Source organism: Gymnogyps californianus, chromosome 24 (genome assembly GCF_018139145.2).
Source record: "Gymnogyps californianus isolate 813 chromosome 24, ASM1813914v2, whole genome shotgun sequence".
Taxonomy (NCBI): domain Eukaryota; kingdom Metazoa; phylum Chordata; class Aves; order Accipitriformes; family Cathartidae; genus Gymnogyps; species Gymnogyps californianus.
In genome coordinates this window covers 4,416,741-4,560,168 of record NC_059494.1, presented here as the reverse complement: position 1 = coordinate 4,560,168, position 143,428 = coordinate 4,416,741, and the positions used below count along the sequence as shown (strand labels likewise).

The 143,428-nt window shown below is 44.5% G+C and overlaps 3 protein-coding genes across 5 annotated transcripts in view; 1 reads left to right on the top strand and 2 right to left on the bottom strand.

Annotated features, from left to right (window-relative positions):
• The window catches only part of MOB3A (MOB kinase activator 3A), a 15,072-nt gene extending 7,330 nt beyond the window's left edge, over positions 1-7,742 (bottom strand). Inside the window, exons 1-2 of one of the 2 annotated variants that reach the window (XM_050910436.1) lie at positions 1,485-1,609; positions 942-1,036 (exon numbers count right to left, since the gene is read on the bottom strand). The gene's annotated coding sequence lies outside the window, so the exon portion shown is untranslated. Of the gene's footprint in view, positions 1-941; positions 1,037-1,484; positions 1,610-7,679 lie in introns of those variants that run through there. The other variant, XM_050910435.1, reaches the window with a different exon arrangement.
• Positions 7,743-13,598: 5,856 nt separating this feature from the next.
• Positions 13,599-57,544, bottom strand: AP3D1 (adaptor related protein complex 3 subunit delta 1). Of its 2 annotated transcripts, XM_050910413.1 has the most exons (32): positions 57,380-57,544; positions 43,047-43,142; positions 42,255-42,335; positions 41,431-41,511; positions 39,362-39,469; positions 38,873-39,002; positions 37,360-37,499; positions 37,012-37,085; positions 35,113-35,162; positions 33,378-33,427; positions 32,902-32,950; positions 31,953-32,098; positions 30,242-30,390; positions 29,919-30,149; positions 28,291-28,522; positions 27,653-27,798; positions 27,371-27,512; positions 26,359-26,430; positions 25,355-25,430; positions 24,331-24,530; positions 23,587-23,660; positions 21,005-21,203; positions 20,230-20,292; positions 19,502-19,600; positions 18,829-18,978; positions 18,646-18,693; positions 18,075-18,264; positions 16,842-16,930; positions 15,710-15,795; positions 15,148-15,269; positions 14,316-14,395; positions 13,599-13,936 (listed from the first exon to the last, which is right to left on the bottom strand). In XM_050910413.1, the coding sequence occupies exons 1-32, from the start codon at positions 57,473-57,475 to the stop codon at positions 13,841-13,843; spliced, it is 3,645 nt and encodes a 1,214-aa protein (XP_050766370.1). In that variant the 5' UTR covers positions 57,476-57,544; the 3' UTR covers positions 13,599-13,840. The 2 variants fall into 2 exon arrangements, with proteins under 2 accessions (XP_050766370.1, XP_050766369.1); XM_050910412.1 differs by lacking the exons at positions 19,502-19,600; positions 20,230-20,292 and having other exon boundaries at positions 57,380-57,537.
• Positions 57,545-70,167: 12,623 nt separating this feature from the next.
• DOT1L (DOT1 like histone lysine methyltransferase) lies at positions 70,168-137,148 on the top strand. The gene is given in 31 exon segments (XM_050910683.1): positions 70,168-70,248; positions 87,151-87,194; positions 89,743-89,817; positions 92,072-92,135; positions 93,756-93,984; positions 97,369-97,463; positions 100,159-100,221; positions 108,456-108,511; positions 111,250-111,329; positions 112,694-112,762; positions 115,707-115,813; positions 116,830-116,871; positions 118,342-118,449; positions 119,160-119,394; positions 119,841-119,954; positions 121,424-121,515; positions 124,397-124,498; positions 125,095-125,232; positions 125,876-126,001; positions 126,780-127,056; positions 127,059-127,257; positions 127,512-127,641; positions 127,689-127,700; positions 128,463-128,609; positions 129,993-130,119; positions 131,559-132,172; positions 132,895-133,100; positions 133,870-133,934; positions 134,404-135,375; positions 136,496-136,731; positions 136,734-137,148. Coding segments are annotated over 31 exon segments (5,256 nt in total). The 3' UTR covers positions 137,085-137,148.
• The last annotated feature ends 6,280 nt before the right edge of the window (positions 137,149-143,428 follow it).

The window sequence follows — 143,428 nt, the reverse complement described above, 5'->3', positions numbered from 1 at the left end:
CACTGCCTTCACACAGAAAAGAAAGGAAAGGTTAGGAACAATTAGGATATGGGACATGCAAAGCACCTGAAGGGTAATTGCAGGCTTCAAAGATGAGGGGGAAGAAAAAAAAAAAAAAAAAAATCCCCCACAAACCAACCTGCAGTACATTTTGTTTACTCTTCCTTTCCAGCCAGCCAAGATTACAGCACACGTCACCGGTGCTCCGAGAGGACCTTGGCCATCCCTCCGAGATCACACAACCGCCGCAGAAAGCCCCACGCCGTAGCAGGCTGTCCGGAGCACAAACAAACCTCCAGCTTCTCCGCTATTCCCAAGGACACAAGAGGAGCGGCTCAGTATCACGCTGGTTAAGGAGGCGACTTGCCTGCCCAGCGAGGAGTGTCGAGGCCTGGCCCTCCCTTCCCTTCCCAAAAGCTCCTTTTCTCCCCTTACTCCCTGCTCTCACAGCTCCAGTCCTAACACTGATTTCTGCTGACGGCAATCCAGGGCAGGGCTGCGCGTATCGCCCCGCCGTTCCTCTTCCCTCACCGGGAACGGCAGATCACGCAGTGCTGCCTTACTTTAAAACCAGGCTCCGGGGAGAGAAAGCCCAGGCGGTCGCTTCCCTGTCTCTTGGTTACTTTTACGTGCAGCTCAGAGAGGGTATGAAAAAAGGGAAGACAGTCACCTCCTCCTCCGAAACACCTGGAAACTGCGTCCCCTTGCAACCTGCCGCAGCCGTCCCGAGGCTTTCCAGGAGCGAGTGGCATTCCCCGCAGAGGCAGAACGCCCGAAACCCTCTTCCAGGAGTCCCATGACTGCTCCGTCAGCGCCTGCCCCAAGCAACACCCAGCGCTCCCCTCCGCCACTAACACCGTGCAGGGGTTTAACAACAGCCAGAGGAAAAGGGAAAAAAAAAAAAAAAAAAAAGGCAAGCCAGCACGTCAGCAAGCTCCTACCTGCGTTTCTGGCCTCGGCAGATTACTCTTGCAATTGCTCAGCCCGTCTTTGCAACTTCTACGAGCGCTCGTAGACACTGAGGCAAAGAGCTTCCCTTTTCAAAAGAAGGAGGGGGGGGGAGAAAAAGTCCTGTTTCATGCGCGGCTGCAATCCGAAGGCTGCCGCAGGCTGGGGAGGGGTCAGACGCGCGGCCACTTCCCTCCCAGTGACCCCAATGCCGGGGCGGCTCACATCCTGCTGCCTCGCTGGTAAGAAAGCCCTTAAGCAAACCCCAGTGAGCAATGCATTTCTCAAAATAATTGATTTCTCTAGTTTCCTTTTTGGGAAGCCACGCTGCTGTCCTGTGAGATGATACCAATATGGTATTGCTGCTCAGCATCCACACTGAGTCCAGCCGAAAGCTCCTTCTGCGGCTGCTTATAATTGCAGCCCTTTGGTGACAAGCCCATGCCGGTCACGCCATCGCCACGGCTCCCCGGAAGGGAGAGGGGAGCAACGAACCCCCGCCTTCCCCCCGAGCCATTTTCAGTGTCCTTACTCACCGCTAATGCTGTCGCTCAGGCCAGAGTTTCCAATACAGGACGCAAAACCACCCGTGCCAGTTTGATAAAGCAGCCACAATATATCAGATGCATCGAGAGCTTCAAGTAAAAACCAAATTTACAGAGCACACCTGAGAAGCAAAGCAGCTTCAAAACAGACAACTTAAAAAAGCAAAGATGGACGCACACGCACATTTTTTCCATAATTTCCCCCCCTCTCCTTCCACAAATACCTTCCCATGGCCATTCTGCACTAGCTCAGTTTCTCGGTACAAGGTGATCCTGGTTTTCTGTGGTCAAAGGAGAGATTTTAATATGGAGAGCAAGGATCAGACCAATTACGGCAAGCAGGGCTGGACTGGCCCTAATGACAGCCAGTTTCCGTGCCTCTGGAGCCAGTCTGGCAACAAACAAGATGGCTCGCCTGCACGGGATGAGCTTTTCGGCTGCTCTTTCGAATTGTTTTATGGTATAAGAAATGAAGGTCTGTCCCCGTGCTTACCTCAGCCAGGGCAGGGCACGGCGAGGAGCGTGTGGGGCAGAGGAGGAGGGCCGAGCGCGGCTGCGGCAGGCACGCCTGGCCATTCATAATCCCGGCGAGACGGCACTTCCACGTCAGCCGGCTTCCTGTCTGGCACCGAGTGCGGCCTCCCGGCCCAGGGAGCTGCCAATGTTTTCCCAAAAGCTAATCATTCCCCTCTACAAGCTCTGTCGTGGTGTTTCTGTCTTTTCTCCTGCAAGATCGCTCCACGCTGCTGCACGAGGAGAGCCGGGGAGCTGCCCGGCGTTACCCTCAGCATCGCCTTTTCTTGTTTTTTCCTCCATGCTCATTCCTGGCAGCAGAAGCTGCTCTGAAGTTAAAGGAGAGGGAGCAGAGAGCGGATCCAGCCCAGCTGCACTTACAGCCCCAGGCTGGGTGAGACACCAGCAGCGAGTTCGTTCTGCTGCTCTGCACGACAATATCCACATTTTTCTCTCGGAAACTGCTTTAGTAGCAGCCCTTGCGACAAACTTAAGAGAGCCATTCAGAAATGCACATTTGAGACGTTGAACTCCCAAGGTTTAGGCAAACAAAGAGCCCTTCATATTTCACCACAAAGTCAGTTTTAACAAAGTCCTGCCGGTCACCAGCCGCCACCCCCCACCCCCGGCAATTTAAATCTGCTGCGCAATTTGGAAATTCCCAAGAAACTGTACAGACACAGCATCTCCCCGGCACTTCCCAGAAAGAGGTTTGCTTAGGAGCAGGACAGTCTCTTTACACGCCTCTAAGCCATGTAAACACAGAGCCTATCTGCATTGCCATATGCATAAGAAAAGGAAACAGCATAATAAAAGACCAAAAATAGTTATACTGGGCTTTAATTGGTATGTTCTTTTTCCCCTGAAAGGCTATGTATTCAGACCAATTTTGAAGTCAAGTTAGTTTATATAATTTAACAGGGCTTTTCCCTTTCTGAAGCCATAGCTGGGTTCGGAGAAGACCCAACCGACGCAAGCGCAGCAGCTCTGGCAGAGCCCATCAGGCAGCTGCCTGCTGCAGCCCACGCCAGATGGAAACGCTGCTGCACGGAGTGGAAAGCCCAGGTCACCGAGCAGCAAGAGGCACTTCTCAACCATCACGAGCAGGACGGAGGAGCAGGCAGTTTATTGCTCAACTCTGAGCTCAGGATTTAGATCCAGACCACAGGGCGATGACAGGAGGGACGTTACGGGTGTTGTGCGACGGAGCTCGCACCGCAAGTGGATACTGAGGGGTGGCAGGTAAGGGAGCGAGCATCCGTGGGGCTGGATAACCCTTTCTGGCAGGGGAGAGGGAAGGCTGAATCGCCTTCAAACTCTGCATGCAGGAAGACTGAATTTCCAGCATGGGTTGTCCCCCCCGGCCTTTCAGGCATCCTCCCCACAGCCACAGAGGGTGGAAAAGCCACACGAGAAAGTAACTTTTGGGTCACTCCTCCTACTTTCCTTTCCCCAAAAGGGGAAGGTCAAACAGCAGATGCTGCAATTTAAAAATCTTCATTTGAAAGCCTAGAAATGACTGCAGTGTAGCAGGGACAGCTAGCAGAGCCCTGAGCATTACTGATTTAGGGCCAATTTTCTTGCCTCTTACGTGACATCTGCATCTATTGCAATGTCAGAGCCGCAGCTATTTTGGAAGGTTTCCACAGATCACGCTCACACGTCCACGCCGGGATGACGGCTGCATGTGGAGGCAGAGCTAATCCGCTGCAGGCTTTGCAGACGCTGCGTTAAGCTGACAAGCTGGGTCACGACTCCAGGAGACAGGTTAACTGCACAGACAAATATTTCTAGGATAAACCACAGGCAGTGGGCGGCTGACGGCATGCTAAGAGCAGCTCTCTCTTTTTGAGGTCTGAGGGGCCATATTTTGCAGCCTGCTCCTTCGGGAAGACCTTTCGCTGTCCTCCAGCCTGGCTTTGTCCCCTGCTGCAGGACTCGTAAGGGTCAGTGTGATATTTATTGAGTCCAAGCTGCGAGCTACACGCTTCTTCCTGCTTTTCCAGGCTCCACATTATTGTCCTCACTGGGCAGGGATCTTTTTGAACCAACAGCGGTTTCAATCTACTCTAACTTTGGGATCTTCCCCCAGCCAAGTAAAAGGTAACACCAGTTTGGAGCATGAATTTTGCCTTAGGCTGACAAAACGACCACAGCAAGAATTTTAACAGCGTGGCTACGGGTTCGAGATCACAGGGGGTGCCAGGGCTACGAGCTCCTTCACCGGGGACTGCGCTGGAGCACGAGCTGGCCACACAGCCAACCTTTCCCATGGCAGGGCTAATCCCACCAACAAATACCTCTTCTCCCCATGTTAATATTATGCTTTTGGAAGAAAAGCAGTATTGTTTCTCACTGAAAGCAGATGCCCACGAGACTTGTTCTTCCCCTCCACGAGGAGATACGGCAGTAACCCAACATGTTAGCATGTCTCCAGGCAAGGAATAAGTCCACTGATGTGGAGCTAGAGATCACCTCAAGACTAACCACATCATAAGACCTCCTGCCACAAAGCGAGAGGAAAAAGAAGAAAAGAAAAAAAAAAAAAAGGCCCAGACAGCAGCCCCAAGAGAAGCCTGTGCTTCAGATGAAGAAAAAAATTACAGTGCCTTTCAGTGCAGCCATGGGCCTGACTCAGCTCCTGCTTCAAACTAAAACACGTTTTGGATGGCTCTAGCTCATTTTCTGCTCCACGGGCTCCCTCGGAGCCAGCGCAGAGGCATGCAGCCACAGCCACGATTCACCCAAACCCAGCCGGTACCCGGGAAATACAGCACCGCGGTCCCTGAGCAGGCGAGGGCAAGCACCGAGTGCGGCCGCAGCAGGACGATTCCACCGTGGCATAGCCCTATCCCAGCAGCTTCACCACTTTTGCCTCTTCACAAATCGACTCGACAACAACAAAGCCAAGCACCTAGGGACTTCATCCAGACTTTTCTGGAGCAAGTCAAAGCCGCCACAGTGTGATGGATTTCTTTGTGCTGGCTTTGCACGCTTGCAAAAGTGTTTTTTTCCTGGCCTTCGCTGCCTCCGTTCCTTCCCTCTGCTCCCCAGCCGCTTCACGTACTTGGAGCAACAGTTCGCCCAAGAGCTCTCTATCATTTCATCAGGAGCAGAGCAGCACTTTTAGCACACCACCAGCTCCAGAGGGAAGCAAGCAGCAGAGCAAAGCAGGAGTCACAGATAACTCTGCCTCCCAGGGGCACCTGGAAAAGGGAGGATAAAGATGCAGCCTAAGGTGCACTCTTTATTGAAAGCATTAGCTGGATATTATGTATTTCTAAAGATAAGCTCCTAAACCTCCAGCAAAGCTGGTTACGGATCCACTTACAGCAACATTTATGGCTCAAGTATCACAAAATACTTTCCTGTCTTATAAGAAATTAAAACTCAGAAGCTGAAGGCAATTTTTTTCCCAGATCCGAACGCTGTGCACAGGACTGGTAAGGTTTTGCAATCTCTCTTCTCTGACCCCACACGCTGTCGCCGCTGACAAGGGAAACATTTTTCCTTTGTGTACTGTGGCCATAGAGAGCCCTGGCCCATTTACAGAGAAGCACGGGTTACAAAACACGGCACGCATCAGTCCAGTCCAACCTCCACAAACGGGACTAAATCGCACCGTTTCAGTTCGGGGGGATACTTCACATCCCATCAACGAAAGAGCCACGTTAGAGCCAAATGTGGGCAAGGAAGCAACTGGCAAACAGCTCCCGTGCTAGAGGACAGCCAAAGTCATGAAGGAGGACTTTGCTCAAGATGCTGAGTTCGCTTCCAGCTCCCTAAGCCTCAGCCAAGCGGACAGGAGAGCCCGTTTCTGTTTCTGACGATGGCACAGTTAGCTGTGCAACCCCAAGCAGCGTGTCCAAAAGAGCATCCCAGATCCTGAAAGGTGAGCCAGGCACAGGGAACCAGCTCCCTGCTCAGCACCTGGACTCAGCTCCTCAGCGTAAACCGAGAGCACTGGTTTTTGCTACCGGACCACCAAGCTGGCATGAACTCCCAGCACTCCTCTCCTCCCTTTCTGGGGATTTTAAAAGGTTACAAGCTCACCCTCCTGCCCAAGTTAACTTCACAAGTTAAGACAGAAAGTGAATCTAAGAGATGGAATACACAGTCCAAGAAACAGCAATAGATAAACACAGAGTTGGATGGGAGCCTAAAGCTCGGAAAGGAAGCAGAGTGCAAGGACAAAGCCCTGGGGACTGTGATAAACAGGTGGCTGGGGAAATTTCACATCTCGTAGCAAAAATCCCCCTCTGCCCTGCAACTCGGCAGAAGACGTCCAGACCGGAAAGGGGTTTTAAACAAAGGGATGGAAATCGAGAAAGGGTGACCACTCTTCAGCTCCAAGCACTAGGAGAAGGGGATCTTGCCTTTCACTAGCACCAGAGTCCAGGACAGAGATACTTTTTCCAAACATCTGTGCCGCATGCTGGACAACTTCAAATCCCTCTTTCCTCTCTCTCCGGAGGACTTCCTGCCCTTTCCTTTTTGTCTGTCCTTCTCACACACAGGAACAGTTTTCTTTGAAGGAGCTGAGATTATTGTACTGCAGACCACAGCAGAGGCAGCTACTGTAAGATTAGCATTCCTGCGCTCATAGCAAGAGACAGAAGCAGAGCAAGAGTTTGCTTTCAAGCGTCACAAGCTCTCCCTCATGACAGCTGAGTCGCAGCTCACCACGATCAGAAAAAAACTGGAGAATTCCCCATTCTCCCCAAGCACTTAAGAGATGGAGGAGTTTGAACTTCAGGACTATGCCTTTACCTACAATAGAAACATTTATTAGCGTAGCTAGAGAAGGACAGGGGGAAAAGAGGTGGAATAAAATACAAGAGCATCCAAGACTGTAACTTCACGGTTACGCCAGCAAAGCCCTTACTCTCCGCGCTGTTTTTTCCCCTCATTATGAGATTTTTGATTTGCTAGTAGACCGCAGCAGGTACCACCACCCGGACACCCGCGCGCGATCCCCTTCCAAGGGAAGGTGCCGCCATCAGCCAGGTCTCTGCTCAGGAAAAGTCCCTGCTACGCACCGCAGCATCCCGTTGAAGACCTTTCTCCTCCAGGACATGCTAACACAAGCAGAACCACGCTTTGCTCACACCGCCGGCCCCCAAACACCCCCGGGCCGGACCGGGGGCCCCGGGGAGCACGGCGGGGGCGTGCGGGGCCTCCTCCCCCGGCCAGAGGAGGGGTTTCCGTACGGAGCACAGCTCAGCGAGCGCAAAGCCACCAGAAACTCGCTCGCAATTGCCTTCCGCCCAAGGAAAAAATATAAATGATTAAGAAAAAAAAGAGAGTAGATGTAGAAGTCCCAGTTCAACAGGCTGCTCGTTACGGCCGGCCCACCCCGGTGCGACGCTACAGCCCGAGGAGGCCCCTGCCCGCCAGGGGAGCACGGACAGCCCCGGGCCGGGGGGGGGGCTGGCGGGGACGGTGACCCCCGGGCAGGGTTGGGCACCCGACCCGGGCCCTGCCCCGGCCGCCTCCCGAGGCCACCCCGGCTCAGGGACACCCCCGGCCTCCCTCCAGGCCCTCTTTTCCCCCAGAGATCCCTACGAGCCCCCCTTCCACAGGCCCCCTGTGCTCCCCACAGGCCCTCCAGCCCCCCCGCTGCCCTCCAGGCCCCCTGTGCTCCCCCTCCAGCCCCCCCCGGCGCCCCCGCACCTGGCTGGTCGCAGCTAATCCGTGGCGGCGCGGAGGCGGCGTACCCTCGTGCTGCCGCACCACTCCGCCCCCCGCCCGCCCCACAGAACTTGGCGGTCTCCCGCGCGGCCCCTCTCCGCGCGCGGCCGCCGGCAGCCGGCTCTACTTCCTCTTAAAGGGGCCGCCCGCCCGCCCGCGCCTCGCCGCCGCCGGCACCTCCCGCGGGCGGGACCGGGGCGGGGAGGGCCCCGGGGAGCGGGGACGGGGGGGGCAGGGAGCGGGGGGACGGCGCCCAGGCCCGCGGCAGCCACCACAGACGTTGTTGTGGAGACAACTGTTTATTATTTTGCTCTATTTTATTTTACTCTTTTATTTCACTCTTTTATTATTTTATTTTCTTTTATTCTATTTAATTTTATTTATTTTATTCTACTTTATTTTCTGTTATTCTATTCTGTTTACTTTCTTCTACTTTCTTTTATTTATTTGATTCTACTTTATTTTCTTCTAGTCTCTTTTATTTATTTATTTTCTTTTATTCTATTTTATTTATTATTTTTATTTTTCTGGAGCTGGGGAGAAGGAGCAGCCCACGGCGCCATGGCCGTACCCCAGCCCAGGGATGCTCAGGGGGCTGCAGGGCACCGAGGGGCTGCAGCCCCCGCCGGGAGCCCTGCTCAGCACCTCGGTGGAATGAAATTATCCATTAAAACCGGAGAAGCCCGGCCGCAGAGCACGGCACACCGCGGCAGAAACAATGGAGCCAGGGGAAGGTTTGCCTGAATTTTTAACGTGGTGGGACAGGAGAGCGTGACGAGGTGCCCTGGAAAGGCAGAAACGCTCGGAAATCGGAAGCAAAAATTAAATTAAGGTTGGGAAGGCGCCAGGTCTGGCTGGGTGTGCTGGTTTTGGCTGGGGTAGAGTTAACGTGCTTCCCAGGAGCTGGCAGGGGGCTGTGCTTTGGATTTGTGCTGGAAATAGTTTTGATAACACAGGGATGTTTTCCTTCTGGCTGAGCAGTGCTTGCAGAGAGCCGAGGCCTTTTCTGCTCCTCACCCAGCCCACCAGCCAGCAGGCTGGGGGGGCACAAGGAGCTGGGAGGGGGCACGGCCGGGACAGCTAACCCCGACTGCCCAAAGGGATATTCCATACCATAGGACGTCATGCTCAGCACGTAAAGCTGGGGGAAGAAGAGGAAGGGGGGACGCCCGGAGTGCCGGCATTTGTCTGCCCAAGTCTCCGTTACGCGTGATGGAGCCCTGCTTTCCTGGGGATGGCTGAGCACCTGCCTGCCGATGGGAAGCAGGGAATGAATTCCTTGTTTTGCTTTGCCTGTGTGCGTGGCTTTTGCTTTACCTATTAAACGGTCTTTATCTCAACCCACGAGTTTTCTCACTTTCACCCTTCCGATTCTCTCTCCCATCCCACGGCGGGAGCGAGCGAGCGGCTGCGTGGGGCTGAGTTGGCGGCTGGGATTAAACCACAACACGGGGTTTCACAGAGCAACGGCTCCGGTGTAAGGTCAGGGGAAGGGCCCGCTCCGGACCCCCCGCAGCCCAGGGCCGTGGCCCCCGTCAGTCCCCAGAGAAGCATTTTGAGGAGCCGGTCCCCAGCAGTGCTGTTAACAAAAAATGCCTCTTTCCTCCCCGCGCCGATGACAAGCAGGCAAGGGACGTCCTCAGCCCTCCTTTGAGCATCCTTCCACCCCCAGCTGCCTTCAGAGCATCCTCCAAGAAGCCCAGCTCACTGCCGGCACCTCCGGCACTCCAGTAACCTTCTTATTTTTGTGATTTCCAGCCCAGCAGCGCTCGATTTGAGTCTGTCGGAGGGGAGGAGCTGGAGAGCGGTCTTGGCACCATCAGGAGCCAGATGCAGCCATGGTCCTGCCCCGGGAGAGGGTGAAGCCGGGTAGAGTCAGGCCAGACCCGTGGCCAGATCCAGCTCTGACCCCAGCCAGGGGGTTCAGAGAGGTTTGAGCTGGCTTGGCTTGACTCCGGGGCAGTTGGGTCGAACAAGAGCGGCTGAAGGGACCTGCACATATTTGAATTTTAATGTCATAAAAAGGAGAAGTAGCAGGAAACACAGCTGCTGGTTGAAAGGGAAATTTTCACAAACATCAGGAGGGAAGTCAAACGCAGGTGGTAAGTCCCTGGGAAGCCCAAAATCAAACCATGCCAAAAGCACAGCCGTGCCCCACGGCCCACAGAGCTCCCTCCCGTCTCCCTCAGGTCCTGCACTCGGGGTGTTTTTGCTCCGCTCCTACCCCTTTGTTAGCACCACAGGGGAGCTCGGTGCTCTGGATCCCAGGTGCCCCCACGACCACCCCAAACTGGCAGCCCCAGACCCCCAGCTCATCTCTGCCCGCCGTGCTCGCAGCCCAGCCCCAGCCCGGGAGAACGTGCAGCAGCATCTGGGGGTGAAGGCTTCGCCTCCTTGATCCCGGCCTCCCGCGGCTCCCAGGCGGCCCGGGGCAGCGCAGCCTCCTCACAGCAGCTTGGATGTTCCTGCAGAGCAGCTGACCCCGCTCCCTGCTCCCAACAGGAGCCTGCGGCCACAGCCCCGGTACCGGGGAAGGTTGCTCCAAGGGAGGAGCCAGGGCAGCTGCTCCAGCAGCGTTAGTGCCTCTCCAGAGAGCGCAGTCACTAACCGTTGGGTCCATCGAAGGAATAAACGCTGCTCTGCCCAAGACTTGGCATGAAACAGTTGCAACCACATGCCTCTGGGGTGGCACTCTCCTTTCCCTGCAAGGATGGTGCAGAGCATTGTTTCTTTCACGCACTACGTTCATAACATACTGATACGGACCGATTTTGTCTAGTTGCTCAATGAATTTTGACATGACGTAAAGACAGAGAGCGAGCCTGTCTTATTGTTCGAAGCCAGAAGCCCACGGTGCCAGGTTCATTGTAAACTGCACTGTCCAGTTAAGGTCCTGCAGCTCATTAAATACTCAATGTTTGCTCCGAGTGCTTCCTGGGTTTGGGGTGGGTTTTTTTTTTTCCATGCATTTTCAGAGAGATGGGTGTTTGTTGTTTTCATCCTGTGTCATCAGATTTGTGCAGTCCCACAACGCGGCAGAGCAAGCAGGCAGCTCCCTGCAGGCCAACATGGGATTGCAATACTGGGCTCGCACTGCATGCAGAAAACAAATGACCTGGTCCTTCCTTTGCAGCAGGAGCTATCTACCAACAATGGGGCCGAAAAGTTAGTGCAAGCCATGGGTTTGTCTCAGTGCAGAGCTGGTAGCTCCTGACTACGCAGCCCCAGTATTTTCTGTTGTAAGAGATGATTTTCACAGGTTCTGGTCTTTCTAGCAACCACTGAGAGTATCAGCAAAACCGATGCCTCAGCTCCTGTTGTGACAGTACTGGACCTTAATCCTCATATTAACGCTACTGTGTTTGTCACAAGTTCTACTGGATGCCAGGCCGAGAGGAAGAGTCAGAAGGGGCTGATTTCTGTCCTTCCGTTTCTAGACATCTCATTAAGACCAGAGCTCCGATTTTCACAAGTGCTTAGATTTTAGCTGCAATTGCAATAAAAAAAAAATGCAGCTTTAACTGAGATTGTTTGAATTTTCTTTCCCTGCAATTTTTGCGTTAGTGACAACTGTTGCTTGCAATGCTGCCTTCCAAAGGAGTACTAAGACATGACAGCCTGACCAGTTAGTTATTCAAAGTGTGTAGGAATCAAAGTTTTGGTGCCTACAAAAATCAGGTCAGTTTAAAATCCAAGAGATGAAGAACAGCATCATTCCAGTCTCCCTCACTACAGACTCCTTTTCTGCTCATGTACTTCACGCCTTAGAGCTGCTGCCGCTGACAGAACGGGTATGTGATCCGTCCCTGATACGCACATTAGGGATACAGGACTCTTCTCGCTGATGCACACCAGTCCCCAGCTGATAAAACCCCACCACCCCACAGAGCCGTGTTAGAAATGACTTCTTACCTCCCCCAGAGCTTTTGGAATGAGATTCCTCTTACCTTCCCCAAAGACAGAAGCATTCAGAGCTGGGGCACATCCATGTCATGTTTTTGGGTCCATACAAACTGGAAGGGTCGTATAAAAGGACTATTTACAAAGCCAAAAATTCAACTTTGTTTTGAAAGTTTATTGGATCATCTTGACACAAAATCATTACAGCAGCTTGTGGTATGTTGTTTTCTTTTTCTTTTTTTTTTTTTTTTTTTTTTAAGGGAATGTTGATAGCAAATAAATTTGTGAATGTAACACATCATACAGTTTCAAAATTCTAGAATCACTGCACAGGATTCTGTAAGAGAAGACTCTACATGCTAAAGTGACAGTTTTCATCCATGAATTTAAAAAAAAAAACACTAATTGAGGAACATTATCCTTTAAGACAATTTTAATATGTTCAGTTTCTAATACACAAACTGGCTAACCAAGGGAGGCTGACCAATACCAAAACCTACCACTTCACCAGCAGTGAAGCCTGCTGCAAACAAATTCCTGCAGCACACAAGTGCAGTCAGAATACGAAGCTGGTCCTAGCAATAAAACCAGAGCAGAGCCTTTGCAAAAATACCCTAATACGGGAAGAGTGTAAAGAGCACAAGACACACTTAAAGTACAGGACATCCACCCAAAGGATAAGATCAACACTTTATCCTGTTCCCTGCGTAGGGTTTTAGTTCAACTCCAGTGGGCAATGCTGACGCCTGTCGGAGCGGTGGCGGTGCTGGAGGAGTGCAGACCAACCCAACTCCTCCCTGGGGACCCTTTCGGTAACAGCAACCAAAAGCTCTTGACCCGTGCCTCAAAGCAAAACTGTTCAAGCGTGTTCTCAGTTTGTTGGGTATGGAACAGCAAGTGAAAGAACTTGGGGGAGAAAAGAAAATAAAAACCGAAAGCGAGAGATTTTGGAGGAGGACATCAATTAAGCATCTCTGTAAAGGACACAGTGACATCCCTTTCCCGTCAGTGATTCCACAAGATTTCAATAGTGCAGAATGGGCTTCACTTCGCAGACCCTCCCTTTCTTCCCTCTGAAGTAACCTGCTACAGACACAAGTCTGCAGCTCCTCACCAAGCCCTCCCTCCCGCCACCCAGGCAGGGAGAGTGCTGCTGCAGGGACCCAGTTACACTTGCGCTGCTAAACCTGCATCCACTGCTGCGAGGGCAGGGCCACGGGGACAACTGAGACAGCACGACATCTCTGATTTCACAGCACGGAGGGAGGGAACAGGACTGTATCTGCAAACTGTTCAGAGTACAAGGGACTACACACGCGGGCGTTTCTCTAACCTGGTAGTGGTCAACCTCAGCTGGTGAGCAAAATGATAAAAAAGCAGGAACAGACCCCTTTGGGTTTCCAGTTTCTTGCTACACCCTAACTTTTCAGGAATGTGAAATTGAAGTGGACTCATAAAACACATCAGCAGACACTGCTCAAAGGGGAGAGGCATGATAGACTCCATCCGCGGGGGTGGTCAACAGGAGCAGAGAACCAAACAGTAACACTTTCAACCTGGTTCACGCATTCACTCTCTACTCTTTCAGCTGTCACTAGAAGGTTAAGGCTCAAGGCAACTACTATAAACAGAAACTCAAACATCCCAGTTCTCACAGGGCTCATTTGGATTAGCTCAAGGAGATGGGAGGATGTTTATATGCTGATCACAATAGATCTTGAGATAATAATAATAATAATAACAAATCATATAAAAAAACCAAAGAGGCCTTCAGGTCCAGCACCAGCCTCTGCTAGAAATATACATCAACTACAGCAGCCCTGAAGACGTATTCCACGGCTAAGGATCAAGTCAACCCTCCCTGGCAATACGCACAAGCAACAGACTCTGTGCTACTGCTGATAAAATTCTGCCTAGTCCACCGTCCCACGCAGATGGCAAGGTTTATGGGATCATCGTGAGCTGCTGAATAAAGAGCGCCCCTCCCTCCCTCCCTCCTCCAGTCATGTCACCAGGATCTCTTTGGGCTAGAAAGGGTTAACACCACAGTTTGTAAAAAGTTTCCAAATAAAAAGGTAACATACAGCCTTAAAATGTCTAAACTGCAAACAATGGTGGAGTTAACTGAAAAGCACGTGCCCCAGGATAGTACATGCGTACGAGGGAGAAACTTAACACTTGGGTCTGCTCGTCTTTACACATTAGGTGTGTTTCTTGTAGTTGGAATATTTTATAAGGAATATTCAGCACTTGGACAATGTCTCTTTCATCTCATCCAACAAGTTGCTAAGCAGGGTGGAATCATTACATTTCCCATCTATGGATACAGAGTTCTCTCCCTTGGAAAGAAAAAGAAAAAAGAAATCCATTAGCTCCTCTTCGAAGTGGGGACAATTTTATTCCCGGCCAAGCTCAGGGGCTGGAAACAGCCGGTGGAGCCTGCACAGGAACGAAGCAGGCTTAGCCGAGGGGTCAGCTCGGGGAAGCCATCGGTGCTGCTACTACCCAGCAGGTATGCGCTGGGCAACAGAAAGCCCGTGGGGAGGTACAAGCTTGGTAGTAGCACAGCGAAAACTGCTAGATGGGCCAGATGAATTAAATTGCCCACGGTGCCCTGGATGATTTAGACAGGAATATTTCCCTCTTTCTGTTAAGATAGGAAAGGCTGCAGATTTAGCTTCTCTCAGGTCTTGTTTCAGAGTGGTACAATGCTCTCACCTTTTTTACCAGTAGGCAGACATGATGGCCCTGGATAGAACGACTGTACATTGATGCACACGAATCAACGCGTTCCACAACTATAAAGAAAGCAGGAGTTTTCATTTAGTGCGACAACTTTTAATATAAGGTTTGCTTCCCGTGAAGAGTAACTACTGCTTTGCCTGGCCTCAAGGAATAGAAGCTTCTATGGAGTGAGGGGAGGAGGAAGTCAGGGTTAAGATGATGTATGTGCCTGGCTCCTATCTGGGATATTTCACAATAATGAGGTTAGTCATTTGTCTTTTAAGCAAGCTGTAAATGTTTTGTGGCAAAAATGCCGATCAGAATGTACATCTCTTCCCCAGAAATGCTTCCAGTGATGCAACGTCTAATGCATACACCAGAGCATGATGAAACAGCCATTTGTTTTGCTTCATCCAGTACCTGTGTTTTAATCAATAAGTTCAAACTTGAATAGCTCGCGCTCTCCCTTACTGAAACGAAGCACTGGGGTAAGAGGTAGGCTGAAGCACTGAAGATCAAACACACCCTCCAGAGAACAGCTACAGCCCTAACTATAAGCAGCTGTTCCCGTGATACCTGCCATGTGCCTCGCTGGACTGGAGGAAAGCCACAGGGACAGGAGCAGAGTTCATTCTGAAGAACGCTGCATGCTTTGAGAACACCAATGTATTACAAAACTGGAAAAAACTCCTCTCCCAAATTTATTTAATCTGGACATCACCTGCTTCTGTTATTGTGCAGGCCAGGGAGTGTTGCACTTGCCAAGCACAGCAGAAATTTTACAATAAGGAATTTTGCAGAAGGTTCTGCATCGAGGAAGACTCACCTGAAAAATGATGATGAAAACAGATCTTTGCCAGTAGATGTTGGAAAGAAATGCTAATTCCATCTACTTTAATAGAACTCATGTGCAGATCTCCAGACTCTAGGAGCTTGGCAAAAGCATCACTGCAAAACAGGAAGGAAAGTAAACACGTACTAGAAACTCAAGAGAACTCTGCCGCATTAGCCCCATGCAGACCTTGAAACATCTCAGGATGCAGAAGTCTAAGTACTACCAAGCTCTAGGAAAATGAGTTTACAGCAAATATGGGAACCAGACTCCAGGCTCCACTGGAGAGCCCTATGACCTCAACCAGAGCTACTTCCACACGACCTCTGCCAGCCTACAGAGCACATAGCTCCTTCTTCAGAATCACTTGAAATAAGCTGCTGGACATATTTTAACAGTCAAACATTACACAAGATAACTGAACCGTAACCAAAGCAATCACAAACAGCCAAAGTCAAAAGCATGCTGCGTATCTTGCAGGGATGGCCTGCAGCCAAAGCTCAGCTTCACATGGGCGGGAAAAGCACCAATGTTGTGCTCCCTAAATGGCACTTACCTATAGCAAGGCGTCGTGATCAAGTATGAAGCGCAACTGAAGTGCAATTTGAAATCTAGTTTTTCATGGGTTGAACCTTCATCATTCTGCAACAGGTCAAAGGAAAGGAGATGAATGGGAGCCCTGAGGCAGCAAGAGGAGGCACCACCCCCACCTACCAAACAGGCACCAACGAAGACTTTAGGGCTCAATTCCCTTTGATATACCCTGGCTGGGCCTGAAGGATCAGTCTGAGAACAACCATCACGCTACAACATCAGGCCACTTAGAGAAAAGATTTGGGCAGCTAGGTTGATACAAACACCTAGAGCAGGTAAGGGACACAACTGGAGGGATCGGGCTGCATTTTTGATTGCACTCTGCGGGAACATATTGAGCAGACTGAATTTAAACTAACACTTGGCGATGTGGTTTTACAGTTTACTATTTCCCAAGCAAAATAATAAATTAGTATCTTCCAGATTCTTAGGTACTGAAAATAGGACTAGTATACTATTTTTAAGAAACCCTTAAAATAGAGATAATGGCTGACTCAGAAGTAGCCACAACTGTCTCCATTCACTTCCTTCGAGCTGTTCACATAGCTCCTTCATTAATAATCTTACTGAAAGAAGATTAGAAACCCACATAGTCTTACACAGGTCGATACTTATTAAACAACGCCTTCAGCTAACCTCATTCTTGTTCTGGGTTTCCATCCTTATTAACTGTATCTAATTCTTATTACTATTTTTCTAGCCTTGTACCAGGTAGCAGTGTCCAACTGATCTCTGGATAACTGAGATCAGAAGAAACAGACTCTGGGTTGCAGCTCTCGCTAGTTGGTTGACCTCCTCTCCCCGACAGATGCACCACTGCAGTGATTTTCTAGCTGACAATGTGGCATATGTTTCAGGCTGCATTGCTCACACACTGCCAGAATGACAACTTAAGACATGCTTACACAGTATTTGGGACACTCTTTGCACAAGATGTCATGTAAAAATACTTCTCACATCACAGAATGGGCTGGTGCAGCAGAGATGAAATGATGCCTAAAAAAAAAGCTCTAAAGCAGTGCTTTCCACCCAAGTCAAGCTCCCTTATGCAGTTCCAAAGGAAGCAGAAGCACAGAGTTTAAAGCTGCACTTACTTTGACTATAAAGGACAGTGTTCCTTTTAACTTCTGAGCCATAACAATACTCTGAAGTGTAAACACAAACTGGGCTTCATTAGAGATTCCTAGCATGAAGAGAGGAGAGGGAGAAGTCAGGTCAGAAAATGGTTTCCATATCTAAGTAATGGTTAGAATAAACTGATCAGTAGCAGCTAAGCTTTATGTACTGACTATTTTTGAATGAAGTTTGAAATTTTCTGTGTAGTTGGAAGAGTTATATGCACAATTCCTGTTGTGAATTAACAGTGTTACAGCACTTAGCTCTTGGGTCTCTGAAAAGCAGCACTGATAGCTGGCATTTGGTAGAGGTTATTGAGGGAGCGCCTGGGCAAAGTATGTCACAGTGGCAATCTATTTAAACTGTTTGTGTGACTGGCAAAATACAGAGCTTTCCAAGTAGCTTTCAGAACCAATTCGAATTCTAATGTTTCTATGTTTTTCTTTTAATATACAAGTCTGTGTCAAGAACTGCCTTATATAGAATAAAAAAAAAAAAAACAAAACAAAAAACAAACACCCCACTGCTTTTCATGGGGGATCAAAATGCACCCTGAAGCCACTAAATCTCAGAAGACTTCTGTGAGCTGTTTCAGTATTCCAATTAACTCTTTGGCAAAGGAAGTGAAATTCAAAGAAGTTCAACGATTCGACTGTACTATCGTACTATGTATGAAGCCATTATCCTTCATCTCCGTGTTTAATATTTCTTAAGGGCTCGGCTCCCCATCCAAATAAGCACATACTTATCACAAACTTTCACTGCATATGGCCTCCGCCATTAAAACAGTGGGACAATGGCTCGAGAATAAATCCAGAGCGGATTCGAATGGTTCACAAACCTATAACTTTGTTTCATTTTAAATCTCATAGCAAACTCCTCATGAATTTTGGATTCCTGTAGTTTGCGATGCTGGCACGTTCAAAGGTGTGCCAGTCTGCGGTCACCTGAAAAAGGAACTCAGACATTCGGACGCCCAGCCCTACATTATAGGCTTTGCTCCTGCTGTACAGAACCACCTGCTTTTACAGCCATACTGTAAGAAGGCTTATCCTCTCCAGTGAATTGTGTGAAAGCCCAGCAAACACCCAGGCAGAGGGACATGTCTTTCTGGAAAACAGCAAGTAGCAAGAAGTTCAAACAATTCTTTCCACAGGAGGGCAGTGCAGGACTAGACATACTCCAAGAACCCTGTGCAAAGCTGCGCATACCAGGGGGTAGCTGGAAGGGCACAGGTATCCCATCATGTACTGATGATCCTTCTGGTCGGAGCATTTTAGTGTTGAGAGAGTCCAGGACATTTAGTTCCATGCTCTTAAGGAAGCTAGTGCTTTTGTTCTCAAAGATAACAGAGACAGTAACTTGACTATCATTCTGGAGGTTTCCTTGAATATCATAGGTCTGCAAATGAAGGGGGGGGGAAAAAAAATCTCAGGAAAGATTTAGAAATTTTAAACAGCAGAGCACCAGAACAGAACACAGCATCAGAATAAAGCAAGCTTCAAAAAGAAGGTAATTTGGTACTGCTATAGGATAATGAAAAGCACACTGGTGATCAGCTCCACAGTACTGCAAAGTAGTGGGAAAATATCAACTTAAGAAATTCAGTGGGACATCCAAAGGAATGGAAATGGAGCTTTGTTATGTTTCTACCTCCTGGGATTTAAACAGTTCTTCAGTTAAATGTTTTCCACATAAAGTCGCTATACTATCCCCAGGGTATCCCCTCTTTTCTTAGAAGAAAAGAGAAGACATTTGGATGTGAATGCCAAAAAACCTCACCATTTTAATGTATGGATTTTCAGCAAGAAGGCGGTAACTGGACATAGGCTGAAAAACAAGAAAGAAATCACAGTTGCAATATAACTAATTTCTCTGAAAAGAGCTGTCACTCTCCTTCCTCCCCAAACAGTTTAGCTCCTGCCTTTTCCCCGAGGCAAGCGCTGCCAGCGCGCAGCTACTCACTGGTAGTGGTTCATCATCTAGTGTTCCATTCTGCACTGACTCTGTTGTCTCCTCCTCGCTGTGATGACTCTTCTTTTTGGATTTCTTTTTATCCTTTGATTTCTCTTCTTTCTCTTTCTTGTGCTTTTTCTTCTTATGCTTGGAGGATTTCTACCAAGAAGAACAAGAAACTACAACAAACCCTTAAAGAAACCCTACGTTTCCAGCCATTACATCATGACCCCTCTACCAATCTTTCAACTACAGACTCGCACTCTACGCAGCCTTCTGGATAACTGAACGGTTTCCTACTACTGCAGAAACCTGCAATAGAGTCCCCATTCTTTAAACCCCAGTAGTCATTCTGTGTTGAGTCCCAGTAAGCCCTTGCTCCCCACTCACATGACAATACCTTAACCCAAAGCAGCCTGGGATCAGCAGAAGGCCAAATCTCTTCAACTGTCTGGAAGTTCACCTTTAAAACTGCTACCTGACCCTTGGCTCAAGGAACAACCAAAGCTCTTACTATGAAGTGTTTAGAGCTCCTCAAGGGCATAACATCCCACTGCTGCCTATTTGCAGGTGGTCACTACACTGAATAGGACGCTATTGGTAGTTCCTGTGTGCTTCTTTTTAAGGAATACGAGACACTAGGAGAATATGGCTAAGGGTGTCAGCAATTTAAACCACTTACCTTTCCTTCGTCCTCCTCCTCCTCGTCTCGCTCTTCCCTTTCTTCCTTCTTTACCTCTTGAGGTTCAGCCACAACAGCAGCACCCACTTCAGGCTCACTCTGAGTGGATTAGCAGAAGGATTATGACACTAATGGAACACAGCTGAAGCAACTGAATCCCACACCAAAAGAAATCTTAACAGTGACACTCCCCCCTCCCCCAAACCTGTTATTTCAAAAATGACATTAGACTAACATGGTATCAAGCCTTTCATTTTATGCCTTGAAAACCCAGCAAATACAATCACCTGAGGACAAGATACAAAAGATTTCCTCCAAGGAATCCATCCCCATATATTCCCTGTCTCTAAAATCTCCCATCAAAATTCATGAGCCTTTTTGTTTCAGGCTGTCTCTCTCATGTCTATTAATATTGCTAGTGTCTAGCTCACACTAGGGAATAAAACCATACAATAGTGTAATATTAAAACCCACCAATAATATTAAAATCCACCAAGCCTGTAGCTGCATCTGTATTTCTATCCATTGATCTGCACAGCAGAATGAGCTTGAAACCTCCCATTACAGTGTCTGTAAACCGGGGAGATAAAATGTCATTGCTTCATAGCAATAAGTTGAGGAGATGAAGCCTATCTTTCCCTTCTCTCCTGCAGCATGACAAAGCACTTGCACCACAGCTAAGATGCAATCATGAGAAAAAGTTTCCTGTGATGTGGTAAGATGTCTACCTGTGGCTGGGTAGTGGAAGCAGGCGGTGGAGCAGTCGAGAGCCAGAAATCCAAGTCTTCCCCCTGAATTTCAAGAGAAAACAAAACCATTATGGTTGTTTTGATACCATTCTTTAAAAAAAAAAAAAATCATCAATTAAATTAAACCCTTAAGTTTTCATGGAAATGCATTGCTCCAGAATGCTCATACACAGATGCTGCAATACATTTAGGAGCAAGTAGTTCAAGAAGCTTAACTTCAGCCTTCAAGCACACTTCCAAACCCGGACATAGGCGACAGTAACTGCAAATTACCCTACATATCACAATTATCTACAGGCACTCAAAGCACATTGGCTGCATCTTCGAGGAAAAGTGCATCTCTGCAGAGTGGTTAACAAGAAGGATACTTCAAGTCTTCAGAGTAACTGACAATTAATGTCAGGTTTTATAACTGAAAGATTCTGAAGTATATGGGGACAGGATGTAGAACAAAAGTGAGTTCCAGATATTTTGCTAAAGAGTTCCTCATTTTAAGAATAGACAAAATATCAGTAAACTCAGCTTCCAAATTAGATCTGGAAGATCTGCTGTGTAGGCTGCAGTAAGCGGAATTCTGCTAACTTATGAGGCTAAGTAAATGTTATTTTTAGTAAAAATTTAAGGAAATAAAGGTTGAACACACTCAGCTGTTTGAATTGTCAAATGTGACTGTTCCTAAGCAACAAACAAAACACAGCAATAAATATGGCCCATAACAGCAGTTTCTAAAGCAATGCAAGTCTTGGAGAATTACCTTTTTTTCGTCTTCCTCCTCTACTACCTTTTTCTCTTTCTTCTTTCCTTTCTCTCTCTCTTTTTCTTTGTGTTTCTTTTCCTTCTTTTTGGGTTTCTTGCTCTTCTTCTCTACTAGGGGAGCTTCTGAGTCTGGTGACTTCAGGTTCTCAACATTTCTGTGTCTCTGCACTGGCAGCTTCTCACTGTCTGCTAAGGGTCTTAAAAATAAAGAGACCATTACTCTTCTGCAAACAGTCTCCCTGAGCTCAGATTATCTGCTGGATGTCCAAGACAAGGTATGCTTTGTTTTTAAAGAGTTGGGCCCCAAAATCTTAAATCGGCACATACTTCTGTACCTGAAGTTTATTTATGTAACTGCAGACACTGCCCTCGTGGATTAGAAGTTAATAGAAACAATTTGAAGGTGACTGAGAGCCAAGCTCTTGCTGACATCTGATCACTCTTAAAAGCGATAACTACAGACTTGCAGGCTGAGTAACACCTACAGAAGAATACATACACATAGTGTTATGCTGCATTTCTCAAAGGAAGAGCAAAGATGTGAAACAGTAGGAAGCATTTGCAACAGTGTGGAAATTCAAGCAGTGGAATGACAGCATGGCTCAAACAGCCCTTGAAGGGCATGGTTTTTGTTGTTATTGATGAATAGATCACTCCAATTGGAAATTATTTTAAGCAATAAATTGTTTCATTTTGGAAGTTTATGCTATGAATCTGTACGCTACCATTACATTTAAAAAGTCGTGTTTAATTTCAGATACCTGTTTCCAAAAAGCATGAGTAGTAGTTCAGATTTACACTGTGTCCCAAATCTATTACTTGGGAAAACACCACCACAGAAGTTTCTCCATTCTCGTCAAACACTGTCCAGAAATCAGTGAGAAGTTCACCAATTGTCTCTTTTTCTATTTTTACAGTTTTACTTAACATTAATTTTCCTGTTTGAGCAGCAAAAAACAGTTCAGGAAGATTTCTAATGGTCTCACCTGCCTTAATTTTTTTGCTTACATTGCATGAAGAATGAGACCCAATTAATTTTTTACTTTGAAACAGACACTATAAGGGCAAGATGGATCCCATCTGTTTGAACAGTAAACAGATCTCATCTTTAAGCTATTTCACATATATCTGTACAGGAACAAGGATCGGTGCTGAAAGTCAATAATGAAATAGACTCACACAAATTTAAGGGTCAATGATTTCAATAGTTTTACCACCTTTCAAGTATTTACGCTCTCCACTGAAATCAACCAACCTGACAAAGAAGGTCAACCACTTAGCAACATATTCTTACCTGGAAGGCTTCCCTGAAACCAGACTGCATGTGAGCGTGACACAGACATAGCAGTGCAAGCACAGAGAGAAAGAGAGAGGACAGAGACATGAGAAAACGTGACAGGAGAGCACACCGACTCATACGAAATGGAAAGAGAATGGATGGAAACAATACAAAAGTCCAAAGACGCCTCCTGGAGCACAGCATTCAGAAACTGCTCTGCTCAGTGTTTTCTAGGCTGTTGAGGCTTGTCATGCAAATACAAGGTCTATAGTCAGAAATTAATTTCCTTTCATACATTTGTCCCCTGTAGACTCAGAGGAATATGACCAGCTCATGAAAAAAGGAAGTTTTTCAGAAACTGTTCTTTCACTTTTTAAAAATGCTACATCACTTTTTTGCAAGGTGCCGAGGGGCCGAAGCCCTATAAGTGTGAGAATTGCAAAGAGCGGCACAGACTTTAAAGTTAAGTATCACAGAGAGAGAGAGAGAGAGAGAGAGATACTACACATGCACACGTGTGCCTGCACAGTCTTCAAAACTTTACAGGAGGCATCCATGTACCATAAATCAGCAGTTATTTTTAGCGTGGTGATTTTGTAGAACAGCAACTAAAAAACCTCCATGTGCAATACTTAACAGCCCACTGCTAATTATCACGTGGCATGCAGGGATTCAGAGTCTGCTGCACTGCAGCCTGGGGTGCTAGTACTGTAAACAACTCCAGTAGCTGAATGGGGACCAGACTCTGGTCAAAGTTATGATACGCAGTTCACTCAATCGTATTAGAACAACATTTTTCAACAGTGGAACCACACAATGTCCACAGGGCAATGGGGATGCTACAGACTGGCTGTTACTGGTCAAATGATCGGAATGCAGAGCATACAGGCTTGCCGTGTGTACAGTGGTTCTGAGATGAACACAGATGAACGCAGGTCACACTCAGTGCCAATGCAGGTTAGATCAGAGAGATACTGGTACACCAAAATGCTCAGACTAACTCTCCGACATCTCATCCCAGCTATACTGCCTGTGCTTTCAGACTCCATTCAGTCACACAAAATGATTCCCCTGCCCTTCCCAAAACCCCCGCTACTTCAGCAGCTTAGCTTTTATCATCTACGCTGCAGTGGGAACCCAAGCCTGGATGATCATCTAAGGTTACATCCAAGACATGGCGAGAGACTTGGTCTTTTCACCTAGTAGACTGTAGATAGTGCCTTTGCCTGTTTAGCCCCAGACTTGCCCTCGTGCATTCTGGTTAGCAATTAAGTAAATTCACATACAAAACTGTCACGTACTTATCCAGATCTATATCAAGTGCCTTATATGGATCATTGGGATCTTTGTCATCTTCATCACTGGGCAAAGCATTCTGCAGGAGAGAAAAAGAGACCATCCACTGAAGAAGCAAACCACAGGCAAAACCAAAGCTTTACGTCGCCCAAACCAGTTTAAGATTGTTAACCCTGGAACAGGCCAGCTTGCTGTCAGGCACAGTAAGTTATAAGAACAATGCCCTTTAATGCAGCATCTAGTTACAAGATTAATTTAGAACAGAAAACCATTCTTCATAAACTGCAGGATTTGAATTGCTGCTGTTTGGTTTTGATTAAAGGAAATTTTAGGAACAAATACAGATTACATCATTAGCATGCACAATTAATTATAATCAGCTGCAAACCTGCTGACTAGACAGCAAGTTAATGTCAAAGTGAAGCAGCAGAGCATAATAAATGAAGTGACTATTTGAACAGTGTTACTTTTATAGCAGAGATGCATATTGTTTGTTTTGTTGGTTTTGGTTTTTTTTAATAGCTTCAGTGGCAATTTTTGTCTTTTTGTGCACAAAAAGACAATCATTTCTCCCCCTGCAAAGAGCAGCCTAGGACTATCTCAATCAGTCATTTCTTAAAAAGCTTTGCAGAAATCAGAGCTCTTGAACTGCAACAATACAGACTGGCTGGCAGTTCTTGGGGAAAAATCTCTCAAGAAGAGCACATGGATAAACCCCACAACTCAGACCACCAACCAAAGCAACTGACCTCTGGCATCTCTTCTGTTATGATATCGACATGGTGAGCTGGAGCAATGTCCTCCTCACTCTCCGTGTGCAGAGAGTTATGGCGATGATGTTTACCTCTCTTCTCCTTTTTCTGTTTTTTCTTTTTCTTGTCTTTCTCCAGTTTCTGTTTATGTCTTCGCTCTTCTTCCAGTTTCACATACTGGTCAGACATAGGCATTCCTGCAGAGGAAGCCAAACTGCTTTCAGGCTACAGTCCACATGGATATTGATCACTGAAACAATACGTTAGGAGTGAACCTTGCTTCTAGCCTCCCCGAATTAGAAGGATCAACACCTCTCTCTGCTTCTGTATCATCTCACATACAGCTGCCTCTAGCACCAGCTTTCCTATCACACTCCATCTCTCCAGAAATAGGAGAGCACTCTATCCTGCTCCCTGATTCTTGTCCACATTAAATGGATTACAAAGAGTATCTAAACATTGATATTAAGTAGAATTGGTACCATTGTTGTACTAATACTGCCAACTTTCCACGCTTTTGGAAAAAACTTTGTTATGTAAGCCTTAAATATTTGCACTTAGAACTCATCACTTGCAATGTACTGCACTTTATCAGCAGCTTTTCAGTGCTATATTAAACCACTCATTAGATACACAATTACCTTTTGATATTTGAAACAAGATATTAAAATAGCATCTCTACCATTAGACTCCACTTAATGTCTCCTGATCACCTTCACCAGCCCCTTAAGACATTCCAAAGGTGACTGTTACCTACACAGAACAGTGGTTTACATGTTACAGACTTGGCTGCACAATATACTTAATCACAGAATTACTTCTGATACTGTCTTGAGAGGAAATGCACTTGGACTGCAAAGTACTATTTTTCAAACACATGTAAGTTCAGAAGGTATATTTAAGAGTCTAATGAAAGTATGCTCCTTGCCCTTAAAAACCTAAGGAGGAATTCCTAAGAAGGAATTATTACTTTTGCTTAACTGAATTTCTGTAATTAGTTTTAAACATGAGCTGCACTCACCTGGAACTTTTAAGGGGACAGAAAGGTCGATCTGGACCACAGGTATGTGTTCCACACCTGGAGTGTCTTGATATCGCTGGGAAAATGAAAATTTGTTACATTCTGAGCACTGCCAGATACAAATCTATATAAATAGACACATTTCAAAACATGAAGCAGTTTAATCCTTTAAGTGAACATTTTAAAGGATAGGAATGGAATAGCTCAGTACTAAATCCTGTGTGGTAGCAGAGTGTATTTTAAAGCCAGCTTACAACTATTATAAAAGACCCTACTTTTAGCTACAGTTTTTTAACCCTGCTGCTGCCCTGAAGAAGGCTTGTTGCAACTCCCTGAAGAATTTTTGGTTTGTGTTTTATTGCTAATAACTTGCCACTTCAAAAGATAAATTTTGAAATTTGAGTTGAAGAAAGTGGGGCAGTCCTTAGTATATACAGGGAATAAAGCAGGTTCTTTCCCTGAAAAGCATGTTAAGAAGAGACCACAATGACCTTTTGATCCATAAAACACACTCCATGTTCAAGATTCACTCTCTCTTCATTGCTCTTTATGAAGTACCTGGCAATCTGAACCCTTCCATCACCCAGAGCTGGGACAAACTACCTGCACAGGAATTTGTGACACACGGGCACAGAGAAGAAGTGTTTCTCTACAGCTTTTAGAGAGTCCTTGCTGAAATATAAACACTGTGCCTTCCATGACAAGTTAATCCAGACTGTTCAAACTACTGTGTAATGGGAGTTGCGACAATTACCACTTCCTTATTTCTGAAATGGAGGTCCACCAGAGATTCACAGAAAGCTGGCCGCTCTTGTGATATCAGGTCACTTGTGAGTTTCTTGACACAAACAAGACTTATAAAAATAGTTGTAGGTAGCCACTCCAGTCAGCACACTATTAAGTGATCAGAATGTCCCAGAGGGAAGCTGCAGCTCTGACATTCAGCAAGCCTTCACACAATTATACGAGAAGCCAGCAAGATATTTTAATTCAGACTCACTCACCTTCTGTGGGGAAGGAGAGCTTTTAATATAAAATGGGTTGTTTGCCTGTTCTTGTTTCCGGGCTTCTCGACGCTAAAAGCGAAAGAGTATTTGTAGTCAGAACGTTTGTTTATAAGCAAAGAGAGATAAAAGGCAAAGTGCAAAATACAATCTCCTTGAATTTTTGGAACAATACATAACTACTTGCAAAAAGACTACAGCAAAAGTAGCTTCTTGCGTATGATAAACCAGACTTGAGTTACAAGACATACTAGGATATAACTACAAGTACTGTTACTACTATAACTAATATTCCTTGGAACACTCTTTCTTTGCTTTTTAATTGTAGACTAGAGAGTAACTTCCCGAAGACCAGATTTTGATGGCAATTCAAATGTTTCTATTTTCACTTTTGCCAAGAGAGGAAGAAGTGAAGATTCTTATCAATAAAAAGTTTTCTCTATGAAAACAAAAAGGTCAGAAGCAGGAAAGGTGGTATCACTACTGAGAACAGTCACATTACAGTAATTCATAGAAGCTGCTGAAGTCCACGAGCAAAGATGCTGCTTCTTTTTCTGCTGATACAGAGCGCACAGAATAACAGAAGTACACCAACGGAGGAGGTGTGTAAAAAACCAAATAGTTGCAGAGCCCAGCACAAGCGTCCATCCTCAAGACCCTGTACTTCGAAGCGAACTGCACTAGACATCACAGTTTACAGGTCAGATTTTTTACAAGAGCTCAAAACTCCTAACAAGGGCCAAGTCTTTATAATATCTTGCTTCCATTTGGACAAGATAGGCAAGCTGGACTTCCAAGAGAACTTTATATGGATGTATTCCACAATGCCTAAAAAAAACCTGTATTCAAAACAGGTATTTTGTTCACGTCAAATAATCAGATTTCCTGAGCTGTAGAGAGCAGAATGGCTCGCTAGCTACATGGAGAATCCACAACAGCTCCAACTGCTTTAGTACCACTTACAACATTACTACTGAATTATGTAGGGAAAAGCATTTTAACATTCACTCACTCTGGCCAGTTCCTCTTCATCTATTTCTGGCTGTCTATGTCTGGAATGCCTTTGCTCCTCATCATGAAAAATTGTTTTGGGCTTTTCATCTTCAGACTCACTGTCTGATGGAGGTTCATTGATCCAGGCATCAAGGTCCAAGCTGGTAAGAATTGCAGTAAACAAACAAAAAGCTTGACTCAGTACCCCTGAGTATTTCAGAGTTTCTCATCATGTACTTAGCTTTACTATTTAAGAGTTTAAAAGTTTAAGTAAGGCTTTGGGAGAGAGAAGGAACCTTACCCCTCTGGAACTGGTACTTTCTTCTGTGCTTTAGGAGCCACAGGGTTCAGCTCACCAGCAAACAGAGCTATTACTTCCTCAGCTACAGGTACTTCTTTTATTTGTAGCTTCTGAATATATTTTATCAGTTGCAAGATGCAAGAAGCCTAAAAACAAATGCAGAAGTAATTTCAGAATTAACAAACTTAACCAAAAAACCACCTGCAATGAAAGTCAGCAGAAGATAACTGTTCTACTCCATTAAGGGAATTAAGAGAAGCAGCATAAACTGCACATTTAGAGCACATGTAAAAAAAATCCATGTTAATCCTCTCTTCTAGCTGTGTCCTTTTTGTGTCCTTATGTGCTTGCATAATTTTAAAATTAAATTGTTTTGAGTGAAATCCTTGCAAGCAGTCTTCAGAGGTGGTACCGAACTGGAATAAGATCTGGGCTCTGACATGAAATGTCACCACTCTTCCCACTCTAGTTCTAGAGCTTCTCTTTCACTGAGTTCCACAAAGTACAGAATAAACGCACCACTCCATTGATAACAATGGCTTATATAAAACGGGCATGTCCACAGAAAATTACATATATGCTCCAATACACATGAGAGACTTTGTATGATAAATGCCAAAGTAATTTTGTTCTCTTACCCTCTCCTGAACTTCCAGATCTGCACTCTGTACAAACTGAGGCAAACGCTCAATCATCAGCTGTGTAATTTCCTGAGCTGCTTCCTTTTCCCCAGATTGCTCTTTCTGCTGTAGGATGGATGCATAGAGCTTCACCATATTCTGGACATAAACCGCCTGGATGTGGCCCGGTAGAGTTGTAACTTTAGGCCTCAACATTGCTTCTAAAGTTTGGTTTGCTTCCTCAAGGTGTCTATAAAGACAGAGCGGACAGACGAAAGACAGCAACTGAGAAATTTCAACATTTCATCAGTCTTCATGGAGAAGAATTTTTCAAAAACCTTGGTTGCAGTACAAAGTACTACCGAAAGACAGAACAGACTACAAATACATAATCATTTGCTCTCTGTGTATTTCCCCCTTGCAAATTACAGTGGTAACACGGCACAGAAGAATTTACAGCTTTATCCTTTTACAGAAGGGGACACACACCTCAGTTTCCACCTTTACAAGTTCTGTATTCTCTCCATTAACTAAGCATTGCACTTTTAAGTCTGGATGACAGTCTGGATGTAGCAGCCCAACTACCTTCCTGCCATTCTGTACTTCACCACTCACATCAATGAGGTTGTATTTCCAATCATTTACTGAATAAAAATAAAATCTAGTAGGCAATGCTTAATACACAGAAAAGAATGCAGATTGTAGCACTTGTTTTAATAAATCTCATGCTCTTATTCAAAATTGTCTGCTCACAACTAAATGGAAGATGCACAAAGAAGTTACTGGTCCATTACAAATGGAAAGCTGAAGTTCTTTCAAAGTGAAAATGTGATCAAACTGAAAAAGAAGAGCATGTCCTCTTGCTTCTTCATCTACACTTTTCTTGGCAGAACTTTTTTAATTAGATGAAGATCCGAGCTGTACCAGTGTTCCCTAAAAATATCATACCTACTATGTGAATTTAAACTGGAACCAGTGTTCAGAGTGGCAATCACAAGGAGAGACACCAAACCAGATGATAAAAGGAGACTACAGTATCACGGTCTGTCCAACTTACCAAAATGAAAGCTAGGTAAGCACGTGTATCTGCACACACAACCAAGAGACAAAACCATCTATTTAAGCTAAAAGACAATGTTGGCACAAGAACATTGAAAATTGTGCTACTGTGGGTACAGAGAAGCTTTGAGCAAAAAATAAGATGACTTCTAATTCTCAGGAAGATCAGGTTCTGCAAAAACCTTTCAACAAGTGCAAAACAGGGAGGAGAGCAAAAAATAGTTCAGTCAAACATGGTGATTGGACGTTTTCCCTATGATATAAGTGGGGTTAGACCTTAATGATTAAGGAGTTCCTTCAACGCCTTAAGATCTTACAGCTTACACCCACAACTATGCCTTCCTGCATGAGTGGGCAGGACTAGAGAGAGAGAAGAAAAAAGACCAGATATTGAAAATGAAGTATCCGTCTTGGCTAGAAACAGCTGAGGAGTCTATGGGGTGAGGGGGCGGGAAAGAAGCAATCATTTTGTTAACTTTAGGGTGCATATTCTGAACTATCCTTCTCTCAAAAATACGTTTCAGTGACCAGAATCTTTGTCCAAAAGAAGCCGCTCAAAACGTGTCAGGCTTTCTGTTTGCACTTACTCAGAGAACTCCCCACATATCCAAGCAGCAGCATAAAGCACCTCACAGATCCCATTTCTCTGGGTGTTGCTGGCTATGAGATGAGCATTGTCCAGAAGCATGGCCATTTGAGAAACCGCAAATTTACGAATAGCTTTAACTCTGATCGCTACATCTAACATCTGAGCTGCTATAAGATGCCCATGCCGCGTGCCTTCCAATCGGGTCAGCTCCACCAAGATGCTTATGTACCTACAAAAAGTGAAAGGGATGCAATTTTATCAGCAGACATTCATGCATTACCATTGCTGATGAACTCAAAGTTGACACATAAAAACACTGACCATTCAAAGTTTGTGATATATTGATAATTGGACTGACTACAAATATCTATGATTTTGGTCAGCAGCTCATCCCGGTATGTCGTCCCTTCTGCTTTATCCACGTGAATCATCAGTTTCTTCACTATCTCCATCAAGTTCTTCTTCGATACCTGTTAAAGAGTTATTGAAGGGTTGAACCACAACTAAGCCATTTCCCATACTGTCAAGTCCTTCTGATTCCATTAAAGCAGCTGCTAGCTCTTTGATGGACCCATGTCATGTGTTAACAAGAAATCAGAACCACCTCTCTAGGCCCCAACTTCGGTCACAATCGAAAAAGGAAGCTGTTTATTTCTTTTCAATATTGTTATTAAAGCAGAGCCAGCACAAGTATACAAGACCATGCTGTGGGAGAGCTAAGAATCAGAATTACTAGCAGCAACATAGAAATCCAGGAGAAAACGAATCTTCTACCTCTGCCAGATGAGCAAATTCAATAGTTTAAAACATTTTTGCTTCTAAACTAAACACATTTAAGAGTCATTAACATCCAACGGAATTCTAGCATTTCAAAACATAGCTGTATTAACTTGCTCTGGAAACTTATTTGTCTAAATAAAGCGACCAAAATATTCAGTAAATATCACCAGTTGTTGTGACTTGCTGCTTCCAGCTATGATCTCTCAATAGGTACATGTTAAAGACATCACTAAAAAAAGTATGTAATAGTATTTCTACAATCATTCATTATACAACACTCTTCCTCAGACGCAGGGTTGAGCAAAATGGCAGACTCTTTCTCCTAGGTTATCCTTTGCCTGAAGACGTAACAAGCAGAATTTAACCTACATGAACTAAGAACGAACTCCAGTTCTCTTTGCAACAACATTAAAACCACTGTCCTGATCAAAGGTTATTGAAGTTATTCTCATCTCATGAGGAGTACCAGACAAAAGGTGTCCCTTCTTACTTTTCACTTTCTCCTCTAAAATAGGAAGCTATGAGACTATCTATCATGATCCCTTTGTGCATGGGGGAGGGACCAGCACAGACTCTTGAGTGAAAGGCACTTTACTATATAAATCATAACCACAGCCCTTTCAGAGATTAAATGTCGTCACTACAAGATTGCCCCTGTAGCCTACGCACATTTTATAAACTTCCCCGCACAGCTGCAGAATGCATGCACAAGACTGGTGGCACACAGGAGAAAAACAACATGAGATTCTGTACATGTAAATTTTGTTCTGCCTTTTAATGACAATGACAGGCAAATTTGATGATAAAGCAGCTTAAAGCGGCCTTCTGTTGTTTCAGAGTGCTCCGGACTGTTTCCCAGACTGCATAACCTACGTCAACCTGAGCTATGGTGTGCTGCCACACGGACTGCAACCTAGAACAGCACGGACCTATCCCAATATGCCTGCCGCCCACTTTATACCTAGACGAAGGACAGAAGGAGCAGCTAAGGCTTAGGCATTAGAAAAGCAGCCTTCTAGGTGACTTCCACAGTGCCTGAACTGAGAAACTCCTTCCAGTCTGATACAAAGTTTTTAAAGCCCTCTCATGCTGTGCCCGATCTTTTACTTGTTGTACGTGCCAGAAAAGATATGAGAGTTACTATCAGAAGACTACTGGGGAGAGGGAAGAGAAAGTTGCATATTTTTCTTAAACATCAGCCTCCTAGGGTCACGGGGGCCGGAGAGGAAAGGAAATACATGTAGAAACATACCATGCCATACAGGAGATCTAAAGCTCTGAGTCGGATAGACTCATCTTTGTCATCCAAACATTGGAGAATGAGATCCTTGTGAGATTGAACTGACTTAGGATGCGTCTTCAGGATTTTGGACATAGCTAGCAGTCCCAGGTATTTCACTGTGAAAGACAAAATAAAACTTCTTTCCAAATATAGAAACACTGTTTTGTGTTGAGCATGAAATCTTAATACCAAGTGCTTCTACTGAAACCAACTTTAACACACTTGAATAAAAATCTATGAAGAAAAGTGTTTTTGAGAAACAGTGCATCACAGATTACAGTCTTTAATTTCATAATCCCATAAACAGGCATGTAATTACATAATCTTCATCACACTTTTCTTGCATCTCAAGTTTTATCATTGATTTAAAAATATCTATTTAATATATAGAAAATATGGGTTTTGAGAACAGGCATCCTAGGATGAACACAGCTTTAAAAGCATTGAAGATTGGTGTATTAAGTAGGAGCCCTGTTCTCAATGGGAAAAATTCAGACGCGGGAAAAAGGTTTGCACAAAAAAGGATTTCCCAGTGTTCTTTGTAGTCACTAAAATAAGTAAGTGTTCCTGCATTTTACTGTTATGCTTACACTGCTGAAAACCCCTCACTACTTTCCAAGCAGCAAGTTTCTAAAAAGGGAAAACGCAGAGCATAGCAAGAGAACTGTTTTAGATTTACAAGACCACAAACAGCAGTAATAATTAATCTCATTTGTTTTAAAGAAGCTCATTATAAAGAAGTGCTCACTATCAAAAATTATTTCCACATTAAAAAATCCCAGCAATTGTTTACAACGTACCAGGCACTACAATACTGAACAAGCTGTTTGGAGAAACAGCTCATTGCTCTAAGACTGCTGCAATTTCTCCCCAGCGGTTGGTTGCTAAAAGCTTCCATGAAGACAAGCAACATACTTACAGTTCTGGTCAGAATCTTCTATCAATATCCTTAACTTCTGAACACAAAGCTGGAAAAAAGACCACGTCATGCTTATTGCAAGCCTTAAAAAGTCTTAATTAAAATAACTCTTCATAAAGTTTACTCAATACACAAGGAAGCATTCTGACCAAGACCCAGGGCCTCTAGGTAAGAGGGTCTTGTTGCATTAACAGACTTCAAAACAAAAGGAACCTCTGTATGATTGTATTGATAGTAGCAGCTGCATAACAGAGTTAGAAAACCTCTAAATGAGAAGAATCTACATCTTCGAGCAAAGGAAAGAAGAGCATTTATATAGGAAATGTTTCAGTCTGTAGGATTCCACCTGAGTGAGAGTGCTTCAGGGAGCTATTGCTTTAACTTTTGGCAGAGGAACACAATCCAACTTCTCCATGGCACTTGGTATTACACAGCAGAGCAGAACAAATAATCCCCACCACAACCCAGTGTCGTACCTGGATGCTAGCACTGTGATTAGGCATCCCAGAGGACAGAGAGATCAAAACTGAAATACACAAGCACAAATTTCAGTTAGTACTTCTGTGTTCCGAATGAATGCAACAACACAACACCTAAAGGTCAACAGCTAGCTCAGCTCACAAGATGCCAGTTCATTTTGTTGTTTGTCTGTTTGCTTGGACTTTTGGGGGGGTCTGGGGGAGGAGAGAAGGTTGTGACACAAACTATAGTTTCATATACCTTAAGAGTAATAATAGCAGAGCAGGAAAAAAAAGTGTAAAGGTAGGAACAGCCTGGACCAGCCAGGACCTGGAAAGCAAAAGACCTGGAACAGCCAGGTCAAAGCTGCTTTTCATTACACTTTGCTCTCATTAAGGTTTACTTTACTGATATGGCGTAGCAGTCAAGACTGTAAAGATGTCATCAGCTACTGTATAGCTGAATTTTTAAGTGTATACTTCCCTAATGTAATGAGATGCAGCAATGGAACCTAGAGTTTAATGTAATTAGATTGGAGCTTTAATCAAGCCAGCAAGAGACTCGAGGCACAAATCAGGTCCCATTGTTGATTATATTGGACATTTGTAAAGCTCTGGCAGCACACAACCCCACAGCAGAAAAGGTGGCGTTATCTTGTTAACTGCTGCTGTCATACAGCATGTCCATGGCAACACCAGCTCTTACTGAGCAAGTCACACATGCTGACGTTAGTGACTAATAAGTACAGAGGCATTTTGCTCTCCGTAATCCTGCATTTCAGAGAAGGCATGTTGGATGCTAACATTTTGGGTCACGCAAAGAGCTGGCAGGTGCAAGGTGCTGCACTAACACAGGCACACAGCTTCACATCTCATTTTCTGAATTTGAGTTTTACATTACAGTCCCTGAGGTGTCCTGGGTGTGTGAATTTCCCTTTGACCCACAGAATTATCCTGTTGTATCTCAGCGAAGCACACTCTCATCCACAACAAAATTAACCTCCATGTTATTTTTCCCCCGCATCATAATGTCATCTCACATTTCCCTGAAGGAATGAACGAATACAAAGCGAGTGACAGATCACCCTTTCCTCTTTGAACCGACCCAGTACAGCAAGTTCCTGCATCATTACCCAAACTACCCACAAGAGACAGGCTTATGGCCAAACCGTGGATGTCAATAACCCTCTACTTCCAAACTATGATAGGAAAAGCACCAAGTCTGAGCTGGAATACTGTGTTGTCCCTTTTTGCCTTTGTTTCTCTCTCCATGACCATTATGGAGTTCACATCCCTTCCCCAGAAACTGAAACTGTAAATCAATGATTCCAATTACCTCCTTTAAAGAATTACACCAAGTTTTTAAGCTGTGAAATTGCAGAATTAAAAAATAAGTCTGCTCCTTCATCACATAAGAAAACTTTGTCAAAGTTGCCAGGAGACATCAGTCTTTTTTAAATTCTATTGCTGCTGGTATATTTCGTAGTTCTAGCAACATTTAGGAGCTTGCATATAAATAATCACTGTTCCTACTTCATTTCAGCCTATAGCAAATATGACATAGCTGTTGTAACTTAGCCTCATTGACTGACAAAGGATTTCAGTTACAGTTACACAGTAACACAAATCAAAGTTTGCCAGGTGACTTATTTCGGTTATAAAATACATTAAGTTAAAAAAAGGTTTAGACATGGTGTTAATTGATGACAAAGTTCATCATGTTTTTTTCTAGGTTACAAATTTCAGTTCTCACCTGCTATTACTGTGTTCACACATTCATATAAGAGAGACATGGCTGAGGTGCTGAAAGAGAAATCAAGTATTTTAAATAAGGAATAAACCCGGCACATTTTGAAGAGTTGTCAGCAATATCTTGGAGCTAGTTAACACCTTTAATTACACAAGAAATCGCCAGTATTCTGTTCCATATACCTTCAAACTAAATGAAGTTATTCTCACTTAGAAACTGCTGGGTGGAGGAAGGGCTACTGAATATTTAAAAAAAAAATTCTCGGAGAAGCAAGTAACAGCACTGTAACACAAGGAATGAGGAAGGAAGTGGTTACTCAAAACCTCAGTACCAGTTACAGAGCACTGAAGCAATCTTGTCCAAGGATCAAATTAAATCCTCTGCCCAAGGTCAAAAATTCATGATAAGGCAGGCAGATGGAGAACCTCAAGTCTCTCTCTCCAAAGCGAATGAGTCATGCACAAACAGCAGACTCTTCTGGCGTGCAGGTACACACTTGCTCATCCCTGTGAGCGAGCAACCCATTTTCAATGTCTGATTTCCCCCAAAACTTAAATTCAAGACAACTTTTGCCAGTTGAACACACACACAGTGCAGTTCTGAGGATTTCAAAGGTACTTACAAATCCTGATCTACACAAGAGGGAAACACAGCGAACCTCACGAGTAACAAAGGAGCAGACTCCAGAAGCAAGGTCTGCAAAGGTAATGAGCAAACAACTCTGCAGGCAGCAGTCGGAAGCGATACCGTGAAGGTCACTCAGCACACCGTATACGTGACTCCAGTACGCTCAGAAACAAGACAATCATTTTTGCTCCCTATGCACTTCGTGGTGGATGGCAGGGTGATTTGTCTTATGCGTAAGTGATACGAGATCCAAAATGACTGAATGGAGACCAAACTGAACAGGATTAAGTCTTCACAAATACTAAAATGGATGACTAATGTGGGAGTTGAGGAGAGGAGGTAGAGGCAGGAGCGAAGACATACCGTCCATCTTCCTGCTTTTTCTGGCAAAGTACTGTTTCTGGTGAATTTGTATCTATTTGTCACTGCTGCAAAAACCCTCTTTAGGTATTTGGATGCAAGACTGCTGGCTGGTCTGCTCTGAACCAGCCTTAAAGGTATACTAGGAAGATGGACAGAAATTGTTTGGCTAGAGCTGCTCTCATGGCTACACGGATATCCGTTTAAAATTTGCTCATTCCCATCTATCTTCTTCCTCTGCCACATGGAAAGAAACAAACCTTTTAACAACTCATGCATAAGATCACACTTCCTTTTCATAACTGGGAAAATACAGGTATTCCCTCCAAGACATCTACTTTCTGATTTCAGCTCAAAATTAGATCCAAAACAACACTACAAACAAGCTTTAACAAGGGACAAGGAAATATCTTCAAATTTATCTAATCTATATTTAGGACATATATTAAAGGAACCTCTTCCAAAACACGTCTGGGCTCACAAAGGCATGAGAAAGAACTTTAATATACTCCTTGTCATGCTGCTTTGGTGGGTGAGGCACTCCCAAAAAAGTCAAGAACCAAATGTGTGTAGGTGAACAGAAGAGGCAAATACATAGCTGAGACTTTTTTTAAGCCAGAGTTTCTATATATTCTCCATAGTCATCTCTGGCTTAAAATGAAGTGAAAGGAAAGCAAATCGCTCCAATTTTCATGCATGCTTTGGAGAAATTCATGCTGACAGTCAGGCACCCAAAGACCTTCCTTTAAGGTATTTTATCTCACTCAGGTTTTTCAGAAATAGTCCTGATGTAATTATCTTTTGATAGTTAACTCAAGAAAGAGTTCAGAAATGCATCCACAGACCTGGCTGCTGACCTACCTAACAGGCACATCACCAATCCTGAATGAACAAAGTAACATTTGTCATACATACCTATGGATGAGGTTGGTCAGAGGCTCAATCAGTTTCTTTCCCAGCCTAGGTTCTAATGGAGTAAGAGCACCAAACTAGTAAAAAAGAAGTGCAGACAAGAAAGTGATTTAATAGCTGCTTTTAAACAGTATAAAAACATGATTTAAATTGCAGCTCATTATATTTAAACCAGGCTATATTAAAATATTTTTCTCTCTTTGGTTATGTTCACAAACACTAGAAGATATTCCTGGTTTCTTTTTATTCAGATTTAATGGTAACTACACGTCCAAGCAAGAAATCTATTTTTGCACCCAAGGCTATTTAATGAGAACCCCAATCCTGCAAACATAGATCCAGAATACTTGCCAGTTTTATAATTTTAATGAGAACCCAATTATTGGTTGATGACGTCATTAACTTGAAAAAGAGTGGAGCAAGGGAAAGGTAGTTTTTGGGATTGCGTCGAGCCAGCTCACAAATAACGTTTACTGCAGCAGACTGCACACCTGGGAAAAAGAAGTGGGAAAAGCAGAAATCTCATGAACATCTTAATTGTAATTGAAGTTTCTGGTGCAGAACCCCCAGAACAAAAGCAGCTGAAGATTCAGACTTGTGTGTCCAAGAGGAATGGTTCAGCCTCATTACCAACCATGAGGTAGTGAACTAAACACAAGAATGCAAAAACAAACTGAGAACGGATTTTACTTAATTTTGGCTGTTTTCTAATGTATCAGCAAGCTGGGTATCTGCTTTGGGTCCAGCATTAGAAAGAACAGGACACTGCCAGCCTCCTTCCCCCTTTACCGTGGACAGCTTGTTTGTGGGACACAGACAACACAATAATCAATAATCCTACCCACCATAAAGTTTCCAAACACTCTTGCTTCTTTAAAATGTATTATTTAGACATGTTTAAATAATGTTAAAAAATGAATCCTTAAACAATCTGACTGGACAAGTTAATTCCCTTCTAATTGCTCAGCCTCTAAATTGATCGTTCTCAATTTGGAATCTTTTAATCTAGATAGTCTGGGTTTTCTAGTAGAGAGCAGTCCTTTTCTCCATAAAGCACAACAGGTATTTTCTTCCTCTGTTTGCAGGTGAGGGGGGTGTGTGTTTTGCTTTCTTTAAAAAGATCATCCCTGGAAGATGCATCTACATGCCCACACCAAATTAATCCAGTACGTGCAATTAAATTTCTCCCTCTAAACACACATGCAAATCAACTGGAGATGACAAAACTGCATCGCACACAGAATTCTTGAAACAAGTGTATGGCATTTTGGTGCACTGAGGGAAGATCAGCACCTTCCGGGAAGACTGAGTAAAAGTGTGAATATGATACAGAGCAATTGCAAATTTCCTGTGCTGCAGCTGAATTGCAGACACAGTACTGAAGGGCTCAAACAGCAGTCTGAACTCTCAGTTTAAATTTAAAAGACAGAAAAAAAATAGTAAGCGATGTGAAATTATTTTAAGTACATCCATTGCAAGCCAATAGCTGCAGCTTTGTAAAAGAGCACAGGAAACAACAACAACAAAAACCCAAACCCTGAAATCAACTGAAATATTTTCAATAGCCAAGTTAAGTAAGCAACAAACCAGGAATCATTAAGTAGCTTTGTCCCATTAAGGTTTAATCCACTGATGTAGTTTCAATAGCTTTGGGTTTGAAGTAAGAATTGGACATTTTTAAAAATGTATTTTTAATATGGCAACATCTGTCAAAACTCTGACACGCTCATCTACCTATTAAACAGGAGAATCAGTACCCAAAAGATGATTACAGCATTTTTCATGTATTCTTCTCTCCACAAGCTCTAAAAGCATGTATACCTAGATGTTTTGGAGCAGAAGTAATTTACTAAAATCCACTCACCAGGATCTGGATCTTCAAGTTTCTCTTTAAGGCGAGGAAACGCGGGACGGAGGGACTCTGGGTATTTCAAAAAAACTTTGTACATGATTAACACTGCCTTCTTCCTGATATAAGGCTTTGTATGAGACATCTGTTAATGAAACAATTGCAATCAGGCTCTTAGCAAATTTGTGTTTCCAGAGTTCTTCCCAAGGTCCTTATGCCCACACTACTGCCTCAAAATTTCTTTCTGGGAGACTGAACTATTTTTTGAAAACGCAGCTTTGAGGGGAGAGCAAAATAATGTCATTTGTCACCAAAACTAACAGAAATATTCAAGGTAATCCTCTTGAGCTAACTAAGGTCTGTAAAGGCTCCCCAAAAACCCCACAAGAACAAAGCGTCAGTTTTCCCATGTAACAGTTCTAAATTTAACAGATATTTACCACTTTTGAACAATTTAACATTGTTTAATTACAGGAAAAAGTTATTTCAATCTTATCAACTCACCAGTGTCATGATGTCATTTGCCAAGTCCCTGGCAAGATCTGGAGTAACAAAACAGGACAAGCCAGTCAGTGCAACTCCAGTATCATACTGGTTAGGGCTACTCAGATCCTAAAAAAGGAAAAACAGGCTCAAAAATTTAAGATCACACAGGACACTGAGAAACAATTTTCTCAGACCAATTTTATTCACTCAACACATACGAAGCAGAGCTTCTTCTCCACAGGAACATTTATATCAACTGTTAACAGGAATGTTCTCCAACACCTGCTAAAATACAGCTAGCCGGGGTTTAATAATGGGCATGAGGAATCATAATTAAACAATAGATGGATGACTACAACATAAAAGCAATTAGAGATATCGTACCTTGGTGGTATTTTAGGAACGGCAAATAATTTTTAAAAACTCATGACGTGATCACAAACATGTTTAAAATCCTAAAAAACTGGTATTAAGTACTAACCCTGCTAAGTCAAAGCCCAACCGTCATCAACTTCACTGGGAACAGGCATTCTTGTCAAGTGCTTAACAGTGTCCTAGCTTAATCTTTCTATTAGAGAAATGAGATTACTTTCCTTCCAAGCTTCTGGCAGCACCATAACCTTCAGTCCCTAAAGACATAACACAAGCTAGGGTGTAGAATACATTTTATTGGTCAAGTTTCTTTGGACTTATTTGTAGCCAGTATCCTACATAGTCTTTCAGGTATTTCTAAGCTTCAGACTCTTAACAATATTAATATTCATATCTGAGTATGTTCAAGTATAGATTATAAAACCAGACCTCATGGAATACAGAGCATCACAGGATCACTCCTTAACTGCAGTTATTTGGAAACAAAAATACGAAGTGAACTGCACAGAGCATTCCCACGTGAACTACCAGAATTAACTGTCCAGATTCATGTGTACATGGAGGCTGCTTTAGGAGAGCTAAACGCAGCCAGGCCTTCAGGGTTCTGTGCCATTTGCATTTCATTTTAAAACCTTTTGCAGGTGGTAGGAAATTAGATTCTACTTTAAGAATAATGAAATGTACTTAAGGAGCAACAAAACTTTGCAATTCATTCTAGTTTTAATGTATTTTGAGAACTGGTAACCCCTTAAAATACAAAGTTGCTAGATCAATGAAACATGAAAAAGCAACTTTATTTATGCCTTTAAGTAAAAACTCAAGCACAAAAAGGAAGGAATAGCCTAGTAAGTGATTGAAATTCAGTACAATAAAATCTCCATAAGAAAATGGATGGACATTATTAAAAATATGCACTTGTCAGAGCAGAACAGTTTAAAAGATAAAGGGAAAAGCACTAGTTCTTTAGGAAAGATACTGGATAACATCCCACTGATCTTTTTTAAGCAAGTAAAAGACATTTTAGCTACTCAGATGCTAAAAATGTAGGCACATCTTGTACTGGATCAGTCGAGTGTTAAAGCAGTGATACTTTAAAAAAAATTAAACTTAAGAGCTTTAAAAATATATCTGTAAGCTGAAGAATAGGAAAATAATCCTGCAACCCAGTAACTCTGAAAAAATTCAAGTGATAAAGCTCTCATTCATGAAAATGAATACAACACACTTCAGTACATTAATACAGAACACAACTTTACATACACTCTTCACCATTTTTACACACAATTATACCAAACAAGTCAAAAGCCTGATCTGTTATTACCAGAAGAAAACAGGCCCTCACAAACAGAAATTTTGTGGAGCCAGGTGACTGCTCATTTTACTTCAGGAATAGGGACATTTTTCTTACCCATTACATTCTTAAAAGGGCTGCCTAAGAGACTAGCAATATTAACAAAGGTTATTGCTGTCACCATTCACTGTGACGAATGAGCACAGAGAGCTGGTATGAGACAGCACGAGGGAAGCCTATGGACAGCTCCTAAGTATCCAGTAATCCTTCACTTTGTGGAATAAGAGTAGACTGTCAACCGAGTAAATAGAATTCTACTTAAAACACCTTTATACTCCTAAAAGAGAAATACCGTGTACAGTTTTGAAAATACAAGTAGGGAGACAGTGCGAGAAAAAATTAAGAACTGAAGTAAAATGTTTACCTTTCGGATCTGATTAGTAGTTAACATAATTACATCAGTTCCTTCATGAAAGCACTGAGAGGCAGCTAGGTAACCGATTCTCTGTAAAAAGGCAAGGAGAAAAAAAAAAACTTTAAAGTAAGTTTAGACAATGTTTAGATGAACAACAACTGGTAGCTTCACAAGCAATATGAAAAACATGAACAATTAGGCAGGAGGTTTGCATAACAGGGTTCTCTAGAAAAGGGTGTTTGTATCAGGAAAGAATAAATCTCAGACAAGTAACATCTCTAGTGATAATAAATCTATCTTAAGGATAACAAAACTAGCTTCACCTTCTTTACTTTGTTAGAACATACAGATTCAATGACCATGAAGATGTAGAAATAAGGTAGGATTGTCAGTAGGAGTAATGGAGAACATTATATTTATTTTGTCTGTTTCGACTCCTGACTTTCAGGTACTAAAGCCCAATTTGGAAACTATTCCTTACAAAATAACATTCTACCCTGTTTGGTCAAAAAGGTCTGCACCACAGAGCATGAACAAAACCTTTCAAGAAAAATTATAAAGCTATTACAAAATAAAATATGCCTGCTACTAGGAATTTTAGGTGGTCTTCACATAAAAAATACCCTGTTTTTTCACAAAAGATATCTGACAGCTATCTGGTAGAAAAAGCCTAAACTAGCAGGCCAAGTATTATCCATATACTAGAAAACAATACAATCTACTTCCTTTCTGTATTGACGAAAGCAAACCAAAAGTTGATTTACCAATGCTTTCATTAGATACAGTAATTAAACAGCGTGGCTAGTACAACTGTAGTTACATGGAGAACTCACTTTGAATGTAAACTTCGATGCACTCATGACTTCAATAATATTGAAAGCAGCCCAACTGATGTCGTAGCCCAGCATCTGTAACTGTGAGCAGAGAAGCCAAGATAAACTTCTGAAATAAGAAACTCAAGAAAATAGGTCAAGATACCTCACAAAATTGAAGACGTACCAAGAGTCCAAAAATAATACTATACGACATCTCAAGTTTATGAGTAATGTTACATTCTATGCCACTTGCAGTAAGTGAAAGAAGTCTCGAAGTTCCACCAGAAGCAAGTTTTAAATAGTTTGCATTAATTCCAGGTACTACATGTGCGTTATATAAGCATCATTGTGAAGGGTTTTTTTCCTGGAATTTTTTTTTTTAAATGAAAAACAAGAACAGAACCACAAAAATAATTCTTTAACAGTATTTCCCTCCTCTTCTCGACAAAGGACTGCACAAGGAGAAACAAACACCAGTTTCAAGTGCTCATGCAACTATGTGATAAGAAACAACCCAGTTGAAAACAACTTTTTAAAATTGGATGAGTTTTAAATCAGATTAGCTTCCTGACCTATCTCAATAAAATAAAATTGTACCAATACTAGTGCCAGCACAATGAACAGGATGGGAATATGCAGCCTCTGATGTCAGACACATGTGGGAGCATTTTCACCTGCAGCCTGCACCTAAAACAGTCTAAGAAACTGCACTCTGAGAAAAGCTGGCATTCAGACCAAAGACTAGCTCCTACTCAGCAAGAAAGAAAAAAAGAAAGATGTGATTACATGGTATCGCAGCAAGGCACTTACATATGTAAGTTTGCAGACTGCATTTGCTTTCACTGCAATGTTATCCTGCTTTAGCTCCTGCTTGATCTCATCGATGCACTGGGAGATGTATTTTGCCTGAGGAGAACAAACAAACAAAAATTTGTGCTCATTTACCAGTTTTGTAGATTTGCCGCATGTTAGGGGAGAAGCAGCAGAACTCATCATTTGCAAGCACCAAATCTCACACACACACACTATTTAGGTAAGCACTTAATTCTGATGAAACTACTCATTAACAAGAAACATCACAATTCTATTACAAAACGAAAAGTACACCGAGATGTTTCTTCAGTGGTTTCCCTTCTCCTCCCTCCCCCTTGCTCTAGTCCAGAGCTCTAGTTGCAAAGATTTGTGAAAAAAAGTTGTTCTATGGAGATCATGTGCCTAGGGGTCTGAACAGAACCTGAGTTCCACCGTTCCTGGAACATACGCTAGTCACTTACCTCAATGGGAAGTCAGAGATCACCCATTCATTACGTGTCTAGAAAAAACTATGTCAAACGCTATTAATAGCCCACAAATTTAAGGTGACTGATGAAAATACTGTGAGTTACTCTTCTTTCGGGCACGCTGTATACGGATGGCACTGCAGATGTGCACCCACAACAGTCCTCACACCTGAAGGGACACAGCCCAAGTCTCGCACGGGATACAGGTACTTCTGGCTGTAACCCTTGACATCCCCTCCAGCCATGGCAAGGACACTCCCTCCCTGGTTCACCACTCAGATGAGTGATGTTGCCATTTACACATTTTGATAAGCAACAGTTATTTGTATGAATTTCTCAGTAATTCAGAGAGCCAAATGTCACAATGTTTACATTTAAATCCTTCATTTCTTTCCAAACAATCACGCCTGTGCCTGTGGGAGGGATGTGGCAAATGCATGACTTAAAAATATCTGTACAGATTTTACTTTCTAAGTAGGGTTAGCTCAGTCAGAGATTCTTTCAGTTACAATTAACTATGATTTAAGTACTGAAGGTATCTGCTACAGAAATAATGAACATTTAAATGCAGAGAAATAATCTCTCTTTAGAAACCCAGACATGCATCAGGGCATTTCACATTCCATATAAATAAATCAACTGCCAGAGGAACCAGGTCAGAAACTGATTACCTAGTTTCAAAGTAAAACGCTGCCTGAATACCATTGCCTTCCACCAAAAAGATATTTTCAACATAGAAGTCACTGGCCTGCCTTTATTTAACATTTCTCCCCTTTACACTACATTTTGTGTATTATCCCAACCATTCTTTGGTCTTTTACAAACGTCCTAGAGTGATACTCATGCATCAAGTCATAAAAGTTGGCTGCCAGAAGCAGAGAAAGTTATTTTTAATAAATAGCAGGTGACAATAAAAAGAAATTGTACAAGGTCTGTAGTGCAAAGAGACACTGCAACGATCCAGGTGAGGAAAGGTAGCAACTGAATTTTAACGCAGGGACTTCACACTCCAAGCAGCAGTCACGTAACAACAATTTACACTGCTATCATTCAGAGTTTAGCAATACCAGAATTAGAATCCACCATCAGGACGCACGGTGAATACACGTAATTCAGAGGAACCGCAGCCTCACTGGTTTAACAGCTTCTATAGAAGCAGAATAATTTATCTGGCTTTTCTCTCAAACCTTGCCCTTACAGAGGGATAAAAGCCAGCTCCTCCATGGCACTGGTAGGCTCAGGTGGAACCACATTTGTTGTTTTGAGACTTTTACTAGAAGTCTTTGTTGACCTTCACGGAGCTCCTGTCTGACCCGTTCCTGCAGCCTGTTGAGGTCCCTCAAACAGCAGCCCTGCTCTCCAGCATTACGCAACTCAAAACGTCCAATGGAAGAAAGTGCGCAAATGAGTTTACTTGAAGAAATTTAAGATATTCCTAAATGCCTGTATTTGGGATAGAAATACTATCTTTGCAATGGGAATTTTCATGTTAAGGGAGGGCATGCTAAACACCAAACAACCCTTTCCTCTACAGAGATACCCATCTGTCCTCTTGGATACAGGCGAGTGGATCACATCTGCTAAAACTGGAGATGGCATTGCCCCCAAACGCTTAACAACATACAGTCCAGGTGATTTCTCCCCGGAAGCAGAAGATTTGGGATTCTAAACCCTTCGCCTGAGAGTGATTCAGGTCCAGGCAACTCCCACAGGAAGTTTAAACTCCTGAGTATAAACTAAAAAAACTTCTGATAGTAGAAAATAAATACTTGGAGACGCTGAAAGAACGACTTATACAACATGCAACTGATCTACAAATACATTGTACCTAGCCTTGAATATTTTATGCACACATAAGAGGACGCTGGAAGAGTGTCACAGAATCCTTCACGTGTGTATCTCGTTGCCACATCTTGGTCAGCAAGGTCAGCACTGGTTCTCAGCGCAGAGTAGTAACACGCAGGTTCTCAGTCTTTATGTCCATAACCAGAAAGCATTATTGTATTTTCCCACAGCATCTATCCCCAAACTATTTAAACATTAGCTTAAGTTTCCTGGCAACCTCTTGGGAGTTGAACGCAAACCACTATGTGACCAGGAGGGGGAAGGAGGGGAGGGGGGAAAAAAAAAAAAAAAAAGAGTACGGAAAAGTTCAATAACATACAGGCCGGCACAGCCGAATACAGGCTTCCGAGTCACTGGCCACACTCGATGGCCCCAGCAGCCTGCAGGCAACCCCCTGTCTACCAGTTAGCCTAACATAATGAGCAACTTCTGGAAAAGTATATTACAGAACTCAGAATCAGATCTGAAACTAAAATAAGGGATTTTGAAGAGCAGAAAGAAGTCCTTCCAAAATAGCTGTACTTCAAATCCTAAAAGACTACAAGGAATGAAAGACCCTATATATAGAAAGCTTTAAAGGATCAGCAGGTATTAACTTTTTGTTAATCTCTGTGGAGCAGCTCTTTCATGAATGAGCAATATGAAGAAAACTGATCTATTTAGTCTCCCACTTAAATCTGAAACCCAACCACCACAGCCTAGCCAGATTTGCTACCACACTTAACATCTACATAAATACGAAGGAAACAAGTAGGTATGTGCCGATCTTTGGCAACGCTCTTCTCCAGGCTCTGGCTAGTGGAATCGCTGACCTCTGCAAAGCACTGGACAGGAGGCTGCACCAAAGCATTTTCACGCGGACAGATAGCCTCAGGCCCCACACTGCAGCCTGCAAGCTGTTCAATGGAGTCAAACTAGACAGTAAAAGGGAGAACCACCACTTGATGCAATGAAGAAAAAATGGTAGTCACTCAGCAAGGCCTAAATATTTGCAGGAAAAAAACCACTTACATGCTGAAACAGGACAAAATCTGGATATCTTTGCCAGCATTGATTCACTGATAGTTTTTGCATAAATCCTTCTAATACAGCAATTTCCTAGGGTGGTAATTAAAAATAAATACTTCCCAGGATATAACCGGCTCAGTTTTTTCTTAAATGCTTCTGAGGTCCCATGAAGAAAGGAATGCAAAAGGAAAATACTTCAGAGTTCATTTATGCTCACAGTATTCATTATAATATAAATATATTTCTTAACTATTAATTCCTTACTAATTCTGTGACAGTCTTATTTGAAGTATTCCTGGGATGCTACTCAATTGCTCACACATTTTGGCCAGTCAACTGAGGAGCACTTCTAAGTCACAATATTTATAGACCTTTGGACATTCCCAGCCAGACTGCTTTGAGCAAGCGAGGCAATTATAAGGCAGCCTTTCACTCCCGGTGTAGTCGAGAACAAGCAGAGCCATTAAGCAAAAGAACACCCTCAGAATGACGGCAATCCAGGCAAAGCTGCAAGTCTGCAGTCAAAAGCTGAAGGGCATATGATAACACAGGGAAAAGAGCTGAGAGGAGCTCTTTTATTCGTGCTAGGCTGCCAAGTGGGAAAGGAGCCTTTCCCAACTCAGTGGAAAAGGCTCCCTAATGAAATGCTATAGCAACCACTTGGGTGATTGTTTTCTCTTGCCTATCCCTCAGGAGGAGGAAGATTACTGAAACACACTCAGAGCAGCACAGCTAAAATCCAAGTAAAGCATGCAGATGTTAGCAGTAATTACTCCACAAAGCTGTGGATACAGCACAAAGTCCTAACTGCCATTTCTTAATGTATTCCACCAAACAGATGCACTAAGCATTTTATATCCATTAACAAAATACGCAAGCTAATTTTTAAAATAGGCCCAAATTCCTCAAGAATTCCAAGACCTCACCTAGAAAATATGTGCATTTAAACAAGTGCGAGTGGTTAAAATAAGAATGAAGGTATCATGAATCAAAGACACAATCCCTTTGAAACAGAGGGAGGGAGGAAGGGAAAAGTGGGTCATGGTAAGAAGCCAAAATGCCAGTTTATAGGATTTTTCATTTCCCAAGCCATGTTTTTCGAATTAACTTTGAAAAACACTGAAACTTTATTCCAAGCTCCAGCCAAGACAGAACTTAGGGTTTGCTGACAATTTCAAAGATATTCACAAAAGATTAATTTTTTTTCAAGCAATATGTGAACAAAGTTGAAAAATCACTAACTGAACAACAACTACGTTCCTAGGAAACGTGACTCTCTATGCTGTACTTTCATCAGCTGATGAGAAGACACTAATGATTAGAATGGACATCACTGCAGAACCTTTACATTAAATTTAATTGTGAAAACTATTCATTTCCAATAGTCTTAAAGAAGCTGTACTCTTATCTCAACCACATACCACCTTCCAAAACCAAGAGAAGGCAAACTCATATTCTTACCACTTAGGGTTACAGTCCAGCAAACCAAATGCAGCAGAATCCTCCACCAAAGTCCTTGTCAGGATCCAGCCTCAATCCACTGGATCTGCTGCAGCTGATTTGAGATTCAAACCTATCACTGCAACAGGAAAGTGCTTTCCACCCAGATGAAAAAGCAAACTGTCAGTGAACATTAGTCCCTATTTCTCTTGCATGTTCAGGGTTAAATACAGTGGTTTAAGGAAAGGTTAACAGTGAACACCACAAGGAGCAAGATATGATTTGATCCAAATGCGTAACTAGACCATTCTAAAACAGAAAAAGGTTGGAATAAGCAGAACATAAAAATAACTGAAATAAGCACAAAATATGACATTTATTTTCTTTTAAGCACCGTAGGATTTATCGTTTTTTTTGTAGGGCTTTGAGACAAACTCCATGAAATCACGTTGAGTGCAAGCACATGATGATCTCACATGAGAGTGAGATCCCCGCTGCTCGAACTTCCAGAAAACCAGCAAGAACTGCCCCACTGCCCCCCCTTTTTTTTTTCTATGTCTTTTTTATAATCTTAAGAAATACTACCTGTGGGACGCAAGCCATGTGACATGACCACGATGCTTAACACAAGCCACAGACACCTTGTGGAGGCGAAGCAACTTTCAAATTTGTTTGTGCTTCAAGCAGAAGTTCCTGTTACAAGCACAGCGCAGATCAGCTGCCACCTCCTAACTTCGGAAGGAGGCTGGAAAGAAGTATCTATCACTTGCCAGGCTTCTATCAAAACCCCCAAAAGCAGTACTTCACGTCAACAAACACCACTGAACTAGTCAAATAGAATTTATACACCTATAATTGACTACAGTACCTGGTACACGAGCATCGTACCATGACAGCACAGAATATATCAACTGAAGTAACAGCCGAGAGCATAAAAAAGCGAAACGTGCTGCTTACCACGCACTTGGACACAGTGCTAGAGATAAGCATATTAGATGTTAACTTCTGTCATACATAACTAAAAATATTATATTATTTAAATACCACAGAAAAAGCTAATTGAAGTAACAAGATCCTTCGTTAAGACTACTCCATGGCTGGACAGAAAGAACTCCAAGGCATATGCTCCCACACGGTATCTCACAACTAACTTCACTAAAACCATAACCAAGCGAAGTAGATAAGCATGTAACAGAATATAAGCAATAACCGAGAAACTGCACAGCATTCATTTAAGTGGGTTTGCAGCAGCCAAAATAAAATGGTGCAGAGAGTAGTCAGATGCAATAAAGAGCTCAGAAAACATGTTACGACTTGAAAGGCATTTTGAAAAAGCCAAGCTTATCTTTCACTCAGCTGTTAATAAACAGTATTGCTATACATGTTTTAACATGTCTTAGTTTGCCTTTGCTACCTAGCTTTCCAGGGATTTATTCACTCATCTTGTAGGTATCCTTAAGATCCTAGACCAATGTACTGTTCTCATCAGTAATAAACACCGGATGCATGAAAGCGAACCTTTGCCATTTCATTTGCAGCAGTCTTCTCCTATATTATTTATTAGAAACATGATGCATTATCCAGTACCCCTTTGTCTATTACAACCAAAGCAAGACAGCAAGACTCCTTGGCCAAACGACACTAATGGAGGAATGCAAAGTCAATTTACACTTTTTTCTTTTCTTAATATTTACTGAAATTATACATGCCAACTGAAATTTGGCATGATGCATCCATCTACCCTAACCTGATTCATAAACCAATAAAAACCTTTGAACCTTATTTTAAAAATTCAGAGAGATGCTAAGCAAGTAGCATACACCTACCAGTTTCAGAGCAGATACTAAACAACCCCAAACAAAGCACCACAGCACCATAAGGCACTGTAGAAAAACACATACGATCTTCCAAACAGGTACGTAACACAGAAGGGTTGGATTTCAGAAAAGAAACAGATGTAGAGTTGCAGTTGCTTGTCCAAAGTGACTCCAAGCAAGACCCAGGCCAACGCATGCACCCAGACACGCTGAGCACTGCGGCACCAGCAGCATCTCTGCGAGCACCGGGGTGTCCTGGCAGTCTCCCATGGAGTGTGCCTTTTCCACGGTTTACCCAAAGACAATGGAAATATTTCACACAAAAGAGCACCTATACAGGAAGCTGAAGCACAGCTACGCAAGCCATCCTGGACCACCTCCCCAGGCGGGCTAGTCTGAGATGCCAACAAATAAGTGGGTATTAGATAGCAAACCCCAAAGCAGTCCAACATAAATCAGTAAGCATGTATCATCAGCAAGGCTCTAGAGATGTCCCTTAATATATCTCCAGTCTGATCAGTTCCTTAATATAAATATGTCTTCAGTCTGATCACAGTATTTGTTAATTTAATTGCACGGCAATTAAACAATCCTCAGGGGCCTGTGCTGTCTAAAGCAGACAACTTTTAAGACCAGAGAGATGCGTCAGATAAAAGTGCTTAGCCCTGCAAACACAAGATGTACTCAAACTTTTATTTTTATATTACTATGCAAAAAGCTGTACAAGTACTTTTACAATAGATTTTTCAATTTGCTAGTTCCAGACATATTTCTGTGCGTAACTGCAGGCTTTGATAAAGGCAGGCTTCGTTATAAGCACGCGTTTTCTTGTACGCATAGGAAATAGTCACTTCCTTCTAAGGAACTAAAGTAGCTATTGTTTCCGAGACTCAGCTGACTGGAATTAGTTCAGAGGGAAACGTCACAAAAAAAAGATGCTTAATGATGTATTAATACTATATAAACATGTAACACTGAAAATATCACAAAGATGTAACACTGACTTATGCAAAGCTATGAGTACTTCTCAGTTATGGAAAGGTAAGAAGGACAATGAAGAAAAAGATGGTTCGTGGCCATCGCTGACTTCTTACATTCAGTACAAATATTTGTGTAATAAAAGTAAATTTGTTCACCTACTCCCTGCTGTACAATCATACCACTCACTCTAAACAAACTTATATTCCTCAAGGCTGAAGCTTAGTCACACCGCGATAGCTAGAAGTGACGTATTTTATGCAGCCTGAATTTGCCATGAAGATTGAGCCCATCGCAAGAAAGTTTCAACATACCCCCATTCATGCCTACTTCCCTTTATACACCTTTTAACATATGAATCTCTCAGTGAAAGCTAACAGGTTTGAACACCTAGGTCATAAAATAAACAACAATAAAAAGGAAACAGCTAATACAAAAACCAGCACTCAACTACATGGTCTACAAACTCCGTTTGATCAGCCTACTGCCCAGTGACAGACAAGGTAAGCTGGTATCAACCAAACATTTTTTTCATGCCCAGTTACACTTCAGTATTCAACAGGACTCGTCAGTGTTGTCAGTTATTTTGAACGTATGCTTCTTACTTAAAAAAGCACTCAACCGCCTTTATGAGCTACTAATGCTACCACTAACCACGTTATCTTCTGCACCTTTTACCTTACTCAAGTATCTTTATACTTCCTGCCATCTGGATTTAAGCAGACTCCCCTTTAGATTATGAAGCATTTCTATTTTTCAGCATGAACAATCAGGTTTTTTTTAATAACCTAAGGAACACAAATGCTTCTTTGTAACTGGTCCCATGACTCGGTCTTTCTGATGCATGCTGTTTAATGCTTCCCTTGCTGCTCTTCATATCACACCAGAAATGGGACACGCTACCAAAGAACACTTCTAAGTGAAAAACCTAAAGGTACTCTTTGTACACCAAATATATTCACTAACCCACATCGTAGAGGAAGAGGTTTTTCAGTCACTTTTGTGGACACTGACGACATTAGAGGAAATCACAAAAGGCCCCATTTTCTGCATTCAGCACTGGGACAAAGAGAGCTGCATCAAAAAGCATCAAATAAACAACTCTCTGAAGATAACCACGGTACAGAAATGTAGTTAGTATCTTTATTCTACTTTGATTTTTCTGGCTGTTCTTCCACTGGCCTCGCAAAAGGTGCAGTATATGGGCCACTCCATTTCTTACGACGAGGCACCAGAAGCTCTTCCTCTCCCCTGGACCTGCCTAGGCAGAATTTTTACTTGCACGTGTGAGAAAGTGGTCTGTCTGGAGCATTTCAAACCCTCAGAAGAGACGGCTACAAAAGGATCTGGACTGGGAACAAAGCTATTAGCCCCACTTATGCCACAGTCAATTAAGTAATATTTAACACAGGAGAAAGCAAGAAGCTAATGAAAGGCAGCACTAATGCAAAGCCTCAGCCGCTCTCTGCTCGTAATCACACAAGAAAAAGCCCACGTCTTGGCTCACGTTCCACGGCTCCAGGCCCTTTATTCTCCGTGACACAGCAGGTAAGGCAGGGACACTGTTACACTGGGACTTGCTACCTTGGAGGCCACTACCAGTCTGTTTTTTTACCAATTGGTGTGAGGTCCTTATCCAACCCTCTTTTGTGTATTGTTTCTATTTCCGACTTTGTCTTTTCCAGTGATTCACATGCTCAAAGAATTAACAATAGCAACTCTAGATCCACTTGAAAGTGGGTGGAATAATGAGCTCCCTTCAAAGATATTAACACACATATGACAAGCAGTAACTGATCGAGCATCAGTGACTGAAAGAGCTGTCTGTCATCAATGAACTGCATGTTGCCTATCAGGAGGGCTGTTTTTTCAGTCTTGGGCACCAACAGGCTTTTTAGCATTCCTCAAAATTCCCCTATTATGTTCCATCCCATGTCCTTTACCATTAGATACTAATACTGCAATAGTGGCTAGAGGCCAAGCCGTCAGAAGACCACAGCATTAGATGGTCTTCAGCTTCGTTGATGACAGGCTGCACCCAAAAGACCTTTGCGATGTTGAAAGATTCCTCAAAACACCTTACGGCATCATTTCATCTGAAAACATGTCAGAGAAGTAGCTGGAAGTGTGCAGTTGAGTGCAGCAGCCCTATATTTAGGGGAAAAGGTTTTTTTAACAATGCAAGTCCACTCTCCTTAGGTAACAATCACTAAGAAGTGAGGACACGCTGCCAGTTTGGTAAGTCCAGTCTTTCTGAGCAGCAAATACATATTTCGCAGCACGAACACTCAACGCGCCTCTCATTTAGCATTATATTATCAACTGAAATTAATATTTTTGCCAACCAGAAACACTGATTGCTCCTTTCAGTCCTCCAACTTGCCTCTGTACAAAACAACTTCTTAAATGTAAACCAGCAATGAGATACATATCACCAAACACTAGACACAAGAAAATGTGAATTTTTAATATGCTTTTTCCTGAAAGTATCGATTACCAAAAACGTGAAGTGCTAATCCTGGCACACGAGCAGCAGATTCTCTGAAAGAAGAGGGAGGCAATTCTCTCAACTTATGACAGAAGTGCACAGACATTTCGTGCAGGACTTTTTTTAACCCCTTCTCCCTCCTTAAGTGTTCTCCAGTAAATCAAAGGCACTTGAAACACAGAGGGCTATGGTCTGAACAAGACAAAGCACCACTCATTTAACATCTCTGTTTCTGTTATTTTATCATTTCAGTTTTATAAAGGAACCTCTCACCACAACATCTGACAGTAGCTTCCTTGTTGGGACCAACAAACTTCTTAACTGCAAATGCAAAACACTGTGCAAGAGCCAAATAGCATAAAAGGATTATCCCTTCCTTTATTTCACATTCAGGAGAACACCCCTAAATAGAAATAATTTCTCAGTTAGGAATATCTAGGAAAAAATCTGTTCTACTTTTTAATAGCCTATGGTACAAGCCACTCCCCCCTTGAGCCTGCTGTGTAGCACACCCATAAAAAGTAGGCACAAAGTGGGAGAAGTTATTCCACAGGGTACAAAACCATCTAATAGTGAAAGCAGCGAGTCTTTTTTCATCTGCTATCAAGAGGATTCATTTTCCAAATGAAAGAGAGAACGAGATATTAGAAGTGACAGTCAGGAGAGAATGGAATAGGATCAAGTCTTTCTTACAGGTTTGGCTTTCCCTCAAACTTTGAACTGGCACTGGGAAACACCACAGGGATTAAGGCATCCGTACAGAGTGTTGAAAAGTAAACACAACACGTCAAACTAGGAAAAGATCTAATGCTGTTATGCTACCTCATTCCTTCCACACTAGTGTTTACTTCGCAGAAGCATGATGCAGCTCCAATTTTCCCTGGAAGACTGGAAAATAGACAGAGTATGTCCGCATAGAAAAGTGACTGTGTTCACTAACTCCTATCCCTTACCTCTCATCCTTTACAGAAGACCATCACTTCAGTTTCAGTGTTTTAAACTCAAAATAAATGGGTCAGCTTTGGATACAGACCAGAAACTAAAATGAAAACAGCCTCTGACAGGTAATTAAGCACTCTGGAGCAAGGATGTGAGCTGAAGTGCCAAGCAGCCTCCAGTACTCTCTCAGTTCCTCTAGTGAGCTGAGGAGGACACTTAAAATTTGTTGGAAAAGAGCTCGTGGTGCTCCATTTACTTCACAACAAGCCTTGGGGTATGCGCTCAAGAGTCCCAGCAATACAGGATGAACATATAACCACCAAGCAAGAATGCAGCAGGTCTGTTGAAAAGCTGTATTGAGAAACCCACGTCTGAACCAAGGTGACAACCATTTGTAGCATCCTGCACTACAAACACATCCTCGATGCATCAGTGAAATACCAGATACGCTTGCTTGTGATGGTACCTGCGGAGGAATTGGAAAGGAATAAATCTTACTGTCTCCTGTCTACCAGGAGAGGCCGCCCAAAAAGATGAGGGGGGAAAGTGATGGCAGAATTTCCATATGATTAAACTCCAAAAGAGAAGAACCAACACATACAACAGAAATTATCCTTCGGCAAAAAGCATAACTAAATCAGAAGTCAAAGCAATAATCATGCTTTCATTTCTTTCCATGTCATTTTTATTTAACAGCCACAGTACCTCCTTTCTAGAGACAGTGCTTTCATAGAGTAATTCTCATTAAGCTGAGATCAACAGCTAATATCCTTGCCACCAAAGCACGCTGCTATTTGTTTTAAATAAATTTGCTCTTCTGAATAGGACAGAGTGTGTGTCTTAAGCTTAGACACTTATCTTGAGACACACAAACGTTGGCTGAACAACTACATTCAGTATTGGAGCAACATTTAATAGATACAATGAACAATGGAAGCACTGTAGGAAAAGAAGGAAGAATTTTTGCGGCTACTTCCTCTAAAATACTACTCTGATTTTGTAGCATCACCTGAAAATTAGCAAACACCCATCACCATTGCCTGGAAAGTACTGAATCAATGCCCAGCATCTTAATAGCAGAAGGTTTACAGCCCTCTTCAGCTACCTGAGCTAGAAAAAGGAACAGACCTGTCCTGTTTGCAGCCACTCTATGTAATAAAGCAAAATCTTTGAAGGATTCCAAAACATTCTATGCTACAGAAGACACACATTCCATCAGCACAATGTCTATTGATCAGCTGAACACATCCTGAAGTTCCGGTTTTAATTTTGGCTGTGCACATGACGATATAAAAAGGAACTATCCCTACAGTTACCTATTTTAAAATCTCACAGCTTGTATTTCAAACTAAAGAGCTACCATCCTTTAAAATACTATCATGCTACAGTCCAACTATTGTAAATTACATCAGCCTCTTACTCGCAGTAAGAGATAACACATTTGCTTTGACCTTGTTGAATTCTATCTAGAGAGTGTACATACCTGTATAACAACTTCCTTCAAATATACACAGCCCTACAAAATTGTCTGGGGAGTATTTTTTCCCAACTCCAAAGGAGATCAAAGCCAATGCTTTTTAACTATTTCTTGGTGCAGACTGAGAACAAACTCGGTATGGCTTATGATGCACAGGAACTTGTTAATCCTGACTGTGTAAGAGCACTGTGCTCTTTATGAAGTCCTGGAAAAGGAGCTATTTGTCACAAAATTATTTTAGAAATGAGAACAGTACGTTCAATCCTCCTCAAAGAGGACCGGTGCCACAAAGGCCTGGACCAGTCCGGACCTTCATCAGGGGGATCCTCAGAGGTTTGACACCTGATGAAACATTTTCTGTCCTATGCACAAAAGAATAAAGCATGTTTACTAAAAGCAGCGTAACATACAAACTGGGCCTAAGCATGCTATGGGGAAGTGCTCCATAGAAATACTGTTCACCTGTTGAGGCTTTGAGTATAACACATGAAGCGTCCACATAAACATGCTGTTTCCACTTCTCCGTGTAGTTTCCCACGTCTTGCAGGGCACTGCACACTTATAGTAGCACTATCTTCCTCTGTCACCAAATCAATACCCATAAATTTAACGTACACTAAAATAAAAATAGAAGTTTCCGCGGTATCATCACTAGCAAATAGCACCTTGTCCTGTGCACAACAGGCTTAAAAGCCATTTGAAAAATCAAGTGGTTTTGGAAGTTGGATTTTATGTTTCAGTCCAACAGTGCCAGTAATGAAGATTATAGCCAGAGTTCTGATTAAATTACTTTTCCAACTCAAATATTTGATTTAGTTACAAAATTACAAACTTTCCAGATACTTTTCACAGCTGATACCATTTAGATATTGTACTCTTATGGAGAGACACTGTAGCCTACAAATATTTTTAGCCTGTCACTAACTCCACAGCAACTCACTGATATTCCAGCAAAACATAACTGTTAGACCATTCATAAGAAAGCTTCTAAGGCCATGACTACCTACTTGAAGATGAACATAAATGATATCCTTAGTGTCCGTTACTTCCCAATTAACATGTGACACTTCAATGTGGAAAGTCTCACATAACACATTCTTGATGACTAATTACTTCACCTATACTAATTTCCTGATCACGTGCCTCTAATACAAGAGAGAATAACAGGCCAACACATCCAATTGCTTTCAGCCTACAAAAGCTTTGAAACAAGGAAAGTACGTTTTAGTCAGAAGGTATAGAACATGGATAATTTGAAAGCTGAATTATGACTGAACTCAGCCTTCCCATATATCAGCTTCACGGTGAAGAATATATAGTTGACTACAGTACTTGACTGTAGTGCAATAGGAAGCAATTCCTCATATATATATATATATATATATATATCAGGGATCTCAACGCCACAATAACACACTAAATGGGAAAGCAAGTACCAAGCGTGACCCTCCTTTATCCTCCTTTTCAACTCATTGCTCCCCTAATGCTTTCTTGGTCTCCCAGTCTTTCCCTTTTGGCCTCCACCCCAGTGTCATCTTCCTCCTTTTGATTCCTGCTTCCACCTTCCCCAAAACAACATCCCCTTTCCAGGGTGGCCAAGACACTCGGCTGCTGCTGGGCCTGGCGCAGCTTCCCTTACGGGGAGCGAGGTGGAGGCATGCTCCCACCCTGCCCGAGCCCTCGGACGAGCAGGACCTGACTGCTGGTCAGTCAGTGGTCTGACAGGTGGAAACGGGCGACAGCCAGCACGGAGGGATGAGGCGAGCCAGCCCCGGGTGGGAGGCCCAGGCGGAGCGAAGGGGAGCCGGCCACGCCGGGACCGGCCGAGGGGAGCCAGCAGCCCCTCCGCGGCGGGGGCCGGGTCCGCTCACCTCGTCTTCCTTGTGGTTGCGGATTCCGCGCACCAGGTCCTGCAGGTTCTTGTCAAACATGCGGTCGATGCTGCCCTTCACCATCTTCAGCGCCATGGCGGCGGCGGGGCCGGGCCGCGGGGCCTGCGCTCGGGGCTGAGGGGCCGGGCCCAGCCGGGGGGGCCGCCGCGGCTCCTGCTACCGCTAGAGCCGGGTGAGACCAGCGGGCCCGGGCCGCTCACATCCCGGGCAGGGAGGCGGGGGGCGCGGACGGTGCTCGCCCCCGGCGCGGCGCGGCACAGGACGGGCGGCAGGCAGGGGCGGCCGCGGCGGCCGCAAGCCCAACTCCGGGCCCCGCTCGGCCTCCCAGCGCCTGACAAAATGGCGGCCGGTCAGCTGAGGGCTCGGCCCCGCCCCCGCCCGCCTAACCACGCCCCCGCGCCCGCCCCAGCCGCGCCCGCCCGCCTCCCCGCTCTCCTGCCCCACCCATTCCGCGCTAGGCCACGCCCATCTCCACCACCCCGCGCCCGCCGGCGCCAGCCGCGTCACTGCTACCGCTAACTCCGCCCCCCGGCGCCCCGCCCACCGCCTGGCCCCGCCCCCGCGGGGCGCGCCCGCAGGTCCCACGTGGCGGGGGGGGAGAGCGGGCCCGGGCGGCGGGGACACGCGTGGGGCCGGGGGTCCCTCCGTGGGGCTGACTGCCGCGGGACCCCTGCGAGCCGGGCCCGGGGAGGCGGTTGGCGGAGCTCCGGCCTCTCCCCCATGCCCGTGGGTGTCTTTAATGGCTGCACAACCAATAAGGCCAAATTTTGGCCGTGTTCCTCGTGGGGACGCAGCTCCGCAGGCTGCCGCACCCGGGCACCGGCTGCCGCCACCCCACGGGGAGCAAGCGCCAACCTCCGTGGCCGCTCGCAGTCAGTAACACTCATGGGGACTTGGGTAGCCTTATAAATGCAGTCACCCATTTCCCAAGGTGACAAGTGCCAGCGTGGGAGAGCTGTGATGGGTGACGGGTGATGGGTGACGATGGGTGACGGGGGGTGAGTGACAGCCAGGTGGACACGGAGCCTCGTGGGTAGCACCATGCATGCGGGCACGGAGCAGGCAGCGGTTCAGCTTTCCTGTGGCCGCAGCTCGTCCTCTACCCACGTGCCAAACACCCGCCTCATCCCTGTACGTGTGTCTGCCCCGGGGTGACGTGTCCCACTGCGGGTGGGTGGTGCCGTGGAACAGGAGAGAGAAAAGAAAATGTAGAGAAGCCACTTTCCCACCCCACCTTGTCTCCAGAGCGGGATTCCAGCATCTGGGAAAGGAGAGGAATAAACGGAAAGGAGCTTGCAGACGCAAAGGAGACGTGACCTTGCCAAGGTCTGCTTGGGCTTTTGAGCCGCTTTATGACAGGGGAAGGAAAACGATTTCTGTTTGTTCAAGTGTTTTTCCCCTTTGTTCTCTGTCTTCAGATTCTGACTTACAGCTTGTTTTTGTTGGACCCTGGCAGAAGAACGGAGCCCATGGGTTTGTTTTTCTTTTATTCAGAAATAGCTACACACATCAGCCCCTACGCATTAGGTTTCCCTTTTTAAGGGAAAAAGTCAAAGGGTAAGAGTTATGTTCGTTAGGAGTCCTCACGGTACGGATAACATCCCAGTACCTCAGACCGTTTCAGTGGCTCAGTTGAAGCCCAGGCCCACACACCGTCACACCGTCACACCATCACAGCGTCACAGCGTCACACCGGCACACCATCACAGCGTCACAGCGTCACACCGTCACACCTGCAGGACAGGGCCAGGCGTGGAAGCCCAGGCTGGGAGATGCACCACCACAACGAACTTCACCACCACCGCCACTAATGAACCTCGCGCTGCAGAGTGGGACTGGGCAGGGGAGCTGCGGCAGCACCCCAGAGCAGGGTGCTGGGGACCAAGCGCATGGGGAAAGTCTCCTACAGAGGAAGTTGGACCCAGGACTTGATCCCCCCAGACTGAGTTTCCAGGGATTTCTCCTCCTGGTGTGGCGTGACTTGGTTCAGCCTTAAAAATTTGGGGCAGTAAGGACTTTTTCACTCTTCTTCCTCCAAACCCTGGATGGTTTGAAATTCCCTTACGACCACCCTTAATTAAGAGCATGGCTCTAACCCTAATCGTTGCCATAGGTAATATCTAAAGCCCTTAAAATTCCCAGCTTCTTGTCTCTTATGGCTTTTGGAGCTTGGATTTTGTTTTTTTTTTTTATTAAATGACGCCACCTCCTGTTTTTGCTGCTGTAATTTCGCAGGCGGCTTTCTCAGAGCAGGAACTTTCCCACTCGCAGCTGCGTCTCCTCCTGCCGCTGGCAGCAAGCATCCCTGAGGGATGCTGTGACATGGGAGAGCTCTAGCGATGGGCTACCGAGTCCTGGTGTCTGTCGGTGGGAAAACACAAGCCTGGCCGTCGCGTCTCTGATGGATCTGGACCTGGGCTATTCAGTTCAGGGCTTGATCCTGGTTTCCTCCCAAAGGCAGCACTTCGGTGAGGTTTCTCACCGTCTTGCGGGCTCCCCTGTCCTGACGCTCGGAGCGCTCCATGGGTTTTGCTGCCCAGACTCCATCCCAACGAGGTTTAACGAGATTTGGCTTGTGTTATTTAACATAAACTGATGTGGGGGAAAGAAACACGAAATTGGTGTTATTCAGCCTCCAAGGGCAAAAATAGGATTTTCTACAAAAGCTGGACTCAGGCTGGGCTCCAGCAGCCGCTGCAGCACGGGAGTGACCTCAGGACCGTGACGCTGGACCGGCCAGGTCCGGTGTCACCGGTCCCAGGGCCACGTACCTCCACCGTCCCATCCCCAAATGAGGGGCAGACGCGGGCAGGGTTCGCCCGGTGCCCGGTGAAGGCCAGGGGCTGCGGCAGCCTGAGCGCAGCTGGCACTTTCGGATGCCGGGTCTCGCGGTGCCACTGCCCCATGGCATGTCCCTCCCCCTCGCTGCTGGCCCAGGCACAAGTGGGGCAATGGGTGCCTGAGCTGGGATGATGGGTGCCCATGTTGGGGTGCCCATGCTAGTGTGCCCGTGTTAGGATGACTGTGCTGGGGTACCCATATTGGGGTGCCCCATGTTGGGGTGCCTGTGATGGGATGCTCGTGACAGGATGCATGTGACCGTGTGCCTGTGTTCAGGTGACTTTGCTGGGGTGCCCCATGCCAGAGTACCCATATTGAGGTGCCCCATGTTGGGGTGTCCTTGACGGGATGCCTGTGATGGGGTGCCTGCGCCAGGGTGCCTGCGTCAGGGTGCCCTGTTCCCAGGTGACCAAACTGGGGTGCCCATGTCGGAGTGCCCATGCTGGGGTGCCAATATTGGGGTGCTCTATGTTGCAGTCTCCATGCTGAGGTGCCCATGACAGGATGCCCACAGTGGGGTGCCCATTTTGGGATGCCCATGCTGGAGTGCCCCATGCCCGGGTGCCCATATTGGGGTGCCCTGTCTTGGGATGCCTGTGTTGGGGTGCCCTTGCCTGGATGCCCATGCCGGGGTGCCCATATTGGGGTGCCCGTGTCAAGGTGCCCTGTGCCGGGGTGCCCGTTTTGGAGGTGCCCATGCGGGGTGCCCCATGCCCTGGTGCCCTCTCTTGGGATGCCCGTGTCGGGGTACCCCTGTTGCTCCGCCGCCTCCCCCGGCCGGTGGCCCCCGACCCGCCCTGCCCGCCCCTGCCCGCCCCTGCCCGCCCCTGCCCGGCGCTGCGCTCCGCCGCCTCCCGCTCGGCCCCCGCGAGATGGCGCCGGCGGCCCGGGAGAGCCGGGGGGGGACGGGGACGGGACGGTGGGGACGCGGACGGGGGGACCTGCTGGGGGTGGGGGACCCCCGTGGGGTGCCCCGTGTCGGGGGGCAGGGAGTGACCCGCATTTGGGCGATGGGTGCCTCGCGTTTGGGTGGAGGAGGTGGGTGCCCCGTGTTTAGGTGCTGGGTGCCCTGTGTTTGGGCGATGGGTGCCCCATGTTTGGGTGGGGGTGATGGGTGCTCATGTTTGGGTGATGGGTGAGCTGTGTCTGGGTGTGGGATGATGGGTACCCCATGTTTAGGTAATGGGTGCCCCATGTTTGGGTGACCCACGTTAGGGTGTGGGTGATGGGTGCCCTGTGTTGGGTGACGGGTGAGCTGTGGGGCGGGGGCAGCTGGTGTCCCCATGGGCCAGGCACGGAGCAGGGCACCCAGCCAGCCAGCGCTGCGGGGACAAGGGACCCATTCAGGTGGCTGCGTGTGCCGCAGCTGCTTTCGGCTGCTCCGGGCCCCGCAGCGGGCGACTCGGGTCTGGCACCACGCTGCACAGGCAGCCGGCACGGCACCCTCAGCCCCCACCCTTCCAGCGCCTTTGTCCCCCCATGGTCCCCTCTGAAATGGGGGTGCAGAGCCAGACACAGCGGGGACAGTGCCGTCCCAGAGCGGGGACAGAGCCCGAGGATTAAATACTTTGGGCTCATCCTCAAAAATGCCATGTCTGATTCCTCGCTTGAAATTGGTTTCAAATGATGCCAGGCTGGAGCAGGCACAGCCCAGCAAGCTGGAGGCTGGGGAGAGCCCCCCGGACCCTGTGGGAAGCTCGGTGCTGGGTGCCCCCAGCCCCGGCTGCCTTCCGCGGTGCCGGCAGGGAGGGCAGGGGGTGCCGGGCCCGGCCAAGAGGCACGTTGAGGACAAAAGCTGCCCAGCCGCTTGAGCCAGCTCCGAGCTTGCAAGGCCCAAGCACTGGGGGCAAAAAAGGGTGACCGAGGTGGAAGGCAGCTGTAGGGACCTCCCCCCCCCCCAGCCCTCCCACGGGACCTGGTTTGGCCTCTCTGTCCCCGTGCGGGGTCACGGCTGTGCAGGGGCTGGGGCAGGGCAGAGGGTCCCCGCACGGATCCCGCAGCCCCGGGAGCTCTCTGACAGCGTGGCATTTGCTAACGTACATCAGGGCCGCGACGCGAGGCAATTCAAGCTCCAGCAGAGCCTAAAAGGATGAAATTGGGGTTGTTTCTCCATGGCAAAGCAGAACTCTGACAGAAACCTCCCAGGGCAAGGCAGGAGGGGGCTGGGATGGGTTTCCCTGGCTCCAGGCTGTGCCGGGGGGTTCAGCAGCTCAGCAGCCCCTGAGCAAACCCCAGTCCAGCTCCGCGATGCCCGGTTGGCCTCGGCCCGCAACAGCTCTGCCAGCACTCTTGCAGAGCCGGGTTTTCCAGCAACAGCCAAGCGAGTGGCTGTGAACGGGTGCATGCACACACCCGGGGGATGCCTGGTCCCCAGATCTCGGGAGCTGCCCGTGCCAGAGAGTCCGGGCTCAGAGCGGAGGCAAGAGCCACCGTTTTGCGCCCGCACGTTGTCCTCCGCAGCGAGGGAAGCCCCTTTGGGGTTTTAACTCCAGCCCAGCCGGGTTTGGGCTTTCCCAGGATGTCCGGCTGTGTCACTGCTTGCCCAGGGCTGGCTGGCTGCTCTTGCCCCCGCGTCCTGCCGCAGCCTGGCTCCCAGCCAGGCCTGGGTGCTGCCGCGCGGTGACTCACCGGCACACAGGCAAGCCCACACGGCCAGCAGCAGCCCACGAGCACGGAGTGAGTGCACAGCTCCGGTTCAGAGGTGCTTTCCTTTGGGCTGCCCAGCGTGGAGGCATGGAGCCCCCGGGGGAGGTTGATGGGAGCAGGGGAAGTTTCCCTCCTCCCCATCCTCCCAGCGCCCAGCCCAGTGATCCCACCCAGTGATCCCCTGCAGGAGCAGATCCCAGGGCTGCGGGGCAGAGCCCTTAATCCCGGGAGTGCGGATCTGCCCTAAGGCAGTGGAAAGGGGAAAGCTTGGTGGGGTCGCTGCAGCCCGAGGGGATGGGGACCGAGGGGGCGGTTGGGACACGGGGCTCGTTTGCAGCCAGGGCGGTGCATGGGGAAGGGCAGCAGGAGGGGACGGGCTCAGTGACGCCCCGGTGCACGTACGTACGGGACCCAGCATTTGCTGTGTGGAGGGGAGAGCTGGGAGGGGGTCGTGTCCCATCAGCCCCAGTGCTTCCCCCAGCCCATACTGGCTCCCAATGGGGGACCTCCTGGCCGGCTGTGCAACCCTCTGCACCTCCAGGCCAAAAAGTGCCAAGGCAGCCGCAGCACCCATGGGGATAGACAGTGGGTGCCCTACGGCCCCAGCAGCAGGGACGCTGGGGACAGGCACCGCAGCCCTCATGGGGCATGTGGCCGTCATAGTGAGGGGAAGGCAGCTCTGCAGGGTGCCGTGCAGCCGGCCACACTGGAGACGTGATCAGTTTGGGCTTGTTTCAGTGGCAACATCCCCGTTAACATCGGTAGGGTTTGGGTCTAGGGGGCTGAGCAGAGCCGGTGATTCGGCCGACATCGGCTGTGCCTGGTGCGGCAGCAGGCTGACAGTCCCCCTGGCTTTTTCCATTTTGTTCCCCAATGAATTTGAGGCTCTGGCTCCTGATGTACAGCGCTCCCATCCCTGGGTGAGGGTGGCTCCAACAGTTGCAGCCACCTCTCAGTGGGGAGAAACTGGGGGCCAAACTGGGCTCAAACAGACCAGTTTCCAGGACCAGACCAGGGACATCCATGACCAAAAAGAGCTCTATCCTGCCCAGACCTTTGCCAGCACCAGCACAGCCACGGCGCCTCTTGCCCGCCCCAGTCCCCGGCGTTAACGCCGCTTCTGCATCCCGAGAGGAAACTGTTGCATCATTTTTGTTGTTGTGGCAACTGCAGCCGGAGCATCCCTGGAGAGATTTGGCCCAGGGAGCTGTCGGGACAGATGGAAAGGACAGATGCTGCTCCGTCATGTGGAAGGGAACTCCCCAGTACAACGCAGGATTGACCCCGGGAAATTAAAATGGGGCTTGGGAAATTGCACGTGGGCCATTTTGCAAGGAGGAGAAGGGAAGCTCTGCGCAGTCAGATTTGTGTTCGTGTTGTCAAACGTCCTGCCTTATTTCACGGGGCCATCGAAAGACTAAAGGGGACTGAGACGTGCAGTTCCAGCTGGGGTTAAACAGCTTAACTGCTCCGTGAAACGAGCTGTGCAACGGGAGCCATTTGCAGAGCCCGAGTTTTATTGGTCCTACCACGAAACAGTGAACAGAGCTTGGCCGCGCTCCAGGCTTAAGGGGGAGAGAAGGAGAAACCACGTACCACAAAGGGCACCAGTAACCCCATCCCAGGGGAGCCTGAATTAGAAATAAACAGAAAGACGTGGGCACCCAGAATGAGGGGAGGCTTTTGCAGGGCTGGGCCGTCAAGAGCGGGGAGCTGGTGTCAGAGCAGGGAGCTGCCCCTGTCCTCTGGGGCTATGGACCACCAGGATCCTGCCCCACCGTTACGGGGGCAAATGCACAGGGCTCCGGTTGGAATATTTAATCTGATGGGAAAAGACTTGCCCGCCTTGTGATCTAACTTGTTATTGTCAACTAAATTGGGTCAATACTCAAGATGAGACATCGCTGAAAAGGCAAGTTTCTGGAGGAGCCGACATGTGCCTTGAGCCCCCGCACCCACCCCGGCCCCCACCCCGCGGCCAAGCACTCGCCCTGCCAGCGCCGCGTCGGCTGCGAGGGTCGATGCACCCGCGAGCGCAGCGGCATGCCGCTGCAGGGAGCCGATCCCGCAGCCCCGAGGGGAATAATGCCAGCGTGGGAATGAGCTCAGGAGGTACCTTTGCACGTGGCTTGTGCAGGGCGTGCTCGGAGCATCGCTTGTGCAAGACGTCCTTGGTGCATTAATGCCCTCCCTGCGTCCCCCATGCCCGCAGGAACCAGGACCCCAGTTCCACCCACTGCCTGCCCCCGGGGGGTCTCTGGCCGAGGCCCAGGCTGTTGCATGGGAGCAGAGGTGGGACGCAGGAGAGGTGGGGCAGGAGGAGCTGCTGGCCGGCTGCCTGTGGGCCTCTTGCAGGGCCGGGTGCCAGCCGTACGCTGTACCTGGCGCCTGCCAGGGAAACCTCCCTTCTCCAGCGCCCCAGAACTGCGGCCGCGTGTGGGGAGCTGCGCAGCGCTTCCCCGTTCCTCCCTCAGTCAAACCTGGTTTACCTGGTGGTGGCAAAAAAAAAAAAAAAAAAAAAAAAAAAAAAAAAAAAAATTCAGCTCTGAATTGTGCCGGCACAGAGCCGGGAGCTGCAGCCAGCGCGGGATGCAGCAGGGCCAGCAAACCCAGGGAGGAGGCAGGCACCTCTCCCCCCGCAAACCTCCGCATCAGCAAAATCCAACAGCTGCTGATTTTGAAGCCAGTCTTGTGACTCTGGAGCGGGCGACGCTACAGGTCACTGCCTGATGCCCCTGAAAAATCATCAGCCCGTGGAGCCCTGGCAGCACCCGGCGGGTTCTGCTGCAGTGCAGAGCCGAGCTGCAGGCAAGCACAGGGGCAAGCAGGCAAAGAAGACCCCAAAAAGCAAAATTTCAGAGCTGTTGAAGGGGGCAGAGCGGCTCCCACCTCTCGGGGGCTGCTCCCATCTCTCGGGGGCCAGTTCAGCTCACTGAACTGGCAGAAAACAAGCCATTGCCCTTGCTCGCTTCCCTCTCTTTGCCCGGATGGCAAACTCGGAGAAATCAGTGAAAAAAGGATCTCCTGGTTAGGGCAGGTGTTTCAAAAATGACCTGCTCTCCGCTACCTGCCAGAAGACATCAGCGCTGGCGCTGAAGCACTGCACGGCAGCCAGATGGCCGGGCACGGGCTGGATCCGTCCGGGAAACCCTTGTAGCTTCGATTACTCTTTATTAGCAGCGCAGGAGCCTGCTTGGGCCACACCAGGACTTTGACGACAAACTGATTAAAGACCAACCTAACGAACTCAAAGAGAATTCTTTAAACGGAGCCTGCTGTGCCTCGGAGAACTCCTGCCATGTCTATTTATTTAAATTTAATGGAATTTTTGTGGTAAGCTAATTAAATATCAATTGATTATTTAAGAGGCAGTCAGAGCAGTTTAAGCACTGCTGACTTGATGATTTTAGTGTTTTCTTTAGAAAAGCATTCCTAGTTATGTAGCTTTCTGCACGTACGGACATTTAAGGGGGAAAAAAAGGATACAAAGAGAGGAGCGGCTGAGTTTGGACCTGGACTCGGAGGCGTTTCTGGATGAGGGAGCAACCTGCCGTGGGGACAGGAGCAGGGGCACGTGCCAGCCTGAGGTCTCCGTCGCAGGGCTGTGCACCCGCCTCCAGCAAATGGCTGCTCGTCTCAGCTGAAGGCAGTGAGCTGTCAAGAAATACAGATGTTAAATAATGCACAAAATACCTTGCCAGGAAACATCCCGCTCTGGCATGCGGCGGCTCTGGGATGCATTTCAGGCACGGTGCATCCCCCCGCCCTCCCATGCTGCACTGTCGGGGCGATGGGAGCAGGAGCACGAGAGCTGCAGGTTGTGACCCCAACCGTGATGCCAGTTTTCAGCCTAAATATTGGATGTCTCCATGCGTCGCCGAGGCGGAGGGAGCAGGATCCCGAAGGACTTTGCAGATGCCTGCCGAACGTGGGTGGCCTTGCCCAGCCCCAGAGCCGCAGCCCAGTGCAGGAGGAGAGCAGATACGATCGTACCAAAGCAGGGGCACCGCGGGCTGGTGCCGAAGCCCGGCTCCGTGGCAGGCGACCCCCCAACCTCCCCAGCATGTTTGCGGCTGACCCACATCCCTTCCATCAGGATAAAAGGAAGATGAGATTAATAAGCTGGGGGACAACAGCCAGAAGAGACAGATGGCAAAAGCATCCTGCCACGAGCTGTGTTTACCTATCTTTGGCTGAGAAAGTGAGAAACCAAGGGGGGGTGTTACCAGCCCCACGCCTGCATCGCAGGGCAGCACTTCCCAGCACAACTTCCACCGCCAGTTTGATGGGGAAAGGCTGGTTTTCCTTCCAGAAGCCGTCTGGCTCCGCTGCACCCAGTTGCAGGGCAGGCTGCACCGCAGAGCCCGGGCTCGCCGATGCCCGACCAGGCTGTGGGCACCTCCTTGGGACGCTCCTGCCCCTCAGGCACGCTCATCCCCGGCAGACGCGGGCTCACCGCTGCTCTTCCAGCCCTCAAATGGAAACCAGCACCCAGTGGCCATCCCCCAGCCCCATCCGGCAGTGGGATGTGGGCAGCGAGGGTGTGGGTGCTGCAGCGGCACTGGGTGCTCTTCCCTCGGCATCATCAACCGCCGAGCTGGGGGCCGGAGAGCCCCGATGCACTGGGCGTCGCAGCCTGGTGACACGCCGCTGTGCCACGGGCTGAAAACCACTTAAAAATCACCTGCTGGGAAGAAACTGGCGGCTTTCGAGGGCGACAGAGGAGCAAGCGGCTGCAGGGCTCCGAACTGACCTGAGGGTGCAGGTGCTTCTCCTTCGCTTGAGCAAGGACCGTGTCTGACACCTGAGACCGGCTCAAGCTGTCGCCATGCGGCGATGGCAGCTCCCCCCGTCCTGCTCCAACCTTCCGCGTGGACCCTGCCTTTCGGGGATGGGTATTTCTCAGGAGGGATCACGCATATGCACCCCTGGGGCTCCACAGGCAGACACGTGCCCTACGAGGAGCCGGCATCTCCGTGGAGGGCAGCCGAGCCGTCGGTGCGTGTCAGGGTGCACCATCCCTTTGCCAAGGTGCAAGCGTGGGGTGAGGTGACCCCCGCGTCGCCCGTGGGTGGGACTCTCACATCGCCCACCATGGCTGCGCCTGCCTGCGTTTCCAGCCCTGCAGGGCTTGCAAGCTGTAGCTAATTTGGGGGAGCTGCATGCAGCATCGGCAGCGTTTCCTCCTGCCTGAATTTTCTCGTCCCTGCAAGCGGAGGAGCCCCGGGAGCAGGAGACCCCTCGGTCCCAGCCCGCCGTGGGGCCGTGTCCCGCTGCGCGTGGGGCCGGTGCTCTGGGGCTCTGCTAGCGGCAGGAGGGAGCCAGCGCCCGCATCCCAGGGCAGGGTGGCAGGGCACGCAGATGTCCCTGCACCCCAGGGCACCCGCAGGTCCCCAAATAAGGGAAATTAGCACCCAAAAGGCTGTGAGGGGGGAAGCTCTGGCCTGATTTTCACACTCAGCTCCTGGCCACTGCTGGGCACCTATAGAGATGCAAAATGGTGTCATTCAGCTCCCGGCCATCACAGGATGCTCTAGAGATGCAGGATGGCGTCACTCAGCTCCCGGCCACCCTCGGCACCGCAGGCTGGGGAGAGGGGCCAGGGGGACGCCAGCCCTCACCCAGGACACTTCCCTGCTCCCTCTGTGCCCAGCGGTCAGACAGCCCCAGCACTGAGACCGTGCTGGGGTGCACTCAGTCCTACTACCAGGTTACACCGTGTCGTAAGGCTGGAGTTGCTGGCGCAGCAGCTCCCTGGCCCCTGTTGCTCCTCTCTGCACCCAGGGCAGCACTTACATTTTCTGCGCTTGGTGTTCGCAGCCGATGGACCCCGTCCACCCGCCCTGTTGGAAGATGCACCGATGCACACGCAGGGGTGCTGCCTTGGTGCAAGGCTGCGGCTTGGCTTTGCCGGGGGCTCCCGATCCCCCATCCCAGTAAAGCTCCTAGTCGGAGATGTGTGGAGCCCCTCGCACCAGCCTGGCATGCTCGGCCATGTGCAACGGGAAGCCCCTGGCTGCGTCACCCACGTGTAACACGCGCCTTGCACTGTGACCTTGTGGTGCCATGCAAAGCTCACACCATCACTTGTCGTGCAGACCTTGCACCAGCAGCCACGTGGCACGTGGGCTTGTTCCGTCATTTTAGTGAACTGTGCACACGCTGTGCCGTCACACGGGGTGCTCCAGCCTTGCATGGCCACCCAAGTGCTGCATGCCAGCCTTCTGCCATCACACAGGGTGTTCCAGCCTTGCACAGCCACATGAACACTGCGTGCCAGCCTTGCGCTGCCACATGGAGCGTTCCAGCCTTGCACGATCACCTGAATGTGGTGCGTCAGCCTTGCACCTTCACACGGGGTGCTCCAGCTTTGCACGCCACGTGAATGCTGCATGCCAGCCTTGTGCTGTCCCACGGAGGGTTCCAGCCTTGCACGGCCCCCCGAGCGCTGCGTGCCAGCCTTGCACCATCACACGGGGTGTTCCAGCCTGGCACTGCCACCCAAGCGCTGTGTTCCGGCCTTGTGCTGTCACACGCGTGTGGCACCGCAGCCTTGTCCTCTCACCTGCGCGCAGTGTGCCAGCCTTGCCCTGTCACACCGAGGGTGCCAGCCTTGCACGACTACCTGACTGCAGCGCTCCAGCCTGGCACGGCCCCCCGAGCGCCGCGTGCCAGCCCCGCGCGGGTTGCGCGCGCGTGGCCCCGCACCCTTGCCCCGCCGCGCGTGGGACCCCCGCCCGCCTCGCGCCCTCACGCGCCCGGCCCCACGCGCCGCCCGTGGGCGAGGAGCAGAGCTCGCGCGCGGGTGCTCCCCCCCCCCCCACCCCCTCGCCCCCGCCGGCGCGCGGCGCGGGCGCGCGCGGGGCGGCGGCGGCGGCGCGCGCGCGCGCGGGGAGGGCAGCTGAGGACAGGGGGAGGGAGCGCGAGGCCGCGCCCGCCTCCGCCCCCCGCGTCTGGCGCGTCGGTCGGGCCCGGCCCGGCCCGGCCCCGGCGCCTCATTGTGCTTCGCCTCACGCCGGCCCAAGATGGCGGCGGCGCCGGAGAGCCCCGCGAGCCGCTAACGACAATAGAGGGAGGCGAGGGGAGCGGGCGCCCCCGCCGGCACCGGCCTCCCCTCCCCGCCTCTCCCGCCGGCCCCCCCACCCCGCTCCCCCCCCCCCCCCGCCGCCGCCGCCGCACCTCGCACACGCCCCCGGCCGGGCCCGGCCGCCACACCCCACCCCGGCCGGCCCCTCTAGCATGGTGCGGGGCCGCCGCCGCCTCCTCCTCCGGCTGCCGACATGGGCGAGAGGCTGGAGCTCCGGCTGAAGTCGCCCGTGGGAGCCGAGCCCGCCGTCTACCCCTGGCCGCTGCCCGTCTACGTGAGTATGGCCCCGGCCCGGCACCTGCCCCGCGCCCTGTCAGCGCCGCCCGCTCCCCGGGCCCGGCAACCCGCGGCGGCCCCGCTCAGCCCCGCGGGCCCCCGGCCCCAGCCCGCCTCCCCCGGCCCCTTCCCTTCCCTTCCCTTCCGCAGCCCGCCGCGGCTCCCCCCGAGCGCTTTCTGTCACTTGTTAATCAATCTGTTAATGCGCGTCCTTCCCGGGAGCGGGAGCAATTTGCGTTATTTATCGGGTAGCGCTTCCCATGCGGGAGCACCCCCCGGAGCCGCGGGCTGGAGGGTGAGGGGCTGCCGGGCTGGAGCCTGCCGGGCTCCCCAGCCCGGGGTGCTGCTGCTCTCCTGGAAGTCAAATCCCCAATTTCTTTTTATAATTGGTTGACTAAACTTAAGGGCGGGGAGGAGGAGGACTGGTTAATGAAAAGTTTTCGTGTTTTCCTGAGCTCGGCTCGTGTAACTGGTTAATAACCAGAGCCGCTTCGAGCGGGGTAAAATCAAGAGGGCTTTCTGGCTGATAAATAGCGCCTAAATTATCGATGGCTTCGGGTGGTCGGGGGGACCCCCCTAAGCCCAGTCGCGGGCATGGAAATAAACAGGAGAAGCGTTAATTGTGGGTAGGGAAGCAGGGCTTTGCCTTCGGTACGTGTTAGTGGGGTTGGTGCTGTTGCTTACGTTTCCCTCGAACGAGTGCCCTTGTAGCTTCTCTTTTATTTAGTCTGAACAGAATTCAAGTCAGGTTTGTCGGTTGATGGCAGCCGTAATCCGCATGCTTTCAAATGAAATGTCACTTGTCCCTGTTTAGTTACGTGAGCGGCAATTTTTTTCTAACTTGCCTGACTTTTTCCTGCCTCTCCTGAGCCCTGAGTGAGAGATGTGTGACCTTGATAACAATGTCCATGTTCGAATTAGTGAAAATCTCACGAGAGGAGGAAGGCTTGAGAGGGGTTTTTTTTGTACGCCTGTAGGGTTCGTACCAATCCTTGAACAATTTTTCACCCTAACTGTTTGTAGCACCTTTGAGAACGGTTTGTAAAAGGAAAAATGTATCTTCCTGTATATTTTCCTTGGTCTGAGTACTGTTGATTATTCCTTGTGTTTCAGGCTTTGCTCTTGTACGTGTGCTGCTTTGCGGGGAGAACATGCTGGGACACACAGGCTGGGGCAGCTGATATTGCTGATATTGTTGCTCGCTTGGCAATCGTAACGCGCTTGTGTGTGAATGATTAGAAATATATCGCTTGTGGCAGGGGAGATGGCTGTGTGTTCGTATCTGCTGCCTGCCTTTTGGTGCTGTTGCTGTATCTGTGGTTTCCAAAACATCCTCCATGTATGCTGGCGTGCTATTTTCATCGGCTGCTCCCGGAGCTGGAGCCTCCAGCACACACCGGTTAATGCAGCCTTTCCTGTTTGGGCAGCTCTGTCATTCGTGTGTGTGTGTTCGCGGGCGCGCGCTCTGCTTAAATTGACAGAAACTGAAAGTATAACGATGACCAGTTCAGTTTGCTTCATGTCGCCAAATATTAACTTGTGTCTCCAAGCAGGTTGCGTGAAGTATAGGTTAAAGATTACATAGGTTAGGGATTAATCTAGAAGGAAGGAATGGTTTTATGTATATTCACAAAACTTCCTACAGGCTTAAAAAAAAAAAACCAAAACTACAACCTCCAACCTCCTTCTCCCCCCCCCCCCCGGCCCCATGTGCATTTTAATGCTGTTTGCAGTATAGGAAATAAGGATTTAGTTAATTTAGGAAAACTTGTGCAGCCGGTTCTGAAGATGTCAGAGTGCATAGATTTTCTTTTCCAGTTAATTACAAATGCAATGGGCAGGGGTGCTTATCCATATGTGCTATCTGCGTGTGTTGGGAAATACCGCAAAACCCGAACATCCTGCCATTAAACTGGCCTCTTTGCGTTGCAGATTTTTCCACAGTAATACAGAAGTGGATGGTTCATCTGGAGCCAATCAATATTCTGTCCTGCAGTTTTGGTGAAAAGATCACGCCGCTTATTACAGAAGCGTGCGCTTGCGTGTGTGGGCACGCATGCATACACACACGCATGCCGCTTGCAGCTCTGGCCTTTGCAGCAGCAGATGAACTCTGGTGCTTTAGAAATAAATCCTTCTCTCTGTACATGGCAGTGTTTGGCCTGCTAACATTGTACTCTGCTGAACTGTAGACTTTCTTTCCCTCGTTGGCTCAGCCTTGAGTTGGCAGCAGGGTATATGTACCGTTGTGGTTTTAGAGCTTAGCTCTGTTTGACGTAAGCAGAACATTTCTTAGTTTCACCACTCTTTCTGCTGCTTGGTTCCTAGGAAGCAAGGTGGGATACCTGAGGGGGAAAAAAATACACTTGAAGTAGTTTTATTTAACAGCGTTCTTGCTGCTTCCTGTTGTATGCCGTGAGATATATTTTCCAAAGAGAGCTGGAGAGAAAGGGGAGGGGAAGCTCACAGTCCTTGCTAATTATTTTTGGTGACAGCGCCAGGAATGGCAGGGAATCATCTTTCCCAACATCAGAGGCTGAGTGGCATTGTAGACCTGCTGCTTGATGAGCACCGCTGCGTGATGTAACCTTGTATTGAGTAACTTCGCTATTTTTATGCTCTTACTACATCTTAAATTAGCAGCATCAGTATTGCTGTGTAAAAGGCTAAGGGTCTAATCTCTCGTATTAATGGATGCCTGGATTAATAACGTGTCCGTTTATTGCAGGACTGCTGCTTATTTCCTGTGTAATAGGAAAAGTGGGGTCTCTTCAGACTGCTGAGTTTGCATAATAGCTCAACTGACAAACTGGTGCTTGTTGGGATGCTAAAAGCGCCTGGGAGGGTGATGTGAAACATGTATTTCCCTACGAGTCTAATTAGGGCCGTGGGAGGAGAGAGCATTGGTGTTGCAGATACAGCCTCCCACTGGCTTACATACAAAACTGAAAGTATGACTCTTTCCCCCGCCTTCTGCTTTTCTCAAAGGAAAGGCCACGGTTTCCTAATGAATACATGGTGAGCAGTTCTGTCCGTAGCACACTGTGATGAGTAAGTTGAATAGTGCATGGTGAGTAATCTCTCCTCATGACTCACAAAATATTTTCTGATGTTGACCTCTGTTTTTATGAGTGCCCTGCTTAATCAGAGCTGAAGTGAGTTTATTCTTTTGTATGCCATTTAGCTTCTTGACTCCCACATACCTGCCCCATTTTTTGCTTGCGTTAGGTTGTCAGAGACCAGTGATACTGCATTAAAAATTTTAATTTTGGTATCGGGTGAGATACAGGCATGGATAAAGAAAGTATGTTATGTGCTCACGGGGGTGAGGGAGCAGAGTTAATGAATCTAGGTGGTCTTAAATAGGCTAATGCCGATAGAGGATGGCATTTGTAGTCATACTTCAAGTATTGACATGCACGACTTGGTACTTATTACTTAGAGGTAGATCTGATGGATACAAAGGGTAAAGTCCCCTTGTAGTTCCGAGACTTGCAGGTGTTTAGGTTTATTCCAGAGAATTGTCCTGAAATTGGTTCATTCTCTTGTCTCTGACTTACTATAGTTAAATCTGAATGTTTATTAGGTTTGAACGTGGAGATTTTTCGTACCATGATAAGTTCTGTCTAATCTGTGAGCTGTCTGAGGTTGTACTTTGAACTCCTCTTGACAACAGTTCCTGCTTAAGGAGTCCAAAAGGTGTGTGGGGTGGTGTGTTGTTTTTTAAATCTGGATCAGTTCCACAGTCTGGTCTGGCATGGTTCTGCTGGTACATCTCTGGCACTAGTGAGGGATTGCTTTCATACAGAACTGAACAACAGGAGGCTTCAGAGCTGCTGAAGCTGATTATTGTCACCAAAATCGATGTTTGCTGAACTGCACCCCATTGCAATGTGGAAAAGCCTGTTTTCTGGTAGCACGTGCATCAATAAGAGGACACTGTGGTTCATTTATCTCCTCTCCTTTAGGCTTGCACTGAATGGGTTTGCAGTGTGATCAAAGTAAGCGTCAGTGCTGACAAAGAGGGGACGGGGAGGCACAGCCAGGTGATGAGAGGCGGGTGGAACTGGTGTTGACTTTGAGTGGCTTACGCTGTCGTGGCACTGCGTCCTTCACTCGGATGGCTGCAAATGACTCGCTGCCTGTCATGTTAAATAGTGTGCAAGTCCTTTCAGGTTTCAGAATTAGACATCTGCCTGTCTTGCTTTGCTCTTTTCGCCTGGTAGGCCTTCCCGTTGTTTTCCTGCTGAATAGCATTCCCCCAAAAGATAACTGCAAACTTCCGTCTGTGTCAGGTTTTTGTGTGTCGTGTTCCCCCCCCCTCCCTGTTTGACTTGTAAGGGCTAGCCATTTGTGTTGTGATGGTGCCTGGGAACTCCTCCTGCAGCCCAGGCCGCTGACGGGCAAGCTGCTGTGGATCCCAATAGGGTTATGTTCTCGGTATCTTTTACCAATTTTGTTCCCATCTTCCAGCCTGGAAATCTCAGGTCCTTGACTCTGTCCCAGGAGGGGACAGTCCTGGTTGTGCCATTGTGCACGTCTTACCAGGGTGAGGTACCTCTGCTGTGAGCTGCTGAAGCTTAAGCCTCCAAATTAGCAACTGTGACGATAAGTCTGGTTTGAATAATTCATTGATTTGTCTGTGTTCCTCCTCTTTGCTGCTGACTTTCCACTCAGCTGTAATGGCAAAAAATTCTCGGCTGATTGAGTGTTGTCAGAGCATCACCCTGCAGCTGTTTGAGAGGTTTATGTGTGTCTGCTACTGAGGAGTAATGGGATGCAAGCCTGAGAATACTGGACTTTGTACAGGTGGAAGCGTGCAGAGTGTGTGTGTGTGGTGTGAGCTCTTTTTTTTTTTTTCCTCCTCTCTCCACCACCAGTCGGTGATACAGCTGATACCATTCTGTCACCAAAGGAATGTGCTGTGCTGAAAAGCTCAAGGGCAGGCAGTGATAATGAAAATCACAGCCCAGCAGGGAGTGTCACCTTTGAAATTAAAGATCAACGGTAGAGATGAATAACAAACCTTGTTTCAGAATTTAGTGCTTTTTTTTGTGTGTCACGCACCTTAACTGGGAATAGTTTTTCTGATGACTAGCTTTGACTTCTGAGACAGCGAAGTAGGTGTGGGAGCAGTTGCTGAAGTTGAGTGCCATAGCACAGTGCGGTAAGATCAATTTAGGAAGGTCCTAAATTGGTCCCTTTGGTGTTGCACCTAACCTGCTGGAGCTGCAGGCTGCTGCTGAGGGGTGGTCCTGTGCCTCCTTTCCCCTAACCACTTGCTCTTGCCGTTTCCCCTGCACAGATCCAGCCCTTCCTTACTACATACTCCATTACACTCCAGCAGGATGAGCTGATGGAAAACAGTTCCACGTTTTGCACGTGCGTGTGGGTTTTCCCTTGGATCAGTTTGTGCTGGAGGGAGAAGATGGGGTGCCGGGGGGGGGGTATGGTCAGGCTGCCCCTTCAGCCGCTGTCCGCAGTTCCTAAGCGTGGTGGCAGACCCTCTGTTGTGCTGTTGTGAAGCTGTGTGTGGGGCGGCTCTGTGAACTGGATCGCTGAAAATATCTGGGCTGGAAAAAAATGTTCCAGTGTTTTCACAGCCGGCCCCCCCCCTCCGCCCTGATCTGTAATCTGACTCATGCTGCCTTCCCAGGGCAGCGGTGCCGGTACAAAGGAGGGGGTGGTGAGCAGAGGAAACTGTTGAGCTGACTTTGCCAGGCAAAACCTCCTCACACCCTGAGTAATCGCCCAGAAATTCAGCAGCGGTGGCAGAGGTTAGGGGATTTTCTCTGATTTAATAGATGCTGTCGATGCAGCTTGTTGGGAAATGTTTGTGGGGATGACTAATTACTTATAGAAACTTCTCTGGTGAAGAAAAGGTTTGAAAACTTTAGCAGACTTCTGATTTCTCAACACCCCTCTGCCCTCCCCAGTTCTAAAAAAGCGTGGAGTGGGGAGAGTGAATAGTGTAAAACTGGGAAATAATTGACTCAGTCATTTCAAAAGTACTTGGGTTTCTCTACTGCTCAGCAAATAAACAGAAGCAAATGACAGAGTTGGCACAGTTGCATCATTTTTTCTGTACTTTTCTGCTCTCACAAATGCCAAAGGGAACCCAGCAATGTGCTGTTGGGAGGTGAGGTGGCCTCACAAGACGAGGAAGACCGTAACTGTACAGCGTTTAATTGTGCAGCACGTGGTTATTACAGAATAGCAGTTTTCTTCTGGGCTTTACCCTTTGAAGTATAACTCGCCATGAGTGACAATCAGTACTTGTTCAGTTTTCAGACTGGCTTTTGTTCAAAGCTCTGACCCGTTGGATACAATATAAATCATGAGTTCAGTTAATGTACACTTTTTTCATAGTATTTCTGTATGAAAAGTAAAAGTTGTTCTCTTGTGTTGCCTCTTAAGACCACACTGGTCTTTATTTTTTCATATAACTGAATTATCTGAAAGGTAACTGTTGAAAGACAGAGTAGCTGTTCAAGATTGCCTTTTTTTTTTTTTCCCCCTTCTATTTTTTTCCTATCAGCAGATGAGTTCCTGTCCTGGTCAAAGTTCCAGCTCAGGCAATTCAAATTTATCTACCTAAAATTCACCCATCAGTTACAGTCAGACACAGTATTGAAAGCTTTTAGTGTGCCAAGGGAAATCCATGCCACCACATGCAACTCCAACTCTTGTCCTTCATGGCAGCCTTAATATATATGGAGATGATTATCCTTTCAAGTCTCAGATAGGTGACTGAATTGTGTTTCTCCTGGGAATTTAGGCAAAACATCTTACCTCTTGGTATGCAAGATTTATGGGAAATTTAATCACCCTTCTCCCCAGACATCCATATGTCTACTTTTGTACTCTTCCTTCTTTCTTTTTCCCCTTTCATACTGCCTTGCTTTTTTTCTTCCTGCTTTGAGTTAACCTTTGACTGTCTGATTAAAGCTTTTTACTGTAATGATCAAGACAAGGACCAGAGGTGGGGTGCTTTTTGTTCCCTTACAGTGTGTTTATCACAGATTGATAATCATAAAGTGTCTCAACATATTTAAAATATTTTTGCTTAATTTATTTTCTCCTTCCTAACAGAAGGGTCCACAGAAACAGGAGGAGTTCGTGTTAGGCATCATGAACATAAAATATTTACTTTTGTAGTAATTATTAAAGATAAGACAAAACTAACTCTGAAGAGGAACAAGAAATAAAAGTGAATATATGATGATATTGGCCACATGCTGCTATAGATACCAAATTGAGTAGGTACTATTTTTAGAGCATAGGAAGAGGGTGAGTATATTTTATAGCAGGAAATGATGGCTTCATAGATATGAACAGATCTGTGAATAACGAAAAAGTTCCTGTTCTGAGTATTTTGTTTTGTTTCATTTAATGAGTGAATGAGTTTCCTAAAAATCTACACTGAAAGAACTTTTTAGTGTTAGATGAAAAATCTAAGGAACTACTGAAGACAGCTAAATGAAGCATTGAAAACTTTAAAAAAACAAAACACTACAGACAGTTCTGAATAAGTTTCTTAGTAAAAATTAATGGGTTTTAATACTGTTTCTGCGATTGAGAAACATTCTGATATTTTCTGTGTAGTGTGAAAGGCAGTTTCCTGAGGTTTTGGCATTAATTTGTCATTTACTACTTAGAGCTCAGCGATGTTATTAGTGCTTGACAGTATATACTTCTGAAATTCTAAAAAATTTGAGCTTTGAAGACTGCTTTTTCATTCCTCAGCTGGATTTCCATTGGGTTGCAGGTGATTCCCTCTTGTTTGCGTATCTGTTGGCACCAAAGCCCTTTGGTACTGAGAGATCAGGTGCTGGCGCAGGGCGGCCTCTGACCCTCTGAAGCTGGGGATTGGAGTCTGCGTTCATCTCGCTTTGGCTTCCGTCCCTGCTTATTAGAACAAATAGTCATTTGCAACATATGAAGAATACATTGTAATATTATAGGGTCATTTACAAGTTTTTAAAATGGAAGCTTTTAAAAATGGTTGGCACTTGGAAGTTCATGTATACTGTTCAGAATCTGCACTGGGTGTAGCTTGTATCACTGCTCCGCAGCACAAGTTGAAGCTTACGGGGGAAAACTGTAACTGTTCATATTTTTCTTTTGTACCTCACAAAACATCTTTCTTTAGGAGCTCAGCAGGCTTCAGAAAGAGTACAAGGTTTTACTGCTAACTTCTGTTATGTAGAATATTTATGCGTGTTAAGTAGGAGCAGAATTTTTGAGCTGTCCAAGACTGAGTTATCTTTACAGAATGTAAAGTGGTTAAGATGTTGTTGTCTTACCAGTGGCCTGCAGGATGCTTCCCTTTGGCCTGCCAGTTTTCCTTGCAGGAGGTGGGGATCAGCTGTTCAGACAGCACATGCTGACCGAAGAGCTAGGCTGTGCCACGAGCTTCCTCCCAGCTCCCACCAAGGATGTGAGGAGACTGCGCTTGAGGAAGAGATGGTAGCCACTTTCAGCAACAGCAGTTTTGGGACTGGGTATTCATTTCTACCAGCAGTAACCCTTTGCTTAGGTTTCACATAAAGGTTTGTTTCTGACAGTGTGGATGTATATGGCTGTTTTCTGCTCTGCTCCCCCCACTTCTCCAGTTACTGCTGCATGGGAGGGTTATTTCTGTAGTAACACAGGCCGTGGTTCATGGTTAGGTGAAAGTTTGAAACTGGTACATCTGCAAGTAGAAATAACTCTTGCCATCGCTGTCCGCTTGCTCTTGTGTCTAAGCTGCCCTCACCCTTATAACAGTGTGTTTGTACTCTGGTGTGGTGAACTGGTCTGGTTGAAAGGTAACTAAGCCAGAACACCAAAAAGGTTTAGTTTTACCTTAGGCCTTCCCTGACTTTGCTGTTTGCGTGTACAGGCGCTGCTGACCCAAAGCAAGAGGTGGCTTTTGGGGAAGCAGCGGCAAGGCAGGTGGCGGCGTTGGTTTAAACTGTTTGTGAAATGATGGTAGGGCCACCTTTCTTGTTGACTCGAGTGAAAGCCCAGCAGTCTGCTCTGTCCCAGAATAAGCAAACACTGGACTCCTTTGCATGTACACATAGTGCTTCTTCAGCTGCTGGGATTGCTGCGGCATCCACGTGCTCCCTCCAGCTGTCGTATTGTGGGAACAGTTTATAATTGCCTAAAACTTAACTGAAAGGGCAATAGGATATACCAGTGCAAGGTGCTGTTTTACCAAAATAGTTGCATTCCCCTATATATTCCAATATAAACATTTTGGATTTTTTTAACTAGTCTATCTTTTTGCATAATAGAACTACTTCTTACTTATGTCTGGGCTATGTCTGGTTTACGCAGACTAAAGCCAGTAGGTCATCTTGCTGTAACTGTCCCGTGTGTGTTGCCTTAGACACTCCTGTGGAGTGATTGCATGTTAATATATTTATACAGCCCCTCCTACACACTATCATGGGAACCATTCCCTCTTGCATTTGTGCAGTGTCCGTGGCAACAGTTGGAATTGCTGTGTGGAAAGGCAAAACGGTTTTATTGTGGTTTAGGTAGCTGCAATGAAAGTGCGAGTCCCTGTTGCAACCACATCCACAACTGTATTGTCTACAAATTCTGGATCGCCTGTACTCGTGCTATATGAGGATTACCCTGAGCAGTTTGGATCTTCTTTTCTAATGCCTGTTTCCTTTGTTAACTTGCTAGTTTTAGTATATTTTGGATCTTGGGCCAAACTTTTTTTTTTTCTTTAAAAGTCCTTATGTAGCCGTTAAGGAGGCCATAATGCCCTCCATGTTTTCCATTTAGTTTTGTGTGACAGTAAACTTGCTAACTACTGAAACTACATCAGACTTGTCTGCTCTCTTGCTGTGTGGGAGATGGGTTTCAAAATGCAGTCTTGGTAGCTCTTGCTTCCCTCGCAGCTTCTCTGAGGCTGCAAGGAAAAGAACAGACACAAGCTGTTCTCTGCAGGAGATCTCTTTTTATACATACTAATATATGTGTATACTTGCGAATGTCCTTATACTTTCTTTATTAAGGGAACAACAGTAATTGGATGCTTCAAAGAAGACTTTTGGTCCCTGTCTCACTTGGTAAGAAAACTTGTGCTTTGGTTGTTGCTGTGGAAGCTAAATGACACAATCTTGATTGGGGATAAAATCTGGTAATATTAAATGAAGTCTAGCTATACAATATGAAATATTGCACAGAACAGACTTTTCCTTTTCCTTGCTCAAAGTGTAACTAGCATTTGAGCGTGAGGCAAAGACCTTGAAATGCAAAGTGATTGAAGGCTGTAGCTGGCAGGACTGCGGAGCTTGAGATCTTTCCTTTTGTTCAGCTGGCCTGCAGGCAGCTCTTTGCCGCTGTAGCAGCTGGAAGTACTTTGGTTTCGGCTTTTCATAGGCTTTTGTCAACCACTGTTTGCAGGTGTATTGAATATGGACATACTCTCGACATAGAAGCTGTACTGGTGAATCTTTCTAGATGAGGTGTAAATTAAGGTAAACCCTGGGGGAGGAGGAATGCAAACTTCTGACAGGCTGAAGGCACTGGTTTTGAGAGGGCATCCGTGTGCCACGCAGAATGCTGGATGCTTTCCTGGTTCCTGTGGGGAAGCTGCAGCTGCAGTAGCTCACATTGCCTTTCTTGGTGTCTAGAGAAATGCTTATCATGCTCCACAGATGGAGGAAACCTAGGGGACATTAAAGAGGCACTTGTCCCACTAGCCTTCTGCAAGATTGATTGGCTTTTCCTAATCCATCTTTTTGATCTCTGCTAACCATCTTGTCTCCAGCTGTAACATCCTCTCCTTTGGATTTATGGACCACTGCCTGGGGAGAGAACTGCCACTGCAGGCAACCAAGCTGTTCTTTAAAACCAAGGGCTAGTGAGACTGACCTCTTTTGTTTTGCGAGTTACATAGATCACATGCAGATTGGAATTTGGCAAATCAAAATGACTTCTGTTAATACATGAGTGGAGTCAGTGTTTAGTACTTGGGAGCCAGTGTTAGATGGTTGAAGTGTTGGAAGTAGAATGGTATCTCAAGACAATCATTAAAAGGTGCCTGAGTGTTGCCATTGGTTTATTTGTAAGTAGCTTGTTTCAGGTTTTGTTTTCTCTGAATTGTTTGGATTCATCTGGTGGACAGTGAAAAGCTTGTAGGAGATCTCTTCCTCCTGCTTTGCAAATGCTTGACCACAGCTTGTTTGCACGTTGCTGAAGAGCTGCTTTGGTCACCTAGCCTGTTTTTGGGGGAGGAAATGCGGTCTAGTGAGTCAAACACTAAACTGACTGCAAAGGTAAGAATTGCTTTTGCTGTGGGATGGCTTAGTCCTGGGCAGTCAAAGCTATGCAGAAAAATGTTCCTATCTATGAAGAATAGATAAGAGGTCTTAAAGTTCTGTGTATGGTGCTTTGAGAGCTACTGATTGAAAGCACGTGAGCTGTATTTCTTTTTTTCAAGACCTCATCCAGATTTTCAAACCATTTGTTCTCCTCTCAGTTTTGCAGGTTTGGGCTTTTTGCTGCCTTTACTGTGTGGCATTGTGTAGACTGATCAGATCTCACAAAGATCCCACTCTGCACGTGGGGACGTGAAGTTTAGAAAAATACAATGTTCACCCCCAGCCCCAACTTAGGCTTATTCCCAAGGATAAGCATAGTTTCATAAGAAGAACCTAAATATAAAAAGATGTAAATTTGGAAGAGCACTAGGGTGTTGTTCCTTGCTTCAGGCAATGATGGCTGCCCAATTTAACTGAACATGTTCTTTGTGTTTGAGGAAGAAACATAGAATGTTTAAATCTGTTGCTTTAGGTGAGAGATTCACTTTAGAGTACGAAATGTTACACTGTGAGATAACTAGTCCTGTACAAATACACCTGAGAGTCTAGGATACAGTACTGGAATACAGATTTATATCAAAACAGTGCCATTAAGATATCCTAAGGGGTGTTAACCTGAAAAAATAATGTAACCAAAGCAGCCACACCTGGTGGAAGCGTGTAGTGCTTTGTATTCAGTGTGAATTACAAGCCTTCATAACAGCTAGCTTGTGGCAAAATGTAACAAATGGCAATTTTCACTTTACCTTGCTCTTGTAGAGTGTTCTGCAAAACCTTCTGATTCAGCTGTTTTTGTTAGAAATTTGGTGCTTCGTAGAACGAAGTTATGTATAGGTAACTGAAATGTGTCTGGTACTGTTCATATGATGCATAGTATGATTGAGGCTCCTTTTAGTTTTTTTACACAGGTGTTAAGCTGTGATTACTACTGAGAACTTACAAGTTCTGGTCATATTGATGATAATTTTTTTTTTCAATTTGGGTTAACAAACAGAGTATGTGATTATAGAAAATGATAATGATTGCATGAAAATACATATTTGGAAAGAGCTTTTGGGCACTGTCTTATTTGGCCTTTAAAACCACGTATAGGGCTTCTCATATCTGCAAGACACAAAATGTCTTTTGTACAAAGAGGGCTGGCTGACTCGAGCATTGAAGCATGCAGAAATGCTCATTATCCTTCCCCCCCCCCCATGATCAGGGAGCTGAGCCTAAACTGCAGGGAAAGGTCCTAACTGAGAACAATCAGGATGGGAAACTTCTGAAGAAGAGGTGAAGGGAAAGATCAAACTCTTAAAAATTGCTCTATGGCCTAATCTCCGTGTCCTAAAGGGCAGAACCGCTAAATGCAGCTTGTTGGTTTCTGTAGGAGGGCTCTGTCTGCTTGGCACAGTGTGTAAGCAGGAGTTGTGCGTGTTGGTAGGGCTTCTGGGCACAAGTGTACTAAAAGTAATAGCAGTGGGTGTGTTTCTGGCTTCAAACTCTTAACTCCTGTGATTAGAGTTGTAGTAACATGTGGATGGAGAAACCTGTTGTAAGAATCGGAACTGCGAAGCTGTTCAGTTGTGCTGGCTGAAATTGTTCTCCGCTGTTTTCCATAGAAAATTGGATTCTCTTATAAGTGACTTTTGAAGTGTCTGCTTTCTTTCCATTATTTTTCCAATGAAATGTCATGGCAAAAACTATTGAATTTTCTCTGGGAGCTCACGTTTCAATTTTAAATTGAATGTTTAGGTTGAAAATAAGAACTCTTTATTATAAAGTTCAGCTGGAGAGAATTGACTGCAATAACTAACTTTTAATGTGTGTTTAGTTTTTTTTTTTAATAACCTTGTTATGAATAGCTTTGGGCATTCTCAATAACTACTATAGACTGCAACTTTTTAGTTTAAATACTTAGTGCATAGACCACATTAAAGAGATAAGGTCTTGCTCATGAAATAGCTTCCATTTATGTGGCTCAGAAGATTCCGAGGGCCTCTCAAACTACATAAATACAAGAACATTGCAGAAGTACAGCCAGGCCAACGAGCAGCACGTAGTATGCTTCACATGAGTGTGTAGGGGAGGAGGGAGGGAGAACAGCTTGGAACAGAATCGGAGGATGAATGGAACTCCTCTTCGTGACAGAGAGTACCGTGGCATCATCTTGTGACTGCGAACAGAACAGATATTCTTCTTGAGACTCATCCAAAAGGCTTCTGCACAGTATATTTCATGATTGATAGCCAGTTGGTTTGTAGGAGGCTCTTTACCAGGATATTTTACTGACAAAGCATTGTGAGTATGCAGCGTAAAGCTGTGCTCTCACAGATGACTGTTTGCCAAAGTATAACATGACGTGCTTGTATGACGTGCCTGCACTAGAGGTATAGCTGGCATGCTGGTGTTGGTCATGGGTCACTGCAGCCTGAAAAAAGTGAAGGGGAAAAAAAAAAAAGGCAAAAACATGTCTGAATTTGAGAAGCTTCAGGCCATCTTCGAGTGTGCTGGGTTGACTGTTGGCTGAGCCAGGTGTAAGGTGTGTCAGACTGCTGTGATTGCAGCAGGGCTATCGGGAATTGCCGTCAGTCCCTCCCGACCTGCTGGTTTCAGTGTTCATCCACTGGGTCTGTAACAGGATCTGGGTTAAACGTGCTGCACTGAGCTCAGTTGCGTGTCTGGCCAAAACCAGTGCATCTGCTTGAAAGGATGATGGGCAGAGGCTGATGCTGGTCGGAGTGGAGTCTGGTTTGGTGAGGTTTCTATTCAACTTGCCTTTTGAGTTGCTGAAGACTCTCTCTGTGTCATAAACAATTGCATGAATACAGATGTGATGACTGGTGCTGTTTAATGTCTGTTCTTACTAAATCTTACAACCGTGATGTTGAAATGGGACTGCAAGTTTCTCTAAAGAAAGGGAAACTGCTCTGTATTTCCTTTAGATGTGTTTCCCTGCCTTCCCTCCTCCATTTCCCATGGCCTCCTTCGCTTTGAAGAAGTGGTAGGAGATCATCTCTGATTTTGTTTGCAAGACTTGCATGAGATCTTGGGAGCTTGTCTACTCGAACAAAGTATGTTAGTTACAGAGTATAGTAAACTTGGTAAGTGTTTCAACATGGGAAGTTTAGCAGCAGTAAATGTGGAACTGTTTTCAACTTCATTATTCCTAGATAATGACACAAACTAAACTCAGAAAGGCCCCTTCTGGCTGGAGTTTCCACATGAGGTTGTGTTCGTAAACCACTTGTTTAAATTGTATGATCTGTAGTTGTAGCTGTGCATTGTGATTTTTATTTTTTTTAAGTTTATTTTTCACTTTTTAACCCAAGACAAAGGAATCTGTTAATGAAGCAATTTTGGTCGTTTATAGGGGCATTTTCATGAAGACCTATAGGACAAGGGGTTTCTCCGTGTGTTCTGCTAGCACTGAAACTGGCCAAAACCATCAATGAAGAATACAACTTCTTCAGAGAAAACGATTATGCCAGAATAAGCATGAATTCACTTTTCCGGTATAATGTGCTTATGTTGATAAAGCATATTCTTACTATACAGGAACACAGTTTACTGGAAGAGCTAGATCAGCCCAAGGGGTTTCTACTGTGATAATTCTGCGTGTAGCGAAAGGTGAAAATTTACAGGGGATGTTTATGGATGAGCTGACTGTCTTGGGTTATTTTTATATTTGCAGATAAGAAATGAAAAGAAAGAAAAGTCCTCCTCCTGTATGCTTTTCCTTCTTTTATGTGTACACTGAGAGTCAGGAGCAGATTTTAGTTCAGTTGCTTCCCTGTTTTCTAGGCCAAGATTTATCAATAGAATTACTTACCTGACATTTCTGAACTTAAATTGGGTGACTGTTTACTGGTGCTGTTTGGTTTCTGTTGGATTTGGGCTGTCCCAGTCCAGGCCCTGAGCGAATGCCATAGACTGGAGGAAGCACAACCCCACATCTGTTTAGCATGGCTTGCGATGTTTGGGGCGTTTGTGTAGCATCGGCATGTTGTTGTGAAACATGACCAAGGTAACGCTCAGCTTCTAGGCCACTGTGTATTCGATCCCAAATGTCCTGACTACTTTTATGTTGGCTGTTTCTCCTTTTTGATATTTTAACTGGAATGTTTTGTTTTTCTTTGATTAGTCTCTGGTGTGACTCCTAGATATGGGGTTAACTTTTTGCATTCTGAAAATAAAAGCTTTTCCTAGTAAAATAGGAAGTGTTCCTTCATACCTTTAATATAACAGACTTCAGAATTGTTTGCCTTTCTTTCTATCCCTCTCAGTCATGAGGTTTTTATCCAGGTATCTAAAGGACTGTGTACAAGTTTCTTGGAATGAGAAGTATATAAACTGGTTATACAAGGGGAAAGCTGTTTCCTCATGCAAATAGAAAAGCTGTGATACTGATGGAAGAAGCTTCTATTTAACTTATATCATGTCCTTCCATGTCTTGAAGAAATAGAAATAATCCTAGCCATTTTCTGTCGTCTGTCCATTAGTGTTTCTCTTCTTCCATTCCCTTCCTTCCCCTGCCCCCAGTCCTTTGCTTTCTGTTGCCTGTCCCTACCCTTTGCTATAGAATTTCCCCTTGGTAACTCTAGAGAAATAACATTTCTGCAGCGGAAGACAAGGGAAATTATTTGAGAGAGAGCGAGCCTTTACACTTCTAACTCTGGAAGGTCCTTAGATACTAGACTCCTAATTAAAAGGTCAAAGCCACTTCAAGAAACAAATGTCTAAATATAACCTCAACTTTGTGCAGATGGACTCTGGTAACTAAGGCTTCATAAGATGGATACAACAATATATATAGGAACTTCTGTAACTTCCCTAAAATAGAATTTTTTGCAGCATGGTGCATATACGTGCAGCTTCAAGGGCTTTATTAGCATGAATTTGGAATGGCTTGCTAAACTTACTTGTGCTTCTGTTGCTCCTGAGTAAACTCCCAAATTAAAGTCAACAAACATCTGTGCCTCATAATCTAGTGTATACTTGTAATGCACAAGTTTTAATGTGTTTTGTGCATGCGTGTTTTGTTTGTCAGTTCATGGAAAGGTCTGCATATTCAGGCCTCCTTTTTTGTGTGTGCTGTGCGTTTTTTTTTCCCCTACACTGATATCCACTCCTACTGTTTATTTGATGCTTTATTTTAGAAAGTCATTCACTGTGCTAGAATCTTACTGCCCATATGGAGATGTGAGCATGTACCAGATGCGAGGTCGATGAAATCAGCTGTTCATTGTGGAACTTGCAGTCAAGTACCTACTGCATACCAATAATCCTCAAGGGTATCAGCTACACAATTCCTGATTTCAGGAAATGACAAAGAAATAAGTAGAATGACAGTTCCTTCATGTAAATCTTCTGCTAGTCCATAGAAACTTGAAAAATGTATTTCCTTAAGCCCTATTTTTTCTTAGAGGGCTCATTTTGATGGGTTTAATGGCCTGGATGGCAATCAAAGACTCGTTTCCTAGTATGCATGCCACCTATGTTCTTAAAAAGATTGTGATTCCTGTAATCTTCTGACAAACAGCGCACTTGATGTCTCTTTGAACACATCTCTTCTTTTCTTTTTATTTCAGGACAAACACCATGATGCTGCTCATGAAATTATTGAGACAATTCGGTAAGTGTTCAATGCAGACGTGGCTAGAACCCTTTCCTGTGTCTTACTGCATCTCAGTGAATGGATGTCTTGAGACAAGATATAAAGGAGGGCAGCAGTTATAATTATAATTTAGCAGCTCTAAATTATTTTCTAAGCTGAATTGATATTGTTGCAATACAAATCTCCCTGTCAAACAGACTTTGTTTTAACTTGCCATATTCTATTCTCTTTTGAACAGAATTAAAAATGAGTAGTGATATTCAACTTTGGTGCTTATGGCAGTCTGTATTTGATCTTTAGAAAAGCAAGCTTAAGAAAATATCATTGGCGTGGTGTGTTAATTTCTGGTCTTGCATATCTTCTTCCGCACCTTCTCCCTTTCCCCTTGTTCCTGTGGTGTTGCGGCATTGTTAGCATTTGCATTATTTGGGAATGGTGTCCCTATTAGCATTCCTCTTAATTCTGCTGATAGAGTTGGACCAATGTGGGGAAAATGGGAGGATAAAGGTGAAAGACAAATATGAAGAGCAGGAAGTCTGAGCATTTCCCAACACAGGCAGTGGTTATGACATGGCTTGCTGTTATTTCAGCAGGATTGGGAGGTGACTTGCTGTAGAACAACTTTTATTAAATGCTAACACAAACCCCAAACCCTGAGGGATGTTAATGTGTTATCCACATTAGATTGTTTAAAAGCTGTTCTTGTTAACTGTTTTAAATCCTTACCATACAGACTTCCCTCGTCTGAGGGCTGTATCTGCAGCAGGTTTTAAGGATTGGATGGTGCAGATACAGGTGAGGTACAAAGAATGGTGTTTTGTCTGCATAGCCGCCTGAGCTTGAAATTTGGTCAGTCACTTGTGACCTAGGAAACGGTAGTGAGCCTTGTTTGCTCCCAGTATGAGTGTAAGAGCTAAGTGCTTGAATGGTAGTTGTGATAATATCACTTATAGACATGAAATCATAGCATTTTCTCATGGTCTGTGGTGGGAGAGAATGGGGAATGGGGCTAGGGGCTAGAGCTGAGATTTTTTCTTCTAAAGAAATTTCTTTTTCTAACTGCAAAACCTTGACATAAGATGCACTGCCACTGCTACTTCTAGTTCACTTGTACTGATGTTGGTAAGATTCTGTGCCTTGGGAACTTGTGGCATCATTTGTCGGTATGATTATTGAGAAGACCCTTTCTGAAGGGATTTAAACAGATGCGGTGCTGAAAGTGATGGCCGGCGTCATCGGCGCTAGTGCTTTCTGTGCTACACTAGGTGAAGGCAAGGGGAAAACTGTGTTGGAAAGCAGTTGGGCCAAAGTCATGTTTCACAACTGTGTTTAAGCACGATTGCAGTGAATACAGTGTGTTAGAAGGCTTTCACGCTGCCTTTGCCTGCCTTGTGCAAAGTAACCGCAATGTGGTTATGAAAGGGGTGGGTACGAGAATGCAAAGAAGTATTTATCTCTTCAAGCCAGTGGCACACAGCTGTTGACTGCCCATTCATGTAATTTAAGAGAAAAAAATTTGCAGAGATCAGAGTCCTAACATTTTTAGGGAGATGGGAGATATTAGTCAGAAGAGAGTCAGCCAGAGATGTAGAAGTTCTGTTTTTTACTTGCCTATATATTTATTTGATAAGTGTGACTCAGCCAGAAGGAACCAGAACTGTTGGATCTCTAGTCATTTTTTTTTGTTTTCCCCCCACCATTTTAATAGTGAAGCATGCATGAAGGTGCATGAAGAAGAAACTCTGCTGTTCCTATTGGAATTCATCTTATGACATGCTCTGAGGTTTTTTGATGATGATAGTGCTTTCCTATTTTGATGCTTTTGGAGGAAAGTGTGTGCAAAGTTTGTGTGGCTTTTAAGTTGTCTTTGAAAGGAATTAGTCTTCCTACATTCCAAGAGTGAAGATCTCCTCTTCTGTGAGATGCCATTGTCAGATGCACTGCAAGTGGGTGCGCGCTTTCCATTTCTAATGGCAACAACATACAGGGCTTTGTTAACTCAGCATGTAAAAGATATCTTTTATCAAAATAACTTTTGAAAACCTGTTCGGGTTGGGTCATGTAAGGTGTAAGAGCAGTTTAGAGCGCTACACAGAGGAGAATATCCTTGCAATGAATGGATGGTGGCGTTGTTTTTGGGTGCTGTAGGAAATGTCTTCTCCACATTTAGCTTTGTCAAAGCTTGTTACAGTATCAGAATTCTTTTGAAATATTGCAATTCTGCATTACATTTTACGTTCGATTAGCATCAGCCATGGCTTTGAGTATTTTTAGATGCATTGAATACATTTATCACCTTGTTTTGAAGTTGTGCCATTTCAAGAGCTTTATACTACTGCCAATGTCTACAGGCACCTTACTGTTTATTCAATACAAATGCGAACTATTGCAGCTTTCCAATTAGCATTTTGTGATGTCTGCCTTACTCCTAACAATACTGTGATCTTTCAGGTCTGCTGCAGTATTCTATCTTAACATATAGCAATGCCAGTCTAGAATTGAGACAGACTGCCTTATTATACTTAATTGGAGATGTTTTTATTTGTTATTTCTTTTCTTGTTCCAGGTGGGTCTGTGAAGAAATCCCCGATCTCAAGCTTGCTATGGAAAACTATGTTTTAATTGACTATGATACAAAAAGGTGAGAGGAATATTTTTTTCCCACCAGGAGGACAGGCCAGCACGGTTTATAGTGAATCAGTTTGTAACTGGTTATTCTTAGACACTATGAACTGAAGTTTTCTTTTAGAACTGGCTTCAGACTCTGCAGAGTTATTTTGGTAGGAAATGTGTAACAGCAATATTGGCAAAGGCTGTTGGATTAAGGACATAATTGGAAACTCCACGCAGCAAAAAGTTGAGCTCTGGTGTACGTTGGAATTACTCACTCCGAAACAATGATTGGTATCTGCGCTGTTGGACTGCGTCCAGTGTTAGGAATCTGAATGGCACTGAGGTTTCTACTTTTGTAGTAACTAAGAATTCCTGTTTAGAAAGTGGCATGCCAGAGCTGTCTGTCAGCGCTGTGTCCTCCGCCTGCCGTGACTGTGGGAGGTTAACCTTCCCCATCCCTCCTCTGGTTAGGATTCAGTGCAAGTGGGATGCTGTTTGAGTGGGGGGCTAAATTAAAAGGCAGACTATTCATACCAGTCTTCTTGGCAGTTAGAAGTAATTTTAAGATGCTTGTAGTTACATGTGAATACCTATTCCACAAACAGCTTAAAATGAATGTATAGTATGTGACATTCACCTTGAGGCTGGGAGAGGCAGATTCTGACCTGCGGTATATCTGTGGAGAGGTCTGAGGTTCTGTGTATTGACTTGGCTGTACTGAGACTGGAAAAAGAGATGACCCTCAAGCTGCAGTTTACAAAGACCTCCTTAGTTGCTTTCATGGGAAGGACTGAATTTGTTCAAGTCCACAGCATGACTAAACTTTTAGAATGAGGTTTACAGATGAAACTGCATCGCTCTAATTCATCACTGGCTATTGTCCTGAGTACCAGATACTTGTATCATGATCTGCTTAAGGTATTGCTTCCTCCTCTCTTAATTTTGTTTTAATTGTTTCATTGCAAGACTTGTTAGTCCCTCCCTTCCTCCTGAAAAATTCAAAAGGAGAAATCAGGCTCGAGCATCCCTTGTCATCAAATCCATTAATTTGGATTTGTGGGTTACTCACAGCAACGGCAATGCTGTAACTTTTGTAGTTCTGGCATCCTCACAGCATGTTTAACTGGGTAGTATCAGTGTGGTCGGCAGCAATACTGAATAAAAGAGGAACCCATCTGTTACCAAAAGTCACACCCCACTTACCTTTCTGCAGCTTTTCAAGAAAGTCATAAACCTGTAATTTTGGTAATGGTCTTAGTCTTTTGACTTCCTTTGAAAAAATTAGTCAGATTACTTGTAGCAGATAGACTGACACATGGATGTGAATGAAAAGCAGCAGGTTATAGAAATGCTTGTGCTGTGCAGACAAAAACCCATTTCAGCCTCTTGCTTTGTCTTAACATGGAAATAAGCACGGGCAGTTGAAAGCTTGAAGTGGAAGTCAGCAGTACTCCTCGGAGAGGTGTCCTAGCCAGTGTAGTTGTAATGAGGATCACAAGAGACTGAAGAGCCACTTACTTCTGATGTCCCCTGGTCCCCTCGCCCCTTTCTGGATTTGGGGATGGCCATAATTTAATTATCTTACTCCTGTAACTCCTTGTATTGGTTTTTTTTTTTTTTTTTTTTTTTTTTTTGCTGCTGCTTTGTGGGTCTGATTACATAACGGATGATGTTCCTAGTAATATCTTTTCTTCCCTGGCCTGAGATGAATTTATTTAATCCTCTCAGCTTCTGTCATTAAAGCATCTGCCTGAATTGACTGTAATCCCAACCAACCCATGAAGCAATAAGTATGCTTTTCTGGTGGGTGAAATTTTAGATTATGTCCTGGGCCTGTCTGCATTTTCAGTCCCAGAGTTAATTTCTAGAAAAGTATCTACTTGTCTCAGGACTGATTATCACAGAGAGATAATGGAACAAAGGAGAAAAATTTACAGATGTCTTAAATTTCTGTGCAGCTGAGAATATGGAAAAGAAGTAATGGACTATGAGAATACAAAACTTTCTAATAAGTCATACTTTGAATTCAGTCCTTTTTCCATTAATTGAAGAAACGTAATATTACTTGCCATGTACTCCTGGTCTACTGGGGAATTTTTTTAAAGGAAACTATACAAAGTCCTGAAGCTGTGTATGTAATTACATGTTCTGCAAGAAACAAACCCTAAATAGCCACCCAGTTACAGTATATAAGATGACAAAAAAGCACAAGGTTGTACTTCAAATCTGCCTTTTAGAGCGCTCTGTTTTTAACTGACCCTGTGTTCTTTCTCCCCACGTAGCTTTGAAAGCATGCAGAGGCTTTGTGACAAGTACAACCGAGCCATTGATAGCATTCATCAGTTGGTATGTATTTACCTTTGTTACGTGCCATCATGTTTGTTTAGCTGGTTTGAATTCACATATAGTGAATAATATCCAGAAAGCAGTGACTGACTGAGTGCTGGATCATATGTGTTAGTTAGATGCATCTAGTTGCATCACCAGTATTCAGCACTTCCATTCTTTTGGGGACTTAAGAAGTCTGATATTAAACCTTATTTTCTTGATCACACCTGGGTAGTCAAGGAGTTAGCACTGGAGGGACATTCTTATAGGAAGAAAAGAAAAAAAAATTTTTTTTTCCCCCAAACTGCAGATTTGTAAGCTATTACTCCTTAGTGCGCACTTCTGGCACCATTATTTTGGCACTTTGAAATAGCGGAGTTACCTTTAGGGGGAAGAAAAGGTTTCTCTGCATTTAGCGTGTAGATGTTTCACAGGGATTTATCATATAGATTTACTTTTGCATGGGGAAATCTGTGGCTTGTGGGTACTTAAATAATCCATATGAACTCTCCTGTGTATTGTGGAAGTGATCCATGGCTTAGGAATTTCCTTGCTTGCCACTCAGTTTAGCTGTTCTGTTCTGCGGGATCGCTCTGGCAAAACTAGAATGTAATCTCTTTTCAGACCAATTTAACGAGCTTTTTGGTTTTCTTACCCCTGTAAAAGGTTGAACTGGAGGAAGCAAAACATGAACAATGAATTAATATTACTATTCTGTTTAATTGTGAAAGTATAGGTGGATTTTTTTTCTCTGCTGTGCTTGTGGGAATTATTTGAAGTGTGCAAATGGCAACAAGGCTTTTTTGCCAGGCTTTCCTTCACTTTGTGGGCCTACAACTCCCTAAAACTTGTGCTTGTTTGGATTCAGGAGTCTTCATGTGTATGTTGGTTAATAGCTAAAAATTTGAAGCTATTCAGCATTTGCAATTGCTGTCTGAAATGGCAAACCTGATTGGTTTCATTTTCTTCTTGCCATCTGAATCTCAAACAGAGGAATGTTTAGGAGGGATCCTGAAGTTGTCCTTCTTTTGTTTGTTTTTCCTTATCAAAGGGAGAGGTAAACACTTTTAAAACTTAACAACTTTTGTGTTTAGGGCAGGGTTTTTTCTGAAGAAGAAAGGAAGCTTGATTTCCATCTCTTTCCTGCCACTCCCTGTTGGAGGACATATGATCCCTCCCATCCTACAGTTCCTGAAAGAAAGTAAAACTGCTTTTATGTTGACAGTACAGTCACCATCAACTCAGTGGTGATGAGTAAATAGAAAATGAGTGAACAAACTTTTACACCTACTCCAACCATAGTCAGTATTAAGCTTTACATTGCCTATTGATTTTTACATCTCTTTAATTTCCCCTTTAACATCTCTTTAATTTCCCCTTTACCACCTATTTCCAGCAGGCATATTTGAAATGACCTATTAGTTGAGGTGAGACAAAGTATAGAGCAATTGGTGTTGCGTAATTTCTTTAGTATTGTTCACTGTTTTTATCTTTACAGAGCACCTGCAGACCAGCTTGCGAGAGAGGGGATGGGAGGGAATCTCTGTCATTTCTACATTATGCCAATGCAGCCTTGTTTTGGTGACATTTGCTTGTCCTCACGTTGGTTCATATCTTCTTCCTGCTCTCTACCTTTAGTGGAAGGGAACCACCCAACCGATGAAACTGAACACTCGTCCCTCCAACGGGCTCCTCCGGCACATCCTACAGCAAGTGTATAACCACTCGGTGACTGATCCAGAGAAACTAAACAACTATGAGCCCTTTTCCCCAGAGGTTTACGGAGAAACTTCCTTTGACTTAGTGGCCCAAATGATAGATGAAATTAAAATGACAGAGGATGATTTGTTTGTTGACTTGGGCAGTGGTAAGTGACCAATGACTTAAGTGGGTTTTCTTTTTCTCTTTTTGCTTGCTGTTTTTTCCTTTCTTTACCAAAAAAAAAAGTGAAGTTCATATTTGGAAAGTAAACCAGGACTAAGGATTGTGTTACAGGATAAGCACCTTTTCTAGATAATCCCCAATGATGCTCCTGCTTTTTATCACAAGATTAAATAGACCAAACAGACATCCCAGACGTTCTTCCATGTGGTGTTAGTGAAATGTTGGCCTACAAATGCAATAAACCCTTGTTACGGAAAACTCTTGGTTTCTGTTGCTATTGGTGGATACACTTATAAAGAAGAAACAATATTAAAAATGATGCTTGAAAGATAACAATAGCAGTTCCATTTCGAAGGATTCATCTATTTTCAGTGTATTCAGTTTATGCCTTTCATATCTGAAAATGTGATTTCTTGACCCTTCCCATGCCAGTGTGAAACACTTGGTGTGGAATCTGAAAATTAAGCAGTTTTTAACCTCTGACATACTTTTCAGTGTGTCAAAAAAGACTTTATAGTTAGCTTTAACAGCTGCCTTGTGAGACCCCACAAAATCTAGCTTACAACCTACAACTGCATCTCATGAACAGGTTAGAGTTTTAAAAGGAAATAGATGTTTCTAGTTGGTAAAGAAACCAGATATGACTCAAACACATGTGGAAGAGATATACTGACTAAGAAGAGTTCTTCTTTTTGTTGCTAAAATCTGGTTCAGAGCAGGAAAGGAGTAATAAGAATTTCCCCTGTTACTGGATGGGTTATAAAGTTTTAGATGAAGTATGTTTTGGTTTTGTTGCTGGTATGACACAGGACTTCTGGGGAAAAATATTTTCAAATACATTCGGTCGTTAAAAACCAAATCTTTTTTACATTCTAATATAGCAGGATTGCCATTCCCGCCCCAAAACTTAATAAATCTCCAGTCAGGGATCTTCAGTGATTTTTTTTTTTTTTTTTTTTTTTTTTTTTTTGCCCCTCGCTTCCTCCCTCGGTGGGACTTATGTCTGAAATTTCCTGTTTCAATGACTTATGTTCAGATGAGACATTTAGACAGGCATCAGATCTGACAAACTATTTTCCATCTGGAAGAAAAAAATTGCCATAGATGCTTGCAATTGTTTGTTCAGGAAGGTTAAGGAAGATCATATCTGAAGTCCTGTAGTGCTGCTGATTATGTAACAAGCTCAAGTGTGAGATACTTTTACCTGCTATCATTAGCAATAAATACCTGATTTTATTTCTGACCTCCCCATTTTAATCTTGGAGATTGACCAACAGTATAAAAATTCACAGTCTAAAAAGCCTGTGTGAAAGGAATGGTTTAAATTCAGAAGCCTTTGACGTTTAATGTTTGGAGCACTGAAACAATTAAAACCAGAACATAGTTGTTGAGTTTGTACTGAAGGAGTGAACTTTTTGTAAATTGTAATCAATGCAGTATTGAGCGCAGTGTAAATGAAAACGCTGTCATAGCGTGTTATTTCTATCAGTAAATTTAATGCCGTTCCAATAGCTACATGCATACAGCAGTGGCTGAACAGCAGGGCTAAACCCCCACCAGGATGCTGTGGCTGTTCTTGTTAGTTTTGTGTGTGATGCCAGGAATATGTGGCTCATTGCAGGAGGAATTTATGGAGGTATGCATCATCATTAGGCAAACTGAAATTACAGTACTGTTAAGTTCTTGCAAAAAGAAAAGCCAAAGAAAGACAAGATTAATAACTTCTTATGCCGTATTGTGATATTTGACAATGCAGTGTGTTCTTGATCGTCCCTTTAGTCTTTGTCCTCCTTGCTCTTCATAAATAAGAAACAGCGAAACAGTTCTGCCTCAGATCTTTGATTGTCCACGTTCTCCCCCCGCAGAAATTTGTACATCCATATTTGCATGTGTATAAAATACGCATGTGTATGCAAAATGGGAATTGGCAACCCCCCCCCCCCCAAACAACAAAAAACCCCAACAACAAAACCCCCTGTCAGCACTGCAGTTCTCATTGTGCCAGACAACATTATAGCGGTAATGGTTTAAATGCAGGAGTTCCACCCCTTCAATTACCAGTGCTGCTTCCTGCCGGCAGCCAATGAAATGGAAAACAGCAATATGTTTTCTGTGCAAATGGGCTATCCTCTTAGATTCACTCTTGTTTCCCATGTGGTCATCTGCAGAATCATTAAGCGCACTGGTGAGACAAGAATGCATTTTGTGTTAGTCATAGACAAAAAGTGATGCATCAGTGTACTGTTGATGAATGGTGGATGTTTTAAGAAAATCTTAAGTGACTGCTTTAACAAATGTGGAATGACATTGCTCTAGTGTGTGCAAAATGTGGGTCACGTACAGAGAGAAATCTAATGAATATTTTTTCTTTTTAACATAAGCTGGGGTGAGGGAGAGGGGGTGCATTCAGGCAAGGTGTAGAAATGGCAGCTAATTACTGCTGATAGCAGCTGATGCAAGTAGAATTTGGAGTGCTGGGAAGTTCATGCATTTTTAAGTAATACTTAGTCTTGCCAGCGTAGTGGTTGCTTCTGAAATTCTGAGTGTTGAACCCTATAATATTTTCTAAAGTAATATACTAAAGTAGCTCATATATAAATGAGCTTTGCATGTTCTCAGACTTTGTGCTGCATTTCATGGTGAAAACCAGTATAAATATTGCTAGACTATGATAAACATTTTAGCCAATCTTGAAATTAATGGCGTAGGTATGTGACCAACAAGTATTTGTTTTGGGATGTGGTAGAGTTTGTCTAACTGTGTGTTCAATTACTTACTTAAATAGTGAATTACAATGTAAAACCTGTAGATTTGATGGAATGCATATAAAATTCATGGACAAAAAATTTAAAATGTAGCTATTCTGAAACTTGTGTGAATTTGTAAAAATGAACCTGTAGTATTTAATGAAAGGAGCCATTAATAATTATCAGTACACATTGCTGTAAATGTTGTAGTCTTATGCTGTTATCATAAAAAGTGCTCAATATATTGAAAAATGTAAACCTCAGAACTACAATGCTAGAAATTCTTTTCTGTAAGAAAAGTGAAATTGCACTACTTACTTTCCAGTTAGGATGTAAACCCTTTTTACTGAAAAACAGGTTCTTAGTGTTTCACATCTTGTAGGGAAATGGGACTTGCTTTAGTAATGCACGTTGCCTTGAATCTGCTTTTTGGTTGAGAGATAGGCAGAGTTCATATGGGAACTGTCAGACACAACTGGGAGTTGAAATTGTACCCTGAAGCCTAGTCCCACAGATTACCTGCATTTTTCCTGTTGGCCTCTGCTCTAAAAGCTCTTATCTCCCCTTGCAGTGGTTTTCTACTGAAACTTGTTCCCAGATTTGGTTTTTCTTTTCTGCAGGTGTGGGTCAGGTGGTGCTTCAAGTGGCTGCAGCCACAAACTGCAAACATCACTATGGTGTGGAGAAAGCTGATATTCCAGCCAAATATGCTGAGGTGAGTTTTTTTGAAGTAAGTGGTGTGTATATGCCTTATTTGAAGGCTAGCTCGGTGGTTCAGGATTACTGTTAAGTGCTGTGCAGGAAGAGAAGCAGAGTTTCAGTCCTAGTTGCTTTTGCTTCTCGGGTCAGCAAGACCTGGAGCACAGCATGCTTGGGGGAAGAAGTGTATGTCTAGTTGTTTGCTAGCAATGCTTGCGGAGTGCACAGAAGGAGCATTAGCATGTTTCTGAAGTGATTTCAGGACCAGGAGATGTAAAGCTGTTTTAACAGTACTGGCGTAGGACCTATTCAAAAGGAAGTGCAGTGTAAGCTTCACCTAAAGACCTGCAATCATTCTGTGTCTGAAATGGCTCTAATACAGGACTTCCAGAGACCATAGCATTAAGCAGATCTAGGAATGAATTCACCAAACAAATAGTCCTTAAAGGTTTTAAAGGCTATGTTTCTGCTTATGGTAGTGATGCCCCTTTTTGGTGTCCTAAAGCTGAAGTTCAGCTTAGTTATTAAACTGTTGTAGGCTAATTGATGAGGCCTGTGTTGGGTATCTGGTTAATAACTGCTTAGTAGGCACCTAAATGAAGTCTTATTGTAAGAAAACCATAACGTTTAGTCAGGCAGGCAGTTTTCTTTACACTTCTAATTCTGTGCCAATGGGGACACACAAAGATAATCAGTTCCAAGGCAAAGCTGGAAGGCAAATGAGCTACAAGCGAACAATAAAGGTTAGTCATGCCTTACCGTAAGAAGTTTACTTTCTTCAGTAGACTGAACAGAAACTTATCCCTCCGTATTGTTAAAACAAGCTGACTCAGTCTGTACAGGCTAGAAAATTATACCTTATGAAGGGAGGGGAAAAAAAATAAAAATCCTTGATCCTCCTTTTCAGTGGTGTGGGCAAAAATGCATAAACACAGTGGCGAAGAGGATCACACAAGGATCTAAAAATCCATTTTGTTTCCCCTGCCGTGACCCAGTGGAAATTTCCAACTGGAGTGCTCTTTGCAGTCCCTCTGCGTGAGTGTTCTCGTTTCGATAGGGGGTCACTTGCAAGGCCTGGACTCCTGTCTGTGTTTACTATTAAACTTAAAGATCAGTGTTAAAGAGGGAAAGTTAAATTCTCACTTTCACTAATACCCCTTCATGTCATTGTGCAAACACAAGGCTTTAGTGAAAATAGTTAGCAAACAAAAAAATTACCCAGGGATTGCATATTAGGAGCATTAACTCATGGGGTACCTTCAGTTCCAGAAGTCCACCAGTATTTCATAAGATTACTGGATGAACAAAATATACTGCATTATTCTTCTGGTTACAGACGATGTCCTGTCAGATTTAACAACTAAACAGCTGCTGCAGTGTCAGAATGTGTGAAGCTGCCTGTGTACAGCTAATCTGCCTTGTGCCGTGTGTAATGGACCAGTTTTCCTCCCCATTTCTGACAAAGATTTCTGGAAGGGATTGGATTAAGTTCCTAGTAAAGATTGGCTGTTGCAACACATCTCTGGTTACTATGATAATTAATGCAGATGACTTTGAAAAGCTTCAGCTAAAAAGGAAGAATGTTATGGATTTGTTTTAGTGAAGTTGTCTTAAAAAAAAAATATATTAAAATGTAAGTTCATACAGCATATGAAAATACTGAAGATTTTTGTAAGCTTGGGAGCACTTTTGAAACGTAAAGAATTTTAAACCACAACTGTCAACACACACTGTTTTATTGACCTGCTGATGGAGGTCTTCCCTATCTCCAAGTTGTCAGTGAAGCCAGAATTCCTGCTATGCTTATCTCCCTTATCTCCTTTCCCTTGTACCTCCAAATTTGGGCCCTCCCATATGTGGAGTCAAATCCTAAAGATTAGGAATTTTTTTTCAGTCTTCCAAGACACTTGAGTTTCATTTTCAAGTGTGTGTATAGGTGTAGCTGGACCCTCACTGCCACCCTAAAGTAATGACCTGTGCTGCATATTGTCAGTTTATATAGATGGGGTCAAGATTTTGTAAATGTGGAGATGGATATTTGTAAGGCACCACGCTATCTTGATGTATGGGGTTTTTGGTTCCTTTCTCCTATATTTGGGCAATGGAAAACCGGTGCCAGCTACCTGGTTGGGTAGTAGCAGCCTTCCATCCTCTGCAGCCCTAGTCTGTTTAGATGTAGTTTGAAGCATTCTTCCTAGTTGCTCTGGCAAGTGCGATGCTCCTTCTGTTTGCTGTCGCAATGCTTTGCATGCAGCTTTCTGCTTTCTCTTTCACTCTAGCAGACCTGTCTTTATCCTGTTTGTTCCTTTGCTATCAGGGCTTAGACTGGGTTGTATTCAGTGCTTCCTACTCGCTGTGGGATTATGTACCACAGCACAGTAGCTACTTAAGGTTGCGCCATTTTTAGTGCTGAGCAGTGTCAACTCAGATTGCCTTGCTTATAACATGTAGCTTTGATGAAAAGGGGGGAGAGAAGAAGATGGCAGCTTTGACTTGGGCCTGATGAAGCAAAGGTTTTTTTAAGGAAACTAAACTACAGTAGTTGTCTATCTGCCTATCCTTTGAGTGTTAATGGCAAAAAACCCCAACCCAACCAAACAAAAAGTCTTGGGGTCAGTGAATACTGTCAGAGCTGCATCTCCTTTTACGGCAATGTAACTGGTAACACAAGATGTCCTAATAGGTGGTTTTGTTTTTCCTCCCTCTTCTAGACGATGGACAGAGAGTTCAGAAAGTGGATGAAATGGTATGGGAAAAAACATGCAGAATACACAGTGAGTGAAATTCAGCTGAAAAACTTTGTGATCCATGCTGATGTACAGAATTTGCAAAGTCCTCTTCAGTGTTTCACCAGCCAAGCAGCAGTATGAGTTGTATCTGCTTCCTGGCTTTTATCTTGATCCCGAGGATGGTGTTCTCCAAGACATCCTCCCAGGCCCCTCTCTTTGTCTTGCTTGACATGTGGTATGGTGTTATTGGGAACACTTCCAGGTCTTTTCAGAAGCTCTTGGAAGATTTATTCTTCTAAAATGTTGTCGTTTTAACTGGGGCTGCCATGTGTCTTCTGTTTGTATTAAATCTCCTTTTACTTCCCCCCCCCTCCCCTCCATGGTGTGGGGGTTCTGCTGGGTAGATTATTGAAAATGGCAGCCCCTCCTTGGGTTTCTGAAATCTCCTGCAAGAAACAAAAGCTGAAGCTTTGGTTCTGCAGGCAGGTGAAGGTGTGGTCACCTGGGACGGGGGGTGGAGGGGATGGCATGGCAGGGGTTTCAACATTGGGGAGCATGGGGTTGAAGCTCTGGATGAATGCCAGCACTGCGAGATTAGAGCAGAAAACTCCAGGACCAATTAACAGGATAGATGATTAGTAGTTGGAGGTAAGGGGTGGGTTGTGGGCTCAGGAAGGATGGTGGGTGGTTAGTTCTGATTTGGAAAGGATTGGAATTAGATCCTCTGAGGGTGGAGCTAGGACAGGATGAGTAAATGGGTCATCACAGGGCATCTCTCTACTTGGGGCTAGGGACACATGTTGAAATAGCTTTCCCCTTCCTCCGAATGTTACTTAATCATTGTGGATGTGTTTTCTACTCTGTAATGATAGTGTGAAGCATGTGCAGAGTCATACACTGTCTTGTGTCATTCCTTCCCCTTTTCCTTTTCTCCCTCTTCTTAAATGTCATTAAAAAAATCTGCTCCCTAGTTAATCACTTTCCAGTGAGGAAATGTATGTAATCATAGTAAATAGGACCGCACTGGGGGTTTTGAAAATATGTGTATTTATGCTTCTCCTACCACTTTCCTATGGTCAAGGAAGAGGCTGGATGGATCAGGGTTGTTCCCTAACTGCCCAGAGAAGTTGGGTCACTCTTTCCTGCTCAGAAGTTGCAGCTAGCAATGTGTACTGCAGTTGAAGTGCGAGCAGGTGTTTGGGGAACTGCTTCTTCATTTTCCTTTTGTACAGAGCCATTATTGCTATGTTACTGGAATGGTTTGAACCACATGGCTTTCAGCGTTCCAGCACTGTGGGATCAAATGGCAGGTCATAGATGGCCAGCCTTTATTTCCCAATTTTCTGTGTCTGCTGGGATCCCTGGTGCTCTTTAGAGGGCTTATCTTGTAACGAAGAATGCTACAACTCTTCCTTCGGGAAGCGGGCTGGAGAAGGTGATAGTGCCACCTGCCTCTCTGCACTTTCTTCCTGAAATGCCTTTTACTGTATAGCGTGATTTTCTTCAGAGAGATGCTGGGCCTGCTGTGGGACTAGTTTGTAGCAGGATTGATATCAGGCTGCTAACTCTTTCCTGCTGTGGAAACACTGTGAATGCTTTACTTTTCATGAAGTGGCCATATGGCATTTTTCCATTGTGTCACCCAGCTGGCATTACATGAAAGGAATTGTTACTGAAGATTCTCTGCTTATGAGCTGTGTAATTTAAAGAATAGGATAGGAACTTGGACTAAAATATTGAAAGCATATTGATTGCCGTAGGCAGCGAGCATTTCCATATTGTGCATTCCAAGTGACAGAGTCTGGTACTATATTGAAACAAAGCTACTTATTTTTTGCTAGGTTCTTTGGCTTTTATAACTCTGTTTTCTGAAAAGTGTTTAGAGGAAAATTTCTCTTGAGTATGCAGTCTGCTTTTCTGGGAAGAGTTGAACACTTGCAGCACTTCTTGTCTTAAGGAATTTGGTTTCCTATCACCATGTTGTAGTGATGCTTGAAGATAGATTTTGGTCTTTTACATGTAGACACACAGGGCAGATTTTATTTAGTTTTTATTGCTTCATCAAACATCTTAGGCTTACACTTGCAGTTTTTTGCCAAACAGTATATTTTCTTTAGTAACTCCTTAGACAGCATCTTCTGTAGGTAACTATCGTTAAACAGAGAGCAAACTTGTCTCATAATGCAGCTAGAAGACACTGGAAGGCACAGAATTAAAAGCCTGGTATCTTTATCTTTATGGAAAACAACTTTGTCCCTCCAAAATGCTTAGTGGGGTGCCAAAATTCCAAATGTTGGAGGCAAAATAAGCACAAATTGAAATAGTCTGTCATCAGCAGAGCTTAGCTTGTGAATTCCACTCTAATGTTTTAGGCAGTCATATGAAAAATAAATATTTTGAGAAGAATAAAGTGTTGGAGGAGGGAAGCTTGGCAGAAGTTCAGTGGGAAGAAGTCTCGGATCCCACCTGCAGCTTTGTCTGAATAATGTGGATGGTGGTTTTGACTTCATGCACGTAACAGCTGCCTTGCTGTAAAAGTAAAAATTGTGGTACATAAGGCAGCAATAAATCCTGGAGCTGGGCCTGCAGGGTTGGGTTTGGTTTTTTTTTTTTTTTAACAGCCAAGAGCCTAGTACAATTACAGATTTCCAGTACAAATGGATCTTTGATTTTTCACTGAAAAGTGATCTGCTGCTTGTCTTAAGTCTTGTATTTTAGCTAGCACTGTTTTGGTGAGGCAGCAGTTGATAGCCCCTTACCAGCTCTGCAACCATCAGATTCACTTCCTTACCTTCCCCACCGGAATATTCTTGTTACTGCTGGAAGTTCTGAGCTTGGACACATGAATGCTGATGAGCAAGGTCCAGTGACAACGTTTAAAATAAACCCTGATTGTCCAGGTATATTTCCATTCTATTTTGTCCACAATCATAGAAGAAGGTCTCTTTTGAGAAATGGTTCTGTACAAAATATGCAGGGTCACATACATCCTTTCAGTACACACGCATCCTTTCAGTAAAAGAAAACATCATTGCGTAGTCACTTTCAGATGATAATTGCACATTAAACTTCTCCAGTAGCTAGTGGCAAAGTGTCCTGAGGCATGTTGGATGCCTAAGGCTTCTGCAGAGCTACAGCTGCTAGTAATGGATCCTCGCTGCAGCTTTAGAGTGGGAAGATCCATTTGGGGCATGAGGAGTGGGAGAAAGGTTGCTCATCATACGTTGGCTTGTAAGTCTCCTAATCTCCAGCTATTGTAGGTAATCGTATCTCATAATCCTGTTAGATGAACTGAGTTTCATTTTAAATGACGAGCTGTTCAATCTCATGATTCTAAATGGAAGAAAAACCTGAAGAGAGTAACATGTTCTGATAAGAATCTTTCGCAGTTTTTATATTGAACTGATATGTTTCAACTTGCTATAAATATTTACATCCCTGTGCTACGCTTGTATGGTTGTTTATGTCTAATTCCTGGTCAGTTAGGCATAATCATATTCTTTGCTAGTCGTCTCTTTTGCATTTGGAGGGAATGCATTATACTTCTAGGGCTTTTTTCATCATCATCATCAGCTGCTTCAGCTTTTTGGACTAGAATGTCCCACTTCCAACACACCTCACTTTGTTTCAACTCCTTTTATCTTCTCGTTTCTCTTTCCATGGAACTGAGAAGTTTCCAAGATTAGCCTTACCCCATTCTTTTCAAGAAAACTGTTGTCTGAAGGAAATGGGAGACTTTTCTAATGTCATTAGGCCTAGATAATTAGAGAGTCTTTCTTGGGGAATTTCTGCACACGTGCAGTCATCAAATTAAAAAGCGGTATTGCAATTAAGAGGCAGATGGGTTTTCATGGTTTCTAACTGTAAATATCCTCATGTGGCCTCAAAATCAGAGCCATCTCCAGGTATCTAGGGCACAATGCTGAGATTGCCATGTAGCAGAAAGTGCTTAAGTGTTGTTCTTGGGGTACCCTTGAAGAAAGTTTTCAGTGTGTCCTCAGTGCCTACTACCTGTTGTACTCTTCTGCTAGGGGAAGGTATTCTTCCAGTCATATGTTAGAGTAGGTCTCTGCAAGCAAAGTTGGCAGTAGCTGCAGTTGCACATTGCACTTCTGCTGAAGACAAGGATTTGTTTTGTTTTTGTTTATTCAGGGTTGTTATAACAGCATACCTTCCCCTGTTCCATAAAAGCTTGGTTTAGCAGTAGGTGGAAATCATCTACAAGTCTTCAGAATAAGTGCAGGAAAACACAGGTCAGTGTTGCTAAAGGCTGGGGTTTTGGCTGGATGGACATCTCTGACACACGTGCTGCCTGCTCAGAGGAAACCCCAGTAGCTTCTAATTGCTGAAGATGCTCTGTGGTTCCACCCCATGGATTAGGGGTGATTTTTGTTGTGCATAAATCAGTGGAAGCCTGGCATCTGTAAGCTTGCGGGCTTGTCTCTGATTGAATTTGGGGTGCCCTGTCTGGCTTGTTTTCCTGGAAGTCTCTGTTCTGAGCAAAAGCAGAGTGATTTGTGTAGGAGTTTCATTGTCTCTTGTTGCCTGATACCAGCTGCTGGTTTGTGGGGATAACCGACATCACCTGTACTTAAAAACTTCCATTGCTTAACAGTACACTGCAGCTGAGGAAAGGGCAAGATATCAGTTTGTCCCAGATATTTTTGAATACCCTATTTCAGCGGGAAACTTGATGTTTTGGTATTTGAAAAGCCCTCCAAACGTCCCCTGTGGCTTTGAAATGATGCCACATTTTGGAGGTTTGGATTCATGCCTCCAGTTATTTTTGAAAAGAACAGGAACCTAAAAATAACCATGTGTACTTTTCCAGGCAGAAATGACTGGTTTTTGTGAGCCAAGTGTTTGCATGGAGGCTGCTGGAATGAGGCATTCTGCGTGTGAATTTATGGCTTTGTGTAGCCGGTCAAACAGAGCGTTACCAGAGAGACTCCCAGCCCAGCGCTGGGGCGAGAACGAAGCCCTCCTCCGCGCCAGAGGGGCTTGACCTTCATAAACTGTTGCTCTGCTACGTGATGATTGCACACCCGCTGGAGTGTACCTCTTGTTGCTTCCCCCGGGCGGTGACCTGCCGGTTTTCTTTGAGTTACAGGAAGAGTTACAGGAATCAGATGCCGTTGAGCATATTTCTGCGGTCTCCGTAGAGCAAATTTATCTGTTTGAAAAACCTGAATAAAAACCTGTTTTGGCTTCTAAATTTAGAAACAATGCAGGCTGGCAGCTCTCTGAAGCAGATTTCACTGAGCTAATTATCCTTTTAGATAAAGCATGTCTCCTGCACTGTCTAATCAGATGAAAATATCTGCATTACAGATGGTCCCTTCCATTCATTATTCACTAAGGAGATTAAGTTTCGCAGAGAGAGGAGGAACACGATGGGGGTGGGGACACTGGTAGGAAGAGATTGGGTGCATCCCTGTAGCCGTCACCGCTGCTTTCCACGGACGTGCCACCTTCTCCCTACATGACCATAATGGACCATGTTCTTCTACTGGTTTAGCTACTGCAACCCTTGGCCAGGAGTTAGTTAGCTGGAGTTTCCTTACCAGTTCTTGTTTCGCTCTCAAAATTATTGTAAACCACAGAGTTGACTGGGATTTTGGGTGGGATTTTGTTGGATTCCCTCTGTCAGTTGATGGGGAAGGCCCTACTTTCCTCCTTTTAGGCCATCATTTATTGATCACTGCTCCCCAAGTACAGTAGGTGAAGTCAGGAGTAGTCAATCAGATAGCTCTTGTACCTGTTTTGAATGTAGCAGACTACTGATCCAGGAATCACTGTCTTGCTTCCAGAGGGGAAAAAATAACCAATTTTCTCCCAACCACAGTTGACCATCTGGTTATTTCTGTACTCCAGTATTTTTCCTGGTGAGATTTTTCCCTCAGCTATTGGCTAAGTATGAGCTAGGGTAGCATTACAATACAAAAATAGATGAGTTTAAACAGGGCTGTGGTTCATTTGAATTGTGACATGGCTATATCTTGCAAAAGTAGACAGAGGGAAAAGTGTTCAGCCTCCATGTGTTATATCAGGTTAAAGCATGGAGATTTTGGTTATAACTGCGCTCTTCCTAACCACATAGGCAGGACAAACATATAGTGTAATTGGATCCAAATAAAGTATAACAGCCACTTGGGTTAGATTTCAAGACCTTTATATGAAACTTAGTATTTCAAAATAGTTTCATGTTACGCTGGTTCTTTGTTCTCTTGCTGGACTATGGCTTTATAATCATGCTTACTTATTTTTCAAATGTTTTGCTTTCTTCTGTTAGTGTATGAAAACCTCATGTAGACATTAGAAACTGTGTGGTGTGGAGGACTGCAATATAGAAGCTGACTTGCAAAAATTGCTATAAAATAAATATACTTGTCCTTGCATGTGGGTTTTCTTCTACTGTGTCTTGGTTACTCAACCATGAAACTATTTACTACGAGAACAGATAAGACTTTGAGACAAAATTATCTCTTAAAAATAATCTAGAGATGATCTCCATTCACAAATAGGGCATATAGAACTCCAGAAAAAATGTTTCTGTATACGAGGTGAGAAAAACTCAGTACTCTTTAGAACTGTTCTGATGTTGCATTGAGTTTCTGCTTTAGATTTTGAAAATACCTAGTAGTATGCTGGTAGGTTGGATCTGTCTGAGTTCAGTCTCCAACGTATGCTTAGTTTTTATGATAGCGGGGATATCAAAACATGCATCCCCTCCCAGCACGTGTGAGAATACAGGTAGTAATTCTGTTTTAAAATCTTATTTCAGCCTAGCTGTTTGGTGGAACAGATAATTCCGACTAACTTTAGTTATTCTAACCTGCTGTTTTCAGCATCTTTGGTTTCTGACACTTAAGGCTCTTTGCAAAGTTCTTGATCTCTTGCCCAAGAACCCTCAATGTTCACTTTTCTCAGCCCTCTTGCGCAGTGTGTAGCAGCAGGGCATTTGGACTTCTTTTTTTGTTTTGTTTTTTTTTTTTCCCCTCCTGTCCTCCTGAGAAGCAGACCCACTCCTGTTGGGAACTGTGGCTTTGTCCTTCACAATGGCTCTGACAGGTTTACCTCTGTTTGTCATCCCTTCTGTGGCTCTGAGTGCCGTCAGGCTGCTCCGCTGGGAAGACAGAGCTACGGTGGAAGACACCAGGCTCTGGTGCTTCACTGGGACAGGTAGCCTGGCTTAGCTAGCAAGGTTTGGAAGTAGCTTGAATGTGTCTGCATTGCAGTGCAGGCACTTCTGTTTGAGTTGTCACTAAATGAGAATAAGTGCTGGCATGTGAAATGCTCACTTCTTTCCATGCAAAGGAATATATGCAGAAAAAGGATGCTAAGCAGTCACTGTCGTTGCTTTGATGTTCCTGAGGTTCTGATATAAGCCATCATCTTACTTGCTCCTTCAAAGTGCGTCATCATCATTAATTATATAGTTGCATATTATTTTTTCTCTCCTCCTCTTATCTTCCTCCCCCAACCCTCCTTCTGCCTTACTTATGGCACAGCAAAACAGCATGGCCCATAGATTCCTCTCTCATTTCAAAAGCACGACTGAGAAAACATTAATCTGTGGAAAAGCTATGTAGTTGCGGGTATTAACCTGGGACTTGATGTGGTTTCATCAGAAAGGTACGATATAAGTCACTGAAGTCATAACTATAATGATTTTCAAATAAGGTCTTTATGTTGCTTGATTTCCAACTTGAAAGTGTTAGAAGCATTTAAGATTTATATTTAGTACCACAGAAAAATCAGATGCTTGTCTGTCTGTTCCAACAAGAGCCTGAATTACGAGCCAGTGTTTCCAGCAAGTGCTGTGCCGAATCTCTTTGCTCTGGTTCCCCCTCTGCTGAGAGGGGCTGACCGAACCACGGGGGTCAGCGGGGACTTGAGGAGGCATTCGCTGATCGTTTCTGGTACGAGTGCTGTACGGCATTGCTGGCTTCTCCATGGAGCACAGTCTTCCTAGGGCATTGGTGATACCCAGAGACCCTTCCCCGTTCATCCTGTGGCAGGAGAGCAGCTGAGGGTGGGAGCAGAGAGGGAGGCACCTCCGGAACCCGAGGAACGGGCAGAGCCAGCAGCTGAGCTCTGGGTGCTTCATCTCCTCGGTATTTCCTAAAGACTTCATTTGGCCTTATTTGTAGTAGTATCACTGAGTTGGTACAGCATGTTTGGCCTTCTCCAAAGGAAAAGGGATATGGAGCAGAAAGGAACAATGTTAACTCGTGTGTGTGTGTGTGGTTTTTTTGTGTTCTTTGTCTTTTTTTAAGCTGGAAAGAGGTGACTTCCTCTCAGAAGAATGGAGAGAGAGAATTGCAAACACAAGGTACAGTACAGCAATTGAATGCTGCTTTATGAACTGAATATTTGGGAGTTTGTATAATGGAAATTGGGAGGCTGGCCAGCTTTTTATATAGAATTTCCATAGCAAATACCAAAAGTCTATCTGCCAACTTTTATACTGGCCTCTTTAGATCCTGTTTTCTGACTAGAAGAATGGGTTTAAATGCATGTCCCATGATATTACATACAAGGGTGTATCCAAGATAAATTCTGCTTATACAGAGAAGTATAAACCTCTGTTTGTTTTGCATATCCTTGTAGTTTGTGTCAGTGATTCTGGCAAAACACTAGTTATCTTGGCTATTGGTGCATACAGCTAAGCTCACGTTCCATTTAAAAAAAAGCAAAAGACCCAAGTGAGTCTGTTCCAACTTAAACTGGGAATTCATTTAAGCTGATTGTCTTGAAGATTTATTTCTGTGAAGATCTGTACAGAGGGTTAGACTCCTTTTTGATGGTAGCAAAAAGAGAGTAAATTTGTTAAAAGCAATAAAATATTCTTCTGTATTTTTAAAGGCTTTGCATTCTTTCAGCCTTATGGACAGAAAAAAAGGTCTTCATATGACCTTCTGGGCCACCCTGTTATGTGGGGGAATGGAAGACAGTTGTCAAAGGGGGCTTTCTGAAAGTCTTCAGCGTTGTGGCAATTTATGGATTGCTTCCAAGACACTGTTTTAAGAGTACTCCATCAAGAAGGCGTCTGCTGGGCTGATGACTTTTGCGTTATTACGTACCTCAGTTAAACTTCTGTAGGTGCCTTTTGATTTGTGGACAGACTTGTCCCAGCCTTTTGCAGCATAGTGGGGTTTTGCTTTGTTGCTTGCTATTCCAAATGCACACTCCTCTGCTGTCTGTGCAACTTTCCTTGGAACAAATCTAATAATTTTTATTTTTAGCTGAAGTACATCTAACTGCATACAGAAATGCTGGTAGATGTTTATTTTGTATGGTATGCAGCTAATTGTATGCCTACTGATCCACAGCCACCTTGCTCTCTGATACAGAAATTCAAAAAGAAGTAGCTTTTTGCTCACAACTGTTAGGTGTTTGTGTTTGTTCCGAGTATGCCAACTGTTCAGCGTCTGCTCTCTCTAATGAGACTGCAGATTGTCTGATGAATTCACATTGGAGCCATCCAATCTTAGAGAGTAAGTTGAAGTGTCACCCTTCCCATGAGCGTGGACCGGTGGCCAGGCTCTGAAGGGAAGGGTGCATTTGTACCAGGACATGGTTCTACGTGGTTGAGTGCTGACATGTAAGCAAGCTGTGCAGCACACAGTATTCCTGTTAATAACTGTACTTGTGGCTTAGCAATACGTGCTGAAAAGAGGGCTGAAGTGAAGGTGGACTGGGGGCTCCTGTGCTTGTCATACACATACAAAATATTGTGCCAGAATGAACACTAAAAAAAATATATCTGGCAAGCTATGTCTTTTTCCCTTCCTTCCCTGGATGTTTTCTAGTCCCATTAATATGCTTGGCTCTTTTGCAAGGCCTCTTTTTTGGCACATGGTGGGAAGGAGGAGGAAGAAACCCCTGCTAGCCTTACTTGCCAGGCAGGGTTTCCCAAATTTCCAAGAGCAAGGCGTAGCAAGAATAACTCTTTTCCCCCCCCCCCCCCCCCTTTTTTTTTTTTTCCCTTGGTGTATAAACATTTTTTTCATCCGTGGTTTTTAATAGCTTTGGCTGCTGCTCTTAAACTCAGTGTCCTTGTTGAACATGTTTCATGTGTGGAGGCACTAGGAGGGGAGTTTTCAAACAGACGTCTTGCAAAGAAATCAGTTCTTTATGTTGAAACAATATGCTAGAACGGCTTTCACAGTTTATGCATGCAGGGTGCTCGACGGCTTCCAAGAGATGTTGAGGACTCTTGTTGCAAGCTGGTGGGAAATGGGCACCAGGGACAGTTAGACCAGGCCCAGGCTCTTAAAAATAAAGGGGTATTTCTTTTTGAATCTGTGACGTGTTCTGTTTCTTTCCCAAACATTTGTATCATTTGTGTGATTCTACCTATGTGCAGGTTTCTTTGTTTCCATATGACTGTTTTTTTTTCAGGAACAAACCCCCCTCATTGGATTTCCTAACCCAGAAAGAAAGTGCAACTCCTCTGTTGTGGGTTAGGGTGAAGTGCTGGGTTTAGGACAGTGAAAACGTGCTGAGATGTCAACTGTCTTTTTGCATTACGGGGGAATTTAGAGCTAGAAGAGAAAATATATTTTGATATTTTGCTGTAATATTTTAAATGCACGTGAACAAGTAATGGGGTGAAAAGTGTCTGTTGTGTTGGAGTATTGCTTTTCATGTGTGGATTAACTACTGTAAGTGTGTTGGTGGTTGCTGTGTTGGTGTTTGATCTCACCATGGCAGAGGGGTGAAAACATTTTGCACATTGTTTTTATGTTGAAACTTATGGTGCAAAACTCAGCTGTATGCTGAGAGGAACTGTCAGAGCAGGATGCCTTTAAAATTTTTTAAATGTAATTAAGTGGGCAGAGTCTGTGAATACTAAAGGTAAGGTCCTGTTGTGTGTCACAATGCAAGAAGAAAGCATTTTGTTGGATGGAAGTAGCTGTATAGTCAGGGACAAGCATCGTTTTTCAGTTTCGTAAGTGGCTGTAAAGGCTATAAGTGACCGTGACTCGTGGTTGTGCAGGGTATTTGTGTGTATACTTGGGTGCCATTTGCCTGTCCCTGTTCATTAACTAGACCATTATCTTGCAGTGTTATTTTTGTGAATAATTTTGCCTTTGGTCCTGAGGTGGATCACCAACTGAAGGAGCGATTTGCGAACATGAAGGAAGGTAACAAATCGAACTTAAAACCTTTTTCCATTGATTTCCTGCTTACTGTGGGAGCTGGTGGTGGTAAGGGCTTAGTTACAGCCATCAGAAGCCAGGTTGGTGGGTTTCATTCTGTGCCTTGCGGGCAAGCGTCTGCGTTGCAATGGTTGTTTCTTGGGCTTTTTACTTCCCGTCTTAATATCTGCTCTGACCTACCTGATTACTTGGAGGTAGCTCTGCATGTGAAGGCTCTCTGCGGAGCTCTGTTGGAGTGGGAGGAACTGCTGGTCCTTTCTTACCTGTTATGGGAGCCGGCAAAACATGCAACGGCCAAGACTGCAAAGCTTCCTGCCTGCATAGGCATGGCTTTGTATATCCCGTTTCTGTAATTGCATGCTGAATTCAGTTACTGGATTCTCCTATCTAAAGTTGTCACATTTTATACTGGGTATTAACTAATAAGTAATAAAATGGGGACTGTCACTGTCGTGTGTACTTCCTGAGAAGTTGCATTGCAGACACTAGTGACCGGGGATGCCCAGTGACCCCACTGTGGCCCTTACGTTGCCCGAGGTGTCTTTTTTCTTTCCTCTTAACCGCTTGGATAAGTAACAATTTTATTTGGTTATGGCAGAAATTACAAAAATAAGTATTTCTGAAAAGAAAAATGCATGGCATGAACAAAGAAAGAAGCTGTGGTTTCCCATAGTACAGCTTTGTGCTGAAGTAAATAATGTGACTTTTGGGCTCTGTTGCAAACCATAAAACCCCCAAACTTAAGCTGTCTTCTTTAATTTTAGTGGTTGATCTTTTTTTTTTTTTTTTAAACTTTTGTTTAGTGGTGGCTTGAGAGAAGTGGCAAGGTGGGGAAGGTTCAAGCGCTCTTTACGAAATGAAGATACTTTAGTTCTCTTCCCAGAAGGTGCTCAGGCTCTGTGCCTTGGGCTGAATGACCGCAAATGGCTGTGAAATGGAGATTACTGTTCTTTTAAATAAAAGGGCTTTGGGGGCTCGTGTATAAAAGACACTAACTAGGAATGAGATAGCGGTGTTCCTAATTGAAATTTCTATAGATTGCCACTGAGAATTAATGCACTCTTTTTTTTTTTTTGAAGTGTTTTAAGATCTGTCATTTTAAAGTGATCATTGAGGTGTCACCTCATACCTACCTAGCAGGACTAATATATTGACTTTCTTGGATGCTGTCAGAATGGGCGTTAAGTAATTTTTTTTTTTTTGTAATGATATACAAGTGTTAGTTTTATTAGGGCTACTCTTTAGGACTCTGTACTGGGTTATATTTAATGAGTTGTCATTTCTAGAAGAAACGGTGGTAGCTGACTTTGCCTTTTTTTTCTTTTTTTTTTTTTTTTTTCTTTTTCCAGGTGGGAGAATTGTGTCCTCAAAACCTTTTGCACCTCTAAATTTTAGAATTAACAGTCGAAACTTGAGTGGTATGATTGCCCTTTTTATTGTTCATTACAATTACAGTGTATTCATTATCTGAACATGTCTGTAGTGGGTTTTTGTTGCTCTTTAAAGAGTTGTGTAAGTAAGTAGAAAAATGCTGTTGTATTATTAGAGCATACATGCCAAAGTGATGTGTATTTAAAATCAAACAAACAAAAAAACCGCACCCAACACTGGAACAAACAGGCACTCTTTTTATGGGGTTCATCCTGCTGTGTTTAGATGTCTATAATGTCAGTCTTTCCCTGGCTGGGCATCTTTTATAGTTGAAGAGAAATAAGGTGTTTCAAGGGCGTGATTCATTTCTTTAACTACAAAGCGCTGCAGTGACTAACTTGCATGCAAGTTCCTTATACTGCAGCTGTCTAAATTTGGACAGGTAAATCCCACCAGTCATGATTTGTAAGGCTTAGAAGCTGAAATGTTCAACTTCGAATGCCTGTCTTCTGTACTATAGATTGATCAAACAGACCTAGCCCATAAACGCCCAGTTGCTGTGTCTGTTTTATTGCCAATAAAGTTTTGTGTTTTTCTTCTCTTCTGAACATAGTAGACTTGATATTTGCCAGTGTTGTCCTTTGCAAGTATGTGAACTGCAGTTTGATGAGGTTTTGAGATTACTAACACCTGTCTTGTTGGTTTTGCTTCTGACCTTTTTTCAATTTTTATTGATGAAATTTTTCAAGCAAAAGAACAATCCAAGCTGGGTTGTACATATTTACTGTGTCCAGTGCAAAACGTTCCCTAAATTTAAAAAACGCCTTATTTCCCTCCTTGTGCAAACATGGCAAGTAACATTACTGGGTTACAAATCTCAAGCTGTGTTTTCTGTTTTTGGCCTGACACTCATGGTAAACTGCTTTTCAAGAATAGTAATTTGAAGACTGTCATTAAGGCATTTCACTGAAATAGTGCCGTTGTGAGTTATTTTTACTAAGCTTGAATTGTTGTGAATGTCCTGTGCATCGGACACCCAAAACTGCCCTTTTCCTTCCTGTTTGATACTCTTTTCTGTGGCATCTGATTGTTTGGAACCTTATTAACCACTGGGTCCTGGCTTGCCAATCCTTTGTAGACAGGTACTTGAAAATAAAAGGAAAAAAAGGCAGAATGGTACTCCTGGAAATCCTCAAACCTCCAGAGAGCTGAGATCAGCCTGTCAGTTTGCTAATAAGACAAAGAGAGCCTAAGTAAAGCCTACTACCTCTTCTACAGCACACTAGAACTAGATGAAACATAAGAAGGCACTTTTGAGGTTTCAATTAGGAGACCTGCCTACGTAAATAAATTTTTTTGGCGCCTCAAGCCTTTTCTTTCCTGGCTTCTGACCATTTCGTTATGTCTCTCTTTGCTAGGTTTAGGACACTATAGTTATTAAAAACATGGTGGGTAGGCAAAGGGGCCAATGTGTACTACTTTTTTCATCTAATAAAAGCCCTGATTATGACAGTTATTATCAACTGATTATCGGTTGAGCCAGTTCTTTATCCTATTTCAGCTTTCACCCCAGTGTGGGTTCATTGGGAATGTTTTCTAGAATGCTGAAGTTTTATATATCAACTGTTATTTAATGCTTAATGTGAATGTTGATAAAATTATATAGAGATAGCTAATTAAGATTTAGGTGAATGAGATTGCTTAGAGTAAGAATAGATAATAGCTTCCACTAATAGGAAACTCTTCTAGGGATTCAGATAAGAGGTCCTGAAAAGAAATTACCTTTGTATGCTACAAACAGTGAGGGAAAATTGTGGGAATAAATTTTAGGTATTAATCCCATTCTGTGACCATACTGTATTTGGGAAATACCAGTATCAAATGAACGTGCATGGGATGTGCTAGGCCTGGGGCTTGTTCCAGTCTTAATGGCCTGTTCTAAGTGCCACTTCCAGGGAAATGTCATCCCCTCAGAGCTCGTGGCATCAAATGTGGCCAATATCCTTCATATGCAGAGAAGGTGATTTCACTCTGCTGTGCTAGCTTTATGCTGCTGCCCTACAAGGTTTTTCATAATACTTCTGTTCAGCAGGGTTTTTTGTGCCCGAGTAGATTTGAGTCACGTGGCTTGCCTGTCTTTCTAATGTTTTGATCTAAAGTATGAACAGTTAAATCATTTAAAAAAATGCAGTGGAAAAGATAAAGCTTTAAGAAGCAGGCAGCCTTTTTTCTCAATACCATTTTTGTCCTTAGTAGTTCCATCTGGAAGAAGAAATGGAAATGTGGAAAGAGTTGGGACAAACCAAAACAAGTATTAAAATGTGGTTAAAATAGTGGTTGAAGTTGCTGAATCCTAAACCTTGCTTTTTGACTCTTCTGGGTAATTTTCTATTTAACTAGAAGCGTGCCATAATTTCTTCTGCAGTCATGCCACTCAGTGTTCAGTGGTTATGGAAATGCTTAGACACATCCCATACCTATTAATTCTAGGGAATAAAACAAATATAGGCAAGAAAGCAAATACAAAACATGTTTGTCCCCAGTCCAAATATAGTGCAGTTACAGTTTACGTGGGTTGGATCTAATGACGTTCTGTTACTGGTTCTATCTAATTAAATCCTGCCTGTTACTACAGATGTGTTGTCACTGGGTTCCTCGTAAATATTGTCTCTGAGACACAGGAAAGTTCCGTTTGTTAAAAGCTTGCACTAGCACATAATTTTACTCTAGAATGGCTGACTATCTCTGAAGAAATGAAAGGTAGATCTTCCAAATTTCTTAAGTTTTCTGTAGGGTGCACATAGCAAGAGAATAAGAAATTGCTTTTTAAACTCACTGCAGTGCTTTCTTCTAGGACATTGCTATCTGAATACAAAATTTACCTTTTTGTTTTGAATATGCCTTTACTGTTGCATGGCTAGTTTCAGCTGAGTAGAACTGAGTGGCAAACTGAGCAAGCTTTGGTTCCCTAACTTGACTTTCTTCCTTTAGATATTGGCACTATAATGAGAGTTGTGGAGCTATCACCACTGAAAGGGTCTGTGTCATGGACCGGGAAACCAGTTTCTTACTACCTGCATACTATTGACCGAACCATAGTGAGTATAAATACAGGCCAGTAAATCTCTGGCTGCTTTACCTGCTCTGGAGTCAACATGCCAACTTCAGTTCCTTGTTCAGAATTGTTTTCATACTCCTTTGCATATTTACAGACCTGTCGCACGCCTAATTGGATTGGGTGCACTTCACCAGTTACCTGTTCAGTCTAGCTGAATGTGCAAATCGCACTGCACGGCTTAGCCTTTGGCTGCTTCAGTGCAGCAGGTTACACAAACAGTGTAATTATGGACAGTACTATGGTAGTATCTTAATTCGTTGAAGGAGCATAGATTTGCTTGTATAACTCCTTCTCATGCTCCAGAATATGCAACTATGCAGAATGGTGGTCTTGTGCTACGGCTTCCACACTGAGTAAAGGCTCTGGGTCTTTAATTCTTCAGTTTGTTTTGTGGTGTACAGACCATTCCATTGTATCATATTCAAGCAGTACATCTCAATTTTAGTTGAACTTTCAGTTGCTGTAGAACCAGCCAAAGCTCTGTAACAATGCTGATGCATTCACTGGTTTTTTTCAGTTAAAGAAAACAGAAACAACCCTGTAGAAATGTAAACTTTTGTGGAGCAATAGTTTATTCCCACACTGAGTTTATGCAATATGATAGTAAGACTGTTTTTCCAAGTCTGCTGTAGTCTAATAATGCTTTTGTTAAGAATATGCTAGAGTGCAGATAAATTTTGTAGTGGAGTACAAGAGTGAAGTAGCTTCATTGAAAATAACCTTCTGCTGAGTGGAGATATATGACACAAAGCTGTAAAACAAGGATAGGCAGGGGTGAAGATGATAAAACCTTGTTGAGGCTTGGATTATGTCCTGCTACACAACGTGTCTGTGTCGCTAAAAGGAATGAATGTAAAGGGCTTCTTGATGTAGCTTATCAGAAGAAAACCAGTCAGAATTTCTGCAGTTCTGGATTTGTCTTAAGCTAATATTTTGTTCTTATGTATTCATCTGTCGTGACTTTGAAAATGACTATCTTTATCTTTCTATTTTCAGCTTGAAAACTATTTTTCTAGTCTCAAAAATCCAAAACTCAGGGTAAGTTTCAGTCATTTTCTGTAGAAAATTCAAAATAATGGAGCCGCCACTATGAGAAATTTAGTCACTTGTTAAAGATGTACAGAACTGATAGAAAATCAAATTTTCTTGAAAAGCAAGGAACATGGGCGTGGAGCTAATTGGAGTGAAGCATCATATGCCATCAAGCACTAATACAATCGTGTTCAAGAGCTTTCTAATAGAGAATTAATGGGGCAGCTGCAAGGTGTTTTTTCCCTTGCATTGGAGGTTTATAAAGAGCTATTCGTTCATTAAAGAACTGAAGTTAAAGAAGGAAATGATAGTTTGAATCTGTCCCAGTGTTCAGCTGCATGAAAATGAAGCTGAAGAGTGCTCTGAGACGTTACTTTTGGGACATGCTATTTGAGACATGAAATGTGTTGTCAGTTGCTGCAGTCTGTGCTATTACATGTGGAATTAAAATGCCAGAGGATTTTTGAGACTGTGCTGGGCTGTATTAATCTGAAGTAACCGATGGGGCTGGTATTCCCAGTAGGAGAATTAAGTGAGGCCACTTAATTTAAAACTTCAGGTGAATGTTCATCTTCAGACTGACTTGCTTAGTAAGTGTTGAAAACAGACTAATGGTAGCTTTGAGATTGGGTTATATCAGACTGCTGAATTCAAACTTGGGAGAAAAAAGACTTCTCAGAGTCAAAAGAAAAAATGCAGGGTGGCATCCGTGTACTTCTGAACTTCCCCACTTTTAATGGGCTTTTAATGTTGAGGCTATTTAAAGGTGCCGTTTGTACGGTCCAGTTGATAACTTGCTTAAATTGAAGAAGTGTTGGAATTGCCAGAATTCTTATGCAAATTAAACCTCACCTGGAAGGTACAAGAAAGGCTTTGAGTGAGCTCTTTGAAATTTCCTGTCCTTACTGCCTAGTAGAAAATCAAGCTTAAAAGTTGCTGCTTTTGTTTTTTTAGTCTCCTCTGCAGACTTGGCTAAAGTTGAATTAGACGGTGATTAATGGCTTTGCCATTTCAAGTCATGTAAGATTTTTAAAGTGATGTAGCAACACATGAAATGTTGGGGATATAGGTAAAGCTATTGAAATATTTAATAATTTAAAAAAGCCAAAACCCCAAACCTGTAACACCAGTGTGTGATCTGGGGGGTGGGATTGGGAGGGGCAGAATAAGAGAAAAGGTTGGGACTTAATCTCCTTTGCCCTGTGGCTGCATGTTTGAAACCCATTATAGTAGGTAATGCAGTGCAAAAGGGTGACTTGCACTTATCTTCCTTTTCCCACTGAGTGTTGCCTAAGGCTAGGTAAGTTTTTTGCCTTGCTGGTAACAAAAGGGTTTTTTTATTTTAGTTAGGCATTGTATGATAAGAGCACTTACACCTAGCTCTTGTGGAAGACTAAGCTGGGAAACACAGTGGTCTGTATTAAAAAGTGATAAATATATGAGCAAATTATTAAGTCTTTTAAAACATTTATCCAGGAGGAACAAGAGGCAGCTAGACGTCGTCAACAAAGAGAAAATAAGAGCAACACAACTACTCCAACGAAGGTTCAAGAAAACAAGGTGAACACCCTGCATTTTCATAGAGTAAATGTGTTTTCTCTTTAGCTGTGCATGAACTCAGAATCTGTGTCAGGAAAAGCCTGATTCTGTGGGAAGACTGACTGTGTTTGTTCTGAACATGTAAACTGGTATAGCTGTTGCTGTGGACAAAAATATGATGGAGTGACTTAATAAAAGCTGCACTTGGGAATTGCACCACTAATTCTGGAAAAAAGGTATTGCAAGATGAATAGAATAGTTGCCTGTCCACCCTTGCTTACCTTCAGCACCAGCTTGCAGAGCTTTCCCTGAGTCATAACCCATTGAAGGAAGTTCAAAGTGCGCTGAGTCTTTTTTGCAAAGACTCATTTCCTTTCTCGTTCCGTTGCATAATACTGTTAGAAATGCAGTGACTGTTCATGCACAAAAATATAAAGTATTGAATGTGCTTGGACTTTTAAATGAAATTCCATTGAAGAATATGGTCAATACAGGGTGAATAATCAGCTTTTCTTAGACAACAGTTACAGATTTCTTTTTCTGTAATGAGTAAGTCCAGAAGAGCACAACTCCTTGGGTGTTGGGGACAGCTCTTATCCCAAGCAAGTCTACTTCACTGGCAAGTTATTTAACTACAATGCATCAGCTTCCTTTCATAAAATTATTAAACAAAGTTATTAATGCTTGCTTAAAAGGAATGCTGCATCGGTAGGTAGAAATGACTAAAGAGCTTTTGGCTTTTAAAATTCTCTTAGGATTCTGGTGCTGAAGAAGAAAAGGCTGCGGCAAATTCTGTTAAAAAGCCATCTCCCTCCAAAGCACGGAAGAAAAAGCTAAGTAAAAAAGGAAGGAAAATGGCAGGCAGGAAAAGAGGACGTCCCAAGAAAATGAACACTGCAAATACAGAGCGCAAGACCAAGAAGAACCAAACTGCACTAGAACTTCTGCATGCTCAAACTGTTTCACAAACATCTTCATCCTCTCCTCAGGGTGAGTTTAAGGCTGGTAGTGGAAGAAGCCTCCCTCTGCCACGTGAGCCTAGATAAGTATCTGAGGCTCTGAATGCATGCCTGGAGGTCATTCTTCCTTTATTGCTAGGTTTAGTTCGGTTTTGTGTCATAACTTCTCCCTTGCCACCAAAGCAAAGCTCCCCTTGAGATGGTGGTATGCTTCTGTGAGAAGGTGGTGCTTGAATCTGTCTGGAGGTACTTGGCCAGAAGCTGGAGCTGAGCTGTGGCGGATAGCTTGTCTCTGCTGCTGCTGTTCTAAGGATAACTTGTAGATGTCCTTCCAAACAATTCGTTGCAGTGTGTTGGTCTAGCTAAGTTACTGGATCTCGCATTGTAAATGACATGCTTTCCAATGGTAAAGCTATTGTACTTGCCAGAAACACTGACTTTCATAATCTGAAAGGTTATCTTTGTTTCTCTCTTTAGATGCATACAAGTCACCTCATAGCCCATATTACCAACTACCTCCTAAAGTGCAACGGCATTCATCTAACCAGCTACTGGTGACACCTACCCCACCTGCACTACAGAAGCTGCTAGGTAAGACTGTAATGTTGTCACTGTGTTTGTCATGGGAACCTCTACTTTGAGGTTTCTGAACATATGGTAAATCAAAGGTCTACTAATAGACAGCCACTGTGGAAAGCTGTATATTGAACAGGAGAGGGGGATAGCTTCTTCCCCATCTTCTCCTGCCTGCCCCACTTCTGTTGGCATCACCATGAGGTCTCTTCTCTTGCTTGCTGCTGAAGTTGATGTCTTGGTCTGCATTTGTTTTTTGACGTTGTTTCAGCTCTCATTTGGCACAAAAGGAAGTAAGCCTGGGTTTAGCAGGAATCCAAAATAACTTAAATGGAAATGGCTAGTCAGAAATAACTTTATGTTAAATGAAACCATTCTCTTATTCTTAAATTATACAATCTTGGGGAACGCCACTCCATTTTCTCTGCAAAACTTAGAGCGAAGTAAATGAGATGCTGTCCGAGTTTTTGAGGTCACCAAGGTGGTGTGGTTGGAAAATATGCTCCATGTGCAAGAGGTGATTTAAGGGAAAACTTGGAGAGTGTTTTTTTGGGTCTTCTGGTTCCCCGCCCCCAACTGTTTCTGGCCTTTGGCATTGGGCATGAGCCAGTCTAGGATCATCTAGGAATCTGGTGTAATGTTCCTGTCTATGTGGAGACCAAGGGCATCTGTGATGTCCTTAACTCCTGCTCTCTTGCTGTGGTGTCTTACAGTTATGACTGATTTCTTACTGGAGAGAAAGAGTGATTTAGAGGGACATTTCATGTCGGGGGTGGGAGGGGGGGAGTGGGGAAAATGACGCTTGTCTGGAGTAAACCTTGCTGCAAAAGTCTGTATACCATGTATTACATGTTTTGGCTGCTTGTGATTGCAGCAGACTGGACATAATCATGTGGTTGGCTTCACGATGAAAGGGCCTTAGTGGTGAGGGCTGGGGAGAAGGAAGATTCATTGTGTAATAGGAGACTGGAGATAGAAGGACAATGAGAAGCAAGTGCTCCTTGGAGAGTAAATATGGGTGTAGAGCTTGTCATCTGTCTGTATGGAGGTAGGAGGAGTACAGCAAGCCCTGTCTTGTGACACTGGGAGAATGAGTGCTCTGAGCTCAGGGCTGGTTTTGGCTGTTACAGCTAATCTCTTTTATTATTTCTACTTACAGTGCATTAAATGCCGTTCAACTCCTCTTTCATCATGCAAACACACCATTAGCACCCATCATCTTCCTCTGCGTTTTTGAATGCATTGTCATGACTTCCATTGGGGTACCTATTATAAGTAGCTAATGGATCCAAGAGTTTAGCTTGCATCAGAAGATGGATTTTCAGCATGCTCTAAATTGATCTTTAATGGCTTGGCCTGACTTACAGTCCAAATAAAAAGCAAGAGAGAGCAAAGGGGGGAGAGGTGTCAAGGGAGCAAATAGGGGTAAATAGGAGCATTGCACTTACTCTTACTTGAAATGCATCATCTCCTTATTTATTTTGCAGACTCTTTTAAGATCCAGTACATGCAGTTCATGGCATACATGAAAACTCCTCAGTATAAAGCAAGTCTGCAACAGTTACTGGAGCAGGAAAAGGTAGGCCTTATTTTTAACATTTCTAAACAAAATTGCCAGACTACCAGATACCTTAGATGTGGGGGAAAAACGCTGGAGGTCGGAATTGTGTACACTTAACGCCAGTGTTGCACCAGGCCAATTACAAAGACTCTACCAGAGTAATGCTTAGGCTGAATGACTGTATGTGGGGATTTTATTGCTAACTCGGTCAGTCTTTGCGTGCTTAAATTTCCCATCTGCGAAGTGGGAGAGATGCACCTCCCCTCTTCCCTCTGGTGCCCCTCCGCCTAATAAGACTTACTTCAGTATTTCTGGTTTTCCCTCTATTTTGTCGTGAAGCTGTGTGTACCTATGCAGGAGGCTGGTGTCTTGAACCCTGTCCTTTTCTCCCATTTGGGGTTGGCAGCTGCTTTTCTTCTCTAAATGTCTCATGGGTCACAGGAGCAAGAGGTGGTGGTCAGCCTCTCCAGCAGTATGCACTGCCTGAATGCATTCCTGCCCTCCACTTAGGGCGGCTTCCCTGCACGGATGCATCCTGCGAGCTGCTAGTTAAACTGCTCTGGGATAATTAACTTGTGTTTAGTCTAGCTAAAGATTGTAGCAACTTTGAATGAGGACTGTCTTGAAAAACACAGATACTAATTCCTTGGAGCTGAATTTTCTGGTTTTTGACATCTATTCTTTTCCCACTGTAGGAAAGCCTAAATGAATTTAGTACTGTAGCATCAGGATGGCTCATTAAACTTGTAACAAATGGAAGTATGGGATTAAAAAAAAACAAGCTGTCATCACTGACTTAAGAGACTTAATGAAGCATCCTTAGTATTGATAATCTTAATGTGTTAAGATTGCACTGGTGGGCAAACTGTAAATTTACCAAGTCGTGGGCTGAAATACATGGAAAGGCGAAGAAAATCCTGCAGCTGTGAAGTGTGGCATTTTTCTCTGCTATGGAGCCATCTCCCCAGCAGAGGGAGGAGATCTACTGGCTAAACACCTTTTCTTCTTGTATTGCTTTACCTCAATTGTGAATAGTTTAATTGCTTTATGAATTAACCCTGATGAGAGAGACTGTGCCTGCTACTTCTATGGAGGAACCTTTCGCCATGGAGCTCAACAATAGTCTTTAACTTCTGGCCAATTCCAGCTTTAGGTAGCCCCCGTGGAAGCTTTCCTTTGCTCTGTGGCCTTTGTGAAAGTGTCGGCATAAAGCCATAGCACTGTTTTATGGGGTTTTCCATAATGGGAACTCTTTTTCCAGATGAGAGAGGCTAACTTGTGCCACCCCGTTCGTTACTGAGAATTGGCTGATGCTGATGTGGTGTTCATGCAAACCTTTTTTCTATGGTTGTTTCCATTTGTTTTCACAGTCAAACAGCACTTTGAATTTTCAACTTTTTCCTTAAGCAGCATATTTTTCTGCTTATTCTGTACTTGTCAGGAAAGTCAGCATAAAGTTAACTTATCTCCTTGCACAGAAAATAGCATGAGAAATGATAGCATGCAAGCATTGTGCCGTACACTGAAAGTATAAATTGAGAGTGTGGAAAAGTAATCACTTTGTGTTGGTGTCTGACAGCTGTTTCATACTTTATTCATACATACATTAGAATGAGGAATTCAGTATGAAAATATTTTTTTTAATGGAGTGTTACAAGGAGAGCATGGCAAGTTAAACTTCACAAAGGCAGAAGCAGAACTTTGCTGGATGAGGTGCTGTCGTATAGTCTATTTAATAACTCTCTTACATGAAGGTTTTTCAAGTACAAGAAAAATGTTTCTGTAATATGATTTTAAAATAAACAAGATGCTGTGAGCTGCTAGTTCACCAGATTACCCTTAGAAGGAGCTGTAAGCTCCTCCACTGCTTGTAAAGGCTGAATGAAATGACTGATGTTGAAAGCATAAATGATTTTTTCAGCATCACCTATGGCAGTCCGTTTAGCATTGCCGTGACTCAACTGTTTTCCCAAGTCGTTGGCATGAGAGGCAGCAAGAGCTGTATGCCAAGTCCTGTGTTTTCTCGCACATGTTGAACTTGCCAGCACTGCTGTTTCCCTGCTTGGAAGATCAAGGTGCTTTTCGCCCTTGTCCTCCACTTTTTCTGGAGGGATGGCTCAGTTTCTGCACAATTCCTATTTGGCCTCAGCAGCAAAAGTTGGAGAAAAGTGTAATCTCCAGAGCTCGCTCTTCTTGCTGCGCTCATCTTTCAACTGGGAACTGAATAAATGAGACTCTTCAGCCAGTCCTATCCTTGCCCTTTGCTGCTCACATAGTGCATGACCGTGAAATGAGTAAGCAAGTTATCCAGTCAAGGAATGTTATGGGCAGGAAATGTTCTGCAAGTGGAAGGGTCGGGTGGTCCACTGAAGCAATTTTGGCATTAGAAGTGCAAGTGGTTTGGCTTGCTTATGACTTTCTTCCTACCTCCCCCACAGTGTATCTTCATTTACTGCATGTCTTCCATGAGTATTGTGTAGGAAAACTCTGAATTGGGACTCTGGATTTAGATTCTGTTCCCAGTTTAGTAACAGATTTCATACAGATAATCTTTTTCCAGTTCCATTTCTGCTCTGTAGGATGTGATTATTACTACTTCTTTACAATTCACTAGGAGGATAAAAATGAATTTTTAAGACTGTCCTGATTATATTTTACCATATAGCAGAAAAAACTACTTAAAAGCTCTTTTCAGCTTACTTAACTTCACCAAGTGTTGAACACTAACAAATATAGGCTCACAGAACTCTGAGACAGAGCTAGATTAGTTCATACATCTCCCCTCTGGGCTCAGATTTGCTCCTGACTTGCTATATAAACTAGATGTAAACATCTTATTAAGATGGACCATGCTGCAGTTGGTGCTAAAAGTGTATTTTCTCACTCTTCCCTCTTCCAGGAAAAGAATGCTCAGTTACTGGGGACAGCACAGCAGTTATTCACCCACTGCCAGGCACAGAAAGAGGAAATCAAACGTCTTTTTCAGCAGAAACTTGATGAGGTAGCGCTGATCTGGTGGAAGTGGATGCCTGTTACTCATCTGCATGCAAACATTTTTGATTAAAATAAGCAAGACCAGAGCAGTCTCAGGTCTTTGCCTCTGTTTTGCAGCAGATCATGCTAAATAATGTGGAATCTGTATCACTCTTTGGTTCTGTTTTATATTCATTGTTAAAATTGTTGTGTGCCACTCTGTATCCGAGGGAAGGGGTGACAGACCACAGAAACTGTGGTATTTTAGTAAAGGCTGCATCCTCTGCTGGTTGAACAAACTCTGTGTTGTCAATGCAAGTTCAGAAGCACAGAAGGAAATGTGGTGGCTCTCTACAAAAATAGTGTTCTTTTGGCTGGCAAGAGCCTAAACGCCAGTTTTAAAGTTGAATTGCTGGAACAGCAGCTCCAAGTGAGGTACTTTTGTCCTTCCTCGTTATCCCCTAGCAATGACAAAGTGCCTTGGAGAATGCTGGCAGACTTCCTGTGAGCTGCATAAGTTCTGCGGATCTCCTCAATGTCACTTTTGAATGTGACAGTCATCTGGAATTAGAGTGTCAAGACCTTATTGAATGATCTCTTTCCTTCTCACTCTTCATCTTGTAGTTGGGAGTTAAAGCTCTAACATACAATGACCTGATTCAGGCTCAGAAGGAAATCTCTGCTCACAATCAGCAACTGAAAGAACAGACGAAACAGCTGGAGAAGGATAACAGTGAACTCAGGAACCAGAGCTTACAGCTGGTGTGTACAACGCTTGTGTCTGAGTAGCAGGGTGATGCTCCCATTTATGTAAGGAGGACAGGTCATGAGCTGAGGGCTGCCCCTGTCTTCAAGGTATCTTAACAAACGAAAAATCATCTAGCTGCTATAGCTCCTCTGTAACAGAGGAGAATGATGGGGGAAAGAATGCAGGTGGTCCTCTTTCTTGGTGACCTTTATTTACCTCTAACCAAATGCTGAGGTGACAGTTGGCTTTGGCCTCAGCTGTGTCCTGTAAACAGCTTTGCACCTGTGTATGCACTTGTCACTGAATCCAGGTCTCGCTGGCCAAGAAGTTTGTACAGTGCTTGCTTTGTGGTAGCCATAACTCTTGTGTTGTTCATCCTGGTAACTCAAACTGTTAAGGTAGGTGAGGGGGAAATCTGGATAGGGAAGGTGGGTGATAACACTGCTTTTAGAAAGAACCAAGCCACCTCCTGCCACACTCTGTGGGGACCACGGGACCATTTTGGTGGCATTTGGCTTAAGCTGAGAGGAGTTTTCAATGGGCTGAGAAGCTTCTTGCATGTATCCAGTTGAAAGGTGCATGGCTTTCAGCTTGCACCTTGGGTGGTGTGAAGTGGTGAAAGTTGTCTTTTGATCTGTTTATCCTGTGTTTTTGCAGCTTAAGGCACGATGTGAAGAACTGAAGCTGGATTGGTCAACGTTGTCACTGGAGAACTTGCTGAAAGAGAAGCAGGCGTTGAAGAATCAGATTTCTGAGAAACAAAAGCACTGTTTGGAATTGCAGGTAGAGAGCAAGAAACAAACTAGATTCACCATTGGGCAATGGGCCAGTTAAGGGTATTTGATTAAATATGATGTTAAAGGATAAGCTAGGTAGCTGCTTTTCTGTCCCGTCCCCCCCCCCCCGGAGATTAGTCTTTCTATTAGAGGATTTTAGTAAACTTGAAGAATAAGGATGTGGATAACTTTTAAAGGAAGTAGATGCTATGACCTGATTCCTTGGTAATGCTGTGGAAGAAGGAATCATGGTTTACCATTAAGTATAATTAAAAAGCATGACCTAATGAGAAGAAAGGTCCTGCTTGTTTGCATGTGTGCTCTGACGTCTCGATTCAGGAATCAGTTCCCACAGAATGTCACTTACCATAGTGAAAAGAAATTAAACTCCTGTGTCTGATGAACTTTTCTTTCCCTGTGAGATTAGCTCTAGAGCTAATCCAGCCTTTTCTGGATGCCTTGACATGGAGTGACTGTTTCCTTCAATGACTGGCACTATTGAGTTACTCCATATGCTCTATATAAGTTGGAGATATTTTATGTTTGCTTTTAAGATCTGAAAAGTGCTTTCTATGAGTTTCTGAGCCATTCCCCTTACCTGTGCCTTTTGGTCTCGAGCTCAGAGCAGCATGTTGAAATTGGTTTCTCAAATTTTGGGTCAATTGTTCTGCATTGTTCCCAGAAATGGGGCCACTTTTCCTGAGAAGCATATCAAGGCAAAACTCCATAATGTGATAGAATTGTTAAGTGTGGTTTTTAATCATTGTCCTCCTCTTCATTTAAAGATCAGCATTGTGGAACTTGAGAAGAGTCAAAGACAGCAGGAGCTCATGCAGCTGAAATCGTACACGCCATCTGATGAGTCACTGTCAGTACAGCTACGCAATAAAAACCATTTGAGCCGTGATCCTGAGGCTGATCATGGCAGGTTCCAACTGGAGCTTGAATGCTCTAAGTTTCCTATGCCCCACATCAATGGCATGAGCCCTGAACTGTCCATGAACGGCCATGCTACTCCTTATGAAATTCATAACAGCTTCAGCAGGCCCTCTTCCAAGCAGAACACCCTCAGTACACGACCTCTCACCTGGACCAAGAAATAGTTCCGTGTACCCCAAACCACAGCAGCAGACAGAAGGCAGACAAGATGACAAGCTTGTCCTTACCTGATTATACCAGGTTTTCCCCAGCTAAAATAGCACTAAGGAGACACTTGAATCAAGACCATGGAATCAATGGAAAAGCAACAGCTAATGAGATACAGAGGTGAGAGTGATCGTTTCCTAGGGTGGGAAAGGAGGGGTAATTGCTTGTTTTAATAACAGTGGTTTATCTGGATTGTGGAAAAATATTTTTAAAAGTGGAGGTTTATACACTTTTAACAGTTTTGTTTCAAGAAAACCAGCAGTGCCAGCTGATTGGGTAAACAAGGCAGTACAGTGCCTTGAGTTTGGTACAGGAATTCCTTGCAAAAGAGAAGTCATTAGCTTTTGTATTCTAACAATTGTACATCTCTGTTCCAGAGCTGACCACGTCAAAGAGAATGGCCTTACATATCCAAGCCCTGGTATTTCAAATGGCATAAAGCTGAGTCCTCAGGAAACTCGGCCCTCTTCCCCAGCGGCCTTACCAATTGCAGGCGAGAAGGTAAGAGATCTGCTTGTGCTCAAGTGCAGAGATGTTACACCTGGTAGAACAAAGAAAAAGTTGGCCAAACTAGGGAATGCCGGCATGCTCCTTTCTGTGGTCAGCTTGGGATGGGAAATAACACAAAATACAGTAGGTGTGATACAATAAAAATGAGCTGGCTAGAGGAAGAGAATACTGTGCTCATGAAAGACGTGCTTACCTCTGAGTTACTGGTTTGCATATGAACTGCGCCAGTAATGCAGTAGGACTTCTTTTTGATCTAGTGCATGTCTACTTGAACTTGAAAAGTAGACTCTTTCATAGTTGAAACAAAAAAATAACAAAAAATTGTCCACTTAATTGGTCCAGCCATGAATCATATGGGTGTTCCTTTCAGAGCAAGCAGGTGCCCTCCAATAGGAGGTTACCATGGAAATATTTCTGGCTACTACATCTTCTGCGTACAGAGGGCCTCAAGATATGAATTCTGTCAGATGAGTGCTTTTCACAGAGCTCTAACAAAGACACTAGGAAATGAGCTTGCCTAAGGCATCCTTTTTCTTATGCTTGGGGCCAGCAGTAGCTTTAATTTACATATTTCTATGCTGTTGGATATTGCTGTCCCAGTAGACTGGTGTTGGTAACAAAGCTGCTCTGTGCATGCCCTGTCTTTGCTATATAGTCATCACTCTTAATCATGTAATTCTTTAAAAAAAAAAGGGGGGGGGGGAAGGGCAGGGGGACACAAAATATAAATGAGCAGGTTACCATTAGTTTAAAAAGGTCTTTTCAGTAATAGCATGCAGTTAAGAACATTACTTTCTCTTTTGCATTTACAGGTTTTGAGAGAGAGAACCTCTGTGAGTAATGGAGAAACTATCACCAGCCTACCTATCAGTATTCCTCTCAGCACAGTGCAGCCCAATAAACTCCCTGTTAGTATCCCTCTGGCCAGCGTAGTCCTACCTAGCCGTGTTGAGAAGGTGGTGAGTAAGGGATTGTCAACACTTTCCATCCCTAACTAAAATCACACTGGGCAGTAATGGGGTGCTCTGCACCAGGATCCTTAGTGGGCTGCTAATCTTGAATGTCTGATGCTTCGGGGGAGGCTGCTGTTTGGGTGCATCCTCTTGGCTCTTAGTCATTCTGTAGATTTTTCCTCTCATGTGTCTGTGGGGTGGGGGTATTTCAGCCAGGAAGGAAAGTAAAGGACATGCCTCAAGAGATCCTAGTCTTAAATGTCTGGCTGGGTGGAAAAGGCGCAGAGTCTGAGCGTGTGGCAGTGAAAGCAGAGAATCACACGTGTCAGTTTGTTCTTAGCCCCTGCCTCCTTGCATGACCCTGGGAGACAAATTCTTCTGCCTCAGTTTGGTCATCTCAAAAGTGTCTATCTTTATCACATACGTGTGTAGGATGAACTTGAATAGTGCCTTGAGGCTGTAATACCTAATGTGCGAGTGACTGCTCTGTAGCAGCAGAGAGCAGCTAGAGAACTTTTGGAGCCATCTCTTTTTGAAATACTGATAAGTCCATGCCACTCTTGGTGGCAGAGGAGTTTGAAAAAGCCTGGTCCAGTTTCTCAAAAATGTTTGGCACAAAAGTGTAACAGTAGAGAACCGAGAAGCATTTGCTGCTTTCACATGAGAGCTGTGAATTTAGAATCCATCTGCAGATGCTTGCCTTACAATCCCGTATTTGGAAAGCTGGAGTTGTTTCATAGTATTGAATCCATTATCTTTTTCCAGCTGTAGACTTTTAGTTGTAGCAGAACTACAGTCTGCCCAGCTCCGAGCAGAAGTCGTATGTCCTCAGAGGGAATGTTAGCTCTGGATGGCATCTCTCACTTCAACACATTGTTTATTTGGGCTATCATTTCGCAATTGTTTTGCCTGCTTTAGGAAAACACCACTTGTTGATCGTACCCTCAGACAGTGTACTAGAGAGCGTAGCCTAATGCATTTCATGTTCAGTTTGGGGTGGTTTTGGGGAACTTTGTGTGCATAGGCTTGGGGACATGATACAACCATTTTTTTCCTTTCCGGCTGCCTGTGAAACAGTGGACTGAGGCACTCGTTCTCTGATTGCAGTGCTGTCCTGAGTCTAAACTTTCTGGGACGATGAGCCTGTTCTCCCTCTATCTGCATGGTATCTGTTGTGTGCTAGATACTATTGCAGTATAATTAATCACAGTATTTATTTTTGTCCCGTAACATGCTGATCTATGTTTTTCTCAAAACAAGCAAAATCTAGGACATTTAGGAAGTAGAGCCACTTTCCTTGGTAGATCTACTAATGCATGTGAATTTTGTTTAAGCTGTTGACTTCTGAGTATACTTCCTGTACTAAAATGCCTGTTTCTCTCCCCCCAGAGAAGCACACCTAGCCCAGTTCATCAGAGTAGAGACTCATCGACACTTGAAAAGCAGATTGGTGCTAGTTCTCATAATGGCGTAAGCAATGCTGCTGGAAACAAGCCACTGGCTTTGGCTACCTCAGGTAACAGCCTCATCTACGTGAAGGTGTGCTGTCTTGTCGTGACAGCACCCCCAAGTGCACGCGTCAAGAGTTTTCCGAGCACTTCTTGTCAGGTCATTCAGGCAGTAGAGTGCTAGATAAATGTGTGTTTTGTAACGAGACCAAAGAATCACAGATGATGATGTTTTGAGACAGTATGTGCCTACAGCTTGGATGCATTCTGGCATAAAGTATTGGTTTGACATGCCTTTACCTGAACTGCAGCACCTTGCAGTGTAAATAAATAATTGCTTTTGTAAATTCTTCTATGTGGATTAAGAGATTCCTACCTTTACGATGTGGCAAACCAGCAAAGTGTTGCATAGCTATGCTATGAGCCGATGATCTGGCTTTAAAAGTTTTATTTTACAGGGTGGTGGAGGTTTTTCAATAGCAAAATTAATTTCTTGATGCAGGTCACAATGGTGCCTCATGAGCGGTTGTAAAGGCACAAGTATCTGGGTAGGAAGAAGGGTCAAACAGGAGAGGGTAGGGATACCTTTAAGTGCAGACATTGCTTCTGAACTCGCTCATCTGTTGAAATTGTGGCCTTTAGCTATTCAGGATATGGAAATGTTGTGGACCAGGAAGAGCAGGTTCTAGCATACAGAAGCTATTCTACAGCTGATCCCTCACCAGAGAGTACATTTGTTCTTAATGTTTACTACCTCGAGGGGCTTGTGTTTTTTCTAGCATCTGTTTTGCAAAGAAGGGCTTGGCTGCAGTTTTCTATAAAACCAATGAAGTATTTAAAAAAAACCTCGTTGTAAAACAATACCATGTTCTCTTCTACTCCTTTCATTTAGACAGCCCAGAGACAAGGCCTTACTAGAGCACTAAACCCATTTATGATACACCATGACAAATACTTAATTCCCTTTCCCAGCTTCCTCCCATGTGGCATTCTTCTGCCACCATTTCTTTGAAGATCCTCTGTCACTTCCTAAGCCACAGCCTTTTGTTTAATTTTGAGAAGGAGGAGGGCTGTACGGATGACAAAGTCCATTCTTTTTCGGGGAAGGAAACAGACTGAATTTGGCCATATATTTCCTTGACGGTAGGAAGGAGTTGAGAGTAGAGGAGCCCTGATTTCAAAAGGCGTAATAGTTCAAAAGAAGCTTACACTTGAATTCCATTTAAAAACTGGGTAGAGCATAGGATATCTCCATATAACACATGAATGTTCCTGAACTGGCAAAAGAGTAGTGAAAACCATTAACCCCTAACTGAAACTGTCAGCGCACAGAGCCACGTTCTCAACTGCACTGTGTAAAAAGCAGCTGTGCAGTTCCCCGTGCAATACACGGCTGCTGGCTGATCTAATGCAGGTAGAGCTGAAACCACTCCCAGTCATCCCAGAAATCTAGCACTGTGAACTATCACTCAGCAGAAGCAATGATGTATACTTTCCCTTTCAACAGGTTTTTCTTACTCTTCTGGCTCCGTGGCAGTCAATGGAAATCTTACAAACAGCCCAGCCCATCTTAACCATAGTGTTGATCAGGCAGCTCTGGACGACTCTGGGAGTCTGTTTAACTCAGTAGGGTCTCGGAGTTCCACTCCACAACATCCTTTGCTAATGATGCAGTCAAGGAACTCTGGGCAAAACTCCCCTGCTCACCAGCACTCAACAAGCCCCAGGTTAAATGGCACCTCCCAGAGCCTGGTAGGGGTATTGCAATATGCAGATGCTCAGAAGATGTTTGCCGAAGGAACAAAGGGGGATCTTCAGTCTGATGCAGCGTTTTCAGATCCTGAGAACGAGGCCAAGAGAAGAATCATCTTTACAATCTCTCCTAATACAGGACATGTAAAACAATCCCCTTCCAACAAGCACAGTCCTCTGCCCACGAGCGCTCGGCTGGACTGTGGCCAAGCACACGCGCAGGATGGGAAGAAGCGAGGCCGGCGGAAGAGATCCTCTACTGGGAATCTCAGCGGGAACTCCGGGGTCTCCCCTAAACGCAAATCCTTACCTACTGTGTCTGGACTCTTTACGCAACCATCAGGTTCACCGCTCAATATCAACTCCATGGTAAGGGCAAAAATGAAGAGCTCTAGCAAGAGAGTAGGGCCTGGGAAAGCTCTTTGAATTAGAAATAAGCTTCAACTGTTCTATTCTTTAGCATACTTGCAGGCTGTTACAGTGCTAGTAGCTAGAATTGGCATGAAGACCCTTTGTGAAAGTGGCCCCTCTGAGAGGTGAGAGAATTGCTGAAAAGTTGGTGAGCTATTTCTGTATAGGTAGAACATCTTCAAAGAGTTCTTTGCTGTCAGAGCATTAACAGTTAAAAATAATCTCTTCCCTTATGACAAAGAGCTTGTTTCTGCAGTGAAGTTGGTTTTTAGGCTGTAGGTTAAATATTTTGAAAATAGTTTAAACTAAGATTGACTAAATAGCATAAGAGTGCCAGAAGCATATGGCATTCTTGCATAATTAAGCCAGCTATACAAGTTGTGTTCATGTGATCCTGCAGTGGTAGTTTGAAAAGAAATGCAATTATCCCATGTCTTCATTTCTGCATTTAAACATAAAATCAAAGAATGAAAATTAGATATTTTTCCAAGTTATATTTAAGCTTTCATCCCGGGTTCTAATGCAGAATGGTGGAATATAACAACAGCAGTGCTAAACAAGCAGCTGTTGGCATATCCTAAAGCTGAGCAAGTTAAGCCTGCTTTTAATATCCTTAACAAGATGCCTTGTTTCTAAAGGGATACTCTCATCTGTAACTGCTTTCTTTCCTTCTTGCCCAGGTCAATAACATTAACCAGCCTTTAGAAATAACAGCCATTTCCTCTCCTGAAAACTCCCTGAAGAACTCTCCTGTTCCTTACCAGGACAATGACCAGCCCCCGGTACTGAAAAAGGAAAAGCCCCTCATGCAGACCAACGGCGTTCATTACTCTCCTCTAACATCAGACGAAGAGCAGGGATCTGAAGATGAGCACAATAGCAGCAGGTGAATACACAGGCGTAGGTTTCAGGATGAGATTTCTTTGAGAGCTGATAACGGTGCTCTAAACTGGAGAGGTGTGTTAAGCCTTCTTTGTTCCCTTTGCTTGGAGACCGATTCCATTATGCCAAGCCTCTTACGCAGCTGAAATTGTGAATAGGGAAGGTATTTAGGAAGTAGTACTTGAATGTGGGAACCTACTGTTGCTGTGTTTGCAAGGCTGACAGAGTCTGGCCTCTGAAAGAATTAGTGTAGAAATGATTTTTTTTACTACGTTGCTTTGTAGGAGTACTGAGGCTGCGTGTGTAATCTTTAACTAAGAATCTGTCTCCCACTCACTCCCAGTTTCAGCTTGATTCGAAATTCTTCACTTCCTGCCCCAAACTGTTGACATGTTGCTCTGAACATTGAGTACTTTGCCTGCCTGTGAGGTGCATTTTTTTTTTCTTGTTTAAGGTGCTGGAAAAGTAACCACTATAGAAATGCGAGCAACAGCCTACTTCTTGTTGTGAAAGAAAAGCAACAATGAAGTCCTCTGAATGTGCACTAATCTTGGCAAAGAGCAATAATTCTGTAATAGCTTCTGCTTAAAGTTTGTGGTGGATTTTTTTTTATGCTTTTAAGTTCCTTTAGTAACATACAGCTGTCTAGCTGACTTGGCTTTATATATACTAGTCAACTGTTAAGATGTGAACATGAGGAAGATAGGTTATGAGGGTAAATGTGCAACAAAAGGTCTGCAATGAGTGCTATAACCTTTTTATTTTCCCACTAGAATTGAGAGGAAAATTGCAACAATATCATTGGAAAGCAAATCTCCACAGAAGACTGTTGAAAATGGTAGGTGTGAGGAATGTTAATTATTTGTTGTAATGGTTGGACTTGGGAATGGGTGTCTGCCACTGACTGAAGTTGTTAGTCAGTAGCAGGCTTTTCTGTGCTGCTGAGCAGAGTGCAGTTCTGCCAGGGCTTTGCATAATCATAATTAAGACAGGTGGCTGATAATTACAGATTTTGGGTCAGTTCTTTCTGTAGTCACAGGTCACCAAAGATCTGACAAGTTTTTTCGCTGACTCGGGGTTTGCAGTACAAAGACTGAGGAAAAAGTAGATCAGCATTCTCTAACTTTTTCAGAGCATTAAACTAAATTTTAAGGACCTTTGGGTGACTTCACAATATTTCTGCCTTTGGATCAGAAATAGAATTACAGACTGATGAAATGTGGGTGTTGAAAGATAAAACCCTGTTCTTAATGAGCAGATTCAGTGAATGCTGGTTTTTGACATTTATAAATTTTCTTCCAAACTAGGCGGCAGCTTATCTGGGAGGAAACAAGCACAAAGCAACGAAAACATGAATAGCAGTAAATGGAAATCTACTTTTTCGCCGATATCTGACATCAACCTGACCAAAACTACAGATAGTCCCTTGCAGTCGGTTTCATCTCTGAGCCAGAATTCACTGTTTGCCTTCAGGCCGTCCTCCGAGGATAGCCTTGCCATCGACGCCAAGATCACAGCACACACAAGGAAAAGCATTGCCATGCCCTCGTCTGGGGCAGACGGGCTCAGCCCTAGTACAAACTCCACTAACGGATTCACGTACAACGGTGGACTGTCAACTGACATTGGTTTACACAGCTTTATCGATGGTGCTTCTCTTCCGCATAAGGCTTCAGACGTGACGACTTCCAACTGCTCCCTGGGTTTCCAGTCACAGCGAAGCAAAGATGTGGGGGTATCGGAAACGAATCCTTTTTTGAACAAGAGGCAACTTGAAGGCCTCAGCGGCACGAAAGGAGAAGACTTAAATCGGTCAGGGGTCAAAGGCAAAGAGATCAGCGAAATAAACATTCGTACTGGGGGTTCTTCAGAAAAAAACTCTTTGCAGCATAACGGAAAGGTTGGCAAAGGAAGGGACCGAGATGTGGAGTTTAAAAATGGCCACAACCTTTTCATTTCTGCTGCTGTTTCATCTGGTGGCCTTCTGAATGGTAAAAGCCTTTCTACTGCTGTTTCTTCAGCAGGCAACCCAGCATCTTCTGTTCAGACGCACCATCCTTTCCTAAACACTTTGACCACTGGATCGCAGTTCCCCCTCGGCCCCATGGCCTTGCAAGCAAACCTCAACTCGGTGACAAATTCCTCAGTATTGCAGTCCTTATTTAATTCAATGCCAGCTGCTGCCAGTCTGGTCCACGTGTCATCAGCTGCAACCAGACTGACTAATTCTCACACTATGGGGAACTTCTCTCCTGGGGTTACAGGTGGAACAGTTGGAGGTAGGCAGAACTCTTTCTCTGGTATAAGACAGGGCCTAAAGGAAAGTCTGACACTGCCTCTCCAGGGGTGAAACCCTTTCGTTTCTGCAGGATGTGAAGCAGATCTGTCCCACATAACCAGTCTCCTCTATCTCTCGGAAATGCTAGGATGAGTTCAGTTCCCCACAGTGAAATCTCATGAGCTTTGTCTACTAGATGAGCTTGTTGTATCACCTTAATGAAAGAATACACCCAGACTTTGTGATTTCATAATGTATGCTTGTTCAGATGTTGCTGTGTTGGAACCAACTTAGGTCTGCCTTCAGGTAAAAGATTTAACTTGTCCTGGTACCAAGTTAAGGATCTCTAACTTGTCAACTTGAATAAAGGTTGAGATTAGGCCTTGAATGGATTTAGCATGATCCAGGAAGAGCAAAACATCAGTGCCTCTTCAGAGGAGATGGTGTTGGGAATTGCGTAGCATTCTGGCTCTTGAATGGACATGAAGAGCATTTCTTTGCCAGGAAGGGCAATGCCATATGCACCTTGCACTTCTGGGATTCTGCACAGGCTTGGCTTCTGCGGCCCAAAGCGGAGACAAGCTGGCAGGACTAGAAGATAGTCTGAACCTGCCGTTACTAAGTGTCCAAGGCAGTTTTTCTTACCTGTCCATAATCATTCAGGCACCATGTCGGGAAATCCTAACTCTCACATCTCTCAGCACATAGATTTGCTGGAAATACAATCTCCCCTCTGCTGCCCTGTAAGTGGGAAAGCAGGAGGGTGGGGAGGGAAGAGCAGCAGTTTGAGACTTCAGATAAAGAACTCTAGAGACCACGTAATCTCATCAAAAGTCTACCCGTGTGGTATAGAACTGACAGTTCTTGGGTCTGACCATTTTTCCTCGTGGCATTTAGAGGTTGGCAGTAGGAAAGGTAAGTGAAATCTTTTGTACCTCCTGGCCTGCACCATTATCTCTCATTGCTTGCTGCCTTCTCATGCTGCATATTTTTGTATGGGGCTGTAACTATTATAATTTTGCTTTTTTTCTTTTTTTTTTCTTTTTTGTTTTGTTTCTCTTGTCACTTGAGACTGTACAAAGCCCATCTGTTGAAGCTGAGTTTTTCTCTCCTGTTTGCAGGTATTTTTAACCATGCGGTGCCTTCTGCCTCCTCTCCTCATCAATTTGGAGCCAGTTTCAGCAGCAGTGCTGTCTCTAGCAGCACAGTGCTAAGCTTAAACCCTCTGCAGGCTGTTGCCAGCACCTCATCCTCATCCTTCCCACCCCCTTCCTCTAATTTAGTAACATCTAGTGAGACTAGATCTGCTCAGCACCTCAACAGAGCGCCAGTGCAATCTGTTTTCCATTCCCCTCCGCCCCTCCTAACGTTTCATTGCCCCCACCTCCTCCATTACTTGCTTCTAACTCCGAGCCTGCGCTTCTGCAGAACCTGCCATCCATCCCACCTGGCGAAGCTTTTTTGCCATCCTCTTCTGCTGCTTCTGTCCAATCTGCTAATGCTTCTTTGTCTATTAAGCTAGCTTCTCTCCAGCACAAAACCTCCCGCCCCTCCTTTACAGTCCATCACCCGCCTCTGCCCCGTTTGGCGCTGGCACAGTCCGCGCCCATGATCACGCAGTCCAACGCAGCTGGCACGTCCGCTATGTGGGTTACACTTGGCATGCAGTCTCCTTATGCTTCGCACCTTTCTGGGGTTAAGCCACGATAAAGAGCTTGCTTAGCTAACAGTTCTTATTTTGTAAGGTAAGGCTAGAGGAAAAAAAAAAAAAAAAAAAGAGGAGTTTTGTACAAGATGCTGAATGATGCTTCTTCCTTTTCAGAGATAGGTTGGGGATGGGCTCTGTGAAACAGAGAAACCTCTAAAATGTGGGAAGCAAATAATCTGATGGCAGAGGATGGAGAGTCTTAATGCTCTCTGTTCTGGGAGTCAGGATTTCTCGACAAGGAGTGCTCACAATGGTAACTGGTCTGTCTCATCTGACATTAGGATTATGTTCAGGTTGAGATCACTTCATGAAAATGTTTATTTCTGAAGATCACCAATCAGGAGAAAATGTCTATTTTTAAGTATGGTTTTATACAGTTATTGGAAGTGGTTGTTGCCTACTTTGATTCCCCCCTCCCCTCTTCTTGCTCTCCGACACAGGCTGTTGCATCTCCACAAGTCTATGTTTGCATAGCATTAGGATGCGCGATAGTGCTGCTTTGTGACTGTATGTGGCAATGTGGTGGTCTTGTTTTTACTGTCAGTCAACAACAGCTGCTCTAAATAATCATAAAGTTAAAAATCTCTAGGTTACAAGCTGCAGCTTTGTCTTGGAGAGCAAATGCACTGGTCTTGCATTGCAGTTAATGTGCCCCCTGCATCAATGGAAAACACAACCACAGGTAGCAAAGAAAGGTTGTAATTTATCTGTGCACTGCAGCTTTATTGGATTTGCCTGCTAGGGCTAACAGTAACAGACTCCATCAGATGCTGTATTTATGCTCACTTGGCAATCGCTGGCTTACTGGGTAGACTGTGAATGAGAACATAGGGAATCTGCAGGGTTAACTGTGGTGCATGCTTCATAAAGGCTGGGGCCATAGAAGAGAGGAGATCTCCAGAGACTGTATGCATTTTTACTGAAGCAGGTATTAAAATGTCTTTAGAGCAACTCCAGAATAAAGTGTACCACCACAGAGTTGGGTACTGTTGTTAATGAAAATACTCTGTGGCATCCTGATGTAACAACTTGTGCTTGCAAAGTTAAATCAGTATGTTAGGCCCCAGAGCTTGCTCCGTGCTTTTCTTGTAGGTCTTTGATGTTGTTGCTGTTCACTGATACCAAAGCTACATACAATATATGGTTGAATACTCTTTGCCGCTTATAAAACATATGACTCAATTACAATATACCTGAGAGATTCTTTTGACTGTGCATTGTGTATAGTGTCTTCATCATCAAATTGCTCCACAGACACGAACAAATCCTCATTAGGCTTTTGTGAGGCAGTAAGTATTACCTCCGTCCTTCTATACAAGAAAGTGAGGCTGAGGAAGAGTTTTGAGTAAAGTGGTCCCTGCGTGCCAGCAGAGAGCAACAGTGTGATGTGGTTACAGAATGGGCTTGGAAGACCCTGAATAGAAACAAGCTGGGGAGAAGGGGCGAGGAGGGTTAGGCTTGGGGTTTTGTATACGTGAGCGACTCAAGTGAGAACAGTGTGAAAGCCTTCTGCTGAAGGAGTTGCCTTACCTGGAACTGAGGTCATATTGGGCTAGACTCTATACCATCGGATGCGATGGTCCCTGTCACAAAAAAGGTTCTGAGCAAAATAGGCAAGGCACAAAAGTGACATACGGAGAAAAGTAGCTGGATGACAAAGCTGGATTGTGGAGCAAAGGAGCAGAAATAATGCTACCAGGAGATGGTCTGTGACGGACGTACCGTAGTTGTGGTCCCGCTCCGTGTGACTCTTGAACATAGGTCAAATATTTGAGCGGTTTCATTGACTTTGGTGTGAATATGTGTGCTCAGAGCCCTTGATGAACCGAGGTTGAAATCTGTAATTGGGGGCTAAAATAATAAACTGCTTTGCTTCTCATAATGTTTCTCCCCCAGGGTAATAAAAAATTCAAAGCAGATTAGTGTGTGCTAGAAAAAGGTGAAGTACTGAGTGGGGGAATACATCCCCCCGACCCCCGAGGTCAGTCACAGGAGGACAGAGTTCCATATGGTTACACTGTCAGAAAGCTTTAAAAACTGCAATAGCCAGGAGGGGCCGCGTGTCACCCTTGGAGGCATCCTTTCTGCCTAATTGCGGTTGGGTCAAGAGTTGCTCCTTCTTTGCTGGCTAACGAGGTCTTGGAGCAATGTAGAAATGATTGACACATCTGACACACAGTAGATTTTTGTCTTTTATTTAGATGAGTCTCTTCCTCTCCTCCTGTTGTGCAGGTAACTAGGATTTCTACCTCAACCCAATGTGACCTATGCAAGGACAACGTGGACCAACTTCACTCGGCTTCCACTGAAAGGTGCTCACCTGGCCTGTGCAGGGGTTTCTACTCTCTTACTACTGGACAAAATAAAAACATAAAAAGACCTAAACAACAGAGAAAATATTTACTGTGAATCTGAGTAAAAAAGAAAAAAGGAAAAAGAAAAAAAAAGGCAAAAGAAATGCTTAAAGCTCCAGTTTGTATTGTTGATAGTTTAGATAAAGTATTTATCTTTTTTTAAAGTGAAAACAATTTTGACTTATTTTATTCCACCTAGAATCATAAATACAACTTATTATTAAATTCTCTGAATAATAAAGGACTGGCACACCAGCAGAGATGTAAAGAGCCTCCTCTCGGTGCTATTTCATCCGTCAGAACTGTGCCTCTAGTTTGAATCCTTGGTGCTGAATTTGGAGGGTTGACCAATGCCAAACCCAGTTCTCGGAAAGGTCTGCAGTTTATTTATTCAACTTACTCTGTTCATATACCAAAATCCACTTGGTTTGCAGCAGTGTGAGCTACAGAGAAAGGCAGTCTTCTATCTAATGTTTTAATTTGAACTGAGCCAGGCGCTCTGTTAACTGGGTGGTTTTTAATTGTGTTCATTACAAACAAGAACTCCGTACTCCCCTCTGGAGTGGCAGCTAGAGTACCTGGGGCGGCCCAGGCAAGCTCAGCCAACGCAGGCACAGTTTGAACAGGAGAAATTCAAGTCCTGCCCCATTCGAACTGCTATACTGGGCCATTTGCAGTTGCTGGTGGCACTCAAGTCACTGTGAATTTTGGTAGCTAGTCTGGTAACTTGTTTTGGGATGTCATTGGCATATGAACAGGGTGCGTAATCACTGGTATTGGTCAGGCCCTTTTTACCAACATTGGGAAGACTGAACGTAGTGCTTCTGTACTGGTGCAGGTAGCAGATTTTCTCAGCTTGTTGTTTTTGTTCCAAGTACAATGTATTTTGTTAGTAGGGTTTTGATACTTGATTCAGAAATGGCTTAGCCGTGTACATTTATTGACAAAGTGCATTTTGCTTTTGTATTTCTTTGCTTTATGTAGGTCTAAATGGTAGTTCACAAAAACACCACAATCTAGCTTACCGTGCTGCCACACTATCAAACTGGTGCAGTTAATTGTATTGTGACTTGGTGTTCTGTGTACAGAAAGTGCCGCTCCGAGCAGCGGCTGTATTTTATAGAGATGTGATGAAAAATTATAAATTTCATATACTTTATTTCATTTATTTTTAGATTGTATAATGCACAGTAAACTTGTAAAAACTTATTTATTCGAGTGCACAAAGTGAGGAGAAGGATGATCTATTAAGTAGAAATCACGCTGGTCTGTAGTTCAGACTGGACCAAGCACCAATAAAGAAAACTACGGTAAAAGAAGGGGAATTGCAACAGCAAAATTACTAGAAGAAAAACATGTTCAGGCTTTGGGAAACATCTGCCTGCTAGCATTCACTGTCCTTAAATCCCTTCCAGGCCACTAGTGCTCCCTAATGAGTCTCCCACCTCCAGCAATCAGGCATTCTCCTTAGACTTGAGCCCTGCCTTACCAGCCACCTGATGGAGCATCCCGCAGTCACAAAAAGCCGGGCTGAATGCATTAGCTGTTTAACTCCTGCCTCTGTGTTTGAAGTTAGGCAAGATACCTCTGCCCTCGTGTCCTCTCTCCTGCTACCTGGATCCGGGAGGAATGGCTGTGAGCACCATGCTGGCCGTGTTTAAGAGAGTGGTGGGGGTGAGGTGCCGTAGCAGCTCCTACCCTCTACAGACTTCAGTTAGGCCCTTTTCTCTGTACCTCACCCCTGGCAATCTTAGTAGAGATTTAGGACAAAGTGCAGTTATTTTGTGCAGTTATGTGTTGATTCCTAAGTGTGTCTTCCATAGGCAGCTTTTGTGCGCAGAAACTGTTGATCTAACTTTGCCGCCTTACTCACTGGAAAGGGGAGGGATTGATAGCCCTGGAAATTAGGGACATTTTGGAAACTGTTTTCTGCTTTGCGTGTGGGAGAGGACTTGACAGCGGTGCGCCCTGCTGAGTTACTAACAGCAAGATGAAAACCTGGAAAAGGGCAAATATGCTCAGAGGGTGATAGCTGAGAAACATCCAGTAGCTTCTAGTAGAAGCCGTACACAGTGTATGTCCTGGAATCCAGGAAGACAATGTAACCCAGATGTTTTGCAGCTGGGAGTTGGGCAGCTCCAGCTTCTTCCAGATCCTTGGGTAATTGGAAGTTGCAGAGCTGCCTTAGCATCCTTCCCAGCAAACGGCAGAGTGCTCAGGTCTTTGAAGGCTTTAAATTGGTAGGCTGTGCCTGAGCAATTGCTGGAGGGGCAGCAGCCTTAATTACATCTCCCCCCTATCATATATATCCCCGATGAGAGCGATGAGGAAATACAAGTGGAAGCTTTTAATCACTCTGCTTTTGTCAGATCCTTCTCTGAAAAGGGACCAAGATACAGTGCTCCTTGGACCTCTTGTGCCCCCCTTCATCTCAAACTGCAGAAGACATCCAGCAAGAGAACTCAGCCGCCATCACTTGTTCTGTATGGGGAGGGTACTTGTGCTCGTACCCGAGGCGCTCACAGGACACTAGCAGAGATGCCTGTTTGGAGAAGGGACCGACTCGCAGAGCTCTGTCGAACCCGCTGTGCTTTCCAACACTTGCTCGAGGCCCGTATTGCCCAGCTGGCTCCCGGCACTCCTCGGCTGAAGAGGACGGCCGGATCCTTGTTGTGGGAATGACTTGCTTTGCCCAGAGTTTCACGGCATTTCAGGAATCATTGTCTGGGGAGCAAGACAGAACTGTCAGACGTGGTTTAGTGGTGGACTTGGCAGTGCTAGGTTTACGGTTGGACTCGATGATCTTAAAGGTCTTTTCCAACCTAAATGATTCTATGACCCTTTGGAGCAAAGGTGCTGGGCAAGGAGTTTGTCATCTGCTCTCCAGTGGGTGTTGTGGAAAAGCAAAACCCCCTCTGTCCCTCAGTGTCACCTGCAGTAGCGGGTGCTTTGGTGATCGGTAGTCAACTGGTGTCTATTGCAGGACTTGCTCACGAGCAGCCATCGGAGATCGGCAGCACAAGCCCGCTTGCTGTAGCTGAGCACACGTGCGCTATCAAGATGTTTTCAACTATCCAGCATTTTGGAGGCTGTGACTCTCCAGCCGTCATCTGGGAAGGCCAAAGGAAACCAGATGCTGACCCAGGAATAAACGTGTAGTTGGGATGTACTTGAAAGGGATTCAGTCTGCCGGCCAACCTGCTGAGCATTTGCTTCAGCCTCCTGGGGTACATTGGGACCAGGCCTTCATCTACCTCTGCATCACCTCAGTGCTGTCATTCCCAGTGACCCGATGTTTCCATCTTGGCCGCCCACGCTGCAGGAGTCTGGAGCTGCTCTGGCCTTGCCCACCTTCCACCCACGCCTGGCACCATTGGCACCTTCACCTTGCGATGCATTGCGTAATTGCAATGCGTTTCACTTGTGCGGCAGCTCTAATCTAAATCTTCGTAGTAATCCCCACTGAGATGCGCTTCCAGGAAGGTGCCTGATAAGCTAATGCTTGTAGGGAGCAGCGTGAGATGAGAAGCCAGGCGAGTGCAGGTTTGGAACCGATGTCTTAGTATTGCGTTAGCTGGGAGATGTTGTTGCCGAGATTTGTGGTGTCGTCTTCCCCGCTTTGCCATAATCATGGGCAAGTTCTACTTGTTTCTCCTCTGTCTGCAAAACGGGGAGAGCATTTACCTTGCTGTAGGGTTGCTGAAGGAATAGCTTTGAGTTGTTAAGATCTGATCCATATGGCTACAAGAATAAGACCCTTGTGACCCTACCGTAGGAGCGCTGTGCCAGAGGTCTGAAACCTGTTTTCAATAATTGGAGATACTTTTGAGTAATCAAAGCCAAACAGCCAGTTCCAAAAAGGAATTCCTTCTGCGTTACCACATCCTGCCGGGTCCAGTCGTTTCGTGGCTGTCGCACATGTTCCTTCTCCTCCACACTGCTGCTGCCAGCGAGGGACTCATCAGGAAGCTAAAATACATCTTGTAGCACAT

Excerpts from the sequence above, each read along its gene's own strand:
- AP3D1 (XM_050910413.1), bottom strand. The coding sequence starts at position 57,475 with ATGGCGCTGAAGATGGTGAAGGGCAGCATCGACCGCATGTTTGACAAG. Across the intron at positions 43,143-57,379 it reads GCAACCACAAGGAAGACGAG|GCAAAATACATCTCCCAGTG; the intron begins GTGAGCGGACCC and ends TGTTCTCCTCAG. Across the intron at positions 15,796-16,841 it reads CACTGTCCTTTATAGTCAAA|AATGATGAAGGTTCAACCCA; the intron begins GTAAGTGCAGCT and ends GACCTGTTGCAG.